Raw genomic sequence first — 144,179 nt, forward strand, 5'->3', positions numbered from 1 at the left:
AAACCACAAGGGTGGCCAGCTTCAGGCAAAAATTAGACCAAAAAGCCTACTAGGTTGAAAACCCAAAAAGGGCAACATAGGCAAAAATTAAAGAGAGCTCCCTAGGCCGAAAACCTAAAAGGGTGGTACTAGACAAAGTTTAGAGTGCAAAAGGAGAGTATAAATACCCGAGTGAACCCTAACCAAAAACGTACTTGAACTATGTTATTACCTAATTCCTTCGATATATGTAGGCAGCCTTGCTTTGAGGTTCGGTCATTATCTTTTAAGTCAATCATGAGACATGAATGGAATCAACAAGAATCTAAAAATGGAAAGGCTCGTAATTCAACTTTATTGAAGACAAACCTCTTCGATTACAAGGCTAAGCATGAAACTTTCAAAAAGGAAAAACATGAAATAACAAGCAAACAAAATGACAAACAACACGTCAATGGTCCTTAGTTTATCTCAGAGCATAACAAGGTCGGGTCTAGAGTCTGTTCCCGTTTCTTCCTGCTCTTGCCTCAATGTCTTTAATAAGCCACCTTTCGAAACGTAACGATGAGGTATCAAAACACTGGGATAAGGATCTCTCAAAATAGTGACACGCTCCCTCTAAGTACACTGATAAGCTTGAATACCGGCAAAGTTGAAATGCGTCATGACAAAGTCCTCTTGGCTAACTAGTGGCATCACTTGACGAGCCCCAAGCTGGCGGAGGATGCGGTAAGGAATGTAAAAGGTCCAGGAAGACAAGCCTGCCAAAACCATCATATGGCGTCCCATGTTGTTGATTGTCATGTCTGGAAGCTCAATCCAGTTGATACGCCATGAAATCACCTCCTCTGAAAGACAAGAAAGGAGTCGAACCCAACCACTCACATTACTGAACACCTCCCTAAAATTCCTCCCGACAAACCATCCGTTTCATGAATCTAAGTCCTTGGCACAGGCTCCAGCAAATTAGCCTTGTTGCACACACAACTGCATGAGAGAAAAAGACAAGTTAGAAACCATAGAAAGCCTAAACCGAGTGTTGAGGTACAAAGAGAACGTAAGAAAAACCAAAAAAAGGAGAGCTAAGTGAGAAGCTTACCTGTAGGAATAAAGGACTACCCTTAAAGATGTTAGCCTAACCAGCGTGGACGGCATCTAACCCTATCAAAGTTTCAGCCAAAACCATTGGAGCCACATCCTTACGCTCATCACTTTGAGTAGCCACACCAACCAATGAAGAACTTGCTTGTCCATCGACCGGACGAACAAGAAAGCAGCCAACAGGCATAAACATAGAGCAAATTTCTTATCACTGAACTGATTGATGAGACAAGGGATGTTCAAAACTCTATTCTGTACTAGGGACTTGGCTGCATTCTTGCTTATCTTCAATTTATCGGATAAGACCTTTGCCGAATTTACCCCATGAAGTGGGATTACTGGTACTTCCAAGTCAAAACCACCAAGATAGGCATGGAACTCCTCCACGGTGGGGCATAGTTCTTGAAGCCCAAAATAGAACACATGCACCTCCGGGTCCTAAAACTGGGTTGCAGCACGCAGAAGTTTGGGACGTATGATGAAATCCCAAACATATCGCAAGGAAGTTAGCCTATGAGAACGACACATTAACCAATCTAATCCGTCAAGCTTGTCGAGCCAGGGACAGAGCAAGGCAGGAAAATCCATTACCTTTGGGGGATGGAATGTCTTCAAGAATAAGGAGAATGAAGACGCAAGGGGTATTTATAGAGGAAATCTGTGGGATCAAGACATGGTTTCAAGTTTCAAAGTTGCCTCGATAAACGTGTCGTATAGAGGAATGTAATGTCCCTTGGGAAAAACCTCTTCAAACCAAACAAGGGGTACTAATTTTGAGCCTAAGAATAACCTAAAAGCAGAAAGAAGTCGACCAAAAGACCCAAGGAGGAGCCAAAGGTCACCAGAATGATTGCAAATTTTGTCCTTGTTAGGCATCTACTGTGTGATAGAACTTGATGTGTCGTACGGCACACCACTCTGTCGTACGGCACACCACTCTGTCGTACGACACTATGTCCATAGTGTGTTTTGCAGATTTTTGGCTCCAACACCCCAAATCTTGTTCTAAGCCTTTTTAATCAATTTAGTCTGCACACACAAGTAACATTATGCATAAATGACTTCACAGAGGCTTCGGTTGCGACTCTGATGTTTTTTGCTTTCTTTTGAACTTCTTCTTTAATTTTTAACACCCAGTCAGGCCTCATTTTCCTTAATTTTTGTTTAACAGGTTTTGCATTGGAATGGAGTGGGATTCGATGTTCCACAATTTTGGGGCCAATTCCAGGCATATTAGCGTGGGACCAAACAAAAACATCTTCGAACTCTTTTAATAAATTTGAAAGTGTTTTTAATTCTTCCGGAGACAGCCCGGAACCAACTTGAATCATTCGTGGGTTAGCTTCGTCTTTCAAATTTTTGAAAACAGTTTCTTCTTTTATAGGTTGAGCATATCTTTCCTTTTCTTTTTGAAGTAAAGATCGAATTTCTTTTAGGATTTCTTCATCATTTTCTATTTTTTCATTGTTAGGGTCTACACAGTTTATCTCAAAGACAACAAGATAAGCAAAGTCGTTCTCGTTCATTTCATCAAAAGTTGCCCCAGGGGCATCATTCATCAAAGTAGACTCAAATTTGAAGTAAAAAGACCGATATGGAGGTCCAAGACGCACAAACTCCAACTCAGAACTAGATTCAGACAAAATAGACTCAGACTCAATGTCAGCATAGATCATGCGTTGTAAAAGGTGCATTATTTATAATTTCCAATAGCATCTACTATAAGTGATGTGAGATCTTTAGGTGTTTCCTGCCCAATGATCATGACAGTAGCTTCATCTTGAACCGTACCTATTGGACCTTTTTAGGTCGGGTCCAATCGAGTACGATATTCTTCTTCTTTCGACCAATTGCTTAGAACTGACAATAAAACAAAAAGCCAAATTTTAGTAATGGTGACATTCCCTAATTTTTAATGAGAAGTGTGGCATGTCTAAATATGTGCATAATCGTTGTTATTGCTTAATGGGTTTGGAAGCTTAATAGAACTGCCCCAATCCTTGGTGTTTCTTCTCGATGGTGTATCCTTTATGAGGAGAACAAGACAAAGGAAAACTTTCAGAAGCTATCAATATCTTCTTGTCAATAACTTTGGTAGATAAATTTGAAAAAAACCAGTCACTAGGAGTTAAGTTCCTAGCGGGTTATTTTTGGAAAAGCTAGTTATTAAGAGTTGGGTCTTAATAGACTAGTTTTGTAACGCCCCGAATTTTGGGAACGTTAAAAGGACATTTTTATTGAAACTTCAAAATAGAGTCTGGCTCAATATTACATCATAATTCTCACAAGAGTACTTTATTAAACAAAAGGAGGGAAACTAGGGTTCCTTTCTACAGCTCCACCTGCTCCTCCATCCTAGCCAGCTTCTTAGCTCCAAAAGCCTCCAAGGTGTACTGTTCATCATGATCATCTACAAGGTCTGACACATTATACCAGTGTCGCCACCGATATAATATGTCAGGGTCACCAAAGTTAACACCGTGAGCCACAAGAGCTCAGCAGAATAATCCTATACCCACCAACCATTAACTTACAAATAGCAGGTCATAGATATAACACACAAACTCATGATTGTCACATAACTCATGCATAAATGAATAACAATGACACATCCACATTCGCTATCTTCCTAGCGTTGGTCTCCATGACTTTCTCCTACGCGACTCATCGTAAACTGTGTCTCATTTTCATATACCGTTCAACATTTCCAAAATCTGTTTTTACACACCCAACCTCGGTTCCGCCGTTCCGGGTTCCCAAGTATCCTCACAATGGTTCCGCCGCACCGGGTTCCCATTGGCACACAATTTGCATTGGCTCCTCTCCGCGGATAACCAAGCCATACCTCGCCATGGTTCCACCGCTCCGGGTTCCCATGAGAACGCACACAACCTCACAATGGTTCCGCTATTTCGGATTCCCATTGGAACACACACAAAACTCACACCACACAATGGGCTACCACGTCCGGCCACATTGTAGTTTCCAAAACATTTCACCATTTTCAAACACGCTTTTTCATTAACCACACCCTAGATGCTATGTTTCTACTTTCTCGATTTTTGTGTCTCGTTTTCATGCATAGACTCCGCGGTAGGACTTTTCACAAACATAAATCATTCATTGTAATCTTGAAACTAAACAAGCAAGATCATCCAACTCTATATTACTAATCATGCTCAAATCACCGCTTAAAGCATAACGCCACATGTACGGACGCCTTTGGAGTGAAAATCACTTATGCTTTACAACAAGACAAGTAACGCAAGCAACTCATGCATACATGCTCATACTTCCATTAGCGAAAACCAGTTTGTTAATTATCATGCATTCCAAACCTTACAGGTGAAAGATAACCTTATATACTTAAAGAAAATGGTTAGGGACATTCTACGTATACTTAGAGATAGGGGATAAGGATAATCTACCGTTCTTCTTGGCGGTAGGGCGGCTACGGAAAGGTAAGTCGGCGGTCGAACGGAGTAACTTCCTACGGTAAGCTTCCGGTAGCTTCGAAAGAGAAAGGTTTCTCTCGAAACTTGTTCTTGACTAAACTATTTAAACTTTTTGGATTGAAAGGGTGGTCGAGCGGTGGTTTAGTGGCGGCCTAGGATGAGTTTCTTGAAGAACTTAAGAAGAACTCAAGAACAAGGAAGAACTAGGAAAAACAAAGTAAGAACACAAGGATTCTAGAGAGAGAAGTTGAATGGGTGAAGGTGTGAGTTGAATGGCAAAGATGGGGTGCTATTTATAGCCAAACTATATTCTATTACCCAATGAATAAAATTTTTCCTAGCAAATATTGTCCAATGATTAAAAGGGTAAATCATGATTGAAAGCCTTCCATGACTTGTCAAATCCAATCTTTAGGCATAAGGCTATAAAATCAAGTAGGATCTTAGGCTTTCTAGGTAAATCTAGATGATCATAGTCTAGGTTGACAAGTCTTACAAGTCTAGGGTAGGGTTTGATTAGGCTAAGGCATAGCCTTCCATGTTTAGTCATTCCTAGGTCTAGGTTGTAGTCAATTTCTAGGATGATTAAAGGCTACTTTGGAATCAAATCTAGGATGATTAGGGCTAGGATTCTATGCTAGAAATTGACTAGAATGAGTTGTCTAGTCAATTGGACTTAAGGCTAAAATAGGGCTAAAGAGGTAGCTTGTGCACTCTCTCTCACTCTCCCTCGGCCTCTCTCTCCTCTCCCCCTCTCGTCTCTCTCTCTCTCTCTCTCTCTCTCTCTCTCTCTCTCTCTCTCTCTCTCTCTCTCTCTCTCTCTTGTTCAATGAATATATATATATATATATATATATATATATGGTTATATATGTACTTAAAGAATCTAGGAAAGTGACTCAAGTATAAACAGGCTTAAGGCTATAGCCCTAGGCATGACTTGTCTTATCAAATTGTATATATATATGTATATACACTTGGCAAGTCTAATTTCTATTAACCAAGGAATAATAATTTTCCTAACATTTGTTACCCAAAGGGGTAAAGAAAAAGTAAGGTTGACATGAAAGGTTGAAATGACAAGGTTGACTTCTTGGAAGCAATGTACAAGATTCCCATGTGACTAGTCTTGTCACATATATATATATTAGTAGACTAGTTACTATTATCCAATGGGTAATATCTCCCCTAACAATTATGGACCAAAGGGTAAAGAAAAAGTAAGGTTGACATGACATGACCCAAAATTCTTTTCTTGACTTGTCACATCAAAGCTTTATTGGCCATTAAAACTCTATTATCCAACGGTTACAAGTTTTCCTAGCGGTTATTAACCAAAGTATGAAAGAGAAAGGAACTAGGTAGTTTATTTTTTCCAACTAACCAGTTGAAAACTAATTCTACTTGCCATGTTGGTTTTCTAGTCAAGAAAATAAAATTTAAAGATTTTATTTAACTCGTTAGGAAAATACACAAGTGCTTTTATAAGCACACATGTCTTTAGAAAATGACTAAATTGTCCGGGACGAAAAGATATAATTTTATAAATCTCAAATCTAATTATGACGGATTATTAGAAACAAAAACGGAATTTTTAAAGAAATCCAAGTAATTAAAATAAAATTTAAATATTTTAATGAAATTTTTATTTATCGAAAATCAGGGTCGTTACAAGTTTTGTTTCGAAAAGCCATTAGTTGTGAGGCTTGTTTTAATTTTGAAGAAAATTCAGTCATTGGGATCAGTTAGGTCCCAATAGACTAATTTTTAATTCTGAAGAAAAATTAGTTATTAAGGGAAATTAGTTATTAAGGGTAAGGTCTTAATGAGCTAATTTTAACTTGTAAAAGCTAGTCATTGAGGGTTAAATCCCAATGAGCTAGTTTAATTTGAAAATTATTGACAAGTTTATATTTATGGCTTGATTTCGATTTTCTTTAAGGCTTATAGCTCCTAAGGAATTTTGATTGAAACAAACATGCATTTTCCGACATGCATGACTTTTCATTGGTTGTGGCAATTCTTTTAAGCTCGTGCGGGAGGGTGATAACCTAGGGACAAGCTAACATGTGCTTGCAACATAACAATAGCATATAAAGAAAAGCATTAAAACACATAGACAGATATAAGGAAAGCGGTAAACACATAAGCAAGATATATCATGTAATCCTAACATGGAGGCCATGTCTTAATTTGGCAAAAGTTTTAGGTCTTTCTACATGCAAAAGCTGATTTTGGCTTGAAGGGGTCCAGGCTAGAGCCAACATTTTTGCCTTCTAGTTGCCAAGTGTACTGCATGGCAAAGGTCAAACGGCAGGCTGACTCATCATGGTCCAAGTTTGCTGAGCATTTTGGGATGTCCTAGGATCAGTAAGCTGGGTAGGGTAACCAAAACGCAGCAGCAGGGCTATCCAACATTGATGCACGTGAAATGCAAAAGTTAAGCCATAAAATCAAAAATCCCACGAGTATTTTCAAGCTTGACTCTCGTATTAATTTATATTTTCGAAAAAAATTACACAAATGAAATAACCAAAAAGTCCCAGGCCGAGTGGTTGGGCAAGGCCCAGTTAGAATCACCACACTTTTCTTAGATAGCGCGAAGCGTATCTTTTTGACAGACTTTTAAGAAGGGTTATTTTCACAAGTGTAATAATTCTTAAAAATATGAATTAATAAAAGTCCCTAGCAGAGTCGCCACTGTGGGCTCGCGGCTCGAAAAAATCAATTTCTTTTGTTAAGAAAAAGTCCGACTTTCTCCTCTCTTTTTTTGCTCTTTTTGTAATTTTTAGTTTATGAAAAGAAAAATGTTTATTTGTGAGTTGCCACCCAGGTTTTGAGAAGGATTGTCACCTGAGAAATCGTATTTGAGAAAAATGTGACTCTTTTGCCCTTGATTTGGAAAAAAGGTTTTGGTCTATCGAAAACAGAGAGTTTTAGGTTCGGGAGCCAGATTACGAGAGGGGAAGAGTTTTACGGCACCCCTCTCGCCCGATAAAATCGGTCTCTACTTATACTTGTGGGATTTGAAAAATCATTTTATTGCTCAACTTTTATGCCACATAAACAATTTATAGCACGTAAACAGTTTATATTTCATGTCAAAAACAGATATTAACAGACATGCATGAACATTTTAACTGCAGGAAATAACTAAATAATCAAAATAATTTCTATTTTGTTCCACAAGAGCTCCACTGTACAGCATAGTGATGCACCGTACGATACTGGGTCCGATGGTCAAAAGCTCATTCAGGACATTTAATCACAATATAATCAATAACAGGCATGTATGCTCATGATCAAACAATTTAAGCAGATAAACAGGATTAGTTTTCAAATTTCCCAACGCGCGACAATACCGTACGGTATGTACATGTGCCGTGCGGCACTATTACCTTTTGGTCAGAACATTGACAAGCTTTGGAACACTGATTTGAAATAGACATATGCTCCCAACATGTACCCACACATGTAGCTTGTTAATAATGAAGTGCTTTTAGAAAATAGTTTGGATTTTGTCTTATGGTGTGAACTATTTATCAAAAAGCAACATGACCATATACTAAACAACACTATATGACATCAAACCGCCAGAAACAGAAAACTTGGGTAATTGAAAGAACTTATATCCCCTGGATGACCTGACCTCTACCGTACGACAATGAGGTGTGACGTACGGTATTGGTCTCGGGGTTCCAATACTTAATTTTTGTATTTGTTTAAACCACTCGAATCTCTAGAGCTGGTATAAAGAACCGGCCAGGTTTAGCATTCTCCATCAGAATGCAAAATTATCATTAGGATAGAAATCTTATACCTTTCTTGGAACGAAAACCCTTCTTGGCATGAGACACTTGGTAGGATAACTTAAGGGATGACTTCTGGTAACCATACGAATTTTGATGTAACACAATGACAGGGTATAGCACTTGTTTTTGGGTTTTGGGTGATTTTCCAAAGATTCTTGGAGTGATTTTTAGTATTTTTGGAGTTGAAAAGGAACTATGATAATGAATACTGATTTTTTCCAGAATAATATGACTTTAGAAGATTGCTTTTTTTTCAATTTTTCTTGATACCCATCACCGAAAATACCTAAGGGTATTTATAGAGCGAGTTTTCAAAGGGTTGGAGTGTTCACCAAGGCTGAACCGACCTTCTACAAGGCTATGGTAGCCATGGCAGGCTGGGCCCTAGCCTGAAAAAGCTTGGTCGTTGTTTTTGAAATCAAAAAAGGTGGTGGCACAAGTAACACAGTGTCGTACAGCACACAGGTTTACTGTACGGCTGACATACTTCTACCACACGGTTGAGTTGTTAACCGCCGTAACTGTAAGTCGGCTAAGTCGGTTGGGATGACGTTGGTCTGTCGTACGGTGGACAGGTCTGCCGTGCGGTAGAGTTGACTTAGGGTTGACTTTTGGGTTTTTGAAGGATTTTAAAGGAATTGTTCCCAAATAGGTTAAATTCTCATCCAATAATTAAAAATTGAACTCTATTTATCATTATGGGGGACTTAAGAGATATCTAAGGCATCCAAATTGGGGTGTCTACAGTTAGGAGTTTGAATTTCCCCACCTGCGTGTGGGTGTCATTCCCTTAGAGAGATTTTTTCTTTCTTTCTAACCTATATTAGATTTATTTCTTGTATTGGTTGAGTTGTTAAGCTTGGTTGTCTCATAATCATTTACCACTAAAGTTTGTAGCTCTCTCTCTCTCTCAAACCCTAGCCTCCACGTTCCCCCCCCCCCCCCCCCCTTCTGGGTAGCGGGAGGGGGGGCGATCTCTTCCTCTCCTTACCTTTTTCCCTTTCGTTAACCTTTATCTCTCTCCCGAGCCTCGATTTTTTGCTGACTTTTCTCTTCCTCCGATTCCCTTCCTGTTTTGGACCCTACTACCGCTTCTCACCCGCCGGTCTCTTTCATTGGGTTGAACCAGTTTTGTGTCCTAACAGCAAGTGGTGTGCAGCGGCGGGTGGTGGATCTGATCTCGGGCAGCAGGTTCTCGACGATTATCTTCCTGAGGGTAATCGGTTGATGCTTAACGGCAAAGAGTTCCCTCGCGGTTCTTGGTGGAGCGGTCCTTCATTTTCTAGTCAGATCTAGTCGTCTTGGTTGTGGTTGGTGCACGGCTGTTGGTGGTGGTGGTTGGCTGGGGTTTGGATGGCCTGATGGTGATTGGTTCAAAGGGTTGCCGTTTCATTGGCCAAGGGGTGGTTGCAGCGGCTGGTTCGGCAAGGCAATGGCTTTGGGTGAGGGTTTTTGGTTTTTTTCTCTTTAGGTGGCAAGGGGTTTTCGGCAGCAGCATGGGGTTTTTTCGGTGATGGTAGCGAGGCGGTTTGATGCAACGGTGGCGGTATGCTTCGGGGGCAACAACAGGTGACGGTAGCGAGGCGGTTTGATGCAACGGTGGCGGTATGCTTCGGGGGCAACAACAGGGGCAGGTTCCCTGGGTTCTAGTGGAGGCTACGATGCAGTCAGAGGTGGAATGGCGTCTATGCCGCTCTGGGCAGCAACAGGGGTTGGTTCCTCAGGTCGCGGTGGTGGCAGGGATACGTCTTTTTGATGACGGGTGCTGTTGAGGTTATTTTGTTTGAGCTTAGTGCAATATCTGGGTTTTTTTGATCCATTGGGGTGTTGTTGGTCTTCAGCCCTTTTAGGTGGGTTTCGGCCCAATGGATGTTCTTAATTGACTTCTTGCCAATTGTGATTTTAGGTCTCGAACTAGGCAGATGATTATTCTTTGAGCATTATGCTATTTTCTTGCTCCTTTTAGTCTTCTAACAATATCAAGATTAATAAAAAAAAATATTTTCCTATTAAAAAAAAGCTTGGTTGTTCGTGAATTCTCATAATTGATGTAGTGTACCGGATTTGTACTTTGTACTTGATGTAATTAATCTCTTTTATCGATTGGGAAAAAAATGGATTATTACCACTAGGTACAGAAAATAAAAAGTATTTACCATTAAGGTAAGATATAATACTTAATTACCACTAGGTCCACTTTTTACAAAATACATTTACCATTAATGGAAGTGTCACCCTAGAACACCTTAGGGTTTTAGGTTGCCCTAGGATTTTAGGGTTTAGAATACCCTAGGGTTTAAGTTTATGCGCTTTTATAAAGCCCTAGGGTTTAGGTTTAGGCAATTTCATAAGGGTTTTAAGGTATTCCTATCATAGGATTTATTGATTTAAGCAATTTCATAAGGTATCCTAAGGTTTATGCATTTTCATACGATACTCTAGGGTTTTGACACTTTCATAGGATACCTTAGGGTTTAAGTACTTTCAGGGTTTAAAATTTTAGGTACTTTCATTGAGTTTTGGTGTTTCATTAATTGGGGGTGACCTGATGGGAAATATTTTTTATTTTCTGTATCTAGTGGTAAAAGGCCCAAAAAAAAAATCGTTTGAGGTGGGCCCGGATTGGTTGCAAATTAGCTTGACCGAAAACTGCCAAGAAGCTGAAATTAGTTTTTAGATTTTGTAATCTAAGGTTTTGTGTTGGCGAAGCTTAATAGTGAAATTGTTGATGGGGACATCTCTTGTCTTGTTCTCAATGCCAATTGACTAAATTCTGTCCCTCGATCCCATCCATTCATTCCATGACTTGTGTAAATTTTTTATAAATTTTTTTACCATTCATTCCATGACTTGTGTAAATTTTTTATAAATTTTTTTACTACAAGTAGTTGAAGAATACAAGTATCTGAATTACAACAAATGTGATATAAACCCACGATTATTTTAAATCCAACTGAAAGTCCATTAAGAAAACAAATAATTAAACAAATAACCTCCATTCATTGGAAGTAATAATCAATCTTTGTTATTTCCAAGGATTGACCCCCTGACATTCCCTCGGAAGTGTATAATGATAGCCAACTAAGCTAGCCTCAAATAATTTTCGCACTCCCCAAATTGTTAACCGCACTCCAATAGGAGAGTGCAAAAATCAACCCCCAATCAGACTTGATTTTTGCATTCTCTTTTTGGAGTGCAATTAACGATTTGAGGTGTGGAAAAATCAATTTCCTAATTTATTTTGCTATGAAGCTATTTCCAACTAAAGAAATAGCAGGCTCCATCACAAGGACTTCACACGACCTATGCCATCCAAGAATTGCTTGGAGTTGGAGGGAGAAGCATCAAAAAGCCGTCCAAGCTTCGTGTAATAGTTCGGAAAATTACTACTCCAATTTATGGATCTGAGATAAGCTTTAATTCTTTCCTGAGCGTGCCGTCCCTAACTTGCACTTGAAGACGTATATAAGAACAGTTCATAACATAGCAATCACGATCAAAAAGAGAGAATTTCAAAATACCCCTTACACTTTACGCTCAATGCCTTTTTCACTATCTCTATCTCTCACACCCACTGCCCCCATCTAGCCATCCCATGTGCCTATACGTACATGTTTGCATGTAAGACAAAGAGCTATATAAAGCTCTCTTGTGAGCTTTTGGGGAGTACGTACAAAATGAGCAAGAAAGGTTAAGAGAAGGGTTTTAATTATATAGTGTGACTATATCTTAAAAGCTAGGAATTTACTCTAGTGTGTGGATGCATCTATTAGCAAAGGCTCTCCCTCAAAGGCTTACCTCTTGTGCCTTAGAACTTAGAGTGTGGGTATATCAAAAGGCTCTAGTAGTCTCTCCTCTCTTATAAAGAGGTTAGAGCTATAATACGTTAAAAGCATAAACATCAGCTTTTAAATCACGAATCATAGCAGACATCGCTCTCAAATGCTCAGCCATCATGTGCTTAGGGTCCATGACACAGGACTCAAACTTCAAAGTAAGAGCCCACAACCTAGTTGCTGATGTCATCCCATAAGCAATTTTAAGTCGCTCCCACATTTCTTTTGTGATCCCATAAGTAATTTTAAGTTGCTCCCGCATTTCTTTTGTGGCATGGCAATCAACAAAGCCCCCTTGGATATCATCCTGCATTGTGCTCAACATGGTAAAGCACACAGAATGGTCCTTTGTGAACCATGTGCTGTAGACTTCCATGTCAAGATTATACTGGGCATCATTTCTCTCAAATGACTCATCAAGCTGGATCATAGAATTTGTTAGTGTTTCCAGAACTTCCTGTTCATTAAGGAGATATTGAGTTTTTCTCTGCCAGGTATCGGTGGCATCATAATCGACTCCATCAAGTTTTTCTCCTCTGTTTAGGTCTGCAATTACATTCTTAGCATACATTTCTCTACAATCATCGCGCATGATTGACATTATTAGTACACATTATAATTTTACTGAAGAAATCTAATTAGCATATGATATCCCTTCTTATATAGTAAAATCGAAAATTTCGCTAAGCTAATAATCATCTCCCACTATGCAAGTTAGAACACCCCACCTAATTAATTTCGAGTAAAATTTTATTTTCCACAATTTAAGCATACATAAGATTCGCATGACCATATTTGCACTGAAGACTTAAAAACTGTGCATGTAATAGTCCATGCAATTAGATGGCCAAGAGAGGATTCGGAAATATTTTCTTGACCATAAAGAACCCATCCATGCACGTCATATATACTTGTTTACAACTTCTTAACTTTCGGCTAAAAGTAGTGCACATAACTCCAAGAGATGATAATAATTTAAGCGGCTCACTAGCATTCTGAAGAAAAACCAAATGCATGTTCACGGGAAATGATACCCCCACCGCAATTGACCCACCGAACCACCCACCGCACGCACGCCGGGCCCACTCCGACCACCGGACAACCGATCCAAGACATTCAAAAATTCTATATAAAAAAAATCAAGTGGACCTTTGCAAGAATCAACGGCATCCGACATGTGTAAGTGCTCAAATAAATCTTCCATTTTTTAATGGCTCGGATCTCTAATTTTTGAAAGTTCGGATCGAGCACCTACACAAGTTAGATGCCGTTGATTCTCACGTGAGCCCACTCGGTTTTTTTTTTTTAAAATTTTTGGACGGCTCGAATCAGCCGTCCGGTGGCCGGAGTGGGCCCGGCTTGCGTGCGGTGGATGGTTCGGTGGGTCAATTGCTGTGGGCGTATCATTTCCCGCATGTTCTCTGAGCACTGCCGGACAACTTATGCAAACTCATTAATGTTAAGGTGGCATAAAAACTACTCCAGTAGAAGTATATCAATATACAGACATGACATCATTTCATACTAGCTTTGTTTTTTCACTTTAGTCTGCTGTACACTATTCATATCTGGGAAAAAAGGAAATTGATTTTTACACTTTCCTAATTGATGCAAACACATTTTTGAAAAATTGACGGTCAAAGACGTATTTTGATAATTAATATCCGTCAAAGACATTTTCAGCATTAACAAATGTTCTTAATTTATTCTTAACGGATATTAATTATCAAAACACGTCATGGGCTATCATTTTTCCAAATTTTTTGTCTTTTAACAGGTGAATTTACAAAACAATTCCTGAAATTGGTAAAAGACGGGTGTGCCTACAAGGACTATTTAGCAAATTCAACCTCTAAAAAACAAAAAAGTTTCCATCAATTAGCGAAGTGTAAAAATCAATTTTCAAAAAAAAAAAAAATGTGCAGAAAGTTTTTTTTTTGTGATATAGTACTCCCTCCATCCCTTTTTAAATGTCCTGCTTCGTAACTCCAACTTATTAAAAAGACATCATCATTATACCTTTCACATCAACTTTTTCCTTCACTTTCCCTACTTACCCATCATCATTACACTTTTATTCACTAACTTTTCAAAATGGAATCTATTTTTAGGGACAAAATAAACAATTCACCAACTTTTACTCACTAACTTTACAAAATGGACACTTATTAAGGGACAGCCCAAAATGGAATACTGGACTGTAATAAAGGGACGGAGGGAGTAGTACATAATGGGTACAACACTTGTCCACACACGTTTACAAACCCAAGGTTACATGAAAATGGTAATTAGCATATGCATTCATTAAATTGCATTGTTAAGGAAAAGAAAACTGCAGGTGTGCAAGTGTCAGCCCTTTTGTGCAGACACTTACATCTGAAAACTACAAATTTAGATATCAATGAATTGATTTCTGCACTCCTTTTTTTTTTTATCCACGCTCTTTTTGTCTGTCTTTTAGCAAAAAACAAAAAAATACACTCTTTCAACACTCAAATCTAAAAAAGGAAATGTAGTTATCAAAAAAGGAAGTGTAAAAATCAATTCCCTACCAAAATAGGCTCTTATCAAATTTGTCTCCATTTTCATGTACACCAGGAATAGCTATAAAAGAAAAAGTGACCAGACAGTGTTTTCCTTCCTATTTTTTCTTGTTCTTTTACCGAGCCATTTTCATTTTCAATGCTGAAAGTGATAAGAGGATGTGAAAAACATTCTCTGCTTGCGCCAAAAAAAAGTCCAAAGAAGAAAAAACTATAGGCCAAAGCACCCATGTACATAGTTTATGATAAATGGTATGATTAAAAATTCACGAGTGTCTCTACAGGAACACAAATTTTATAGAGGCGAATACTAGCAATATGGCCGCTCTGATACCACTGTTAGAAAATAAGAGGAATTCTCACATACCACTTAAGCAGAAATTATACAAATCCGGTGAGATCGGTTGCTTAATTACAAGCCTCCCGTGTACTTGCGAAACTAACCCGTCAATAAGAGAGACCACTAGAGCCTTTTGATATACCCACACTCTAAGTTCCAAGGCACAAAAAGGTAAGCCTTTGAGTCTCGCCTTTGAGAATAGAATAGATACACCCACACCGGAGCAAATCCCTAGCTCTTAGGATATAGTCACACTATATAAAACCCTTCTCTAAACCTTTTCTTGCTCATTTTGTACGTACTCCCCAATGCTCACAAGAGAGCTTTATATAGACCTTTTGTCTTACATGCAAAGTATGTATAGACACGGGGGTGGCTAGGTGGCAAGAGCTCTTTGCCTTACATGCAAACATGTATGTATAGACACATAGGATGGCTAGGTGGCAAGAGCAAGAGCAAGACAAGATATAGGCAGTTAAAGACACATGGGTGATGAGCCATGACTCACACAAACCATTAATCCTAGTCTCTGAACAAAGGCTAACTCAGCTCAACCGTGGTGAAGCCTTACTATTGCATCAGACATCTCCGAGAGAGAGAGAGAGAGAGAGAGAGAGAGAGAGCGAGAGAGAGAGAGAGAGCGAGAGAGAGAGAGAGAGAGAGAGAGAGAGAAGTTTTTTCCGAAAATAATTTCACAAAATGGGAAAATCATAGAATTATGAAATCTAAAGAGAGAAAAATCAAAGTCTTTTCCGAAAATAATTTCACGAAATGGGAAAACAATAGAATTACGAAGTCTAAATAACTCCTAAACCACGACGCTGCTAAGTATTTGCTCCCGTCCAGCCCATTTGTAGCAGAAGTCCATTTGCTGGGACATCAAAGTGAAAAGCCGAACCACCTGCTGATAGTCAAGTCTTGACTTGAGAGTCTAACGACAGAAAATTATAAGGAAAAGAGAAAAGAAGAAGATGGTTATTGCCAAGTTCCGATTACCACCATGCACATCACTTAACACTGACTAAAGCCCACCAAAACAGCAACAAGAATATAGGACCAAAATTTTCCCGATACGGTTGATGTAAGATAGACCTTGCATAAACAAATACTCCCACCGTCTGTGTTAGCTGAAGACAAAAGGGCCCTATACACCACCACCGTGTGAATTGAAAATGCCCATATGTTTGCGGTTGATACACCGAGAAAACTCATCCTAGCAAATGAAGAAATCAAGGTACACTTCCCTCAGCTCACAGTAGGTACTCTTGGAACTGTTGACCACAGTTGAAGTTATCCACAAAGATTCAAGTTACAGTCAGCACCCAGCACAGTAGTTTTTCAAGAAAGTGATAAAATTCCGGGTTTTTTTACAGGCAGCTGATGAATAAGAACAACATAACAAATGGCAAGCCCCATCCATAAGAAATTAAGCTTACTTGTTGAGGTCTTCGACTTCTAGGTCATATGAGGAGGCAACATCACAAGCAGCCAAACACCCACCTATGTGCATTTTCGTCCAGTTAAATTTTGAATATTGCAGCTGTTTGTTTATTTTGGCAATCCTGCATTTGATGAAGCAACAAATAACGCATTTTCATGACTAATTTTTCCACACAAAAAAATCTCCCAATCAAGTGGTCTCAAAGCATTTCTTTTAGTCATATAATCAGCACAAGAAAATTGAGCTTTACTAACAAAAATGTAGTGGCAACTTTGGAAATTGTCATTAAAAGTAATAAGTACTAAATAATAAGTACTGAAAGCTGAATGCTGAATTTTTTAAGCTGAAAAACTATTTGATAAATATAATAAACACTGAATTAAAAAAATGATGAATTAATTTTAGTTTCGATTCTCTCTTAAATTACTAATGATCACAATGCCCTTATGGTAATGATGGAGTGGTGATTGTGGTGGTGGTGGTGGGTTGGTGGTGATGGAGCAAGGGGGGTGGTGGTGGTGGAGGTGGAGTGGTGAGGGTGGGGATGGAGTGGGAGTGGTGGTGGTGGTGGTGGTGGTGATGTTGGAGTGGTGGCGGTGGAGATGTAATGGTGGGGTGGCGGAGGAGTGATGGTGGTGTAATGGTGGCAGTGAGTGGTGGCGGTGGAGTGGTGGTTGTGCAATGATGGCATTGTGGTGGCGGCGTGGTAGTGGTGGTGTGGTAGTGGGCTGGAGTGGTGGTGGTGGTTGTGCAATGGAGGCGGCGGCGTGATAGTGGTGGTGGGCTGGAGTGGTGGTGGTGGTGGTGGTGGAGTGGTGGTGTTGGTAGTGGTGGTAGAGTGGTGGTGGTATGGTGATTGAATGCAAAATACACAAAAATTCAGCAAAAATTAAGTAGCTCAAAGCTACTTAATTTTTTTCAACTTTTTAGCCTACATTTTAAGTAGCATTTAATTTGTTAAACAATGTAAAATGTGGTTATCAAACCTACTGAATCACATATTACTTAATTGATTCAGTTTTAAGTGCTGAATTTAGGTTATCAAACAACCCCTAAGTATTCCGTGACAATTTTTATCTTGTCACTAAAAAGTTTCAAGGGAAAACAATGACACCAAAATCAAGTGTGACAAGATTTTGGTGACAATTTCAACCAAAAAAAAAAGATTTTTTTCACAACATATAAAGTGTCACAAAAATTGCTTAATTTGTGACAAAGCCACAACTTTGTCCCTAAATCAACATTGAACATCATTTTAGCGACAACATTTTCACGTGCCACAAAAATCTCGTATAATTTAGTTGGTCCTCATAAAAAAAGAAACTTTATTTGTGTAAAAGTCGGTGCAATAGTAAAAGAAATGCATGTGTGTGGCAACCTAGCTGTGAAAACATGATTACAAGTAATAGCCCTAAAATTACAACGATCTATAACAATAAATCATCTTTAGTCTCAAACCTGTCCCATCTTGGTAAAAAGCAAAGCACACCTAGTATAACATGCCATGTGGGAGTACTAACATACAATGACGGCTCCAGGATTTTAGGCCAACAGTGGAAAAACATATAACCAAAATTTAATGACCAAAAAAAATTTTTTTTTTTTGATAGGCAATAAATCTAAGAGTACCAAAAGCAGGTGGTACTAACTTAACGACCAAAAATATACGTACATAATAAAGTTGCAGATGAAGATATATGTAATCTGCTTCTAATAAACCAACCAACTTATTATAGAATTTGAACTACAAATAAGATAAAAAATTTATGAATAGATTCCATTGTTTAAAAAACCACACACAAGCACACTATTCACTTCAAAAGAAAACTCAATACTACAGGAGAAAAATGATAAAGTCAAAAGGCCAAGCTACTTGAGCTAGCTCTTTGGCCTTTTGAGTTTTCATATTTTTCATATTATTATTTTTTTGACAAAGAAATTATGATCAGATACCAAAATAATTAATGAGGGAAAATATATCTTGGGAAAATAACAGTTTTTTAAGACAACCGAACAAAACCTAAACATTGCTTTTTAAGCAAAAAGAAAAAAGTCAAAAACTAATGTTTTTGCTGGTTGAAACAGAGCCTCGTTTAATAGAAGGGGATGTCCAATGTTGTGCTTTGTAATTGGTTTTCATCAGTTTTGTTAGCATTATGCCTCTGCTAACGTATAGCTAAAAGTTTAGGAATTGATTATCAGAAGTCATGATCTTAGTCACATGTGTGAGAATGTGCGTGAATGGAAACATGAGCGTGAAAGCATATTTGGACACTTTCTTAAACTACTAAAATTTGCAAGAGCGAGGTTGAAAGCCAAAGCGTAGAGCGAGAGCGGAGAGTTCTACATAAAGATTATGTTACTTTGGTCACCCAATTTCAATTTCCTTTATGGAGAATGTTAATGACAAAACTATTTTTGTTAATGCCAAATTTTCAATGCATAAAAACCTCTCCCCCACACATGGTACAAGACTTTTATACACATGCCAAAACTTTTTTTACTCACTTTCAATGTATCTGAATTAAGAACATGTGAATCTGGTGGAAACAAGTAAAATTTGTTTTCATTATAGCTCTTTTTAGTGTAAAACCAAGGCTGTCAAACGGGCTCTTAATGTCCATGCAAGGGAGAGGGGAGGAAAAAAATTTCGGTTCCGATAACAAAAAAAATAAGGTGCTGGGTTGGGTTAATTTGGATGACTCGACCCATATTTGACCCACCCACATATAACCAATGACCTGTTCTAACCAGCCCAAATCCTCCTATCCACCCATTTGTCATCTCTAGCAATCACTAAGAAAATACAATAGTCCTTTTTTATCCTGAATTTATATCTTGAATCTAATGTTCTAAAAATCGCTAAGCGCTAGTCAGGCGAGACAAAGGCGCCTAGGCCGACTAGTCGTGGACTAATCGGCACCTAGAGATTAGTCTGTTTTTTTCTGTTTTTTTACAACTAATATCTCCCCGCATACCCCATAAGTTAGTAAGAAACGACGTCAGACTAGGAAGAAAAGAATCAAGATTGAAGTAACAACCAAAATATATATTTTTAGGGTATGAATCGGCGAATCCTTGATATATTACACATATAGAATATGGATAAAGTACGGATTACCTCCCTGAGGTTTGTCCGTTTTGCAGATGACCTCCCTCAATTTTACTAATGACCAATTTGCCTCCCTATGGTTTTGGAGTAAAGTGCTACCATTAGCTTTTTCATCCAAACTAACAGAAAGGGTAAGACGCGCTAGTTACGAGACTTGTCGTGAACAAAACAATTAAATAAAGTTGACTTTCAATCTAAAAAGACGACATTACCCTTCTACTCCAAAACAATGCTGAAACTTAACTCTACCCAATCCACTGCTCTCGTCAACCTTCATACCAAATGATGGTGGCCATTTCGTCTCCCCACCAAACAGAACCAACATAGTGCTGGTCTCTCGGTTCTTGTCTCTCATCTCCCCTACGCACCAACTCCAGCTCACTGACTCCACGACAAACCCAACTTCAAACTCGCCGGCGACAACTACAACACAACAGAACTCCACAACGGTGGAATCGATCTGCACAACGGGAAAATCGAGCTCGGGTACCGCAGAAAACAAGCTCAACAACAACGGAAATGGACAACTCGACGACGGCGATGGCGGAAGATGGGCTTTCCATTATCTTCATATCTTTGGTTTGCGTCATAACAAAGACTAAGAGTAATAAGATATTCCTAAAAGTAAGAAAAACAAAGCACAAGATCCATAAAACACAGAATGGCAAGACTCTATCTGCTGGAACTAAACTCCGAACAGTAAGCAAAAATTGCTACTTTCTACTTCAGTATATCGAAAGCCAGAAATCACAACCAACCAAAACTACTCTTTCTAAAATCACGAGGAGAGAGAGAGAGAGAGAGAGAGAGAGGTGGTTTTGGATTGCCGGAATCAGCTGATGGGTTTTCAGATTTGTAGAGAGACCAAGAGAAGATGAGTTATTGTCAATTAAAAAGGTGAGTTTTCCGATTTTCCTAGGAACGGGTGTTGGAGAGGAGAGTAAAGGCCCTTTTTTACTTATGCCATTAACGGAGTTAGGAGTTGCACTTTACTCCAAAACCACAAGTGGGCGATGTGGTCATTAGTGAACCCCAGGGAGGTCATCTGCCAAATGAGCAATTCTCAGGGAGCTAATCTGTACTTTGCCCTAGAATATATTTTGTTTCATTAACACAACATTTAACCCTATACTTTTTAATATCACACATCTTACTCTAAATTCTTTAGAAATCATGACATATACCCTCCGATTAGACACCTCCTAGCCGACTAATCCCCGACCAATGTGTCCAATGGCTAGCCGACTAATCCCGTGCCGAGTCGACTAATCACTACCTACCGAATTTATCTCTGAATAACGTATACAACGCCTAATCAACGCCTAGATCCTAAAATCTAGGCATTGGGTGGCCGCCAAGGCAGACTTTTAGAACACTACGTGAATCATAAAAAGATCAAAATATGATATCAGATGCAATAAGTAAGAATAGTATGAGAGTGCTTTGTAGAATGCAAATGTAAATTCAAAAGGAGACAACCAATTAGTAAATGTATTTACTTGTCAAAACAAGTAAGATTAGTGAAGCTGAAATAAGGATGTTGACGTGGATGAGTTGTATGACTAGGAGTAAGAGAATTAGAAACGAAACTATTCGTGAGACATATTTACAATAGATAAAGGTGGTTTGGATATATTTACCGTAGATTTGAAGATGCAGGAGTGAAGAAGGGTGACATGATAGTATTAGATGGTTGGGCTAGGGGAAGAGGAAGACCCAGGGCCGGCCCTGGGGTAAACTCAGCAAGCCCTTAGGCTTGGGCAATCCCCCGAGCAAGGGCATCAAAACGAAAAAAAAATCAATGTAAATATAGATATATTTATATTTTGACGACGGCATAGCATGAAGAATGGTTCTGGTTTGTTGGTCAAGACTCAATGGTGAATACTTAGGCTCCCTTGCCCAGGGTTCAATTCCCATGCCCAGCTTCGAGGATATAAATTTTTTGCTCAGGCCGAAAAGGGTAAAAATCACTGACACCCCTTGAGATTCCAATGTATAGATTCCCCACTCAGGTTCTGGGAAATGATTTTTCCAACCTTGAGGTTTAGTTCCTCAATACACTTACACCCCATCTGACATGACCAAACTAACCCTTATGAATGTTATTTTTTTGAACGACACCCCTTTTGAACATTGAAACCATATCATTGGTTCTACGACTCTCTTAGGGTTCTCATATGAGAGCCCTAGAACCAAAAATTAATTATAATCCTTTATGATAAAATGATAAAAAAAATAATAATAAGATTTTCGCACCAGTTCAAACGGATTGAAAATTAGAGCACTTAATTTTTTTTTAAGTGTGTATTGATTAAAAAATATGGTAATTTTTTTAAAATTTTTTAAAATTTGAATATAATACACATGGTGACTTAAATTTTTAGAGTGTTCATCTGATCTTTTGATTTTTGAATAACAATTTGAGTTCCTAATGCTCTGTTTTATGGGTTTTTATTTCTACAAATTATTCATCATGCTAAGACTGAAAAATTAATCAAGTGGTAAATTTGTTAGAGAACATGAGAGAGATTTGAAAGTTGGTTTGAGGAGAGAGAGGGGGGAGTAGCACTAGCAAATATCATATGATGACGGAAATGGTGGTCGGCAGCGTCGGCGGTGCTCAATGGCGGTGGACAACCAAGCTTGAGGTCATGCTTGCGCAACCCAAACGTCAGGGCCGGCACTGGAAAGACCTAAACGGACTTTGGCTACCGTAATACAGAAGATCTTGGGCTTACTAAATCTAAGTGAAGAGGTAGCCCTAGACAAAGCTCAATGGAAAATTAGGATTCAAATAGCCAACCCCAATTGATTGGGACACAGAACTCGGTTTGGTCTGGTTTTGGTTTGGTTATTGCATCAATGTCATTGTCCCAATGGTTTATCAAAATCGTCCCAAACTCACATGCCGCATAAAGCGCTAATAAGTAATGAATCACGGGAGGGAGTACTGACTTTCAACTTTTCAGTTTTTTATTTAAATTTAATTGGTGACGAGAAAAAGCTGTCACTAAAGTCTACAGATTTGTGACAACTGTTTTTGTCACAAGAAGTTGTTTTCACAATATTCAAAGGTCAAATTTATTGATGACTTGTATATTTAGAGACATGTAATTTCATCTATTAGTGGCAGCAAAATACTCACAAAAGGATAGTGTTCAGTAACATGTGATTTGTCACTAAAACTGAGAGGCATTTGTGACAGAATTTTAAAGTTCCTAAATACTTTTAGGGACAAACTCTGAATGACAACTCTGTGGCAATAATTTTTTCGTCCATTAAAGCTTCAGTGACAACTTTTGTTGCCACTAAAAAACAATTTTCTTGTAGTGTAACTTATAGAATAGTGGGAAAAAATTCACAGAACTATTCATGGGATATCATTTACCGATTTCAAGATAGGATTTTAGAAAAATGGGCAAGCAATATTGGGCAGAGGGAGCAATAATCATTGTCCAAGTTGGGGAAAAAGAAATAGCTTCCCCACTTTGACTTCCAATTTCCCGATTTCAACGTAGTAGACTATACATGCAACATTTGCTATGGCATAAATAAACAGAAAGAAAACTCTAAATTGACTTACCTGTATTAGTGGCCTCCAGCTAATATATCTCGTCATCAGGGACATCTAGCTCTGGGTTGTCCACGATATCAGAGAATTTATTCGAAAACCTTTCATCTCTCCCAGGCATAAGTGGAACAATGCTATCTCTATCGATGATCCCGTCAATTATTCCATATTCAACAGCTTCAATAGGAGACATGTAGCGATCATATTCAATGTCCTTCTCAACCTGTTCCAATGTGTGCCCAGTGAAATCGGATATGATTTTTATGACACTAGCCTTGCTTTCCATGAGCTCCTTGGTTTGAATTTCCATATTGGAAGCCTTTCCACTTGCACCACCCATAGGTTGATGCATCATTATCCGTGCATTGGGCATGGCGAGGCGCTTGCCTTTAGTGCCACCACCAAGGATTATTGAAGCTGTATCAACAGCAAGGCCCATTGCTACTGTAGAAACATCAGCCCTTACAAGCCTTACGACATCGTAGAGCGCCATTGTCGCACTGATAAACAAACCAAGCAGATAATTAGGAAAGCATAAGGGAAAAGCAGTGCCGCAACCAAGATAATAGCTCATCAGTTGAATTTTTACTGGTTCCTTCAGTTTCACAGGTCCAAACGTGTCTTTTTTTACACATGTTTACATACATGTGTGTGTGTGCACACGCGCGTCTGTGTGTATAATACTAGAACCTACCATATCTTAGACACATATGAAACACATTGCAGGTTTGAAGGAAATAATTGATATCCAACGGAACTGTGTGAATTCATACCTACAAAACCATTGTTTAAAGAACTCTAAAATCCACAACTTCGAATTTGTGTATGGTTAGAACTGCTTATGTTGTATGCTGGGGCTTTCACACTTTATTTTCCAACTTTTATGATGTGGTCGAAGAGGAAAAGTAATGCGATTCAACCAATAGAGGATAGAAGGGAATGATGAGCCTTCTCAAGCCTGATGCCAAAGTTGGCCTCCCTGTTTCTGCTGTTTTCCACTCCAGTGTATAGGAGTTACTTTCCTCCTATAGATTGAGTGTGCAGAGAAATGAGCTGATCTCACCTTTAGGTCACCATGAGAACTTCCCAAAAGAAAGAGGCAAAGCACACAAGGACAGAAGAACTTACAATTAACCCAACAGAGACGTTACAGAATGACCAGCGAAAAACATGACTGATGAGATTTGGACTTGATCAGTATCAAAAAATTTCCATGGTGGGGCATCAAGTTCCCCAGAAAATTTAACAAAAGACAAACTAGGGTACTATGTTATGCAAGCGAACATATAAGAGAAACAGCAGAAACTCTAAGTTGCAGAAGCAACACGTTGGAGAAATTTACTCATAGGTACATAACCACAATTTTGATGTATCATTAATCTCACTACAATTTCAAATGGCCATAACAAGCATGCTAAGCATAGAAAAAGTCCTAACTTCATCTCTTGATAAAAGAGAGCAATATTTCTAGTTGGGGTATAAACCAAACAAAGCCTTAATTCCCAACTCTTGATCAATTGATGTAGGCTACATGAATCCATTTTTCCCTAGGGAACCTCAACAAATAGATTGCTTGCATAATTGATCTACTGGACATAAACCCAAACTGATTCTCCGACATCATCGTCAACCTTCTTAGACGATACTGAATAACTCTTTTCCACAACTTCATCATATGGCTCATCAATTTAATACCTATGTAACTATCGCAACTTTGAATATCCTCTTTTTTCATGTATATATATAGGTACCATAGTTATCCAGTGTGAGAGGAGCACTAAGACTCAAAGGTCTATTTTGGTCTAGGCGCAAGGCGAGATGCCGGCCTTATTGAAACAAGGCACACTTAGGCGAGAAAAATAGAGAAAATAGCATACACCAATTTTTCAAATAATTAACACTAGGACAATGAAGTTTAGAAAGTGTACCATGTAAAAAAATCCATAAAATCGTTTACCAAATGTCAAATAGTCAACAATTGTTGCACAGAGACAAAAATAAAAAGTCAAATTTAATAAAAGACAATTATCCTATAATAGAAAGAGACGTAGATAGAGATTGTTTGGTTAAAGTCGTTGGATTGAGAGATGAGAGATAGATGAGGTGTACTGATGTGTGAGGATCACTTAGCCCTTAGGTAAAGACCTTAGTTACATTTTTAGCCTTCAGAATTGTATTTGGTAAGAATTGAAAGCAGATTACAAGACGCACGCCTTGCGCCTTTCCAAAAGATGCACACCTTGGTTGCCTAGGCCTCAAGTCACCTTGCCTAGACCCACTCCAAGGGCCAAGAGTAAGCCTTGGTGCACCTAGGTGCGCCTTTTACAAGTATGAGAGGTACTAAGACACTCTTCCTCCACTCATCATGCATGTTGAACAGCTTTGTCAACCACGACACATTTCACCAAGACTCTTCCATACCTCAATAGGAAAACCATCTGGTCCTAAAGTCTTACCTGGCTTCATCCTTCTCTGCACATTCGCCACTTCAGAATTCCGTAATGGGGTAACTTACAAAGTATATTGGGTACCTTTGTCGCATGTCAAAAACCAAAAATCTTAAAGTACAAGCTTTGCGTTCCCAGTATGTTTGGAAAAAGTACTGGTACCCAGAAGGCATGCTTTTAGAAGTGCATGAATCGTTCCGGAACGATAAACGGGAATTGTAACGTGGTACCCCACATGCTCAAAATCGCGGTACGAGAGGAATACACTTCTCTATTTAATAATACTTAAACATGCTTCTTGCAAACAATAAACATCCAACAAAACATCTTAGTGAAAAAATTATTTATCTAAACGCTTTTGCAGGAGTATTTTGATCGATTCTTCTACATTTTGTCTAGTTAAGCTACAATTTATCTAGTTAAATGTGAATCGTAACGTGGTACACCACATGCTCAAAATCACGGTACGATAGGAATACACTTCTATATTTCATAACACTTAAACAAGCTTCTTGCAAACAATAAACATCCAACAAACCAACATCTTATTTGAAAAATTATTTATGTAAAACACTGTCGCAGGAGTATTTTGACCGATTTTTCTACATTTTGTCTAGATAAGCTATGCTTTATCTAGATTTTTGTTGGAAATAAAATGGAAAAACTTTGACCTTTGAATGGCTAAATTCATCATCTCAGGATAATAATGTACCGTACTTCGGAACATGCATTTCAGTATGTAAATCGCTAGGACATTAGCATTTTCTGGTGACGTAGAGAAGTACCCATAATTCATAATTTTAAAGGATACACAAAATAATTCTAGTTCAAAGAATACAACTAATATCTGCAACAATCTTTCATCCCAGCCTTCATTATTTTGCTATCTTGGGAAAATTAAATATCACTCGTAATGCAGATTTTGATGTACCTCTATTTCCATTGTTCCAAACTACAATTAATATATTCAATGGGTTATATGTTACAGAATCTCCCTTCTTGACCAATGAACACATTTCTTTGGTAACATTAGAAAGTCGTGAAGTGCATAAGCCCCTTTAGAGAGAGGGGCTACTTTCTTGTGGTGGTCTTATTAATATTCAGGGACAACCTAATATGTAAAGAGATATCAACAGTGCACACTTCCTTTCTGTGAATATGGTACAACCAAGCTTCCAATAAGGCCTTTTTCAAACAAAATTGGAACTTCAAACAATCCATCTTTACTGAACAACTATGAAGAATGATTTTGCTGGTGTGAGTCACCCAGTTAATTTTCCTAAATAGATGAGTAATGTCTGAAGATGATGGATTTCATAAGCTAAGCACCCTCGACATTTACGACCCTTGACATTTACGTCACGACATTCTTCCTTCAACATTCACCACCCTTTATGTTCCCACTTTAAGTCGATGTCGTAATGAGTCAATGACCGTAAAAATCGGAACTTCATATTTTTCCATCAAGAACAATATCCAACTTTGACACTCACTGCAGACCGCCAAATGCCTGGCCTTGCTTTGCCGATGCTTTGACATGGGAGTTCGCAGTTTAAACTCTTGTTCCAATGCCTAATAAATTAGGAAGGGACTGAGTGATTGAAGATTTACCACTGCCCAGTGCCCCCCAACCAATATCCCACCATCATGTAAGCCTTGTTCCATTCCCTAATAAACTAGGGAGGGACTGTGAGTGATTGAAGAATAACCATGACGACCCCAATACCCCACAAGTCATTGAAGCCTTATAACAATGCCTAATAAACTATTGAGGGACTGTGAGTCTCCAACTGATTGCACGCACGCATTCCCCATTTTTTCCCTCCTGACGCCCCCAATATCCCAACAGACCATATCCAAAAGCAAAACTTCCCGTCTTCCACTAATCTAAACCTTTAACTTTTAAATGTCCCCATTAGAATTCCAACATTTCGAGTCATTTGTAGGAACTGCCGGTTTTTGCCTAAACCATCTAAAGATTCATGTAGAACATTGAATGAAATTTGGCCTACATACAGTCACAGAGCTACAAATCCGACACCTGAACCCCCTCCTATGCCCAAACAGATACTCGCTTTCTCAATGTCCAATTGTATAATTTGTATCCACAGAAAAGCTAGAATACGGGCAACAATTAATCCAAAGCCCCAATATAAGAAAACAAAATTGTATGGGCATGTGCCCGCACTCCAAAAAATTCTATTTATATCTCTACATATTTTCAATAACTGTCTAAGTCAACACTAAGTTATAGAAATCACTCTTGCATATAACTTGAAAACAAAAAGCTATCTCTCATTTCATGCCTCATCTTATTTCGCATAACGTTGACTTGTTTACAATTGTTATTTTCGATAATCAATAGTCTCAAAAAATTTGCATTTTCCAACTTTGAAAGCCAAACATTGTCGTCGTCCTGATTCCTAAAAAAAATTGACCCCAAAAATAGCATATCCAAATTATAACAAAACGTATAGAAGCCACAATTATAGAATGTCCTGGGAGCGATCTTGGTCCGGTGTCGCCTCAAAAGTTAAAATTTGTGCTTGCTTTCAGACACTTGTAAGGACGGGGACGAAAACAATGTTCCCGCTAAAGTAAATAATAGTGCTACTAGATTATGGAGGAAAGATGGTTTGGCGGAGGTTACAGCTACGACTAAATTGACTAAAACTCATTTGTTCGAAGACTTCTAGGCAGGTTATTCACCTCACATACATAAACTAAAATAGAATTTAACAGAATAACTTGACTATTGACATTAACCTGTAGTATTACTACCTCTGTCGCAAACGAATTTAATTTTGTTCACCCTACTTAAAAGAGGGTGAACATTACCCCCTTCCTATTGGTTGAAATGGTATGAATCTCACTACAAAGTGATGTCATGCTCAAAATGTGTATTGCAGGGCGGGACCTATACCATTTCAATAGAGGGAGGATAACGTTCACTGCCTTTCAAGAAGGGTGAACAAAATTGCACTCGTCCCAAACTGCTTGTATTTATGCACGGCCACAGACGTATTGTATTTTCTGATGCAAAAATTGCACGACTTTTCATAACGGACCAGCAATTTTCACGGTTACGATCTATAGAATGCCGCTATGCTACGTCAAATTCCTACATCCACAACTGTTTAATTGCATAAGTAAATACCTGAGGGACCCACCGGGGGAATTGATGAAGAGCTTGATATCCTTAGTCGGGTCTTGAGCGTCCAGCAGGAGCAACTGACTGATAACGCAGTCGGCCACGAAATCGTCGATTCCGTACCCCAAGAAAACGATCCTCTCCCTCAACAGCATCCCCATGACGTCGCCGTCGCCGAAGCCTCTCCTGGGCGGTGGCGGCGCCGGCGGCGCCTGCGGGGCCGACATGTAAAGAGTGTTGCGGGCGGCCAGGGTTTTGGGGGTTTTGGGTAAGTGGTGGGAATCAAGTGGTGAGCATTTGAAATACTGTGGGGATGTGGAAGGTCGGAGAGAGAGAGTGGGGGGTTTAGAGAGAGGGGCACGGGTGTTGAGGGAAAGCAGGTGGGAGGAGAGGTTTGTGGATAGGGGAGGAGAGGAGAGAGAGAGTGCGTCCATGGTCAAGTGTGAGAGAGAGAGAAACCTGGGTACGAGAAAGAGGTGGAAAATGCAGGACGGAAAATTTCTAAAAAACTTACTCCCTCCGTCCCTTTTTTTAAATCAGTATTTTATTTTGTGTTGTCACTTAATAAATGTTCATTTTATAAAATTAAGTGGATAAAAGTTGTATATTTTTCATTTTGCCTATAAAAGTAGATTTCATTTTAAAAAGTTAGTGAGTAAAAGTGTAATGATAATGTCTCCATAAAGAGTAAAAGTTGATGTAAAATTTTTTTTTTTTAATAAATTGAAGTTACGAAGCGAAACATTTTAAAAAGAAATGGAGGAGCAGCAAGATTGTTTATGATCTGATTGGAACTTAGAGAAAAGAAAAAAAAAAAAAAAAAAAAGGAAAGCGGGAGAGGAAAGTAACGAGAAAAATTCTTCTTTGTTTTGTTATTTTCTTTTTGTTTCCCCTCAAACCAAACGAAGGAAAATTATTTTTCCTTCTTCTCCTTTATTTTCCATAGGATCCAAACAAAGGTACTACTTAGAGCATCCTCATTGTAATAATCAAATTGATATGGATAAGCAAATTTAACAATGCTAAAAAAATACCTCACATTGTAATAAGCAAAATTACAAGTCTTTTAGCCAATAACCAAATTCTACTCATTCCATAATCAAATTTAACAACTTTTACCAATAACCAAAACTCAATAACCAAACCCAATAACTAAACTCAAAACTCAAAAACTCAAAAATACCCCACATTAGAATCGTCTCATCGAGACGAATAATTTGGTGTGGTCGAGTGCGTGATTGGAACTCGTTTGCAATTGGACATAGGTGCATTTGCGTACTGTGGGGTTTTTTTTTATAGAGATGCAAAAATAACCAATGTAGAGGTAAATGTTGTTAAGTTTGATTATGAACTAAATGGATAATCAAATGCTGACGTGACACATTTTGGTTATTGATTTTGATTATTCCCATTGCGGATGCTCTTAGAAAGGTTGGGGAGAGAGAGAGAGTTTTTAAGTGAAATTAAACCAGTAGTAGTTTGGGCTGTTTTTCCTGCTCAGAAAGGTTGGCTCCATTATGTTGTGATTTTCTTATAATTTTACTTATGATCACCATGTATTTAGAGTAGTGGTGGAGTCGTGATTGTGACGGTGGTGGAGTGATGGTGGCAATGGGAGTGAAGTGATGGTGATTGTAGAGTGATGGTTGTAGTGTCGTTAAAGGTGGCGTGTTTGTGGTCATAGTGGAACGGTGATAGTAGTAGCGACGAAGTTGGGAGCAATGGTGGTGGTATCCATAGTAGCAATGGTGGTAGTAGCTAGGGTGGTGGGGACGGTATTGATAGTGACATCGGTATGGAGGGTAATGGTAGAGAAGAAAAGGATTGAATGCAAGCACTCATGAATGGATAGTTTAAAGCTACTAGATTATTATTAACTTTTTAGTCTATTTTATTAAGGGTTTTGTTAATATGTGCCCCAAGGGCATATGATAATAGTCATTAATGTATTCTTAAGGCATATGATAAGAACACATTAATTCTCCAAATTAATCAACTTTCATGGGAAAAGTAATGATACAGCGAGAGTATTAAATTGTGCTTTTGGGAAGATAAACTTTTTCTGTTACTAGACAGAAATGCCCCTACCTTTAACATCCATGTATAGGCAAATGTTTTAAGAGAAAGAAATACTCAACGGAAAACAAATGTAATACTCCTAAAGAAAATATTTTTTTTTGGGCATGTAGTAGAAGAGTGGACCAGGCACGAAGCTTATTTCAGATAATAGTTTGCGGGGGGTTCTCCATGAGTTTTTGAAAAAAAAAATTCAGCAAATTACTTATCTAATATAAACCCATGAAAAAAAGGAGTGGCTATTGAGTGAGACCTAACAACTTTCTCCTTGTCAGTAGAAAATTTATCTGTTCAAACTTTATTTTATAGGCTAAAGAGTGAGTTTGGATTGTCTTAACTAATTAAGTGGTCTACTTTTTGCCTTTTTTGTTTTTTTAAACTTTCGGTCAGGATTTTATTTTTTTATTAGGAGAGAAAGTAACGTTTGACTGATTCAGTCAAAAAAATTTACATCACTAATTTGTATGATGGGAGAAAGCACAACAGTAAAAGAGTAAAGACTAAAACACTGTTGAACTAAATAATAAGTCAATTTAGGTATAAATCTTTTGCCTGCGGAATTTTTTATAAAATTTGTCTATTAGAATAATCAATACTCTTTGGAGCATGAATTATATTGGGTTTTTTCTTATTGCTTATTGCTTATAATTAAACGGACTAAACAATTACATATGGGAGTCGAAAGGGCTATAAAATGGAAGGCAAGTGAAAGGATAGCACGGAGGGAAAAACAAAAGGGTAATTTGGTCTCTCTAAAAAATAGTTTCTCTCTTAGTCCAATACTACCTAACGTATTTATACTTTCACGACAATCTATACAAGTGGGTTTAGTTAGTAATCATTTAATGACTACTATCGTATGCCCCTGGGGCATATATTATATATTAACAAAAAACCCTATTATTAGAAGCACTTGATCTTTTCTTCTCTAACAAAATGTGATTATCATATCTACTTAAGCAAGTATTACTTATAACTCACTCAACTTTAACTCATTCAATTTTAACTGCTAAATTCGAATTATCAAAAAACCCCAAATTCTAACTGTCTTGTCATACAATTTTACCAACGTGAAAATGCAAAAGATAAGAACTCGAATGACATGTATGGGAGTCCAAGTGCATCCTTAGACTCTTTTACTACATCCTTAGACTCTTTTTGTAAGTAAGAGGCTTGTATGGGAGTTCACTAAGTCTTTAGCATCTTGCTTTGCGTCAGAGGCTCGTACACAAGGATCCAAGGACCCTGTAGTGAGAAAAAAATAGGGTAGTAATAGTATCCTTCGACAGGTTCATTTCAAATCCATAATCATGATCCCAGATGTTTAGTTTTCCATAGGTTGGTCCCACAAATTTCCTATGACACTTTTGGAAAGTTGAGACGGTCGATGACTCTTACCAAAACGTGCTAAATATTTGAAATAACAAAACGTGTTTTCCAAAAAAGATTAAGATGTGTCCAGATCATGCTCCTAAGAAGATAATGAAGTGATTAACGTTAGAACACCCATGGAGAAAATACACCAAGTGTAGCTCGTAATGAGCTACGCGACAGCGTAATGAAAACTACCCGTGAGGCTGGCAAATGGAGTATGGAACTATCTGCTCCTCGTGCAGTATGGGAGAAGATCAAATTTTTTTCCTTTCAATCGATGAAACAGGAAGAACATCAAATTTGAACTCCCTGCAGCAATGGATGATTTCAGAATGATCACTCGAGGAAAACACCTGTACCATGTTATACCATCTTTCCGAGTTAGTAAGAGTCGTTTCCAAGCTGAACAAAAATGACCTTACGATCTCTGCCCAACTTTTCAATATCTGGAAATTTTTCTACTGTCTTACTCCAAGGAAGTAAATAGTAATCGTTACGACAAATCTAACACTCTTGTCCAACGCTCAAAACTGTTTAACGCCTTGCATAAATGAAAACTTCAGTCCTATTAGGAGTGGAGTACGAAATAGACAAGCAATCAAACCATTAATCCTAGACTCTGAACAAAGGCTAACCCAGCTCAACCAGAGAATAATAGTTAAGACAGTAGAGACATGGTGAAGCCCTTACTATTGCATTAGACATCTCCATTATGTTTACCGAGAGAGAGAGAGAGAGAGAGAGAGAGAAGGGTGACACAAATCAGAGTCTTTTCCGAAAATACTTTCACAAAATGGAAAAATCATAGAATTACAAAATCTAAATGACTCCTAAACCATGACGCTGCTAAGTATTTGCTCCTGTCCAGCCCATTTATAGTATTAGTACATTTGCTGGGACATCAAAGTGAAAAGCTGAACCATCTGCTGATTGCCAAGTCTTTGACTTAAGCCTACCAACAGGAAATTAGAAGGAAAAGAGAAAAGAAGAAGATGGTTATTGCAAAGTTTCGATTACCAACATGCACATCAGTCAACATTACTAAAGCCACCAAAACATTGAACATCATTTTAGTGACAACATTTTCATGTGCCATGAAAATCTTGTATCATTTAATGACAATATTTATTGGTCCTAATAAAAAAAGAAGATTTTCTTTAAGTCGGTACAATATTAAAAGAAGTGCATGTGTGTGACAACTTAACTATGAAAACCTAATTACGAGTAATAGCCCTTAAATCACAGTGATCTATAACAATAAGTCATCTTTAGTCTCAAACCTGTCCCATCCCATGAACAAGCAAAGCACACCTAGTATAACATGCCATGCATGAGTACTAACATACAAGGACGGGTTGGGTCGACGATTTTAGGTCGACGGTGCAAAAACATATACAAAAATTTAATGACAAAATTATATGTACAAAATAAAGTTGCAGTTGACAATATATGTTGTCTGCTCCTAATAAACTAACCAACTTATTATAGTTTTTAAACTAGAAATATGAATAGATTCCGTGGTTAAAAAAAAACACACAAGCACACTATATACTTCAAAAGAAAACTTAATACTATAGAGGAAAAATGATAAAGTCAAAAGGCCAAGCTACCAGAGCTAGCACTTTGGCCTTTGAATTTTCTTATTTTTTATTTTAAGTTTATGACAAAGAAATTATGATCAGATACCAAAATAATTATTGAGGGTAAATATATCTTTGGAAAATAATAAGAATTGGTAAATATATCTTCAACGTAGTAGACTATATATGCAACATTTGCGATGGCATAAAAAAACAAAAAGAAAACTCTAAATTGACTTACCTGTATTAGTGGGGCCTCCAGCTAATATATCTCGTCATCAGGGACATTTGGCTCTAGGGTGTCCACGATATTGGAAAATTTATTAGGGAACCTTTTATCTCTCCGAAATTCTGGAATAGGCATAAGTGGTACAATGCTATCTCTATCAATAACATCATCAATTATTCCATATTCAACAGCTTCAATAGGAGACATGTAGCGATCTTCATCAATGTCTTTCTCAACCTGTTCCAATGTGTGCCCAGTGATATCCGATATGATTTTTATGACATTAGCCTTGTATTGCTTGAGCTCCTTGGTTTCAATTTCCAATTCGGTAACCGGTCCACTTTCACCTCCCAAAGGTTGACGCATCATTATCCGTGCATTGGGCATCGCGAGGCGCTTGCCTTTAGTGCCAGCACCAAGGATTATTGAAGCTGATGATGCCGCAATGCCCATTGCAACTGTAGAAACATCAGCCCTTACAACCCTTATGACATCGTAGAGAGCCATTGCCGCACTGATAAACGAACCAAGCAGATAATTAGGAAAGCAGAAGGGAAAAGCAGTGCCGCAACCAAGATAATAGCTCATCAGTTGAATTATTACTGGTTCCTTCAGCTTCACGGGTCCGAAAGTGTCTTTGTTTACATATGTGTGTATGTATGTATATGTATGTATGTATGTATGTTGTGTATGTATGTATGTATAATACTAGAACCCATCATATCTTAGACACATAGAACATGTTGCAAATTTGAATGAATTAATTGGTATCCGATGTACCTGTGTGAATTTATATCTAGATTTTTATGGGAAATAAAATGGAAAAAATTCGAAATCCTTTGGATGGCTAAATTCATCATCTCAGGAGGATAATGTACCATATTTTGAAACGTGCATTTGAGTATGTAAATCGCTAGGATGTTACCCTTTTCTGGTGACGTAGAAAATTACCCATGCTTCATAATTTTAAAGGATAGAAAAAAAAAAATTTCAAAGAATTCAACAAATCATCAGCAAGCATCTTTCATCCCTGCCTTCATTATTTTGTTATCTTTGGACAATTAAGTATGTCACTTGCAATGCAGATTTTGATGTACCTCTATTTCCAAAGTTCCAAACTATATTAATGCATTCAATGGTATATATGTTCTAGAATTTCCCTTCTTGGCCAACTAACACATTTCTTTGGTCTTAATAATATTCAGGGACTACCTAATCAGTAAGAAGAAGATATCAAGCGTGCACACTTCCCTTCCGTAATTATGGTACAACCAAATGTCCAATATGGCATTTTTCACACAAAAAAAAAAAAAAATGAAATGAAAAATGGAACTTTAAAAAATCCATCTTCACTGAACAACTATGAAGACTGATTTTGCTGGTACGAGTCACCCAATTAATTTTCCAAGATAGATGAAGCAATATGAAGATGATGGATTTTATAAGCCAAGCACTCTTGACGTTTCTGTGACGACATTGTCTCTTCAACATTCACCACCCTTTATGTTCCCACTTTAAGTCAGACGTTGTAACAACCGTAAAAATCAGAACTTCATCCTTTTCAATCAACTTTGACACTCACTGCAGACCGCCAAATGCCTTGCCTTGCTTTGCCAATGCTTTGATATGGGAGTTTGCAGACTAAAGTCTTGTTCTAATACCTTATAAATTAGGAAGGGGCTGAGTGATTGAAGAATAACCATTGCCCACAATATCCCACACATCATGTATGCCTTGTTCCAAATACCTAATAAACTAGTGAGGGACTGTGACTCTGTGAGTGATTAAAGAATAACCATGATGACCCCAATACCCCACACATCATTGAAGCCTTATTACAATGCCTATAAACTAGTGAGGGACTGTGACTCTGCGAGTGATTGCATAGCCTGCATTCCCCATTTTTTCCCTTCGACACCCCAACATCCCAAAAGACCATAAACAAAAGCAAAACTTCCACTAATCAAAAACCTTTAACTTTTAAATGTCCTTACTAGAATTCCAACATATCAAGTCATTTGTAGGAATAGCCGGTTTTTGAGTAAATCATCTTAAGATTCATGTAGAACAGTGTATGAAATTTGGCCTACTTACAGTCACAGACTCACAGAGCTACAAATCCCATGCCTGAACCCCCTCAATGCCCAAACAGATACTCGCCTTCTCAAAATCCAATTCTATCCACAAAAAAGCAGGAATACACACAACAATTAATCCAAAGACCCAAACCAAACCGAGCCTTAAGTCCCAATCAACTGGGATCGGCTACATGAATCTTTTTTCTTCATTGAGCTCTGTCAAGGGCCACTTGTTCACTCAAACCCATTAGACTCATATCTTTGCGCACAACATCTACTGTCAATTTAGATCTTCCCCTCCCCGTAGTGTTGCTACCCAAAGCTATCATATTTGCTCTCTTAACTACTGCATCTTCGGGTCTACGGTAAACATGCCCAAACCACCTTAGCCTATTGTCTTTCAACTTCTCCTCTATAGGTGCTACAGCCTATGATGCAGTAGGATTTAGGGGTATTGTTGTCATTTTAGTGTCTTTAGTGTGTGTAAGGTTTTGAGTCTATAAATAGGTGTCTTGTGCCCTCATTAGTTAGTTTTTTTTTGATATATTGATAAAAGAATATAGAGAGTTTTTGCTCCTTGTATCCCATTTTGGGATTTATCTCTCTTATAAATCTTTTTCTTAATTTGGTTTGCATCATTTGGTATCAGAGCTTCTAGGCTCAATCTCCACCCTTCATCTTGCCGGAATCTTTGCCGGAGACTCGCCGGAGCCCGAAGTCTCCTCCAATCCACTCGAAATCTTCAAATCTACGCAACCCAAAGCCATAAAACTTGATTTCGATCCTTGAAACTCACAAATCAACCATTTTCGGAGCTGATTCTGGTTGTTTCAGACATCAAAACCCATCTCGGCTACAAATCTGTCCATTTCGTCACTGTTCACACTCGACCCAGTGTTTGAATCACCATTTTTGACCAAGATCTGCACTCGCTTTTTATTTTCGAGCTTGACCCAGCCCTTTTCGAACTTGAACCAGCCATTTCGCACCTCAAAACAGAGACCCTGACCCTAGAAACCCCATTTCGGCACCTGATTCATCCATTTCAAAGCTTGGAACAGTGACCCATACTACGTACCTCTATTGTGTTCGAATCACTCGGATAAGGCTCGATTAACCTTCGGTTGGACTCGAAACAGTGGATTAGCTCTCTCTGGTGCTCGAAACAGTGGTAAGGGCCCTCGTTCTTTTCTTTTGGCACTCGAATCTGCATTTTTAGGTTTGATTTCAGCTGGGTTCGTCTTACTTTCTGCTATTTGCTGGGATTTCTGGTGGGTTGATATCATTTGGGGATCATTTGTGTCGATTGATTGTGAAAGATCTAGTTTGTGACTGAGTTTGCTGAGTTGACTGAGTTTGGGCTGAAAATCACTGAGTTGACTGAGTTCGGTGGCTGAGTTTACTGGGTATAGGTTCTTTGGGGTTGATTTGCATGTTTGGAGTTGATTGTGGTATTGTGATGGCCTATGAAGCACGGATACTCCGAAACTAGTCATGTACGAGTATCGGATACGCGCCCGATACGCCCCGATACGTATCGGATACGGCAAATAAGTATCCTGCATTTAAATTAAATATTTTTTATCTCGGATACACGAGGGATACGTGGGGGATACGGCAGGATACGTTTAGGATACGGCGGGGGTTAAAATGAAATTTTTTAAAGAATCAAGTACAAATTAAAAGGGAAAAATTGTAATAATAGCATCACTAAAAATATAAAACTTAGGAAATTATGCACATCGATAGATCATTCCATGAACCGGTCGATATTTTCCTACCCTAGATCGCTTGAACCTTTGATCACAAGGTTCTTTCTGTTTTACTGGTGTGGGTTTCTATTGTTTACATTATATAATAAATTATATCTAATACATACACTGGTACATAGATATATGTGTATATATATGAAGTATATTATATGCATACCGATTAGTCTATTGCCTACTAATCTGTACTCCCTCCGTCCCAAAATGTTTGTCCGGTCCGCAAAACGGGGTGTTAAAAATAATATAATTTTTGCAAGAAAAAATCAAAAGTTTTTTAACAACTTACTAGATATCAATGAGTATTTTTAATTTGTGAAAAAAGTTTGAATTTTTTCTTGAAAAAATTGCATTATTTTTATCACTCCGTTTTGCGGACCGCACAATCATTTTGGGACGGAGGGAGTATTTTTTTTCTTTTTTACAAAATTCTAATCTTTTGGATGATAAGTTCCTACTCTTTTGAGATTGACATGTACTTCATGCTTGGTATTAGCAATTCAACTACTCTTTTATTTCTTATGACTTCACTTTTATGCCCAGGAGACTAATAATTATAAAAATGTATAATTTATACAGCCGTATCCCCGAAGTATCCGTATCCTATTTTTTAGGTTTTGACGTATCGCCGTATCCGTATCGTGTCGTATCCGTATTCCGTATCCGTATCCGTATCCGTGCTTCATAGGTGATGGCTCATGGAGGTAGTTAGAAGAGGAGGTAGAGGTAGAGATGTTATGGGAAATTTTGAGGATGAAATTGATACTTATGGCAATTCAACTTGCGAGAGGAATGAAATTAAAGAGTTGAGTAACGAAGTGGCTACCTTGGTTGAAAAGGTGCAACATTTGCAACTTCCGATCAAAGGTATGGATTCTTTTAAGTATAACCATTGTGTTGGTGCTTCGCATTGGCGTAGAGCATGTTCGAACAACATTGTGGTTAAACTTCCCATGTTTGATGGAAGTCTCACTCCTAAGGAGTTTGTGGATTGGTTGAATACTCTTGAGAGAGTATTTGAATGCCAAGTTATCTCGAATGAAATGAAAGTAAAGTTAGTTTCTAAACACCTTTGAGGAAGAGCCTTTGATTGGTGGGAACAATTACAAGATAGTGGGAAAAAGAGAGGTAAAGGAAAGATTAGAGAGTGGGAGAAGATGAAGAAAAGGTTCGAGGAACGATTCTCACCTTTCCCTCACTTTGCCAATATCGATTCTTTGGCTAATGTTGCTAAGTAAAGGACTTATGGGAAGTCTTTTGGGGTTGGAGTACAAAGCACAGTTGATATAGGTGCTGTCCCAATACAAAATCAGCCTTTATTTGGCACAATGTAGGCTAGAAATTCATCTTCTAATGAGATTTGAATGCTTCAAGTGTGGGAAATCTAATTTCAATTTAGACGTTAGTGAAAATGCCTATGAGAATCAAAGTAGTCCGAAGATGAACTTCAATCCGGATGAGTTTGGTGATGAGATGAAACACTGTTATTTCGACGATGCTCCCATCTTTGATGAATATCCTAAAGAAGAACTTGAGGGTGTTCTTGAAGATGATTGTGTCTTTGATGTTAAAGATGAGGTTGAAGATTTGCCCATTCTTTGATGAAGACTTTAGAGGTGATTTTGAAGATGTTCCCATGTTCGATGAGTATCCTAATGAGGAGGTCAACATCGATAGTGAAGAGAGAAGACTTGTTGACATTGTCAAGGAAGGGTTCCTCGTGTCTAGGCAAGAAAATGTGGAAGTGCAAGAAGGGATAGGAGTTGATCTTGCTTTGGGTGTGCTACCAAAGTCCAAAGAGGTCTTTGATTTCCTGCTGATTCTAAAGGATTTCATAAAGTCGAAGCTTGATGATCGCTCCCATGAGATGCCTCCCGAATCATCTTTGGTGCAAGATAGCGAACTTTGTGTTGAATTCACTCGTGGCAACTTGAGACAACTTGAAGATCCTTTGGAAATGGTCTTCACTCACGAAAGTCTTGGGCATGATTTTGGGTTGACGTTGAAATTTCTCTATGTGATGGTTGGTGATTCTTGTGACGTTTTGGAACCAAAGGTAGTCACCTATGTTGAGGGAGTGTTAAGCCTTAAGAGGCATGGCAAATGGATGATTTCTTGGCACATAAGTAAGGACGCGGTGGATGTACACAAACGAAAGCTCGTATTGAAGATGGGTTATTGCATGAGGGTGACATGGATCAAGGAAATGCAGTCACATGCCTACTTCAGAGCTACATAATAAATAGTTCTATAGTTCTATGTTTTCTTCATTTAGTTGTCTTGTGTCTTTGTCCAACTTAAGGACAAGTTTTCTTTAGAGGGGGTGTATGATGCAGTAGGATTTAGGGGTATTGTCGTCATTTTAGTGTCTTTAGTGTGTGTAGGATTTTGAGTCTATAAATAGGTGTCCTATGCCCTCATTAGTTAGTTTTTTTTTTTTTTATGTATTGATAAAAGAATATAGAGAGCTTTTGCTCCTTGTATCCCATTTTGGGATTTATTTCTCTTATGAATCTTTTTCTTAATTTGGTTTACATCAGCCTACACCTATCATCTCACGAATCATTTCATTTCTAATCATGTCTCGTCTAATCTTACCATACATGCACCTCAATATTCTCATTTCCGTTACACTCATCTTGCTCACCTGTTGTTTCTTAATAGGCTAACATTTTGTCTCATAAAGCATCGCTGGTCTTATAGCAGTTCTATAAAATTTTTCCTTCAGGTTTGTGGGTACCCTTTTGTCACATAGTACACCAATAGCGCTCCTCCACTTGAGCCACCCCACTGGAATCCTATGGATCACATCATCAGCAATCTCTCCATTTCTACTAATAATAATTGAGCCTAAATACCTAAAATGGTCACTCTTTGGTACCTCCTGGTCTTGGATCATCACTGTGTGTACTACTGGTACCACTGAACTTGCATACCATATACTCAGTTTTACTCCTACTTATCCGAAAACCCTTTGACTCTAATGCTTCCCTCCAAATTTCTAATTTCATATGAACACCTTTAGCGGTATCATCTACGAGGCCAATATCATTTGCAAACAATATACACCACGTGATATCCTCCTGAAACTGTTTAGTCAATTCATCCATAACTAAGGCAAAGAGGTACGGACTCAAGGCTGACCCTTAATGCAATCCTACTGTGATTGGAAATTCACTCGTTTCCCTTACTGGCGATCTAATGATAGTGACGGCACCTTCATACATGCCTCTAATCACCTCGATATACCCTTTGGTCACTCCCTTTCTCTCCAAAACCCACTATATAATGTCTTTAGGCACCCTATCATAAGCCTTTTTGAAGTCTATGAAAACCATATAGAGATCCTTCTTCTTTGCTCCGTGTTTTTCTACCAATCTCCTTAATAGATAGATAGCTTCCATGGTTGATCTCCCAGACATGAACCCAAACTGCTTCTCTGACACCGTAGTCACCATTCTTAGGCGATGCTCAATAACTCTTTCCCACAACTTCATCGTATGACTCATCAACTTAATACCTCTATAGTTGTTACAGCTTTGAATATCCCCTGCATTCTTATAGAGAGGAACTAAGGTGCTCCTTCTCTATTCGTCAAGCATATTCCTAGTCATAATAATCTTGTTGAACAACTTTGTTAACCAAGTCACCTCCAAGTCACAAAGATTTTCCACACTTCAATTGGGATACCATCTGGTCTTAAGGCCTTACCCGGTTTCACCCTTTTCAAAGCCTTGACCACTTCGGACTTTTGTATTCTCCGATAGAACTCATATTATATGTTCTCACCAGGTATATAAACTTCCTCCCCACCAAAGCCTCCTTCATGGTTCTCATTTAACAATTTCTCGAAATACGACTTCCATCTATCCCTCTCCTCGTCTTTCACCAACACCATCGAATCACTACCTTTTATACACTTAACTTGAGAAACGTCTCTAGCTTTTCTTTCTCGCAGCTAGGCAAGTTTATAAATATTATTTTCTCCATCTTTACTATCAAGTCTAGCGTAGAAATCCTCATAGGCTCTCAACTTAGCATCCGTAACGGCTTTCTTAGCTTTCTTGCTAGCCTGCTTGTAACCTTGAAAAGTTTTCTCATTCCGGTCCTTCTGCCACTTTTTAAAGCACTCATTGACTTTTACCTTGGCTTGAACCTCGTCATTCCACCACCACATCTCCTTAGAAATTGGACATTTCCCCTTCGACTCCCCAAGAACTTCTTTCGATATTCTTCTAATATTGTTAGCTATTGTATTCCATATATTGTCACTATCGCCTTCCACTCCCCACCTCACTTATTGAGACATTCTTTCCTTGAATACCTCTAGTGTCTCCCTTCTTAGGGACCACCATTTAGTCCGTGGGCATCTAGTTTCCTTTCTCATTCTATTATTTCCCCCTTGAGACAAATATCTAACACCAAAAGTCTATGTTGTGCCATTAGACACTCTCCAGGAATAACCTTACCATCCTTACAAGTCAAGCGGTCTGCGCCCACTCAAATTAATCCAAAGACCCTGTAGACATGAAAATTTCGGCATCGCTTAATCACCATCCGATTAATTGAGATTGAATAATCTTAATTAATTAAAGTCAAATGCCAACAAATAAATATTGGGCTTGCCAAAATATGGGCTCAATTATTTAAAAGAGGTGGCAAGACTAAATCAAATAAGATATGCCGACTTAATTGGTCAAATGTGTTATGAAATTGGGTCAACCCAAAGATTCGGGCCCAATCAAATTTTCCTTGGGTCAAAAGAATATTTATAAATAGGGAAAATTTCAAAATGACACCTGAACTTTGCACCAAATGTCACAGAGACACCTGAACTTAAGTTTATTTCAATTAAACACCTGTACTAACAAAATTCCCAAATTTAGACACCTGAACTTAAGTTTATTTCAATTAAACACATATACTAACAAAATTCCCAAATTTAGACCCCCGCCGTTATACTACGTCCCAAAAATTGCTGACATGGCATCTCCAACCCGTTTAAGTTGCCTCATTGCACATGTTTTTTTGCCCAAACCCAGTTCTTCTTTCTGCTCGGCATACTTCTAATGATGGGTTTCGCTTGGGTGCATCGTCCCCTGTTGGAAACATGTGCAATGGGGCAACTTAAACGGGTTAGAGATGCCATATCAACAATTTTTGGGACGGAGTATAACGGCGGGGGTCTAAATTTGGGAATTTTGTTAGTACAGGTGTTTAATTGAAATAAACTTAAGTTCAGGTGTCTCTGTGACATTTGGTACAAAGTTCAGGTGCCATTTTGAAATTTTCCCTTATAAATGTCTTGACCTAATTTCATTACCATAAAGAGAGGCTAGTTTATCCTCATTTGGAAAATGAAATCAATCAATGAAGATTTTCCAAAATTAGTATCTCTCTCCTTGAGCCTATAAATAGGGGCTCTCATTAAGAAGAAATGATCTTTTGGCCAAGAGAAATTCCAGAGCACTCTCAAGCATTTCTCAAGGCTCTCTCAAAGTTCTTCTCAAATCTCTCTCAAGTTCTTTTGGAGGATCAACAAGCACCCAAGTTACGTGTCAGTTCGTCTACAACAACAATCTACGCATCGAATCCTGCGAAGATCACGCCTCAAACTCATCGTTTGTTCGAGATAAAGCCCTCAAGCCCTCGATCAAACTTCGTTCTTCAAGCTTCTCAACTCGAAGATTTGAAGGAATCACCTACTGTTTCAATCCTACAACAAGCTTCCTACTGTTTCAATCCTACAACAAGCTTCAATAGCCGCAGGATTGCAACTTTATATCCGGAGATTGAATAAGAGGATTTTGTTCTTTTCTTATTTAAAGAGCATTTATTAGAGAATTGTACCCCTTTCAAATCAAATCAATAAGATTATTATTTTGTGCATCTTTTTCACCATCTTTATTGCAGGACACGAATTTGTGTGTTACAGTCCCAATATAAGGAAACATAATTGTATGGGCATGTGCCCCCACTCAAAATAAAAAGTCCACTAAATTATACAAATCACTCTTGTTTATAACTTGAAAACAAACAGATATCTCTCATTTCATTCCTCACCTTATTTCGCATTACATTGACTCGTTTACAATTGTCGTTTTATATAATCAATAGTCTCGCTGAGGAAATTATTTCTTGATTTTCTTACAAGTTTCTAAAGTCCCCAAAAAAATTGCGTTTTCCAACTTTGTAAACATTGTTGTCGTCCCGGTTCTTAAAAAATTTGACGCAAAATAGCATATCCAAATTATAATAAAGCCTATAGGAGCCACAATTGCAGAATGTCGAGGGAGGGATCTTGGTTCAGTGTGCCTCAAATTTAAAATTTGTGCTTACTTTCAGACACTTGTAAGGACGGGGACAACAACAATGTTTCTGCTAAATTAAATGGACTAAATTGACGAAAACACATGTGCTCACGGACTTCTAGGCAGGTCATTCTCCTTATATACATCAACTAAAATTCATTTTACCGGAAAAAACTTGACTATTGCCATTAACTTGTAGTAGTATTACTACCTCTGTCCCAAATTGCTTGCACTTATGCACCAAAAAAAAGCATATCCAAATTATAATAAAGCCTATAGAAGCCACAATTGCAGAATGTCCCGGGAGCGACCTTGGTTTGGTGTCGCCTCAAAATTCAAAATTTGTGCTTACTTCTACACACTTGTAAGGATAATGCACTATAAATATAATTTTTTATATAAGTATTACTACCTCCGTCCCAAATTGCTTGTACTCATGCACGGAAGTATTGTATTTTCTGATTCAAAAATTGCACACAAGCACTTGATTTCTTATGCACATATACCTGTGGGACCCACCGGGCGAATTGATGAAGAGCTTGATATCCTTAGTCGGGTCCTGAGCGTCCAGCAGGAGCAACTGACTGATAACCAAGTCGGCCACGAAATCGTCGATTTCGTGCCCCAAGAAGACGATCCTCTCCCTGAACAGCATCCCCATGACGTCGCCGTCGCCCACGCCGCTCCTGGCCGGTGGCGGCGCCTGCGGGGCCGCCATGTTAAGAGTGTTGTGGACGACTTGGGTTTTGGGGGTTTTGCGTAAGTAGTGGGAACCAAGTGGTGAGCATTTGAAAGATTGTGGGGATGTGGAAGGTCGGAGAGAGAAAGTGGGAGGTTTGCAGAGAGGGGTAGGGCACTTGAGGGAAAGCAGGTTGGCGGAGAGAGGGTTTAAGGATAGGGGAGGGGAGGAGAGAGAGAGCGCGTCCATGGTCAAGTGAGAGAGAGAGGGAAAAAGATTTCAACAATTTTAGCGAAGACTGTTTTTAAATTTTTCTTAGCATATTTGGTTACATCAGAGCATATCCAACCTTGGGTCCTTCACCTATTTTAATATCCAAAATTAAAATTTGGACAAAATCAACAAAAAAAACTCTCTCCAATTTTTAACTCAAGTCTCTCCCCATTTTTTTTCCCAATATTCCAACGGTTCTTTTCTCTTTTCAACTGCTCCTTTTCATGCTATTATGAGAGCATGACGTATATAGATCAGAGTTACGTGGGTGTTGATAATTGGTAGACTGTTTGGATGGTTATGGAGGTGGGCTAAATTCTTCTTCTTCTTTTTCTTCACAGCAGTCGGTCACTCTCTATCCCAAATCAAATTTTTTCCCTTCTATTTTTACATTATTGCCATTGAATACTTAAAAAACAATATATTTAGACAAATAATTATTTTGCCATTGAAGTGAGCCTAACCCAAAATGAATTTTTATCCAAATTTGGATAAATTTTTGGGCCAAGACTGGAGATGCTCTTAGTTACTCCATAAGTTAATTTTTTTTTATAAAAGTTTCTAATCGGGATATTTTAATTGTTTATTTTGTCTTGACAAAAAAAATACAAGTAGTACTGTAAAAATTGACTGACCAAATTAAAAAAGTTCTGCAAAGGACAAAATAGCCAAAGATGTAGGGGTCTATTTTTATTTTTTTTTAAACTGTCATTTTTACTTCTTCTTCTTCTTCTTCTTCTTCTTCTTTTTTAATCTTTTCAGTGAATTGGTTAAAGCTCAGAGTATTTTACTTTTTACTTTTTTGATTGTTTCACTAAGTTGAATTTCAAAAAATTTAAAAACTTGACCCTAATAACAGCTTCAAAATAAATAAAAGTAAGTCAAAATAGAAAAGTTAGGGCAAATGAATGTTCATCAATTTCAGAGAGAAAGGAAAGATGTTTCTTCTTAGTAGGATTAAAATGATAATGAAATGAAAATTTAGAACCAAAATGCTTTTGATCAAAAAAACAAAAAACAAGAAACCCATGAGAATACAACTTTTAATAACATCATCTAAAGCTAGAAAATCAAATTATCGAAACAAAAGAAACAAATAAAAACACCACGTATGAATATTTTCTTATCTCAAGTTACATGAATGTTTCGACTTGTATCATTGCTCACTGTTTCCATAGTCTCCTTTCCTTCAACAAAAATTTTGCTACTCGTATAACTTGTCAACCCCGTGTTCATAAAAATAAACTAATCATCGAAGGAAAACACTTCTATGCTGCTTATAGTCGGCAGAGCTTTGACAAATGATCGCATCCTTCGTAGACTTCCAGTCCGGGCTGGTTCAGTTCATCTTCAGTGAAGCAAGCACAGCGCTTGCTCACTTTTCCTGTTATAGCCATTTCTAGCGGTCTTTGAACTAACCTCGGATAGCCATTATCGCACCAGACCTGCGCAAAATAACCATAAGCTGAGAAAGAGCTCAACAAGGTGAGTGGAAATCCCGAATACTTTGTTCCCCCAAGGTTTTGTAATATTTTTTTATTTGCACTTTGGTCTAACAGAAGGGGATTCATAACTCAACACCCACCATGTGAGCAGTGGCACTGGCACCCTGCTTAAAGAAAAGTCTGATGCCAATGCTACAATAGTGGTCAGTGGATGCATTTCTGGTGTAGAGAGTGAATACTCCAGTGGATGCACCATGGACCATTAGGTCATCTCTAAACTTCGATAAGCGGTTCAGCCTTGGATTACTTACAAAATTGGTGATGGTTTGTCTACGTATCTTTGGCTTGATAATTGGCACCCGTTGAGGCCTCTGTACGATAAGTTCGGCGAAAGGATTATATATCATCTGGGCATGTCCTTCAATGCTCAAGTTACCTTAGTGGAACTGGCCTAAGGGCCAGGAATTTTGTTACCAACAAAGTTAATGCTAATACTGCCCAGTTTTTCCCTACCTAATGTGGGTATTGGGGATAGCGTACGGTGGGCTATCACTGATCATGGTGATTTTAGATATAACTCAGCTTGGAAATTTGGAATGCCATCGGATGGCATCACGCTCTAGTATCCCGGCACAAGGTTATATAGTTCCGACATCAAGTACATTGAGGGTCATTTACTCAATGGCTTGCCTTGCTGGGAATATTGGCTACCATTGATAGGCTTGCTAATTTGGGGGGGGGGGGGGGTTATAGCTGTCAGATACTCTCTGCTCTAAAATAGGAGTTTGGAAACTCCTTTGACTCTTCATAGTCTGCTCAGGCGAGGAGCTGCTTATGTAAGAATGGAATTATTTGACATACAGACCACTTTTCTGCTGACATCGATTGGATTAGAGTGTAGCTGTCAGATACTCTCTGCTCTAAAATAGGAGTTCGGAAACTCCTTTGACTCTTCATAGTCTGCTCAGGCGAGGAGCTGCTTATGTAAGAATGGAATTATTTGACATACAGACCACTTTTCTGCTGACATCGATTGGATTAGAGTGAATAGAGGTGATAGATCTTAGCAGCACATGATTGTGAAGTTCTCTTAGGTGGCTTCTGAGGATAGCTAGTGGAGAGAGTGGAACCTGGATCTTCATTCACAAAGGGATGGATGCTAGCTCCATGGTTACTGTGGTGAAGGGAGACATTCGAGACTGCATAAGTCCTCGGAGGGACAAGGACAGATTGCAACTTGATTTGTGAGGAGCGACAGATCTCCCCTATTCTGTAATATAGGTTGGTTCAGGGGAGCATGTTGGACTTTTGGTTTGGATTGTTCCTGTGTTATACAAGTTGACCAAAAAAGATAGTGGATAAGGTAAGGCTAGAAAGAATATTAGAGAAAAATGGCACTAGACTGCCAGTGCTACGTTTTGATCTTGAATTTAGGAGAGATTTTGTCGAGGATAGAGAAAAGAAAAGGGATTGTGAAGGTAGTTTCCACCTCTTTTTGTTTCTCTTAAGTCTTACCTTTAGAAATCCCCACAAATCCAGGAGCCAAACACGGTCCATGTGTTTTTTTGACTAGACTAGACTACACACTGTACAGCGATTAGATTAAAGATTGTACCTCTGAACCTTCTTCTTGACTCCACCTTGAATTGCAGGTAGGTAGTTTAGCTTCTTCATTCTTCTGTTTCTCCATCAGCTGTGCACCTCTAGCAGCCTTTGCTTCAGCACCTTTCAAATACTTTGTGGGATTCCCTTCACTGTCATAGTAACGACCCACTAGCTTGCCAACAAATCTGACAATCACCAAATAAGACCATATGAATTTGAAGCAAATGCGGCCCATTTTTTGTCATAATCTAAGACTTCAGTTTTATGGATGTCTTCAAAAGCAAAAAGGGGAAAACTGGCAAGTTTATTCAAGAACATCAAAGCACACATTGAAATAAATCGTATAAGGAAAATACCCTGAGTTAGATGATCAACTACCAACAATAGAATATACATTTTTGGAGCTGCATTTCCATTTCCGAGTTGCATATTATTTTCTTAAAATTCCTAACATCTATACCTCAATGCTACAGACTTTCTTTTGCGTGCATGATGCACAAATGTCAGGAATTCTTGGGGCCTACTTTCCTTGATTCTATTTATTTAGCTTCTACTTCCCAAAATAACCAAATCATAGTATCTATGGCACGCAGCAACAAAAATATGTCAAATTTCAGTTTTCTCCTTCACTTGTAGATGTTTTATGCCCTTCTGAATAATATGAAAGCAATTTGTGCCAAAGATCCTCTTCATCATATTATAATAGCACATTTTTCTTTTTCGGGTCCCTTTACACTTGCAACCATTAATAGAATCTCTGGTAAAAAACAGATAGCCAAAAAATGAATACTCACATGTACGTTCTGAAGTAGAAATCTCGCCAGTCAACAACACTCTTCACCTGCAGACATAATCATTGCAATATCAAACTTCTAGAGTTACTGAAGGAGCAAAGGAACTAGCATTAGGCTCAGCAATGTACCTACTATAGATATAGATATTGATGTCCCAACCCCAAAGCCAAGACAATAATCCTTGGGGGTGGGGACAAAGGCAACTAAAAGATGGTTAATAAATCGTGTAAGCAATGGGAGGTATTACACAACACAAAAGTCCTACTTTTCCAATTCCATTTCAAATTGATTATAATACCACGATAGTCAATGAGACTGGTTATAGCAGAGTTTGGAGATGCTTATTAGTTCGGACTTCAGAACCATGAACACTGGAGAGTCTTGCAGGGGAAAAAATAAGGAAGGCTAAATGGAATAGCGTAGTGCATGTAAAGTAGGATAACTAGAAAGAAAGAAAACAACAATGATTACCTGAGTGCTGGACAAACCATGCAATGAGTCAGTGAGCCCATCTCCTGTATTCAGACAATGATAGGAAGATGAGATGAAAGAGAGAAACTGCTGTTTTGGGGACTCTATAGTCTGTAAGATATAATTAAGTGCTGGCATACGTGACTTTAGTAACAGAAGTTCTTGCATATGATTTGTTCATAAACAACCAGAGTACATCCTTCTTCACACTGTTATCCCGCTGCAAAAACCCTCGAGGAATCAATTGAATTCCAACAAGACTATCTAGTTTAACTTCTTTTTTCACAAACTTCCTGTTAAAACCGAAATTTCAAACTAAAACAAACAGATCTTTTTTGGAAACCAAATAAATTATAGGAAACGCGATAATTTGATTTGGTAAGTGAATATAAAAGTCCAACCAATATGATTGAAATGTAATGAAAAGGACAAACAGATGCGATTGAAATGCTGAAGCAGAACTTGACCAAGATTAGGGGTTGGACACAGTCTTCACTTTCCAAAAGAAAACAATGCACACCATATTTGAAGCGAATCAAACTTGAAATTGTAATTTGACCATTAAAAGTAAATAACGAGTGGTATAACATACAAAGAATGTTACCTGTGAAATTTCCGGAAACAAATGCACGAGAAGCATCTCTGGAATCATCAAATTTCAAAAGCATAAAACTCTCAATATACAAGTAAGACACGAATCAAAACAAAGAAAATCATGCACTTAAATTTTAAGCTAGCCAAGGCCCAAGTGGCTTGACAGCTTGATCTTGACCAAAATAATACTCAAGCAACTAAATCAGGTTTTATAGTAATCTGCTGACATTACAAGTCTACAAATAGAAAGGAATAAACCAGTGTGTAGCTAACATTAATACAAAATGTCATTAGTAATGGGCTACCCAATGCACGAGACTCCTACTACTACAGGTTCTGCTGCCCAGTGTCATTAGTAATCTGCTGACTGTTGGAATCACATCATATCCGGCTTGATAGTTGACCCGGGTTCTTAGGGATTTGATTGATATGCAATCCCACAATATTAGTCCTGATTGATATGCAATCCCACAATATTAGTACTTTGATTTTATTTTCTTTCCTTTTATGTTTCATTCTCTTGGGTACATATACCCCTCTCTTGTAAATACGTTAATTAAGATTTCAATATATAATTCTTCTCTTTTTCTAATTGGTATCAGAGCCGACCTCTCTCTTTCTCTATCTCCAACCGCTAGCCCTAGCCACCCACCCACCCTCCGATCACTCCTCTCTCTCTCTCTCTCTCTCTCTCACTTTCTCTCCACGCTGCTGCCCTAGTTTCTCCACCAGTTGCTCTTCTGACAGCAACCTAGGGTTTCTTCTCTATTTGATTGCTGTGATCTGTTTAGGTCACAGTTGGTCACGTGTGTGACTTGTTGATGTTGTAGAAAGGCCTTGTGTGCCCTTTCTATTCTACTTTTCTTGGGCTAAAAGATTAGTGTGTAGCCCGCTTTCTTTATCACCACCAGGTTTATTGTCTTTCTGTTCGTGCTGCCTTCACAATGACTGATGGAAGTAAAAACACTGGTGTTGTGGAGTCATCAGTTGGGGCGTCTGTAATCACGCATGAGTTGTCTCCGCCTGTGCCTGGTGGTAAGGTAACAAGTGTGTTATTGAATGGCAGAAATTTTGCTGCTTGGTCTCGATTCTTTTCGTCTCTTTGTGGTGGTGGGGGGGGGGGGGGCGGCAAGATGCATTGGCTCTTGGGTAAAATGCCTCGTCCCGTTGATGATGATCCCAAAGTAGAACAATGGGATATTGATAATTGGACTATTCTTGGGTGGTTCTTTAGCTCTATTGAACCGTTTATTTTCAACATGTTTATGTATCATGAGACAGCAGACAGCCTTTGGAAAGCTTTGAGAAAAATGTATGCTCATTCTCATAACGAAGCTCATATATTTGAGTTACATCAGGAGATCTCCCGTGCATCTCAGGAGAGTTTGGGTTTGTCTGTGTCAGAATTCTTTGGATACTTGCAAGTGCTGTGGGATGAGTTAGCCCAGTCAAGGTTGTGAATCCCGTACTATACCAGCCGGTACGTACCGAATTTGTGTAAAACCGGTAAGTTATCCCTCAAATACCGTCCCGGCTCTGATACCGGCACTTACCGGCGAGTACCGGTGATTCCGGCCGATCTCGGACGAGATTGAGGTACTGGAGATTCCGGCCGGTACCAGTTCTGCACGGATTGTGACTAAGATTCACAACCTTGTCTTGATCAGAGGGAAGGCGCAAGCGAGAGAGAGAGAGAGAGAGAGAGAGAGAGAGAGAGAGAGAGAGAGAGGGAGGAGGAGAGAAAAGGAGCTACACCTGTTTTTTCCATGGCTGGTTGTGAGAGAGAGAAGCAGCAATGGGTAGTAGCAGACAAGAACGAAAGCTGCTGGTGGAGAGAAGGGAGTATAAAATTTGGAAACCCTAAACTGAAGGACCAAATTACCCTTTAACCTTTTCTTGTAGTACTTTTGAAAGTTACATACAGGTGTCCGTCCATGTGGTATTGTCCATAAAAGGAGAAAAAGTTGGTTTGGGGAAAAGAAATAAGGTTGCTGAACAAGGTTATAACCAAATATATAATTTTTTTATATTTTAACGATAAATCCGAAACGATAGCCTGTAACATACCGGTACCGGTACGGGTACGTACCGTTCCAGTGACAAATCCGGTACCATGTCTGAAACGGTATTCAGAACCTTGAGCCTGGTATGATCCAGTTAGCGATTTCGAGGCCAAGGCGGATGTCACCATGAAAAGGATGGATCGTCTTCACACTTATTTCTTTCTTATGGGTCTCAAGACAGATTTTGAAAACCTTCGTGCTCAGATTCTCAATACTTCACCACTGCCATCTCTTTTGGATACTTTTGCTATTGTGGATGGTGATGAGCATAGGCGTCTTATTTCTACTCATACCCTATCACCAGCTGTTGGGGCTGTATCTGATCAGATAGCAATTGCCGCTTCTTCGAGTTTTCGTCCTACTGGGGGTAAGAAAACTTGCCATCATTGCGGAGATCCAGGACATATTAAAGACACCTGCTGAAAACTTCACCCAGAGTTAAAAGCTCAGTTCAAGAAAAAATTTGGACCCCCAGCCAGAGTTGCAACCACTGTCGAGGCCTCTAATTCTCATCCTTCAGTTGTTGCCGAACTTCAGGCTCAGGTAGCAATGTTAATGTCTCAGAGGCCCACATCTATTTTGGCTCCTATGCCTTCCGCAACTACTACTGCCGCTTTGGCCTCAGGTACTCCCACTGCATTTCATGTTCACTCTGGAACTCCCTCATGGGTTTTAGACTCTAGTGCTAATGACCATATGAAGGGTGAGTTATCCTTGTTTTCTACTCCTTTGGCTCCACTCATACTTCTGTGTGTTTGGCTGACGGATCAGTTTATACCATAAGTAGTAAGGGGGACGTTAGAATCTCCTCTGATATTACTCTATCGTCAGTCCTTTATGTTCCTCAATTAGCCTTCAATCTTTTGTCGGTCAGTTATCTCGCAAAATCCTTTAATTGTGCTGTCATCTTCTTATCCGATTGTTGTCTTTTGCAGGACCGGAGTTCGAAGAGGATTTTTGGCAAGGGATATGAGCGTGATGGACTATACTACTTTGGTGACCCCCCATATCCTGTGTTACAAGCTACCACCTCTGTCGTGTTTGATTTTCCTATTTCTGTTTCTTCTAAAGACTTATCTTTGTGGCATGTTCGATTGGGGCATGTTAATTTTCAGTATTTATGTTTAATGTTTCCAATTTTTTCCTCGGCTTGTCAACAATTTAAGTTTAAATGTGAAGTATGTGAGCTTTCCAAACATTGTCGTAAGCCTTATATTCCTCGAATGCATTGTGCTCCAGCTATTTTTTGATTTAATTCATTCTGATGTATGGGGGTCTTCTCCTATTACTACTCTCTGGTCATCGGTATTATGTTACATTTATTGATGAATTTTCCAGGTGCACTTGGGTTTATCTTCTAAGGAAAAAATCCGAAGTGTTTGAAATTTTTTGCCAATTCCTCTCCATGATTAAAACTCAATTCAATATTGTGGTTCGGAGTCTGAGGTCAGATAATGGGGGATACTCCTTTCTTTGTCAATCATACTTCTGTTAAATTCTCCTCCCCTACGATTCCTACTGAGGATGTGCCCAGTCCTATTCCTATTCTCAATATTGTTGTGAGTCCTGTTCCTATTCTCGATACCGTGGATACTCTCATTGCAGGTACACTAGAGCTTGTGTATAGTCGTCGCCCACATATCCCTGAGCGAGAATCCCCTTTGAATGAAGGTACCGTGCCTCCTTCTCTTATTCTCTCCTCCCCTACCCGGCAGTACCCCACTAGGAACCGTCGACCCCCTGACCGTTTTTCATTTTCTTCATCTACTAATCACCCAATTGAGCATCATTTCGTATAGTGCACCGTCTGTCCCTTTTCAGGCTTTCATTGGGAAGCTTGATTCTATTTCCATTCCTCGGTCTATCGGGGAGGCTATGTTGAGTCCCCATTGGGTGGCTGCTATGCAGGATGAAATGGGTGCCTTACGGAAAAATCATACTTGGGATTTAATGGCTCTTCTTAAAGGGGAGAAAACAGTGGGTTGCAAATGGGTGTTTGCTGTGAACTTGATCTCCTGAGAGATACTGGGATGACAAGCTGTAGACCTGCATCCACTCCTATGGACCCAAACATAAAATTATCCGCTAAATCTGGTGATCTTTTATCGGATACGTCAATGTATCAGTGGCTAGTTGGGAGACTCATCTACCTAACTAACACTAGACCAGATTTGGCTTTTGCAGTGAGTTTGGTTAGCCAATTTATGCATTCCCCCCACACTTCTCATCTAGATGCAGTTTATCGTATTCTGCGATACTTGAAGTCATGTCTTGGTCTTGGTCTGTTCTATGATTCGAAAATTTCTCCTAAAATCTCATGCTTCACCGATGCTGACTATGTTGGGTCCATGACAGATAGGAGGTCCAGATCCGGTTTTTGTTCATTCTATGGGAACCATCTTCTCTCTTGGAAGAGTAAAAAACAATCAGTGGTTTCTTGATCTTCTGCAGAGGCAGAATATAGGGCAATGGCCCAGGGATCCTGTGAAATCTTGTGGCTTCACTCCATTCTTGCAGAATTGGGGTTTCCTACATGTATGCCATCTACACTGTACTATGATAACAAGTCAGCTATTATGTTAGCCTCTGATTCAGTCCTCCATGAACGAACAAAGCATATTGAAGTTGGTATTCATTTCATTAGAGAAAAAGTGAGATCGGGAATTATTGTTACTAAGTTTGTTCCATCCGCTGAACAGGTTACTGATGCTCTTACCAAACCAATAGGGCCATCTCTTTTCAAGACCACTTTTCGCAAGCTGGGCATGATTGATATCTTTGCTCCAACTTGAGTGGGAGTGTTGGAATCACATCATATCCGGCTTGATGGTTGACCCAGATTCTTAGGGATTTGATTGATATGCAATCACATAATATTAGTACTTTGATTTTATTTTCTTTCCTTTATGTTTCATTCTCTTGGGTATATATACCCCTCTCTTGTAAATACGTTAATTAAGATTTCAATATATAATTCTTCTCTTTTTCTAGTCTGACACTGGGCCAACCTTATCGTTGCACACGGGCCACTAGGTTACTCAATAACTAAGGGAAAATGCTAAAAACACTGTCGCTAATGTTTAGAAAATGAATTGAAGTATGTGAAAAGTGTATAAAAGTATGTGAAAGTGAATTGAAAAGTATAAAAAAAGGTAAGAAATCTGTAATTTTTTTTTGATTTTTTTCTTAGCTTATTGACAGCCCACCGGACTGTCAATAGAAAAACCCATAACTTAATTAATTTGCGAGTTCGGTAATTCAAAGGACTGAAATAGAAGAATAAAACGGCATGGGAACAAAAGCACAAACCTTCCAGCAAAATGATTGTAACCCCCTCCTGCTCCATAATGACTTCTTCCCTTTGTTACATCAAATACAGAGCTGATCATTCATCACCAAAATTACTAAATTAACAAATGGAGATTAAGATTGACTAACATTAAGACCATAAAAGCATAACATTTAACTAAGAAAATGCAATATAAACACTATGCTTGAATGCCTGTGTTGAGAGAGAGAGAGAGAGAGTACCCAAGAATTGCCAAATGGATGGGTAACCCATCATCGGTGCCATTGTAGAGGGCCAAATTTTGTGCAGTGAACAATCCCTAGCAAAATTAGCAAGGAACAAAAGGTACAGCGATTAATCGATTTCTGCTATGCAGTTAAAACCCAATTGACATATTATGGAGAGCTGAGGGAACAGACAAGTAGTGAATATGAGAGAGAGAGAGAGAGAGAGAGAGAGAGAGAGACAAACCGGTGGAGGAGGAGGAGTTGGTGGAGGTGTGTTGAGAGGGAAGAATCTCATGAGTAAGAGAGAAACCAGGAGGAGAGTTATGGAAGCTGCGATACCCAGAAAGGGGGAAGACGCCATTAACGAAAGATTGTTCCCAGTCCAAACAACTCCCACTTTTAAAGCTGTGTTTGGATGGAAAGAAAGAGAAAGTGACAAAGTAGAGTATATTCAACTTAAAAGATTAGGAAATAATTTTACACACTCTTTTCTTATTGAATCTAAGTATTTTTTATTTCATGTCTTTTAGTGAAATTTATATGAGCAATCATTTCATTAAAAGACAAGAAATGAAATGTATTGGATTACATAAATGAGTGCGAAAATCATTCTCAACGAAAGTGTAGCAAAATTTTTTATTAAAGAAAAAGTGTAATATATTAATGAAGAAAAAGTGTAATATATGAATGATCAGAATAGATTGTCAATCTGTACAGCATTTTGGCTAAATAAGTAAAGTGGCATATTTTTTTATTTTGTTGGCGGGAGGGGCTGTTCTGCCTTGGAAGGCTATCCAAAGATTTGTTCCACTCCAATCAACTTCCTTTTTTAACTTCATGTTATCAACGCCTATTTAGGCTAAATAAGTAAAGTGGCATATTTTTTTGTCTTTATTCAAATTTTTTCGCATTTGTTAGTTTTGTATCGATTTTTTGTGGATTATTGTGTCGTCGTAATGAGAGAAATCTAAAAACTAAAAAATTAACATCAAAATCAAATTTTTTTGAATAAAAACGAAAAAATTGGCTTTTTGGCATTTTTTTTTTGTCTTTACTCAAAAAAATTGAATTTCGAACATAATTTTTTTACTTTTTAGATTCCCTTCGTCATGATGAAGTAATAATTCACACAAAAAAATAAACGAAAAACTAACAAATGCGAAAAAAATTGAATAAGGACAAAATGCTAATTTAAATGGATTATTTATCCAAAACACCCCGTAATCAAAGATATATAAAGAAAGGGAAAAGTGGTAATCGTTTTTGGTTTTGCAAACAAATAAAGAAAACTGAGAAAGATTAAACTTTTCCTTGTATGACATGACATAAAAAAGTAAAGAATAAAGGAAAATAACAAATTGACTTGACAAAGAAAGAACGTAAAGAAGGAAAGAGAGAAGAACATTTTAGTTTCCATATTCGCTCTTTTCTTCCTTTTATTTTTTTGATAAGTGAAGAACATTAGTTTCATCTCCGTTTATTTGGATGTTTTCTTGAATTTCTTCTCCTTTCTATATATAAAGCAAAAAATTTGAAAACTTTTATTTTCCTACCCTCTTCTTTCCCGTGGATTCCGAAGACAAACTAAAGTCTCACACAAAGCCCAATTTGCTTTGTTTGAGAAGGCCCGATCCGCTCCAACGTTCATAGCTTTACTTGAATTTGATAAAGGGAAAATAATAGTCCATATATAAGCTTGGTTAAGGGCGGAACCAGGAATTAATACTACCCTAGCCTAAATCAAAAAAAAAAAAAATTCGATGGGGCAATATATAGTATATATAATATGCATACGGGCAATCTCTAAGAAATAAGGCTTGTAATCTATGACCATCGTACTCTTGACCTCGCGTATTATGAATGTCCGGATTGTAACGAGTGAGGACATCTGGTAACTATTTTTTAAGAGTTAATGCCGGGGTGTTTTTAACAAGCACAATATAAGAAAATGCTCCCGTAAAACCCTTGGACATCAACAAATCTCAAAAAACGCTCCAGATTTTTTTTTTGTTCCATTATAATTTAGACCTAAAAGAGTAAGATTGTAAGAATCAACATTTAAAAATTTAAGTATACCAATCAGTGTTCTACATCAACTAAATCAATAAAAAAAACTAAGCACACAAGGCAATGCTCTGCATTTAACAACATAAGAGCAAATCTACCAACCATTGCAAAGCATACCAACAAAAACCTAGCCCTTACAGTACTAGAGACAAAAGAACAAGAGAGAACGCAGAAAAGAAAGAACGTAGGAGAGAGGGAGAGAACATCTGTTAATAGAGAGGCTGAGACAGCTGGGCCAAAATGGGTTGGTTGGATGGGTTGGGCTAAAAGAAAATATGAATTGGGCTAAAATTATTTGAGCTAAACTTTTACATGTAGTTTTTTTTTTTGACAAGTTTTACATGTAATTATTATTATTATTATTATTATTATTATATTTTCCAAAAATGACCTGGGCTATAGCCCCCTTAGCCAAGGTGTGGTTCCGCCCTTGAGCGCGGTACGTATGATGCAGTACCCGTGTGGTACACACGAGCACGAAAAGATTTTTTTAATAAATTTTAATGATATTAGTTCTTTATAATGTATAGTTTTGATACAATTGTGTAAAATTTATTAAGAGAGTTAGAACGTGGTTTGAAAGTTTTCTTCTTGTTAAGTACGAAAATCAAATGAATATTAGTGGTCGATGTAGATTTTGGGGCTTTTGTAACTTTGTCCCAAAAAAAGATAAAGAGTGTATTATTCACATGCTTAGTATGTAATTAGCGTTTGTGTTCGTTCGATTTACGGGGTAAAAATATTTTCATTGGTTTATTTTCAGTCTCGTGTATCGAACGAGCAAAAACGCTAGCTGATAAAAAATAATCTAATAATTTTATTTGATCTCGTGTTCAATGCACGATAGCATTGATCTCATCCTATACATTGAAAGATGAATTTGGACTACCACATGATAGTGTCCAGTGGCATAGAATAATTTTTTTTTCTCTCCCTCCCTCTCCCACGTTTCCCCCCTCCCCTTTCTCTCTCTCCCTCCTACTTCTCCACATCTCTCTCTCTCTCTCTCTCTCTCTCTCTCTCTCTCTATATATATATATATGTATACATATATATATATATATATATATACAAACAAAAAATATAGGAAATTAGAAATGAGAGTTTGAAGGCTTGTGAGGTGATAAACACCTAAGTCCTTCGTTTTATTGCTTTATATTTGGTTAATATAGTTTTTTTTATTGATATTGCACGTAGGGTATGTTATTTTCATTTTGTAGGAAAAATCGCTTAAGAAAGGAGGTTTTAAGGCTTAAAGCGCGTTGGAGGCATCCAAGACTTAAAGATGATCAAGAATGGAGTCATTGGGGGCCCGAGAACGAAGAGTCGAAGACCCGATGAGTAGCCAAGACCTTTGGAAGCCAAGTTGGAGGCCGGAAGCTTAAGAACCTGAGGATTCAAAGGCGGTATCGATACAACATTTTGCTGTATCGATAACCGGTTGAAAAGTGGTATCGATACAGTGTTTCGTTGTATTGATACTGAGATGCTTCATCAGCCTAGTGGATTCTACTCAAAGCTGTTCGGTATTGATACAAGAAACCCTTGTATCAATACCGAAGGCCTTCACAGCGGATTTTTAGAGCGTTTTTTGAGATATTTCGTGCGCGAATGTGGGCACAATACCCCATTACGTCACAATATCTAGGGACAACACTTTTTCAGATCTTGAATAGGATTTTCATTTCTTGTTACTTACTCTTGCTTTATTCTTCATTGTTCTTAGTTAATTCTACACTTTTCTACCTTATTATTTAGACAATCATTTGTCATTTTACCCTTCATTAAAGTTGTAGCTGCACTCTTGATCTATGCAAATCTCTAGTTTATTTTGAATTCCATCATGTTTTCAATATTTAGCTTTGTTGATTCAATTCCTAGCATGAGTGAGCAGTTAATTAGGCTTAGTCATGGGGTGATTAGCACTCCATGACGTGGATTGATCATACTTTTCTCAATAAATCTTCATGTTTAGTTGAAAAATCAAGGGAGTTTGTATTTGTCTATCAAAACTTGGCGGTGTTAACCTCTTTGATCTTGCGTAGGCAAGAGTGAGCCTACTTGCCACGCATGATGCTTAGAGCTATGTCATCCCTTGCATTTTTTTGATGAATACTAGAACTCATTTGGTGTTTTGACTCCGTTTCTAGTAAAATAGGCTTAATGATAAATCTTCCGGGTTGGGAGATCGTTGACGCATATCTCAACTTGAGTAATTGAAGAGAAAAGCTGATTGATTCGAGTTATGGGTGCTAAAATCCCCTAGACCTACCTACTTAGTTTAAATCGTTTTCAAAATACACTTTTATCGCACATTTTCTCCGTTTCAAACTACTCCTAAAGTTGGCCGCCTCAAGGCCGCGAATCTTACTTCTACAAATCCAATCGAGCCGTGATGATATTTCCTTGGGTACAATACCCAAACTTCTGAATTATTATACTTCAAAGGACATATTAGCCCTACGCTTGGGGTGATCATATATTTTGATATATCGACGATGAAGCATGAGGCTCAAACACATTTCTATTAGCGCTGTCCACGGTCCGAATTGGATCAGATTCCTATTAATCCAATTTGTAGACACCCTAATTTGGAAATCCCGAACACCTTTTAAATCCTCAATGATAATAAACAAAGCAAGATTTAAACATTTGGATTGATCTAAACCGTTTAGAACACTACCCTTCAAAAATCGTAGACAAGTGGCCGATAAGCTTCCCAATAATGAAAACATGTCTTGAAAGCTTTAAACAATGCTCTTTGTACCCAAAGAAATGAGTAAACACCTTAGAACTAGGTATGAGAGTGCCAAGTGGCACTTAGAATGAGTGAGTACGTGTTTTGGCCATCGTGGCGCCAATGGTCTTCGGTTTAGTCAGCTTTCGGCCCATTTTTCATAAATTAAACTTTCTTATTTTTATGGTTAGAGTCCACCATCTTGTAGTACATTCAAAACCCTCTTTATTGATGTATGATAAACCTTAATCCGATTTGAAAGGAGGGAGATACAAGGATTTTGCCTAAAATGGCTTTTTTTTCCACCACTTGAGGGTAAAACTGTCATATCTTTTGATGCACAAAATAGTTTTAAGCCAAACCACTTGAGTTAAAAAGTAGACTTGACAAGCTTTCCAACGGTTCGAAAAACACCCAAAACCGAGTCTGGGAGTGTCCGGGGCGGCCTTGCGAAGTTTAGCTTGTTGAGCAATCATACGGTGGTCAACTATGCTGTACAGTGGACATATATCTACCGTACGATAGAGTTTTTAACCGCCTTAATTTAAGTTGGTTGGGATGTGTAGAGACCCGTATTTTGAGGCCGTATTTTTCTTTTGTAAACATCGTGTGGCTCGTCGAGATAGACGGTGCGGATATTTGGTGTGATGTGTTTGTGGAAGGATATAAAGGTGATTGTGCAAAAGGTGCACGTGTGAGGGTGCGGTGCGAGAAGTAGGGGATTCCTCCCCCACCTCTTTTATTTCCCGGGGAGGGAATAATACTCCCATTTCTCCCCCTCACTCTTCGGCTCTCTCTCTCTCTCTTCTCCTCTCCATTCGAAAACTCCCTCTTCTCTTCTCTCTTCGATTTCATCTACCTAGGGTGTGATTCCGAACAAGGTCCAAGAGTTAAAGTTGCTATACGGAGCACGGGCTTTCCGAATATCCAAGAAAAATTACGATCGGACCACGTGGGATTCGGTTGACTTGGTCAAAGGGTCGACTTTTGCTCAAAACCCTTGAGGTAGAGATTTCTTACTTGTTCTATGCGTTGATGAGTTGAATTTGTACAACAATTTCGTGTCTGATTGTTGTTTTGAAGTGTATTATTGACCCTTAAAATCTGTGTATTGCGCAGAAAATTTCCAGGCACTACTCCATTTTTGGTCCTGCCCATAGCCACTGAGCAGAAACTGAACATTTGTTCTGCTACCCGTAGTCCATTTTTGGTTCTACCTGTAGCCGCTGCAGCTGTTTGTAAACACTCATGTTCTCATATTCTAGTCTCGTGGTTCGTTTCCAAGAGTGGTGGTATGTATCTTTGTGAGTTCGAGGGTGTGACATCGTTGATCATTCCCATACCTTTGACACTTATTAAGCGTAAACTTAGAGTTGTACAAAAAGGAAAACGTACCGAAAGGTTGTTGGGAGTACCGTAAGCTACAAGGGACATTGTGGTGAGTGTTATGGGTAGATATGAGTTTGTTTAGTGATATGATTGGTAGTAATGTATATTCATATCCGCTTGATTCGTAGAATCTTACAAATTCCCTTGGTATTCGTTCTATGGGATTTATGTGTAGGAACTAGTAGACTGGGTTTAGTAAAGACGATTTGTGGGTTGATACGTTGTGTAGGATGCGGGAACATATCCAGAGGTATGGTGTGGACGTGTGTATTTGTCGATGTACGATATGGTACTTTATTTGTAATGAAAATGGGACTATGAATGATTGTTTAATATTGTGGATACAATCCAAATACCACACACGGTGCCACCATTCGGCTGAGGACCGAAATGGTGAGGGTACCAAACACACAGTGCCACCATCCGGCTGAGGAACGAAACAGTGAGGGTACCATATTTCCATACATTCGGCGAATGAACATATCTGCAGATTAAATGAAATGAACGGGTATCACCATGACCATTCAGTGATATGACCAAACCATGCAAATAAACGGGTATCACCATGACCATTCCATGATATGACCGGACCATGCAAATGAATGGGTTTCACTATTCGGTGATATGACCGGACTACGAGCGATACATGCGAATATCATTAATTATGAAATGTAGAATAATGTGTGATTATTGGAAAAAGGATGAAAGATTGGCTTTTAATCATGTTTTTGAAAGTAAAAGGATTTGATTAAAAATCCTCCGATATTCTTGAGCGAATCAATGGTTTTCGGTATTTGGGCTCAAATCAACGGTTGTCGGTATTTGGGCACAAATCAACGAACTCCGGTATTCAAGCTCAAATCAGCGGAGCTTGATCTGGTTTTTTTTTTTTTTTGTAATACTTTACATCTCTTTTTGAAATTAGAAGGGAAAGTTTTATGGAAAAATGATTTGATGGTGAACGAGGTGGAAACGAGAAGGATTGTGGTGTCGTACAAGAAGCGAGGAGATGATTGAGGATTTATTATTGGTTGATGTCTATGAATACAAGTTTATTAATGTTGCTAGTTTGATATGTGAATATCTGGGAATATTTATTAGACGTCTATAACCCTATGGTCGTAGTGGTAAACCTTGTTTTCTTGCGTTCGCTTATTGAACTTCACTCACTCTTGGTGCATGTTCTTTCGCATTTTCACATAGCTTAAGTATAGATTTCTCTACTAGGCTAGTGTAGCTCAACCTATCATTTTCAGGTAAACTTGGAGGGTGTGAAGTGCATGCAGACATCACATGCTAAAGTTATTTTCTGAAGTACTCATCTTTCTTCGTAAATCAAACTGCATTGTACTATTTTCTCTATTTGGAATACTGTATCAATTTGACAGATTTGTGAGATTCGAGAACTGTATTGTAATTTGGGATATCGTATGTACTATTGTGAGGATTTGTATTTAAAATGGTATTGTTATTTATGTTAAAAATCGAGAGCGTGACAAATTGGTATCAGAGCATAGGTCCAGAATACCTAGAGACCATGGGAAGACTTTTTAGTCTCATGATGGGTTTAAAATTCGCTGCATTTTTTTTTAAAATACATATGTGCTTGCATGAACGAGTTTGTACATCATTGAGGTGTTGTATTTTGCATTTTGGCAGAGTGATTTAGAGTTGTTGACCTGTGTTGGGAAGTTAAAGGCTTTGACCTCATTGTTCTGGTTGTGATTGTGGTAATGACGACATGTTTTCAGAATATACGTTGGCATGCGATGAAAGAGATAAACTATTGATATGACTCACGAGATGAATGTTTGATATGTATCTGTTTGAATTGTGTGGATTACGCACTAAGTATTATGTGCATGGAGTAAATCCTGTGAGATATGAGTTGTGTTAAGTATAAGTACGAGGAGAGTAACGCATATGTTAGGAGATGAGCTAGAAAGTGTCTTGAGGTGTTAGCGGTTGAGGTAACATTTGTGGTTGGTTATTTTGTGGGTAGTCCTTATTGTGACAGTTATTGAGGTTATGATTGCAAGCATAGGTAGGGCAAGCTGAACCTATATAGTGATTTATATGTAGTTAATGTTGACTTAGGAAAAAAGGGTTAAGTAGGGTGTCAGGGTACGGTATGTGTCTTCTGGACACCCAGGCGACTACCGATGAGATCCAGTTGGAAGAGGCACTTGATCACCGCTCCTTCTAAATGGAAGTCTCGGAAAGTCAATTGGACATTAGGATTGTGTATACATCTCTAAGCTTGAGACAAATGGTTATGTATAGAAATTTCATGAAAAAAAAAGAAAGAAATGTCATAGTGTTGTCGTCATTGTGGAGGTAATGTTGTGGTGGTGTCATTATGACAAATTGGTAGAAAATAGTGATGGCGTTGCTTGGTGAGAGGGAAGACAAGACTTGAGGTGAACTATATCTATGTGACTTGGGTCGAGTGATTGATGTGAGTTATGTGGTGAGGAACAAGTTTGAAGTATGTAAGGATTTACGAATGAATGAGAACTGTTGTGATTGATAATGAAGTGGAGTGTAGTCGATGTCTTAAATTGAAATGGTAGAAATTTTGAAGGCGAAAGGTATGTGGAGAAATAGTATGTTATGAGTTGGAAGATTGGAGTATAGAGATTGTGTGTGATGTGCAATTGGGGACATAGACTAGACAAATGACAGTATAGGATGCACTGAGGTATGCCATTGAGGTGATAGATTTGAGAGGGACTAAGGTTTAAATAGTGGTAGTGATAGCAGTGATGGTGATGGGAATGATGTGGTTGATATTATTGAGGTTGAGTGCAACTATGGTAAATATCTTTGAGGAAAATTGATGTCGTTATGACTACTTAGTTGAGAGAAGAAATTTGTGAGCTGTGAAACTTGTGGTGAGCGGGATCGTTGAAAGTTATCGGTGCAAGTGAAATTGATTCCTAAGTGATGAGGTAGTAGGAGTCTTAGAGTATAATGAGAAGTATAGATATATTGTTTGAAACCCTGGAGTCTTGAGGGTATCCAGGGAGAAGTATGTCAATTGGATTGTATCAATGACTAGATTTCAGTATATAAATAATTAATAGTATTGGATGTTCATTAGTGCAGCTATTGCACATATTGTGTAGGTGTTTGGGGAATGAAATGATGTTTGATTGTAATGTTGTTGAAATAGAGAATTGATTAGTATGGATGATACGTGTATTGGTGATATGATATTTAAGATACTGGATATGAGAAATACGTGATTTGATTAGACTAAATGAATGAGAATGCTCGAGATTGGTAAAGTGAATAGACATCGTGTAAGGTCTTATGAGATTGAAATAAACTTGACTATTATTGGGCACTATGTGGGCCTGTAGTTGCATAGGATACTGTGTGAGCCCGTTATCTTATTGGGCACTATGTGAGCCCGTAATGAATAGGGCACTGTGTGGGCCCATAATCTCATGGGTACTGTGTGAGTCCAATGATGCGCTGATGTGTTCAGTATTGTGTAAGTCAGTAATTTGAATGGATAATTTGTTGATGTATTTTTTTACGAAATTTGTTGTTGTTTAGCATTAACATGCATGCTTGACTTGATGTGTAATCTTGATGAGTGTGATTTGTCTTAGTATACGGTACGGGATAGACACTGACGATTACGTGGGTACGAGGAGACGATTGCTAGTTAGAATCTGACTTGTGTTTTTGCTATCTTTTTATATGATATGATTAGAAGGTTAGATACGTAAGGTATCAGCAGTATGTCAACCCTTAGTTGGAAGTAGTTAATGGTTTGTAGTAAGGGGAAATAGTGAACTTGGGAATTTATCAGAATGGTTTTAAAGTTGTGTCGTGTTGAGTTATATAGCAGAGATGTGATTCCATAGAAGCGAGTTTGGGTTTTCGAAAAGTAGAAACCAGTAATGATTTTAAGTGGACTAAGGAAAGTGGAGTAGTGTACTTTTGATTGTATTTGAATATTAGAAAAAAAATGGCATTTGAGGTTTACCTAGGGTGGATATAGGAGTTATATGGGTAATAAGGATGTGAAATGGAGGTAATGACCAGCAGTTTTGTGGTATGAGTGTTTCGATGTACCAATGGTGGTTAATTGTGTCCTTATGAGAAGGAAATGAGTACCACGAGGCACAGGGCCATTTGAGAATTATTAAGGGAGTGGTAATGATGCCTATTAACAACAATATGGATAGAAAACTCAGTTGCGAGATCTGAGATGTGTTTATACTTGAAGTCGAGAGAAATATCAATAGCTTGAAACGTGAGGAGTTTGACTGTGGTGAGTGAATGTTTATAACTGAGCAAAAGGTGATGAGTTGTTATGTTGTTTAAGGATTCGAGGCTTATTATTAGTTTTGTTCCAGTGGAGGTGTTTGAGGTTATTTGGATTGGTGAGTAAATGCTTGATTCATTAATTGATGTTGATTGGAAAAGATAGAACTTAGAGTTTAGAATTCGAGTTTTTATGAGCAGTTTAATTTGTCCTTCTAGGAAGTTCGAGAAGTACTTGGAGAACGTAAGGCGATAGTTTGTTGGATTTTGGTATAATTGTCATGTTGGTATGTGGAATCTAGGACTTTCGTACAAATGTGAGGACTTGAGGATTTGATGAAGATGATAGTGGTTTGTGATTAAGTGTTGAGTGGTCGAACCATATCGATAGTGAGGGTTTTGTGGAGTAATTAGGACAAGAAAAGTCTACGTAGAAAGGAGAGGATGATGTGATGATTATGAGATGGCAGTATGAGGTTTCGTATTGTGGTTATTGACTCGGTTGTTGGACTTGGGTGATCAAATTTCGAGAACGAAATTTCTTTAAGGAAGGTAGAATGTAGAGACTTGTATTTTGAGGTTGTATTTTTCTTTTGTAAACATCGTGCGGCCCGTCGAGATAGACAGTGCGGATATTCGGTGTGATGTGTTCGTGGAAGGGTATATTGGTGATTGTGCAAAAGGTGCACGTGTGAGGGTGTGGTGCAAGAAATAGGGGATTCCTCCCCCACCTCTTTTATTTCCCAGGGAGAGCATAATACTCCCATTCCACCCCCCCCCCCCCCCCCCCCCCCCCCCCCCCCCCCACTCTTCGGCTCTCTCTCTCTCTCCTCCTATTTCCAAGGGAGAGAATAATACTCCCATTTCTCCCCCTCACTTTTCGGCTCTCTCTCTCTCTTCTCCTCTCCATCCGAAAACTCCTTCTTCTCTTCTCTCTTCAATTTCATCTACCTAGGGAGTGATTCCGGACAAGGTCCAAGAGTTAAAGTTGCTATATGGAGCACGAGCTTTCCGAATATCCAAGAAAAATTACGATCGGACCACGTGGGATTCGGTTGACTTGGTTAAAGGGTCGGCTTTTGCTCAAAACCCTTGAGGTAGAGGTTTCTTACTTGTCCTATGCGTTGATGAGTTGAATTTGTACATAAATCTCATGTCTGATCGTTATTTTGAAGTGTATTATTAGCCCTTAAAATCCGCATATCGCGCTGAAAATTTCCAGGTGCTACTCCATTTTTGGTCCAACCCGTAGTCCATTTTTGGTTCTACCTGTAGCCGCTGCAGCTATTTGTAAAAAAACTCGTGTTCTCATATTCTAGTGTCGTGGTTCGTTTCCAAGAGTGGTGGTATGTATCTTCGTGAGTTCGAGGGTGTGACATCGTTGATCGTTCCCATACCTTTGACACTTATTAAGCGTAAACTTAGAGTTGTAAAAAAAGGAAAACGTACTGAAAGGTTGTCGGGAGTACCGTAAGCTACAAAGGACGTTGTGGTGAGTGTTATGGGTAGATATGAGTTTGTTTAGTGATATGATTGGTAGTAATGTATATTCATATCCGCTCGATTCGTAGAATCTTACAAATTCCCTTGGTATTCGTTCTATGGGATTTATGTGTAGGAACTAGCAGACTTGGTTTAGTAGAGATGATTTATGGGTTGATACGTTGTGTAAGATGCGGGAACATATCCAGAGGTATGGTGTGGACGTGTGTATTTGTCGATGTACGATATGGTACTTTATTTGTAATGAAAATGGGACTATGAATGATTGTTTGATATTGTGGACACAATGCAAATACCACACACGATGCCACCATTCGGCTGAGGACCGAAATGGTGAGGGTACCAGACACATGATGCCACTGTTCGGCTGAGGACCGAAACGGTGAGGGTACCATATTGCCATGGACATTCGGTGAATGCCATGGACATTCGGTGAATGAACAGATCTGCAGATTAAATGAAATGAACGGGTATCTCCATGACAAATGAACGGGTATCACCATGACCATTCGGTGATATGATCGGACCATGCAAATGAATGGGTATCACTATTCGGTGATATGACCGAACTACGAGCGAAACATGCCAATACCATTAATGATGAAATGTAGAATAATGTGTGATTATTGGAAAAAGGATGAAAGATTGGCTTTTAATCATGTTTTTGAAGGAAAAGGATTTGATTAAAAATCCTCCGGCATTCTTGAACAAATCAACGGTTTTCGATATTTGGGCTCAAATCAACTGTTGTCGGTATTTGGGCACAAATCAACGGACTCCGGTATTCAAGCTTGAATTAGCGGAGCTTGATTTGGTTTTTTTTGTTGTTGTAATACTTTACATCTCTTTTTGAAATTAGAAGGGCAAGTTTTATGGAAAAATGATTTGATGGTGAACGAGGTGGAAACGAGAAGGATTGTGGTATCGTACGAGAAGCGTGGAGATGATTGAGGATTGATTATTGGTTGATGTATACGGATGCAAGTTTATTAATGTTGCTAGTTTGATATGTGAATAGCTGGGAATATTTATAAGACGTCTAGAACCCTATGGTCGTAGTGGTAAACCTTGTTTTCTTGCGTTCGCTTATTGAACTTCACTCACTCTTGGTGCATGTTCTTTCGCATTTTCACATAGCTTAAGTATAGATTTCTCTATTAGGCTATTGTAGTTCAACCTATCATTTTCAGGTACACTTCGAGGACACAACCTTAAAGGGTGTGAAGTGCATGCAGACATCACATGCTAAAGTTATTTTCTAAAGTACTCGTCTTTCTTCGTAAATCAAACTACATTGTACTATTTTATCTATTTGGAATACTGTATCAATTTGACAGATTTGTGAGATTCAAGAACTGTATTGTAATTTGGGGTTTCATATGTACTATTGTGAGGATTTGTATTTAAAATGGTATTGTTATTTATATTGAAAATCGAGGGCGTGACAGGATGTGCCGTACAGTGGACCCTAGTATCGTACGATGGACCTTAAGTACCGTATGGTGGACTAACTTTTGGCCAAAAATGTCAGGAAATTGGTAATCAGTTGAAGGCCGAAATATTTGGCTTGCATGCCAAGTTTGCTCGATTTCCAAGCCATTTTTACCCTATTTACCTCCCCCTCCCTTATCATTAGACAAGATATTCATTTTTTGAAGAAAAAAGAGAGAGAAATAAGACCAAGTTCAAAAATGCTTTGAAAAATCCATACTTGTTTTCATACCAAAAACATCATCTTCTTTCAAAAGCCAAGTCCAAATTCATTTCAAAAGCAACCCACAATTCAAAAATGGGTCTCACACCTTGTAATTACAGTATACCAAAGCCTACATGTTCGTTCAAGCTCATGCCAAGAGACGTCAACATAGCCACAACCATCCAAAGAAGGATTTTCACTCCAAGAGGTACAAATCTTTTATCCACTACTTGTCCTTGTAATCTGAGGGGAAGCCACTAAGCTCAGATTGGTTCCTCGTACCAATTTTGGGTTCAAATGGCTTAAACGTTTTCAAAGAAATCAAAACTAAAGTCCCACAATCTCTACCATGCGTCATATATCATTGCCGTACAGCAGAGGTCTTTCAGGGGACACATTTTGCCAAAACTTCTTTTATTCTTCTGTTTCATTTGGTACATAAGCATGCATACCTGTTTTAGATTATCGTACGGCACAACGCTCTGCCGTACGGTGGAGTGTTTCGTGGTACAAAATGCTAGTGTTTATTATATTCTGCAATTAGATTCAAGCATGCCTAATAATGTCTATGTTTCCTGTAATTAACTATTTACATGCTATAAACTATTTATGTGGCATAAAAGTTAAGCAATGAAATGATTTTCAAAGTCCACAAGTATTAGTAGAGATCGATTTTATCGGGAGAGGGGGGTGTTTTTCCAAACAAAACCTTCCCCTCTTGTATGTAACCTGGCTCCCAAACCCAAAACTCTGTTTCTAGACCAAAACCTTTTTCAAAGCGCAAAAGAGTCACATTTTTCAATAAACAGTTTCTCGGGTGATAATTCTTTTCAAAACTCGGGTGGCGACTCTCAAACGAACCAACATTTTTCCTTTTTGTAAACTAAAAAAATACAAAAAGAAGTCGATAAGAGGAAAAAAATCATTTTTCCGGGTGGCATGCCAACACAATCCTAATCCGTATCTCATGGTTTTTAGAAAATGTAATCCAATCAAAATCCAAAAGTCTCACGGTTCAGTTCCAATCTGAACCATGAGTCATGATTCGGTCCCAATTTTATCCGCGGATTTCCTTCGCTAAAAATAAAATGGTGCTACTGCCAACTAAAAATGTAAATTGCACACACCTATTAGTGTTATGGAATGTAATAACTAATAAGTGTTTGCAGCCTTGCTGGTTTCAATTAAGATTCAGATAACACTACAACTAGTTCCACTGTTCTAGTCCAGAATTGTCCAAGATAGTAACCAAATAGGCAGCAACCAAATAAATATTGTCACATTAATGTAAAATTGTTGAAAAAATTCATTCATAACCATTAGTAAAGTTATAATTATTTATAAATATTACACACATATATATATGTTTTTAAATATCTCACAGTCCGGTTCGGTTAATCCATATGGTTTTGAAATAAAAATCCAATCCTAATCCATATCTCACCTTTTTCTAATTTTTGAATCCGTGTCTGGACCATTAATCCACGAACAAAATTCATAAGGCACGGATCGGTTTGGTCCATACCGATTTCACAGTTCTTAGTTTTTCTTGGATTGCCCTAATTTCTATAGTATAGATAGATAGATATAGATGCTTGGAAGATAGATGGAACCGTTTTCATATTCGGGATGTTGTACGACGCTTCTTGTAGTGCACCCTGTAAGGCAGAACCAGATCATCCATTTCGGCAATCAATGGTTCTCACTGATAAAAATTAACAAACATATTTGAACCATTGATTGGCGAGATGGACGGTCCGGATCTACCCTGCATGGTGCATTATAGAGAAGCGCCCCACCAAGTCCCCGATTCCCATTTTCAAGGTAAAATTACGCTTTTATTGGTAAAGTATGACCCTTTTTTTTTTCCTGACTTTGATCCTTATAGTTCGATTTTGTGTATTTAAAGTCAATCACCATAAACTCTAAGGGGTTTGCGGCGTTTGCCAAGAGGTCAAGGCCTGATACTTAGAAGTTTGATCTCTCTTAAAATCTTTTTGAAACCTTTCAAGTTTTAGGCGGTGACTCACTAGTGGACAATGGATTTATGGTCTCTCAAGTTTAGTCGATATGCGCTTAAACTGGCACATGCACTTATTTATCAAAAAAACAAAAAATCAATCACTATGAGACAAATACGTCACTTTCCTACCATCTTCATCCCTTCCTTTCATACCCCGCACTGGTCAATTTTTGTGTTGCTCGACTAAATTTGAGGTCCGAAGTTAATGACCAAGTAAACTGTAACGACCCGAATTTCAAGTTGTTTTTTTTTTTTTTCGAAATAAAAACATATAAAATATAACCCAAAAATATAAAAAAGTTAATAATATATATAATTCTAATTATATTATACACTTATATATATACATATATACATATACATGCAAACAAACCCCACCTCTCTCTCTTCTCTCTCTCTCTCTCTCATGCCAAACACCTTGGCCACCAAGTAATTTACCAAAAATGGAAACCATCTTTTTGGCCCCCTTTGTTGACTTCCCTCCCACCCACCTGTCCCTCCCCCCCCTCTCTCTCTCTCCTCCTTTAACTTGGCCACCACCCCACTTCTCCCATATAAATACCCCCTCTCTACCTCTCTCCAACACCACAACACCACCCCCACCCCAGAAGGCAGTGGACAGAGGAGGAAAGTAGAGAAGGCTTGAAGATTTTGGCCATGGAGGCTTAGAGAGAAAGAGAAGTGGGTTTGTCAGAAACGATGTGCTACGACCAAATTTGAGGTCCCAAAGCTCAATACCATCCTCGAGCATCCCAAACTCAGCAACAAGTCTGAAGGAAGCGGCCCCAACGGCCCCCGTCCCAGTCATCTTATCCAATTTATCAAAAACGCTCCTTTCTGGTTTTAAGCTCGTGCAACCAAAATTAAGTTAGATAAACCCTTAAACTACCTTCTACTATGTATATTTAAGTGTTTTGGACCATACTCATGGTCCCTGGAAGGCCCCCATGCATCAACCCGAAGCCATAACGCTTTCTAAAAAAATTATTTACTTGTTATTTTCGCATCTCATTGGTTAGTAGAAATGTTTTTGAGAATTGGAATGTCTTTTTAATGTTATCTAAACAAAGGACTACTTTACTAGAAAAAAAAACTAATCAAATAAATTCAAAAAACCATCAACCCAACAAGTTAGTGGAAGGTGTTCTCCAAAACTAATTCTGAAAACCACCACTATACAGGACCAGAAAGTTTTTCTTTCCTTTGTCATGTCTAAAAAAAAAAAAAGGGATCTGAAAGGAATTAACCAAAGAAAACCGTCCATATTGGAAGGATATTGGAGATCCAGGTGGCGGCTTCCTCCTATGCTCATTATGGCCTACAAGGCGCCTACGGCAACTTCGTTTTACTTGGTCGAATTCAGGAAGTTGATGGAACCTATATATGGAAAGATAACAAGTAGCTCTGATTGTTTCGGGTAGGAAAATACCAAAATAATGTAGATAAAGCATGATCATCGGAAAAGGAATATAATACAAAACAATCAAAAGGAATATAATACAAAACAATCAATTAAGTGATCCACTAAACCACATCCATTAAGTGGTCCGGACTGAATCTCACCTCTTGTGTGGTCATAACTTGCACCATCCCTTGAAAACTTCAATATTAGCAAGAGAATTGGCCAGCAGAATCACAAGGGTCCAAGTTTCTACTTTCTCTTGAGATCAACTACAAGTTAGTATGTTTTTTCCACCTTTGTTGAAAATCTGAAGAACAATTAGGAAAATCCAAGGTATAATTCTGATTCTCTAAAGCACTTTGGTTTTACATTCCAAAACAATCTTCCATCCAATTTGGTTACCATGTGATTAAAAATGCAAAAAGGGGACAGACAGAACAAATCCACTTTAGGTAAAAACAAATCTTAATTTGCAACATATCACAGGAAGCCTGTCATGTTCAATCCCCCTGCTGTTAGTCCTAAGTTCAATGTTCAAATTCCAAATAGGTCAAATTTCAAATGCCAGTTGACAATTAGAATATAATTCCATGTACCTCCGGAACAAATAAAATGGCCTAATTTCCCACTGCATACGAGACCATCCAACAAAATCAGAGTTATCTACGATTGATGAAAAACACTTGTAATTGTAAGACTCCAATTGAAAGCAAGTATTACTGTCTCTCAAACCATGAACTAATATATTACAAACTCCTTGGCTGGTCTAAAAATAAGGGAAAAGTCGTCTACTAAGCTATTTAGCACAGATACTTCTCGAAGTGAATCGTATCCATATTTCCTCCCTATTGGATAACAATATTCCTTAGATATATTGCGCATATGTATCTAATAATTTCAAATACAATAAATGGCACATCCAAACTTTTACAAAATTGTGATTGTAATATTTTAGCAAGTATAAGAGAATAAATATCCTCAATGGATAAAATATTAAATTTCTGAAATACTTTTTATGGAAAAATTGGATGGAAGTAATGTCTTACCTTTTCACAGTATGTTAAGATGACAAATCCCTGTGATGTCACCTATGTGTATCAACATACTTTAAAATGGCCAAAGGATCTTGAACTAATTCACACGACTGACGACTCTAAAAATTGTAAGACAGCTTCTTTACAACCGTATCTTGGTTGTATCTGTGTCCAATTTTTTATTCATGTATCTGTTGTATCCGTATCCGCTATCGTAACAACCATGCTTCATAGCTATGAAACACTACCAACGAGTAGTCAAAACACTACCAAAGGAAAATTAGTCTGCTAATAGCTACGTTGTGCTAACCCAAGGGTTTAGTTCAGCTCAATCGTATAGAATTAATAACAACCCAAAAATCCATTCTATAATTCATTTCGACATTTTGAGACAACAAAGAAAGTTAGGAACCAAAAACATAAAAAATAATGACAACAGTAGAAGGTGTCTATAGTTCCTACAAAGAAGAGAAGGAACAAAAAAATAATAATAATAGTGACAAAAGTACAAGCTGACTATAGTTCCTACCAAATTTTAGCCGACTTGCCTATTAGACCAGGATCTTTAAAATATGGAATTGAAGAAGTTGAGAATAATATTACACTGTACGGGAGAATTTTATTGATCTTGGGCTAGGAAAGATGGTTTTCAAAGGGGTGGTAGTGAAATTGAGGTGGGTGGAAGGATGAAAGTACAGGTAGGGTCTTTGGTAGAGCAAGGCCACTATTCCAGGAGGAAATAGATTTTAGGGGTTCTGTTGGTGTCAATGCAGCAGCAACATATTGATAACATTTCTATTAGGCTATGGTGTTATTAGAGGTGATAGTCAGTGTATCATTCCAGTTCTGTCCACTAAATGTCAGACATGTTAAATTCAAATTCCTGGTCTGGATTTAATCTGGCCCTACACTGAAGTTCCATCCATCGGGTAGGTGGAATTAGCAAGGAATTGAAGGGCCTTTCAATTTGCAATTGAGGAGAAATCCAGCTTTTAAGGTTAGAGAGGAGGGGGTGGAAACTTCCTGGGCTAGGTAAGGGGAGAGTTGGGGCAAGTGATTTTCCAGCAACCTCACACCATTTGGGCTAGAAAAGGGGAGGAGCTGGGTGGAGGGGGTTTCCCTTGACCAAAAGAAAAACAAAAATGGCCAAAGCCGCCAAACCATATAGGACAATTCAAGGACGCGTCTTCTGGACCCTCTTTTAATGGGCTGATGGCCCTTCACAGGCCAAATTTGGCTCCCTATCCTGAGGCCATTACCTAGCATAATGTCGGAGGAAAAAGCTAGTGGGGTGGAACAAATATGATTGGGATGAAGTGGTGAAACTAGCAAAAGGAACCAGTCCAATCATTCGAGTGGTTCAACTGAAGGTAAAGTGTACACCATAGATATAACAGGAGGTCCTATTTTTGGTTGGGAAAATGACGGCCTAAAACGTATTTTGATAATTAATATCCGCCAAGGACATTTTCAGCATTAACAAATGTTCTCAGCATGTCCTTGGTGGATATTAATTATCAAAACAGTCATTGGCGGTCATTTTTCCTTTTTGGTTCCGTGGGACGAAGGAGTAATGGATAAACTGAGTAATGCTTAGATCTCACCCGCAAGGTTATCAAAAATGGTTTAGATTCAAGTTAAGAAAATATACAAAAAGCACTCCTACTCTCGGTTTGCTACAAAATCATTGTGATTCGTGGCTAATTACATAAGTGCAATTATGTGAAAATGAAGCACATGAGACAAAGTCAACAAATATAAACTTACGAAGAACAAGAAAAAGTCCCTATGGCCAACATCATCTCTTTACTGCTCCATTACCATCTATTTAGAAGTCATTGGTAGTTTACATCTACTTCTGTGGTGAACGTGAATTCTATGAGGAAAAATGCATTTGACGGTTAAGAACTGAGGAAAGGAAACTACAAGAGGCTTTTTAGAATTAAAAAAACCACTAAGTAACCAAAGTCCTCTACCTAATACCTTACACCCTGCAAGTGACAACCTCTTTTTCTAATCCCTGACAAAGAAAATGTGAATGAAAAACAGTAAGCGATCATTGTATTACAAACGGATACTTAGACACCAATGCATCATCTTTGGGCCACAACGTCTATATTTTTAAGAGATTGAAGAGTAGTTATACCTTCGGATATATCACCTATGACTTGATCAATTGGGTGATTTTGGACGAATCTCCACTCTTTTGAAAGATCTTGATTGTCTCCACCTAGTTCTTGTGATTGCCTTTCTCGCATTATTTGATTTAAGGGTCCTTCATCTTTCGATGTCCCTTCAAATATTTCCATTCTATGATCTATACCTGTTTTGTTATCACTTACTACATCCTTGGGAAGAGAGACATTAGACTAATCAAAGGCAACATGAACTGACTCTTCAACAAGTAATGTACGTTTATTAAAAACTCGAAAAGCTTTACAAGTTGTTGAATATAATAGCTTCAACAGATGTGGCATCAAATTTTCCTAAGTTATATTTTCCATCATTTAGCACAAAACATTTACATCCAAAAACATGGAAAAAAGCAAGCTGTATGGACAGCTTCAGCCCAAAAATATCTAGGCAAAGAATTTTCACAAACCATGGTTCTGGCCATTTCTTCCAGAGCCCTATTTTTCCTCTCAACTACCCGTTCCGTTGAGGAGTCCTAGGAGTCGAGAAATTATGTCCAATACCAAGCTCATCACAATATTTTTCAAAAGAAGAATTTTCAAGTTCTCGCCCATGATCAGTCCTAATATTTGAAATAGAAAATCCTTTCTCATTTTGAAGACGTCTACAAAGATTAGTAAAAGATAGAAAAGCTTCATCTTTATGAGCTAAGAATGTGACTCAAGTGTACCTAGAGAAATCATCAACAACTACCAATATATACGAGTTGCCGCCAAAACTTAATGTCTTAGAAGGACCAATCAAATCCATATGTAATAGTTCAAGTGGCCGAGATGGCCGAGATGAAGAAATGATATTTTTTTATTTATAAGAAACATTAGTTTGTTTCCCTTGTTGGCACTTCACACAATTTGTCCTATGAAAAAGATATTTTAGGTAAACCAATGACAAGTTCCTTTTTAGAAAGTTTAGAAATTAAGTCCATATGTGCATGTTCAAGCTTTCTATGCCATAGCCAATTATCATCGCAGAAAAACAATTAACATTTGAAGACGATAAATAATTTTGATCAATAATATAAACATTTTCATGTCTTTGACCGGCAAATAGTACTTTGATAACATTGATGCTTTCAATTATGCACTTAGATTTTCGGGAGATTTGATGATAGGTTCACTATAGAGATTTCATAAGCCCACAAGTCCACCTATTAGTTTTGTAAGCAAAAAGTCCACACGCGTAACCTAAACCTAGAGTACCCTATGAAAGTGCCTAAACCACTAAAACCCTATAATTGGAAAGTGCACCCTAAAACCCTATGAAAGTCCCTAAATCATAAGGTATCCTACTCTATAATAGGAAAGTGCACCGTAAAACCCGATGTGCCTAAACCCTAGGGTACCCTACCCTACGCCAGGGAGTGGACTAGGCCTACTATGAACTTTTTAAATAGGACTTGACACTTTACAAAGCTAATAGGTGGACATGTGGGATTATGAAATTTACATAATGGAGCTAAGCCAAATTTTTTTTATAGATTGTTCAAAAGTGACTCTGTTTCCCTTATCACATATAATTGACTAATGCTAAGTAAATTATGCTTTAATCCATCAACATGTAAAACATTTTCTAATAGTAGTAGAGGGAGTTTAACCAATGGTACCTATACAAATGATCTTGCCTTTGTTGTTGTCGCCAAAGGTCACATATCCACCATATTTTCCAGCAAGGGTTGAAAACATTGATTTGTCTCCAGTGATTAGTCATATGACTTGGAGTATCCAATATCGAGATACCATTTCTCTTGTTTGGACTTTGACCTTAAGTAGACCTACAATGACATTCATTTGGTTGAGATTGGTACCCATGTTTGCTTGGGTCTTGGAGAGTTAGTGCCAATAGACTTGGGGACCCACATAGTCCTCATTCCCTTTCTAACATCACAAAAATATTAAGTATGTCCTACTTGAAGGGTTTATATCCAAATCTGGGTTTATCAAAAACACATTTATGAGCACCTAACAGTTTAAAGAAAAAATAAAAAATCTCTCCTTGAGTGAATTTGAAAATTGTTTTAGTCAAGCCAATGTTCTTTTCCTTTAAAACAACATTCTCCTTTTTCAAATCATCTAAATCTTTAGAGAGAAATGCAACTTGTTTCTTTAATCTAGAATTAGTATTAGCTAGTTTAATCTATTCTTAGAGAGATGTAACACTCATTTCCCCCCATTTTTCTCTATAGATCATTTTGGTCATGTATACCGGACATAATTAAGGTAGTTAACTCAGAAGATTAAGGAAGTCAAAATTTACCAAAAGCTTTTTCAAGTTGGAAGAGTGCATGTTTTAGGACACGACAACAGTACCCACGGATAGTGCAACGGACATGAGCACCATACCCTTCATTCATCCATGGTTTTTTGACAGTTGTCCCATGAGCACATTATTGTGCTTTTGTGCATCCTTGAAGAAGGCCAAGAGGGTAGCATCTTTCTTGGTGGCCAATGCTTTCTCATTCTACAACATGAAAACATCAAAATAAAGGGTCATGTAAGAGATCAACACTGATACGCACTAAAACTGGGTTAGTTCTTTAACTTTAGCTTCGACATCCTGAACAAGTGGCAGTTCCTTTTCTCTTAATTCATTCTGCTCAGCAATCTTTGCATTCAGTTGCAAAACAGGTGATTATGTAATCACATACAAATTTCAATCATCTACTCCTACTTTAAAATGAGCAGTTTGAATCCTCCCAGATACCTATGAAATCCTGCTCTTGAACTGTTGCCATTTCTCATTAAGAAGGGTCAGATGTTCCACATTGTCTCAGAAGATTCATTTTCATGTCTCTGCAAACATTAAATACAATATATGACACTAAAAACATAAGAAATGTTGAAAAATTTCATGATTTCCTTTCTTTCTAAAGACACAGCCATCACCTACAAGCTTGCACATTATTTCCCAAAATATGCAATCCTAGCTGTACATTCTTCACACACAACACTGAAGCTAAATAAGTACCTTGACATTAAGACTTAGAACATGAAATCAATCAAATGAACAAGTAAATGTAATAAAGTGGTACGTGTAGAGACCCGTGTCTAATTTTAAATTTTATTTTATTGATGTTGGTGTGTGGAATTATAATTAAATAATTTTATGAGTAATGGATTTCTTTATGTATGTGTATGTTTCGTCGTGCGGCCTGAGTTTGTGAGCCTTAGGGCGAGAGTGTTGAGGGACCCACTTTGAGAATCTTTTAGATTAGTTGCTAATTATTTTATTTAGTACTTTGGGGTCATGTTCTGACTACTTATTAAATAGTGGGACTTTAGAGAGTGCCTAAGTAAGTAAAGGGTGCATAGTGTAATTTTTATACATAAAACTCTAAATTGGATCAGAGAGGGTGCCGACCCACATTTTCTTTCTTTTTTCCTGCGACTGTTTCATGTTTCTTTTTCTCCCTCATCAACAACACAAACTCATGGTTCAAATGCAAAATCGAAGGTCAAGGCTCGTGAATCTCGCAACAAGGCAAGAAGAAAACGTGATCTACGGACAAAGGGCTACGCATCTATCCGAACAAAATCTCCATCGATCAAATTCGGGATTTCATGGCAATTTGGGGATTTCTCTTTTTGAGGTAGGATTCTTGCTAAATGCTTAAATATTGGAAAGTATAGTGAGATACACCTAAAATTTCGTGGTGTATAGCATTTTTTCCCCTCCAATTTCATGAAAACCCTAATGTGTTCTAAGTAGATGTGATATATGTATGTTGTGTATTGTTCACAGGTCTATAGTTTTCGTGATAGAGTATGATGATTATTTAGCCTAATATGTAATCTTGGGTACTTAGATGAATTATTGGTATCTTGTTAAGAACACATTTTGTTTTTCTCGTATCAATTGTAGTATAAAGTAAGTAATGGAAGAGTTGCCTTGAATAAGGAAAATGATAAGTACATACAAGCTTAAGAAACTTGAACCTAGATGTTTGTGTTTTCTTGATTTTTCTATATTTAAATAAAGGATGATTTGGAGTTTATACTTGATATTTGGGATAGTGAGCCATGTATTGGTGGTTGACGTTGCTATTTTATACTTGTTGTGTAGCCGGAAGCATATGGATAACAAGTTTATCCGTCGGTGTATAGTCCGTAAACCCGCGCGGGATAAGGTGTTCCATAGGCCTTTGGGTTAGTAACCCATAAATTTGGATGATTAGGAACCTGATCAGTCGCCTAGGATTGGTACACAACTTGTTAATTTGGACCATCGGTCTTATGTGCTAATTTTCTCCTACTTGACTAAATAATTTAACATGTTTTGTGTTTGAAGAATTTTGGATATATGAGATGAGATGAGTTTACGAGGTTTGATTATTATATGAGATGAGATGAGTTTACGTGGTTTGATTATAACTTGGTACTTGGGAATTGGATTTTCATCGTATCGTACTGTATCGGATTGTTTTATTTATTTATTTACTTCGGTTTGATATTTGAGAAGGAAATGTTAGTATTGCATTTTTTTTTGGGATCATTAAAGTGCGCTTTCTCTTAGGATATAGTGTATACTCGCAAATTGATGTATTCGAAAAGAAGTAGACTAGAACAAATTATTTTGTGTATCGTGTATTTTGCTTGCGTTCTCTTATCTTCGCCTTTAGCACGTTTCCTATTGAGTGTCGACTCACGTTGTATAATCCAACCTTTTTCAGGTAAGGCGGTGGATCCGGAGGCATGATAGTGTTTTGACTTGTTATATATATATATATATATATATATATATATATTTTGCTTAGTTGATATACTTGTATTCCATTAATTTGATGGTAAGATTTTGGAAGTCCTGTGACTTGGTATTCTTTTGGGTTTGTATTAAATTTAATTACATATTTTGACTCTTTCAAAAACTCGAACGTGAATACGCTTATAGGTAATTTTTCTATTGTTGGAGTGGTGTGAAGCTTCATTGGTCTTTATGATAAAACTTCTAGGTTTTCTTTTTATTGGTGTTGACCATTTTGAAAAAGCCCTTAAAAAAAAAAAAAAACACTCACTTCCATTTATATTTATTTTTTTGAACTCTCGTGCTCGGGTCGTGCAAGATCGGGGCGTGACAGTACGTGAGAGTGGCAAGGCAAACTTCCACAAGACAACGGCAACACACAATCGCTCCCTCTTTGAGGAACATAAAAACCAACGCCCATGTTAGCACGCCAATCCCAACAACGCTAAGATCACGCCACGCACACCACCGAGTCAAATTAAGCCTATGGAGAACATAAGACAACTACAGCTCCCCAAACTCTGTAAGTTTTTGCAACATGAATAATTAGGATTATTCGGTGACACAGTTTGAGATGAACACTTTGTGGAAGAATTCCAGTTCCTAGAGAGCAAGAGTCCACCTCCACCAAATACGAAACTAAAACTACTTGTTTCTTAAGCATTAAGACAATCCATTTAGAAGGTGCATAACTTGAATCCATCAGCTAGTCTTATCTCTTGTATGACAAATATATGACCTCCATCAAAATATCTCCATGTTTCCTCCACGACATCAATTTCAACATAGAATGCTGCGTATAAAGGACTCCATGTCCATTTAATCCATCACAATTTCATTTTCAGTTTGGAATACAGCATATAAATGATCTTACGTGCTTGAGCAAATTTACTTGTCTGTGAAGTCGATGCGTACCTGTGTTGACAATGCGTACCTGTGTCGACAATGGTAGGTTGATCTCCTGTTGTGAAGGTGTCCGACTCCTGGAGTGAAATATCTACTGGAAGGTTAATATCAAAGAAGTGCATCTGTATGACACCACAATTGTTGATTTAGTTTCTACAATGCTTATATCCAATAATAACAACCCAAAAATCCAATCTATAATTCATTTCGACATTTTGAGACAACAAAGAACGGAACCAAAAACATCAAAATAATGACAACAGTAGAAGATGGCTATAGTTCATACAAAGAAGAGAAGGAACCAAAAAAAAAAAAATTATTGACAAAAGTACAAGTTGACGTTCCTACCAAATTTTAGCCGACTTACCTATTAGACCAAGACCTTTAAAATATGGAATTGAAGAAGTTGAGAATAATATTACACTGTACAAGAGAATCTTATTGATCTTGTTGTGCTAGGAAAGATGGTTTTCAAAGGGAGGCTGGTGGTAGTGAAATTGAGGTGGGCAGAAGGATGAAAGTACAAGTAAGGTCTTTGCATCTGTAGAGCAAGGCAGTGTTCCAGGAGGTGAAAATAGATTTTAGGGGTTCCATTGGTGTCAATGCAGCAACAGCAAACTGACAACATTTCTGTTAGGCTATGGTGTTATTAAAGGTGATAGTCGGTGTATCGTTCCAGCTGTGTCCCCTAAATGTCAGACATGTGAAATTCGAATTCCTGGTCTGGATTTAATCTGGCCCTACACTGAAGTTCAATCCATTGGGTAGGTGGAATCAGTACGAAATTGAAGGGCCTTTCAATTTGCAATTGAGGAGAAATCCAGCTTTTAAGGTTAGAGAGGAGGGGGTGGAAACGAACCTACATGGTCATAATTGAGAGGGTTGGGCCAGGTAAGGGGAGAGTTGCGGCGAGTGATTGCAACCTCACACCACTTGGATCAGAAAAGTGAGCTGGGTGGAGGGGGTTTCCCTTGACCGAAAGAGAAACAAAAATGGCCAAAGCTGCCAAACCATAAAGGATAATTCAAGGACACGTCTTCTAGACCCCCTTTTAATGGGCTGGTGTCCCTTCACAGGCCACATTTGGCTCCCTATCCTGAGGCCCAGACCTAGCATAATGCGGGAGGAAAAAGCTAGTGGAGTGGAACAAATATGATTGGGATGAAATGGTGAAACTAGCAAAAGGAACCAGTCAAGTCATTCGAGTGGTTCAGCTGAAGGTAAAGTGTACACCATAGAGATAACAGGGGGTCCTATTTTTGGTTCTGTGGGACGAAGGAGTAATGGAGAAACTGAGTAACGCTTAGTTCTCACCTACAAAGTTATCAAACATGGTTTAGATTCAAGACAAGAAAATATACAAAAAGCACTCCTACTCTCGGTTTGCTACAAAATTATTGTGATTCGTGGCTAATTTACGCAAGTGCAATTACGTGAAAACAAAGCATACAAGACAAATGTCAACAAATTCAAACTTACGAAGAACAAGGAAAAGTCCTATGGCCAACATCATCTCTTTACTACTCCATTACCATCTATTTAGAAGTCATTGGTAGTTTACATCTACATCCGTGGGGAACGTGAATTATGGGAGGAAAAATGCTTCTGACAGTCAACTGAGGATAGAAAACTACAAGAGGCTTTTTACAATTAAAAAAACCACCAAGTACCCAAAGTCCTAAAAACTAATACCTTACACGACACAAGTGACCACCTCTTCTTCTGATCCCTGACAAAGAAAATGTGAATGAAAAACAGTAAGCGAGCAATATTACAAACAGATACTTAGACACCAAGGCATCATCTTTAGGCCACAACGTTTTCATTTTTAAGAGATTGAAGAGTAGTTATACCTTCGGATATATCACCTATGACTTGATCAATTGGGTGATTTTGGACGAATATCAACTCTTTTGAAAGATCTTGATTCTCTCCACCTAGTTCTTGTGATTGCCTTTCTCACATTATTTGATTTAATGGTCCTTCATCTTTCGATGTCCCTTCAAATATTTCCATTCTATGATCTATACCTGTTTTGTCATCACTTACTACATCCTTGGGAAGAGAGACAATAGACTCATCAAAGGCAACATGAACTGACTCTTCAACAAGTAATGTACGTTTAGTAAAAACTTGAAAAGCTTTACAAGTTGTTGAATATCCAAGGAAAATAGCTCCAACAGATGTGTCATCAAATTTTCCTAAGTTATCTTTTCCATCATTAAGCACAAAATATTTACATCCAAAAACATGGAAAAAAGCAAGCTGTATGAACAGCTTCAGCCCAAAAATATCTAGGCAAAGAATTTTCACAAACCATGGTTCTGGCCATTTCTTCCAGAGCCCTATTTTTCCTCTCAACTATCCCGTTCCGTTGAGGAGTCCTAGGAGCCGAGAAATTATGTCCAATATTTTTCAAAAGAAGAATTTTCAAGTTCTCGCCCGTGATCAGTCCTAATATTTGAAATAGAAAATCCATTCTCATTTTGAAGACGTCTACGAAGATTAGTAAAAGATGGAAAAGCTTTATCTTTATGAGCTAAGAAGGTGACCCAAGTGTATCCAGAGAAATCATCAACAACTACCAATATATACGAGTTGCCACCAAAACTTAATGTCTTATTAGGACCAATCAAATCCATATGTAATAGTTGAAGTGGCCTAGATGAAGAAATGATATTTTTTTTATTTAAAGAAACACTAGTTTGTTTCCCTTGTTGCATGCTTCACACAACTTGTCCTTTGAAAAAGATATTTTAGGTAAACCAATTAGAAATTAGGTCCATATGTGCATGTCCACGCTTTCTATGCAATAGCCAACTATCATCGCAAAAAAACAATTAACATTTGAAGACGATAAATCATTTTGATGAATAATATAAACGTTCTCATGTCTTTGACCGGCAAATAGTACTTTGATGTCATTGATGCATTCAATTATGCACTTAGATTTTTGGGAGATTTGATGATTGGTCCACTATAGAGATTTCATAAGCCCACAAGTCCACCTATTAGTTTTATAAGCAAAAAGTCGACACGCGTAACCTAAACCTAGAATACCCTATGAAAGTGCCTAAAACCCTATGAAAGTGCCTAAACCACTAAAATCTAAAAATTGGAAAGTGCACCCTAAAACCCTATGAAATCCCTAAATCCTAAGGTACCCTACCCTATAATAGGAAAGTGCACCCTAAAACCTAATAAAAGTGCCTAAACCCTAGGGTACCCTACCTTACGCCAGGGAGTGGTTGGGCATACTATGAACTTTTTAAATAGGACTTGACACCTTACAAAACTAATAGGTGGACATGTAGGATTATGAAATTCACATAATGGACCTAAGACAATTTTTTTTATAGATTGTTCAAAGGTGACTTTGTTTCCCTTATCACATATAATTGACTAATGCTAAGTAAATTATGCTTTAATCCATCAACATGTAAAACATTTTCTAATATCGAGATACCATTTCCCTTGTTTGGACTTTGACCTTAAGCAGACCTACAATGACATTCATTTGGTTGATATTGATACCCATGTTTGCTTGGGTCCTGGAGAGTTAGTGCCAATAGACTTGGGGACCCACATAGTCCCCGTTCCCTTTCTAAGGTCACAAAAATATTGAGTGTGTCCTACTTGATTGCAAACTGTGCATGTAGAGTTTGGTGCACTAGAAGTAGAATTTCTAATGAAAACAGTTTTAAATGACTTTTGCTTTTTGAAGGGTTTATATCCAATTCCGGCTTTATCAAAAACACATTTTTGAGCACCCAACAGTTTAAAATAAAAATTCTTCTCCTTGAGTGAATTTGAAAATTGTTTTAGTCAAGTTAGTGTTCTTTTCCTTTAAAACAACATTCTCCTTTTTCAAATCATCTAAATCCTTAGAGAGATGCAACTTGTTTCTTTAATTTAGAATTAGTAGTAGCTAGTTTAATCCATTCTTAGAGATGTAACAAACTCATTTCCTCCCCCTTTTTTCAACCATTTTGGTCATGTATACCACACAAAATTAAGGTAGCTAACTTAGAAGATCAAGGAAGTCAAAATTTACCAAAAGCTTTTCAAGTTAGAAGAGTGCATGTTTTGGGACATGACAACAGTACCCTTGGATTTTGAAAGTCGTCCCATGAGCACATTGCAGTGCTTTTGTGCATTGTTGAAGAAGGCCAGGCGGGTAGCATCTTCCTAGGCGGCCAATGCTTTCTCATTCTACAACATGAAAACATCAAAAAAAATGGTCATGTAAGAGATCAACGCAGTAAAACTGGGTTAGTTCTTTAACTTTAGCTTCTACATCCTGAACAAGTGGCATTTCCTTTTCTCTTAATTCATTCTGCTAAGCAATCTCAGCATTCAGCTACAAAACAGATGAATATATAATCACATACAAATTTCAATCATCTACTGGATACTTTAAAATGAGCAGTTTGAATCCTCCTAGATACCTATGAAATCATGCTCTTGTACTGTTGCCGTTTCTCATCAAGAAGGGTCAGATCTTACACATTGTCTCAGAAGATTCATTTTCATGTCTCTAAAAACATTTAATACAATAAATGACACTAAAAATGAAAGAAATGTAGAAAAATTTCATGATGTCCTTTCTTCCTAAAGACACAGCCATCATCAACAAGCTAGCACGTGATTTCCCAAAATAAGTAATCCTAGCTGTACATACTTCACACATCAAACTGAAGCTAAATAAGTACCTTGACGTTAAGACTTAGAACATGAAATCAATCAAATGAACATGTAAAGGTAGGTCAGGGCAAACTTCCACAAGACACAACAGCACACAATCGCTCCCCCATGGAGGAACATAAAAGCCAACACCCAACGTCAGCAAGCCAATCCCAACAACGCTAAGATCACGCCACGCACACCACCAAGTCAAATTACGCTGAACAGAAGACAACAACAACTCCCCAAACTCTGTAAGTTTTTGCAATGTGAATAATTAGGATTATTCGGCGACAAAAGTTTGAGATGAACACTTTGTGGAAGAATTCCAGTTCCTAGAGAGCAAGAGTCCACCTCCCCCAAATACGAAACCAAAACTACTTGTTTCTTAAGCATTAAGACAATCCATTTAGAAGGTGTAAAACTTGAATCCATCAGCTAGTCTTATCTCTGGTACAACAAATATATGACCTCCATCAAAATATCTCCATGTTTCCACCACGACATCAATTTCAACATAGAATGCTGCGTATAAAGGACTCCATGTCCATGTAATCCATCACAATTTCATTTTCAGTTTGGAATACAGCATATAAATGATCTTACGTGCTTGAGCAAATTTACTTGCCTGTGAAGTCAATGTGTACCTATGTCGACAATGGTAGGTTGATCTCCTGTTGTGAAGGTGTCCGACTCCTGGAGTGAAATATCTCCTGGAAGGTAATATCAAAGAAGTGCATCTGCATGACACCATAATTCTTGATTTAGTTTCTACAACGCTTACATCCTTTTATTTATCTTCTCAAATTCTTGTGTAGGTACTTTACTATGCTTGACCAGTTGGCCTCAGGTCCAAAAACACAGCAGCAGTTTTGCAAATAATTTTTTTCTCCTTTTCTGGCATAGATCCACTAACAATTGTGATCCCGTTGCCAAGCGCAACTTCAGAAAGACCTCCATCCTTATCATCGAAATCCTCAACAAATTCTTCAAAGTAATCGATCGAATTAAAGGACAGTTCCACATTTCCTAGTAACAAGTAAATCCAACATGAGTCATAATTTTTTAAAATCCGAATAACCAGCGATTTTCACCATTGCCACTTTTTGTTCCAGAAAAATAAATAATGTGAAAAAGGAATAGTAGTCAACTCACAAGTAACATAACAAGGCTTGCACCTTGCTTGGCAGAAGCTTTGATTGAGTTTCGAGCATGAGCCAGGTTATCGTTCTCGTCTGAAGTAACTGTTAATTGACATAGGCCAATCTTGAATTGCCCTACAAGAAAAACCCACTAATTTAAAGTCAGCTCTGCACCCATTAGTGCAGGGAATTAACCTACAGAACTTTCATTTTTGAACTACCACAAGAAAATTATAAATAATTTAAAGTCACATTTTCCTCCCATTTGTACAGGAAATTAAACTACAGAACTTTCATTTTCGTAGTAAGAAATGTCAAATTTGATTAGGTAATAACATGGGAGTGATTGTACCACATGAAGTTGTTTCCAAAATATTAACAATTGTGAATAAAAAAGTAGCAAAACCTTTGCTAATTTTTGGAGGAAGTGAAAATTGAATTGTGCAGCTAATCACTTCAGAGCGATTGTAGAACTTGAAGTTTGTTTGCAAAATATGAAGAGGGAAAGGGCAAACTTAATACTCCATAGGAATGGGCCATACGTACATATATCTTGTAGAAAAGTAGAGAAATCTATACAAGAGGATGGAAAATGAAATGGAAAATAGACATTCAGTTAGATTATCCATTTCTTTTTTCCCCTCTTTCACCACAATTGAAGATCCAAACGTAACAGATATCTTATCCACAAACAAGTTGCAAAACTAAGGAAGTGTCAAGATTTTAGGATAAAATGAAATTGGCTACAAAACCTCTGTGATTTTGGACATTTCAAAGGGCTTAGAGGAAGCTGAAACAATAGAATGGCAGTTCCATGAAAACTATTTCTACACTAGAGTATTTGTAACAGATTTTGAAAAAGGTGAGGATATACCTGAGGAGCAGATTCAATTGGCCCTCTCTATAGTCTCCAAATGAAATTCCTGCAAAGTAATTCTCAATTGAGATCTTCTCATTTTACGGTATTCTTGTTTTTACGAATTTCATGCACGATTTACCTGAAATTCTGGTTGATGGGGCATAGATCTTGGAAGTGTTGGTAAGCTTGGAGCTTCAAAAATCTGGAAGTGCTTTGAAATAAAAGAAAAATAAATGATTACAAAAGGTTTGAAACCCAATCCCATAAATTACTACTAAACCCAACAATATCAAAACCCACACCGATTAAGAACTTACCCAGCGACGACAACGACGATTATTGACGATGATCTTTGTCGGAGCCGCAGTAACTGAACTTATCTTCTCCGAAGCTAATGAAGACGACGGCGATAGTTGGAGATGCCCTTAAGATTCAGCTCGCCCAAAACTCTCTCTTTCTATTTTTCTATAACCAGAAGAAGAAAAGAAGAGAGGGAGGCGGAGCTAACGAAGTGATATGGTTCACGTTTCTTACTTACGTGGCTCATGTTTGTTGCCTGAGTGAAAAAGACAGAATTACCCTGCTATACAAAACCAGTGGCTTCCCAATCAGGGGGAAAAATTGTCCAAATTGGATCAAAAATTGGCCAAAGTGTGTTTCTTTTTTAGGAGTAGGAAATCAATTTTGTCAAAAAATATAATCAAAAAATAAGTTATTTCCAACAATCTCCTCCTTTTTGTTGATGACACAAAATATAAATTTTAAAAGTAATGTTATAGAAAAGAATGAACAAATGCTCCCCCTCGATATATGCATCAACAACACAATATATATATATATATGCACACACACACAGAGTCCGGATCAAGTCCACACCCCTTCCCGTCCGCACCTCCTCTTTTCCGATTGAATTTCGATGATTCGAGCCGCTCAATGTGATCAAAACGTGTTTTTAAGGTTCCCCGCGAGAAATTGGCAAAAAAAATGATCGGGAAGAGCTTCATCCAAACAGTTTTTGTTTGCATTTTATTGAATGGTTCAGTAAAAAACTGCTCAAATTAAGCCCTTCCCGGTGTTTTTATTTTGCCGATTTCTCCCGGGTGCTCTTAAAATCACGTTCTGAACACATTGAGCGGCTCAGATCATCCCAAAAATACACCCAAAATTCCAATCTCATAGTTCTCGATCGAATTTTTATGATCCGAACCGTTCAATGTGTGCAGAATGTGATTTTAAGGGTGGCTGCGAGAAATTAGCAAAAACAAAAAGGCCGGAAAAGGCTTGATTTGAGCAGTTTTTATTTGAACCGTTCAATAAAAAACTGTTCGGATCAAGCCCTTCCCGGTCATTTTTTTTGTTGATTTCTCACGAGTACCCTTAAAATCACGTTCTGATCACATTGAACGGCTTCGATAGGGAATTAACTGAAGAGAGATGAAGGAACCATCCATATTGGAAGGATATTGGAGACCCAGGTGGCGGCTTCCTCCTATGCCCATTATGGCCTGCCAGGTGTCTACGGCAACTTCATTTTACTTGGTCGAATTCAGGAAGTTGATGGAACCTGTATATGGAAAGATAACAAGTAGCTCTGATTGTTTCAGGTAGGAAAATACCAAAATAACGTAGATAAAGCATGATCATTGGAAAAGGAATATAATACAAAACAATCAAGAAATATGGTACTCCAATTTATGCATGTAGACAAGTGAAATTTTCATGACTCTTCCTCTATCATCATCTTGTTTGAAACAACCAAAACCTTAAACCAAATCCACCAAACCACATCCATTAAGTGGTCCTAATTGCATAATCTCTTGTGTGGCCATAACTTGCACCATCCCTTGAGAACTTCAATACTAGCTAGAGAACTGGCCAGCAAAATCACAAGGGTCCAAGTTTCTACTTTCTCTTTAGATCAACTACAAGTTAGTATGCTTTTTTCCACCTCCGCTGAAAATCCGGAGAACAATTAGGAAAATCCAAGGTATATTTCTGATTCTCTAAAGCACTTTAGTTTTAGGTTCCAAAACAATCTTCCATCCAATTTGGTTACCATGTGATTAAATGCAAAAAGGGGACGGAGAGAACAAATCCACTTTAGGTAAAAACAAACCTTAATTTGTAACATATCATAGGAAGCCTGTCATGTTCAATCCCCCTGCTGTTAGTCCTAAGTTCAATGTTCCAAACCCCAGTTGACAATTAGAATAATTCCATGTACCTCCAGAACAAATTAAGATAGCCTAATATTCCACTGCACACGAGACCATCCAACAAAATCAGAGTTATCTACAGTTGATGAAAGACACTTGTAATTGTAAGACTTCAATCTAAAGCAAGTATTACTGCCTCTCAAACCATGAACTAATATATTACAAACTCCTTGGCTGGTCTAAAAATAAGGGAAAAAGATAGTCTACTAAGCTATTTAGCATGGATACTTCTAGAAGCGAATCGTATCCATATTTCCTCCATATTGGATAACAATATTCCTCGGATATACAATAAGTTGCACATCCAAACTTTTACAAAATTGTGATTGTAATATTTTAGCATAGGATAGGAGAAGAAATATCTCGATAGATAAAATATTAAATTTCTGAAATACTTTTTATGGAAAAAGAAAATAGTTGGACGGAAGTAATGTCTTACCTTTTCACAGTATGTTAAGTCGACAAATCCCTATGATGTCACGTGTGTATCAACATCCTTTAGAGTGGCCAAAGGATCTTGAACTAATTCACACGACTGACGACTTTAAAAATTTTAAGACAACTTTTTTACAGCCGTATCTTGGTCATTTTTGTCCAATTTTTTTAGATTTTTGCATCTTGCCATACCCATACCTGTTGTATCTGTATCCACTATCGTAACAACCATGCTTCATAGCTATGAAACACTACCAAAGGAAAATTAGCCTACTAATAGCTACGTTGTGCTAACCGAAGGGTTTAGTTCCAGCTCATTCATATAGAATTAATAATAAAACAAAAATCCAATCTATATAATTCATTTTGACATTTTGAGACAACAAGAAAGGAAGGAACCAAAAACTTGAAAAATAATATCAGTAGAAGGTGGCTATAGCTCCTTAAAAAAAATTAATAATGACAAAAGTACAAGCTGACTATAGTTCCTACCAAATTTTAGCTAACTTACCTATTAGACTAGGATCTTTAAAATATGGATTTGAAGAAGTTGAGAATAATATTACACTGTACAGGATAATCTTATTGAACTTGGATAAGGAAAGATGGTTTTCAAAGGGAGGTCGGTGGTAGTGAAATTGTGGTGGGCGGAAGGATGAAAGTACAGGTAGGGTCTTTGCATCTGTAGAGCAAGGTAGTTCCAAGAGGTGAAAATAGATTTTAGGGGTACCGTTGGTGTCAATGCAGCAAGCCAGCAACAACAGCAGCATACTGACAACATTTCTGTTAGGCTATGGTGTTATTAGAGGTGATGATGTATCGTTCCAGCTATGTCTACTAAATGTCAGACATGTGAAATTCAAATTCCTGGTCTCGATTTAGTTTGGCCCTACACTGAACTTCCATCCATTGAGTAGGTGGAATCAGTATGGAATTGAAGGGCCTTTCAATTTGCAATTGAGGAGAAATCCAGCTTTTAAGGTTAGAGAGGAGGGGGTGGAAACGAACCTACGTGGTCATAATTGAAAGGGTTGGGCCAAGTAAGGAGAGAGTTAGGGCAAGTGATTTTCCAGCAACCTCACCAAAAAAGGGGAAGAGCTGGGTGGAAGGGGTTTCCCTTGACCAAAAGAAAAACAAAAATGGCCAAAGCCGCCAAACCATATAGGACAGTTCAAGGACGCAACTTCTAGACCCTCTTTTAATGGGCTGGTGGCCCTTCACAGGCCAAATTTGGCTCCCTATTCTGAGGCCCTTACCTAGCATAATGCCGGAGGAAAAAGCCAGTGGAGTGGAACAAAGATGATTGGGATGAAGTGGTGAACTAGCAAAAGGAACCAGTCCAAAAAAGGAACCAGTCCAGACATTCGAGTCAACACTCTGGTTCAACTAAAGGTAAAGTGTACACCTTAGAGATAACCGAGGGTTCTATTTTCGGTTCCGTGGGACGAATAAGTAATGGATATGGGTAGGTCTTTGAGGGCTAAGGTGGCCTCCATTATTGCCCATGGGTATTGGAGATGGCCTCGTCTACAGAACCCCATTATCCAATCTATCATTGCCCAAACTCCTCGCTCTCTTAGACCAAATTCTGAGGAGGAAGACACTGTCATTTGGGTGCCTCATCCAAGAGGTTCTTTCAATGTTAGATCAGCTTGGAACGCCATAAGAGTGAAGTACCCACAAAACCCTTGGTCTAAGATAATCTGGGGTCGACATACTGTGCCTAGGTGGTCTTTTATTCTTTGGTTGGTTGCTCTCCAACGTTTGAGTACTAAAGATAGGTTACGAAACTGGAGCTTGCAAGTGGATTAATTGTGTTGTCTGTGTAATTCAATGAAGAAAACCCATCAACACATTTTTTGAGTGCTCCTTTTCTTCGGCAGTGTGGCAGCAGATGATGTCTAAAACCAAAGTTCAAGGGATGCCTATGAGCCTAGAGCAAATTCTTAACTGGTTTCTCTCCACTGGAAGGGGTACTAATACTGAGCTGAGTTTCATTAGCCTTAAAAACACTTTGGCTGCTTCTGTTTATGGGCTGTGGCAGGAACGGAATTCCAGAATCTTTCGAGCAATGGCAAAATGGTTTACCTAGGTGGCTGATGGGATTGAAGCTACAATTCGGGATTTTCTCAGCTCAAGGAGACATATGAAACTATCCAGTCAAAATAAGAATATTTGTGCGATTTGGGGACTGTCTAACAGAGTCATGGAGGTTGTATAGTTAGTAGTTCTAGTTTGATAAATGGTTGTTTATGCTTTGTTTCTGTTGTAAGTTGTTTCTGTTAAGGGATTGACTCGCTGGAAATCCCTGTTTCCCTTGTTTTGAGCTTAATAAAAGTGTGCACTTATCAAAAAAAAAGAAGAAGTAATGGATAAACTGAGTAATGCTTAGTTCTCAGCTGCAAGGTTATAAACTGAGTAATGCTTAGTTCTCACCTGCAAGGTTATCAAACATGGTTTAGATTGACGTCAAGAAAATATACAAAAAGCACTCCAACTCTCGGTTTGCTACAAAATCATTGTGATTCGTGGCTAATTACGTAAGTGCAATTAAGTGAAAACAAAGCATATGAGACAAAAGTCAACAAATTCGAACTTACGAAGAACAAGAAAAAGTCCCTATGGCCAACATCATCGCTTTACTGCTCCATTACCATCTATTTAGAAGTCATTGGTAGTTTACATCTACATTCGTGGGGAACGTGAATTCTGTGAGGAAAAATGCTTCTAAAGGTTAAGAACTGACAATAGAAAACTACAAGAGGCTTTTTACAATTAAAAAAACCACTAAGTACCCAAAATCCTCTTACCTAATACATAACAAGTGACAACCTCTTATTCTGATCCTTGACAAAGAAAATGTGAATGAAAAACAATAAACGCTCATTGTATTACAAACGGATACTTAGACCCCAAGGCATCATCTTTGGGCCACAACGTCTACATTTTTAAGAGATTGATCTATGACTTGATCAATTGCGTGATTTTGGACGAATCTCCACCTTTTGAAAGATCTTGATTGTCTCCACCTAGTTCTTGTGATTGGCTTTCTCGCATTATTTGATTTGAGGGTCCTTCATCTTTCGATGTCCCTTCAAATATTTTCATTCTATGATCTATACCTGTTTTGTCATCACTTACTACATCCTAGGGAAGAGAGACATTAGACTTATCAAAGGCAACATGAACTGACTCTTCAACAAGTAATGTATGTTTATTAAAAACTTGAAAAGCTTTACAAGTTGTTGGATATTCAAGGAAAATAGCTTCATCTGATATGGCATCAAATTTTCCTAAGTTATCTTTTCCATCATTTAGCACAAAACATTTACATACAAAAACATGGAAAAAAGCAAGTTGTATGGACACCTTCAGCCCAAAAATATCTAGGCAAAGAATTTTCACAAAGCATGGTTCTGGCCAGAGCCCTATTTTTCCTCTCAACTACACCATTCCGTTGAGGAGACCTAGGAGCCGAGAAATTATGTCCAATACCAAGCTCATCACAATATTTTTCAAAAGAAGAATTTTCAAGTTAGAAAATCCTTTCTCATTTTGAAGACGTCTACAAAGATTAGTAAAAGATAGAAAAGCTTCATCTTTATGAGCTAAGAAGGTGACCCAAGTCTATCTAGAGAAATCATCAACAACTACCAATATATACGAGTTGCCGCCAAAATTTAATGTCTTAGAAGGACCAATCAAATCCATATGTAATAGTTGAAGTGGCCGAGATGAAGAAATGATATTTTTTTATTTATAAGAAACACTAGTTTGTTTCCCTTGTTGGCACTTCACACAACTTGTCCTTTGAAAAAGATATTTTAGGTAAACCAATGACAAGTTCCTTTTTAGAAAGTTTAGAAATTAGGTCCATATGTGCATGTCCACGCTTTCTATGCCATAGCCAACTATCGTCGCAGAAAAACAATTAACATTTGAAGACGATAAATAATTTTGATCAATAATATAAACGTTTTCATGCCTTTGACCAGCAAATAGTACTTTGATGTCATTGATGCTTTGAATTATGCACTTAGATTTTTGGGAGATTTGATGATAGGTCCACTATAGAGATTTCATAAGCCCACAAGTCCACCTATTAGTTTTGTAAGCAAAAAGTTCACACGCATAACCTAAACCTAGAGTACCCTATGAAAGTGCCTAAACCACTAAAACCCTATAATTGGAAAGTACACCCTAAATCCTAAGGCACACTACCCTATAATAGGAAAGTGCACTCTAAAACCCGATGACAGTGCCTAAACCCTAGGGTACCCTACCCTACGCTAGGGAGTGGACTGGGCCTACTATGAACTTTTTAAATAGGACTTGACGCCTTACAAAACTAATAGGTGGACATGTGGGATTATGAAATTCCCATAAGGGACCTAAGACAATTTTTTTTTATAGATTGTTCAAAAGTAACTCTGTTTCCCTTATCACATATAATTGACTAATGCTAAGTAAATTATACTTTACTCCATCAACATGTAAAACATTTTCTAATAGTAGTAGAGGGAGTTTAACCAATGGTACCTATACAGATGATCTTGCCTTAGTAGTTGTCGCCAAAGGTCACATATCTGCCATATTTTCCAGTAAGGGTTGAAAACATTGATTTGTCTCCAGTGACCATATGACTAGAGCATCCAATATCAAGATACCATTTCCCTTGTTTGGACTTTGACCTTAAGTAGACCTATAATGACATTCATTTGGTTGATATTGGTACCCATGTTTGCTTGGGTACTGGAGAGTTAGTGCCAACAGACCATAGACTATTTTGGTCATGTATACCAGACATAATTAAGGTAGTTAACACAGAAGATTAAGGAAGAAAAAATTTACCAAAAGCTTTTTCAAGTCGGAAGAGTGCATGTTTGGGACACGACAACAGTACCCACGGATAGTGCAACAGACATGAGCACCATACCCTTCATTCATCCATGGTTTTTTGACAGTCGTCCCATGAGCACATTGCAGTGCTTTTGTGCAATCCTTGAAGAAGGCCAGGTGCGTAGCATCTTCCTAGGTGGCCAATGCTTTCTCATTCTACAACATGAAAACATCATCAAAATAAATGGTCCTGTAAGAGATCAACATTGAGACGCACTAAAACTTGATTTAGCTATGTGTGAAGAAAGTGAAATAGAAATAGAGATAGAAACAAGGTTAATTGATTCTGATAAATGAGAACAAGGTCATGCAATATTTGTGGAATTCAAAACTTAAATGGATGAAGTACCAAGGTACCACAGTTATATTTGGTGAGGTAGTTTTGGGTTGTGTGGGAGTGAAAGATTGCAATGAAGCATGATTTCGTATTCAAAGACAAGAAGAAGCATCATTCATTTCTTATGAAAGATCAGATATAAACATCAAAAACTACATTGATGGATATAAACTGGGCATACTTTTACTTTTCAGCAAGCATAAAAAACAGATTGATGTAATATAATCTAGGGTATGTTTGGTTTATGGATTTGTGGATGGATTTACCATGGGAAAGCTGTACATCTCACACAAAGAACACTGAGAGAATCAAATCATGGTTGTACAGGGTTCATATTCCATTTTCCTACCACATTGACTCACATCTTTAAAACTTGTTACATGGTTGTATGTTCATATTCCATGGTTGTATGTTACAGTGTGTCTGATTACCTTCTGCTTGAAACTTGTTAAAGTAACTTCCAAAGGCTCAAGAGTAAAATGCTTAACCGACTGTTCGTGCCATTCAGCAACCAGCTTTTCTGAGAACAATAACACTTGCTTCGAGATTATCCAGATAAAGGTCATCTTGTATGTTTTACCACAAAAAAATGATTAATTGAAGCATGCATAATGAAAGAAGTAAGCTCAAGTCAATAAAGAAAATCATAGAAGTAGAAGAAATAATAATAAGAACTACTTACCCAGTGCTTGTAAATTGTAATAGTCAAGATTTTGGGTCAAACACCATATGATTACAGTGCTTGCTTCCCACGATAGATCAGCTACGCCTCTAAACAACTCCATACATCAATCCCCAATCTAACCCTACAGCATAATCAAAACAGGCACTATAAGGTAGCTTATCAAGTTTGTCTTGCTTTCTCCAACTTTGACAGCAAACTGCAAGATTTGCTATGTCATTTGTTTCATTCCTTTGCTTCTTAGGGAACCAATTTATGTGACAGCATACAGCTTCAAATCTCTCAGTTGCCTGACATAGCATGATTCAAAGCACCTCATACACCAATTTATGTGAAAATCAGAGAGTAGTCCAGGTAGAATGCAAAACAGATATAGCACATGCTTTCATAGACAATGGACAAATCTGGTTTGGTGATTGTATATTTGTATGTGCTAAATGTCCTTTACGTTTGATTTTGTGTATCATTCTCGTCTTTTGCGACACTTGAAATTTACTTCTTTTGTTATGCCTTCACTTCTAAAATTTCAATTCATTTCCACTGAAACAACTGACATATTTCCAATTCCTAAGAGACCGAAATTAAGAACCATTGGAAGAACAAAGTTTGAGTGTTTTCAACGGAAGACAACAACATAATATAGCAAGACACGTCAAAACACAATGAAACATAACCCTACAAAAGTGTAAACACAGATTTGAGATTCATGGAGCAATGATGTTTTACATTTTGACTTTATACTTGCTCCTTCTATGAATAACTGAATCAAACTACAAATCAAAATCCAATTATCGCTTGGATCAATTTTAGTTAATGTCTTGAAATATTTCTGGTACTTCCAATTAGTTTGTATTCTGAATTTATAAATCTACTGGATTTTCAATTTCCTTTTGTCATTTTAAAAACATCTCCAAAATGTTTCCATTTCTTTGCTTGTCGAAACAACACACCGGATCGAAAGATTAAGCTTTGACTATAGAGTACAAGCCTTGACTCTAGCTGAAGGTGCAGGGAATGTGGCTCTCATAATATGCTCAAGAGCAGAAGGTGACACTATACGCTCCCCTTTTCTGACAGCACCATTTAAAAGAATAGGACGAGCTTTGGGGGAGGATAAAATTCTGTAAGATATCAGAATGAGTTTTGAATAAAAAAAATAAGAATGAAGATAAAACAAGGAGAAGTGAGTAGCCATTGAAATAATTACAATAGTTTCGAACCTCTCCACTAACTGTAAAATCAAGTCTCTTGACTGTGGATTGCAACTTGATTTACAGCTCAGCATTGGCAAGAGGTAATGTACCCATATGTAAACAAACCCCTACAACCAAATCACCTTGACAAGCCTAAGACAAAACAGTTGAATCTTGATTGAGAACAACAGTACTAATCAAACAAAACAACAAAGAAACATCCATTCAACAAATTGTGTTTTCTAGTTTCACCTGAGCAATCACCCAGATTGTGACTGGAAGCTTATCTTGGCCTTGGTATTTCAGATTCTCTTTTATTATGGGCATTAGACTGATCAACACCTCAGGTTTTCGTCGCAATGTCATCGCTAAAACCACAAACATGGCAACCTGCAATTCCAGAATTATGCCAAGATCAACAATTCAGATGGTAGAAGCAGGAAATTTTATGGGGAAAATGTTCCAGTATTATCAAAACCCTTTTGAAAAAGCATCAATCATCCAAAGAAGATACAAAGTAAGTATCCCACCTCAACATATTTTCTCAAATTGTTCATCCTCGCATCAATGAGCTTAAAAGAAGAGAGGTTCATGCTTCAAAGCAGAAATTGTTTCAAAGTTTCGCAAACATAACAGCTCCAGGAAGCCAATAACATACCAAACTCACAATGTAGGTCAGGAGTCAAATGAGAGATGGACCCGGAATTCCTAATGAACCAAAACAATATTAGGCTGCTTAATGTGCAATATACATCACTATAACCGGTCGTTACAAAACTTTGTTGAATTATATGATAAAATTAGGCCTTATAACTACATGTGGTATTGCCTTGAGTAATCTCTTTTAGCCATCAATTTCTTAAGAAATTGCAGCAATGTTTAGCATGGGCCATCAGTAGTTAGCCATGGTTAGTAATTAGCAAAATTGCCTAAAAAAACTTATGTTCCAAATTTGAATAAATGCTGGTAAACAACAAATGTGCCCCTAAAGAATCAGTTTACAAACCTGGCCACTACCTTCAATCTATTTTAAAGGACAATTATACGCATATATACATATTCAAAGACCCACATGACTATTCGCGAATGGAGGGTTTTTTGTTTTGCGGTTAACTTGGTTCTAAAATCAGTTCATCTTATTCAAAGACCAACACCCTCTGTTCTAACAGAGTTAAACCCGGTCATGATGAGGCAATCGACAAATACAACATTTTAGTTACCTGAAAATGGCAGTTCACACTCCATCTGCAGATTTTGCACTCAAAGAAACCAGATGATTGTCGAAAGAAATCGTCAGAAAGAGAGAGCAACCGGAAGAATCTCAACATCTAAGCGAAATCAAAAGCCAATCATGTAACTACTGGACTGCGAATTTAAGAAAGGGATTTAATGTGTGAGAAATCACAAAATTTACCAGTGGTTATGCGTATTCTGTTTCAAAGTAGATAGGTTTTCGAGTGTGTTCATCTTTGTCGACGACATGTTCTTTCAATTTTACTTGCCATGGAAGAGAGTTCTGAGAGAGGGAGGGAGACACCGAAATGAAGCACTTAGGGGTAAAGGTGTACGAATGCCAGAAAATCCGGCTCAAATCACTCCTCCGTGGCGTACATGAACGATGGCAACAGCCACTACTGAAGGACAACTTATTGCGTAAATGAAGCAAAAACTAAAACACCTAAACCACCCACATCTCCACACTTGCAAGAACAAAATGACAGACAAAACTTGATAAGGCAAATTCGTAATTTCACAGCGTGGCTAGGCTTGCCTTCCTACGTCCTTTTATTACAAGTTCAGGACAAGCACATAGGAGTAGTGTACGTTTGCTGAAAATAATTGTCTCTACTTCCAATCCACTAATACAAGCAAAACCCATGACCCCAACATAGGTTATACGGGTACGCTTCTTGTCCAGTGAGCACAGTTCTAGGAGTATAATATTAAAGACTATTGGGTTGTGAAGTGATGCTGCGATGGTGCCCACAAAAGAAACTTCTCGATTTTTAGACCCACAAAGATAGAAGAGAAAGAAACAATTTCTTTATGCATTAACAGGTCTATGACCTACAAAGGTGAGCATTTGGATGGAATAAATCGTCGGTACCTGTCGCCGCAGCATCGCCGCAGCAGAACTCGTAGAGGCCGATATCGACGTCGCAGAGGACAGAGAGTTCGCTAGCTTTCTTTAGAGAGATATGCAACTTGTTTCTTTAATCTAGAATTAGTATAGCTAGTTTAATCGACTAATCATATAAATCATTAAAAGACAATTGTAATTCATCAAAATTATCTTGCAGTTCTTCAAATGAAATAGGATTTAGATATACCTCATCATCATCTCCCAAGGCCATAAGGCAGAGGTTCATGGTATTGTCATTTTCGAAGCTGGTGAGAGCGTGACTCAAAGAACACTTCTTCCTCTGCCCTTGCTGTCAGACAGAGATTAGCAACGTCGGAGTCGCTTAATTCTTCGTTTCAGCTATCGATGTCACTATCACCCCAAGCAGCTATCATAGCCTTCTTGCTTTTGTCCTTTCCTTTTCTATTTTCTTTTGATAGGTTTGGACAATCAGTTTGGATGTGCCAGGCTTTTGGCATCCATACCAGATGATTTGATCTTTCTTTTCTTCATCCCTTGAGTGATTCCTTCTGGATGGTCTCCGGCCAAATTTTATCTTATTGATGAGTTTGTTGAATCGTTTGGTGAGCAATGCAATCTCCTCATTGCTTGGCAGATCTTCATCTTCTTTGTTTTGTGAGGAAGTGGATTTGAAGGTGATGTTCTTTCTTTTCTTGTTGTAATCTTTCTCGTCGACCTTCATCTCTATCTCATGGGTCATGAGAGAACCCATCAACTCATCTAGACTGAGTGTCCGTAAGTCCTTAGCTTCCTGGATGGCAGTGACTTTTGGACCCCAACTCTTTGGTAAGCACCTAAGAATTTTTCTAACCATTTCTGCATTTGAATACACTTTACCAAGAGATTTTAATCCATTAATATTGTCAGTAAAGCATGTAAACATAATAGAGATAGATTCATGAGGATCCATTTTAAATGGTTCATATTTATGAACTCTCATGTTGATTTTGGATTCTTTAACCTGATTGGTACCTTCATAGGTTACATGCAGTTTGACCCATATTTCCTTAGCGGTGTCACATGCAGCTATGCAATTGAATTCAGGTGCATCTAATGAACAGTATAAAGTATGCTTAGCCTTAGCATTCAATTGCAACATCCTTAGCGGTGTCACATGCAGCTATGCAATTGAATTCAGGTGCATCTAATGAACAGTATAAAGTATGCTTAGCCTTAGCATTCAATTGCAACATCCTTTTCATCGGTATCGTTCCATTCAGCCTCGGGCCTAGGAACTATTACTTTTTCTACTTATTTAGTGGGTAATACGGGACCGTTACAAATAATAGACCTAAGATCATATTCCATATATTGGATAAAAATCATCATTCTAATTTTCCAATAATTATAATTATGCCCAGAAAATAAAGGAGGCCTGGTGGTCGATTGACCTTCGGCCATGGATGTTCTAAGACTGTGAAGTCAAACATAAGAGCCCCGCTCTGGTACCAATTGTTATCCAGGTGGCAACCCAAGAGGGGGTGGTAAATAAAAATAATCATGGAATAAAGCTAATTTAGTTAGTATAATTAAACTGTGTATAGTAAATGCACAAATTAAATAGACGATATAAAGGGCAAGTAAAGAGATAAGGGAGAGAGTGCAAACGATGTATAGTGGCTCAGCCTGAATGGTCCACTGCCCTAGAGTCACTTCCACTAACTCAAAACGGTCAGGTGCCGATCCAAACCTTTACAAAGGTAGCTTTCCCGAGGAACCTACCGAACTGCTTTGCTAACTTTCCCGAGGAGTTAGCCAAACCGCTCTGACACACACACACCCCGCTTCTCAATATACAAAGCAAAACCCATGACTGAGGCTCCAAATCTCCAAAAGTGGACGAACAATGAGTTTTCGATTGTATAAAAAAACCAGTACAAGCCCGGGTAGCAAGCCCGAGCGAGACGGCTTTCCTTATCGCCATAATGACTGCACTAACAACTAGCATAAGGTGCCGTCGGTATACGGGTACGCTTCTTGTCCAGCAAGCACAGTTCTAGGAGAATAATATTAGAGACTATTGGTGAAGCGATGGTGCCCACAACATAAACTTCTCGCTTTTCAGACCTACAAAGAGAGAGAGAAGAGAAAGAAACGATCTCATATAACCTCTGATACCATAATAGTAAACACTCTGATCGTTCTTTAAACTTGAAAGAAAAATAAATATGCGAACCGATCATATATGTGAACCTACTATACATTTTTTATTTGAACTTCAATATTTGAACCAACTTCAATAGTTCAAAATGAATTCAACCTCAAGTTCATGTCAACCCATCACATCACATAACAGATAATATCCGACTTCAATACTAGCTCCTAACCATTTGTCCTTAACTTAAAGCCATTCCTGTTAAAAACCTAGAACCCAAGTGAAAACTGGAGCTCTTACAACATAAACTTCTCGCTTTTCAGACCTACAAAGAGAGAGAGAAGAGAAAGAAACGATCTCATATAACCTCTGATACCATAATAGTAAACACTCTGATCGTTCTTTAAACTTGAAAGAAAAATAAATATGCGAACCGATCATATATGTGAACCTACTATACATTTTTTATTTGAACTTCAATATTTGAACCAACTTCAATAGTTCAAAATGAATTCAACCTCAAGTTCATGTCAACCCATCACATCACATAACAGATAATATCCGACTTCAATACTAGCTCCTAACCATTCATCCTTTTGGATGCTTAACTTAAAGCCATTCCTGTTAAAAACCTAGAACCCAAGTGAAAACTGGAGCTCTGCCAAGGAAATGAATGCCTGGTTAGATACATTAGATGAGATGTGTATTGTTTACGTTGGCAACAGGAAGTGCAGTAATTCAATAAAAGAGAGAAATCTTTAGAAAACTCCAAGATCACCACTACCAATAATATGAGATGAAGATAGCCAAGTTAATTGCATAACGTTAGTAAGAACTGTAACACACTAACGCTAAGCATTGCTGATAATCAGGAACATGTGAAATAACCTTCTTACCAAAAATGTAATTCATGTTCTAATTTTACCATACGTAGACCTTCATACAATCCAAAGTAGCCCATGCACGAAATAGCCAGAAGTAGAAGAGGGAGGATGACCAATACTCTACTTGTAGGTTCCCATAAAACTTAGGTATCAAAAGCAACCCTCTAATTAAGAGATCAATCTTTGAAGTGAACATATTCAAATTTTGAAAACAACACCTGCAAAACATGGAACCAAAAACCACAAAATGGCTGTAAAGCAATGCAGCAAAAGGATAGAGAGGTCTTATCAGCTTTCACAGCTGTGGCAGCAGCTTGTCCACAGAGACGACCAGTCCTCCTTACAGCAATGAGACCAACCTACTGGCCAGGAGGGGCATCACGACGAACTGTACCGGCATGACCAATGTGCTGGTGGTTACCACTGCCATGAGGATGTTCCACTGGATTCATAACCACATCAAGAACCTTGGGCCAGCACTTCCTCTTCACCCGGTATTTGTGATAAGCATTTCCTGCCTTCAAAAGCGGCTTCTCGGTCCTACCACCTCCGGCAACTTGACCAATCATAGCTCGGCAACCACTAGGCACAATATTCTTGGCCCCAGATGGAAGTTTGATCCTGAAGATACAGAGATTAACAGATATAGATAGTGTCAGAGGTTCACAACTACACCGAAAGGGAACATATAGGTGAGTAGAGACTGAAGATCCGATTTTCAGTTCATAAAGAGCAGCAAAACCCATTCATGCACTTCAAGAAAAATTCCCAATTAAAATTAGTGGCACACGAACATGAAAGTTTCTGTATAAGAGGGTTTGAGTCATTTCCCTATGATCTTTAAAACAATTATTTAAGACTAGAAACAACCTGCAAGAAATGTCATGCTGAAAGCATTTGAAACGAACTTAAATGGGAAAGCTAATGCAAAGTAACCGAGCAGATTTGAGTCATTCACCACTTGAAACTCTAGCATAGACCCATAGAGTAAAAGTACCTACAGGGAAGCAGCAAAATCAATGCTATTCTTCAAAAGCCTCATAGACCACCCTTTGCCACCAGAGATGAAACGACGAACCACTCTCAATAAATCAATGCTTAGGGATTTAAGCAAATGCAACCAAAACAATAATCACAAGAATTTTGATTCACCTCTCCCAAACCCCCAATTAGGTAAACAAACAATGCACAATTTTGAGAACAAGACAAACACCTAACCAATCAGGCCCACCTTGAGAACATGAACGAGTCTTTCCCTCTTATGTGTTGAACATAGACTCTCTACCTGGACCAACTTACAATTCTTCCATCATAGACAATTGTCAAGGAGGCCATAGAGAACATTGGGGCAAAGGATTCCTCAGGCAAAAGAGTTTGATCAATAGATAGACACTATTTTGAATGAAGTTACATAGAAAGTGGGATCATTCAACAAAGGTACACTTCGCGCAAATATTTCCTATCCTTGCAACAAATAAACTACAGCCTTCGCAGAACGAAAATCTTGTACAGAATATTTGCTACACATTTACATTAAAAGAAATAAACAAGCTTGAGAAATTTGAAATTAAAATCTTTCTGGTGAATCTGAGGAAGGGCAGTCCATTGTTGGAACAAAACTGAATAATTTTCAATTGCAACTGAATGAGGGAAAAGGGAAATAAAAAGTTGCAATCCTGAAAGATAACCGAGAAAATAGCTTATACAATAAAATATATGGAGCAAAATTTCACCTACGCATACTATAAACTTAAAGATTTCAGGAATCTTTCGCTAAAGTTACAATCATTTCCATAGCATATACAGTTGCTTAACTAGCTAAAGACAGAAGAAAATGAATACATCAATTATTGTTATCTGAAAGGCTTGAAAGCACATGCGTATGATAATATTTTGCCGAATATCCAATCAGAATCACCACCCACATCCACGGAACTGAATCCAAATCCAGGCCACCAATAACAGATCTGCCTATGCAACACGAGGATGGAATATCCGCAACACAAGGATCGAATATCCATTGCAGATACAATTAATAAGGGAAACCATATTTGAATACTGAACCTAGCCAGGAACTAAAAGGCATATACCAACCCTTACTAAACAAAAACAAACAATACCCCAATGGTGATATGCAGGTTTAAAATCACCCTATGTCTGCATTTCGTTCATCCTATCTCACCAAATGGGCACACCACAAACCTCATTACCCATTTCTATCAACCATAATCCCAATTAACCAAATAAGGAAAACCCTTCATGAAAACAATTCAAGAACCAATCACAACACTTCCAGGATATTTATCCCGACCTCATTCAACATGTCAATCCCTCACACACGCAATAAACAAAAATAACAAACCCTTCTAAAAACGAAAAATCAACGCTATTACCCAATTCCCACTACCATAAAGCAACTAACCAATAGAGAAAAGCCATCAGGAAAAAAAAATTAAAAAACCAACGAACCATTCCAAGATAATTACCCAGACCTAGTACTATCATTACCGACCTCATTCAACATTCCGATCAATTACATTTCGTTCATCCCATATTACCAGATGGGCACACCAAAACCAACCTTATTACCCAATTCCCTCCATCATAATCACAATTATTAATCAAATAAAGAAAACCCATCACGGAAACAATTCAGAACCAATCAAAGCACTTGCAGGATAAAAATTCCAGAAAAACAAAACAAAATGTATATACCTGCTGGTATCATTATCGGGATTGTGACTGATAACAATATCATAATACCCAGACGCCCTAGCCAGCACCCCACGATCCCCGACATGGTGCTCAACATTACAAACCACCCCACCCTAAGGAAAAGACCTCAACGGCAACACGTTTCCCACCATCAGATTGGCCTTCTTCCCACAGAAAATGAACTCGCCCGTGTACATCCCTTCGGCGGCGACCATGAGGTCCTCCTGGTGCTTGAACTGGAACGGGTGGCGGAAGGTGACCCGGGCGAGGGGGCGCCCCGACCCGGATCGTGGATGATCTCGGTGACCACACCCTTGAGGTAGCCGTTGCGCTCGCCGAAGTTGAGGCTGCGGAACCCCGCCGTGAGAAGAAAATGCGTGCGGAAAAAAAGGTGGGAATTTGGATGGAATAAATCGTCGGTACCTGTCGCCGCTGCAGAGCTCGTAGAGACGGCCGTGGGCGGAGAAGATGAAGAGGCCGATATCAACGTCGCAGAGGACAGAGAGTTCGCTGGCTCTCTTCATGAGACCGCTGCGTCGTTTGGAGAAGGAGACCTGACCGCTGCTTCGCTTCAACTCTGGAAAGGCCAGAAAAGTTGCCCAGAACCAAAACCCTAACATCTTCAGGAAGAGGATCCAAGAGAGAGGGAGCGCAACAGGAATGAAACACAGGCATGACGCGCGATTTATAGGTAGGTTGGTGAGGATAAACGGCTTGGATTAAGCTGCGCTGTAAGATCGGACGGCTGATGCCTGTTTTTTTTTTAAGGCGGTGCAATCGTTGCTGGATTACATCATCAACAAGAAGGCGACAACGGCTCTTTTTTCGAATTGCGGCAGTTTTTTTTTCCTTTCCCCAACGGTTGTGTCAATATTTTGCCGAGGGCACCGCTATTTGCAGCCCTTTATTTTTTCTCATAATTCATTACATTTCGGTAAATGGTTATTGAAAATCATAAATAATATTTCGGTAAATTGCTGTTGAAAACAAGATTATATTTCGGTAACTACATGTCGAAAATATGTTCAACTTTCGGTAAACAACTGCCAAACATACATTTTCGGTAAATATCTGTTGAAAAAATATTATATTTCGGTAATTGGATGCTGAAAATATATCTCAATTTCGGTAACTAACTGTCGAGTATAATTGAAAATTTTTAACGGGCTATGGAAAAAAATAGAGGGCTGCGATTAGCGGCGCCCTTTGCCAATTATTGGTTTGTTGCATATTTGATAGTTTTGTGTTAATATTTTGTAAATTATGGGTTTGTCTCGATGAGATAATTTTAAAATTCAAAAAAAATTATCAAAATTTAAAAAAAAATTATTCAAAGCAACTTTTTGAATTATTTTTGTCTTTACTGGAAAAATTCTAATTTAGTTCATAATTTTGTATTTTTTTCGATTCCTTCCTGCCTAACCCAATCAATGGACCAGATTGGATCCTAATCTGATACGAATTCGAAAGTGCTTCAATCCGATCTGAATTTGAACTTTATGAATCATAATCCGAATCCGTAAAATTGGATACTCAATCCGAAAGTTCGAATCCAATCAGAAGTTTTTTTACTTCTAGAATTTTAGCAAAAAGGGGAAAAATGCATGATCTCAAAAAATGGAGAGAGAGTGGTGGTGGTGGGGGATACTTTAACAGGAGAGGGGGCATACCCTTGGGTGGAAACCCCAAGTTTTCCACTATCACCAATTGTGGACTTGACCATGCGTATATTGCAGTAATCTAAATTGTTTATCTTGCTAGGGCTCGCAGAGTAGTACATCTTCTCGGAAAATTAGCTTTATTGGACATGGATAGGTATATAAAAAATTAAATTTTGGTTTATAAAATCGACGGTAGATAAGTTTTGGGATGTGATTTTGGCACTCTACTTTTAGCCAATACCATAACTTTAAAGTTAAACTATCCATCACTGTCTATTTTATACACTAAAATTTAATTTTGGATGTACCTATTGATATCCGATAAACATGATATTTTAAGTAAATGTATTACTCTACGGGCCCTACAATGAATGATTCAAAATCTCCAAATTACTGAAAAAATTGCACGATGAGACCCACAATGGGTGGTGGAACACCTAAGATGGAAAGAATATGAGGACACTTGTGGAATGGTTTATTCCCACAAATAGGGAATGTTTTCAATTTTAATTACCTTAGAGTCCATCTTATGAAAAGAAAAAAAAATTATGGTAGAAAGTAAAAATGAGAGCAGGCTAGTACAGTGAAATAAAGGAAAGTGATGATTGAAATAAAATTCAAGCAAGAATCTTACAAGAAAATATATAGTTAAAGATAAAACTAGAAAAAAATGGGCACACAATTAACGCTTCGAAAAATAGCAACCATGTATAGTACTACAGAGCGCACACATACACCCAACCCCAATAAATTTAATTTATACGCACAAATTATCAACAATCATTTATTCATTCTCACACTCGAAGGTTGGCCTAGCTAGTGATTAACATTTGAAATTAGAGATTTCGAGGTTTGCTCCATACTGGATTTCAGGTTCAAAACTCATGAGTGTTGATTATTAATTCTTGTGAGACCAATTCATACATGTTATAATCCTCCTCTCACCCCCTCCCGGCTAGTGGATGGTCGGACTAGTCTCCAAAAATTAACCGATGTACGAAAGTTGATTTAAACACCCTTTTTTTGTTAAGAAAAATGGGTGAGATCATTACACCAGGATCGTAACGACCCTAATTTTGGTCCTAATTTTTTCGAATAAAATTTACTAATCTTACTCCTAAATTATTAATTGATTAGAATGATTAATTTAGTTAAGGGTAAATGACCTTGTAACTAAAACCCTAACCAACTACCGAACCTAATAACTAAACCAATTACATTTCCATCCATCCATCGCCTCCTTTCTATCAATCCATCGACTCCTCCCATCACAAGTGCTTAGCCATTTTTGGCCTTTTCTTTTTCCTACCCAATAAGAACTCAACGTCGCAGCCGCCGCCTCATTGCTTGCATTCGCTAAGTTGATTGGGAACCAAAAACCCAGATTTTAGTTGTTGTCGATTTAACTCCATTTTAGCTACGTAGATATCAATGCTATAGGGCCCGATTGGATGCCGTATGAGTTTTGAGTGTATTATTTAAGAAGGGGTGATAAGATAGTAAGGGGTATTAGTTAAGAAGGGAGGACCCACATTGATGTGACGTTTATGCAGGGGGATAAAATAATACTTGGTTTGGATGAATGATAAATTGGGGGTATAAGGGTAGGTGTATGATGTAAAAAACTGTCAAATGACTTTTTTGTCCTTGTACAGTATTAAATTAATTTATTCATTAAATTAAATATAAAATTGCAAAATTTAATAAAATTAAGCAATTATAATTTAATTTACTAAGAAATTAATTAATTCAATAAATTTAAAATTTTAAAATTTGTATTTTAAGTGTTTTTTAATTAATTTCATTGTTTTTAAGTGTGAAACTTGTCACACATGCACACAATTATTTTTCTTCCCCTCCTTGTTCTTGTCGCCCTTTTGAGAGAGAGAGAGAGAGAGAGAGAGAGAGAGAGAGAGAAAGAACGGCAAAAGCAGCGGCAGCAGCAGAAGAAGAAAAGCTACGGGCTGGTTCGATTCCTTCTCTCTCCGATCCTGGTGAACGTCATGGCCAAGGTTCGATCCCTCCCCCCTCCGATCTGTTGTTGTTCTTCTTCTTCCTCTTGGTTGCTGTCATTGTTCATCCCTCCCCCTTCCGGCCAGGCGAATAGCTTGTGTGTGTGGGTGTGTGACTGTATTAGGGAGGGTAGAAAGGTCAAAAAATAGGTGTATAAGGCCGGATTAGTTATTGCTAGCTCCGAAGGTGGCAATAAATTAGTACCCCTTCCACTGTGTTAACTAAGCAGGGGATAAAGAAATACAGGAGGAAACAATGATCCCAAACGGTGCAAACCTGTCCAATCAGGAGCCAATACACCCGGATTGGCTAATACACCCAACGAAACAGGCATCCAATCGGGCCCTACAGTGTTAAGTAGTGGAAGGGATCTCATGCACTACTTCACATTACTAAACTGATTCAAATTAATGCTACTTAGGAAATTTAATAAATAGTGTAGCCCGGCCGTAGTTATAGTATAATTAAAAGATAGTTTCATTCTGGAATATGTCACTAACTATATAAATAGCTTAGAAGATATAAAATAGGCTTTGTTAGAGATATGTTTTTAAGGGAAATATTAGACAGACACCCTAGTAATATAAGAATAGTAAAAGAAAATAATATGAGATGGTAGCCTTAAGATCCTAATAAAGAAAATATTTGATTAGTTCGGTAAAGATTATTAATTTCATGAAAAGAAATACAACTTCATTAGAAAATTAAGATAAATTTATGCCCGTTTGAATGAATAAAATGATGTTGCAAGTAAAGGTAGTAATTTATTTAAATAATAAAAGATTCACTATATGAGTAACAAGTAAACTAGATTAGCTAGTATGTAAGAGTATCCACAATGCTATAATCAAAAGTAAAAAGTTTTTAAAGTTAACAATATTGATACAAAATATGGCTCGCAATGCTATAATCAAACTTAACAACTTTCTTAAAAATAATTAAATTTTGGACTTTAGATAGCCAAAATTAACAACCTTTTGACAATCAAATTCTATAAGTCTTGACATCGGATTTCAAACCTTTACTTGAAATGGAACTAAAATCTTTTTGAGCATCTTCAATATTTCCAGCTTTGCACATGTCATTTATGAGGATATCGTAAACAACAATATCTGGAGTTATATCATGATCTTACATTGAATGGAACACCTCTATTGCCTTCACGATTTGGTGGTTCTTCAAGAAGCCGTCTAACAAAATTGAGTAAGTTAAAATATCAGAATTTTGACCTCTACATATCATCTCGTCAAAAAAACTATCCGCAATATGGCACCTTCCGAATGTAAACAAACCCTTTAACAAAAGTGCTGCAAGCGACAACATCAGGTTTTAACCCTTTACAAGCCATTTCTTGGAATTCATATATATTCTTCCTCTTGCAGTATCCATTGACCAAAATAGTATAGCTGTATATGTTGGGCTCAAGGCTCTTGTGTTGGGAAACTGAATTCCTAAGACCCAGTAATGACGCGTACAGATTAGACAACAAAAATTGTAAAACCTTATAAGACGGAATTAGGGTTCTACCTCAACTCTCTATGACACGAACGCTGGTTAAACTTGTTATAGCACGCCTTGCTATAAACCACAAATACTGCTCGACCGTATCTTACGATCTTCTATCGTATTCCCTGTACGTCTAAAACACAAACCGAGTGTGGACTCTTTCGTGATCTATTTGCTCTCTTTAAGCCTGCCTCTATTTACTGAATAATAGAAAAACGTCAATCTGACCTAGAGAGCATAACATGTATATATAGGGCTACGATAGGGACCTAAGAAGTAATAAGTCTGGGCTCCTAGTGTAAATAAGAAAGCCTAATCCCACCAGGATTCTTTTTCTTATTTCACTAATTATAATTCACCCCACTACAGAATTATAATTGCACTTCCATTCTTATCTCAATTATATTACGAGCTCCATGATATTAAATACTTATTAATCTCTCCACGTTAAGATTACATATACCCGTTGATTAAAATAAATTACTAACAATCTCCCACTTAATCAACACTTATCTTGAGACTATCCGCTTAACTTATTCGATATGTCGAATACAAAATCCACCTGCAAGGTTGGACATATTTGAAACTTATAAACTTACTCAAGGGATATTATCAATCCCTATCGGGACATGGATTCCATTAATAATTAATAGTTGTCATATGCATAATGTTGCAACCCAACTCACCGAGACTATTGACCATATAAAGATCTCACTCTTTAATGAATCAAAGTCAACAACATTATATATATACCTCTAATAATCATCTTTCGATTAAGAGCATAAGCATTCATAATAACCATAAGGTTTCAATTGTCTTTTAAAGTTAGTACAAAGACAATTATCTCAATACAGTCCTGTTCAATACACACAAAGTGTATTAGCACAATGAGTTGGAACTAGACCGTTCCCTGTAATCAAGACAGACCTACTATACATTGTACTACAATCCTACTGATGGTGTGTCCAGTTCCATCTAAGACTGTGAACCATATCTTATATTTCACAAGAATCGATGATCTAATCTTCTGTGTGTAAGTCAAACTCTACACACCGGATCATCTACTTTGTAAAATAAAAGACACACGTGCACAACATACAATAATATTATGCAAATATTGCCCATAAAAGATTCTCATAAAAAATGGATAAAACTAATTAATACATAACAATATTTGTAAGGACCCGTATTTTCAGAAATTAATAAAAGGTTTTATTCGATATAATAAATGAGGAAATATGGAATTTTTTTGAGTTTAAGTGAGTTGGGGTGAATGTGATGGAATTGTTTGTAGGAGGGTGCATGTGCAATTTGAGTGTAGGTAGTATATATATGTGTGGGTGTGTGTGTAGAGGAGTAAAATACTCCTCACACTCTCCCTCAATCTCCCTCAATCTCTCTCCCTCTCGGCACTCTCCCTCTCTCTTCCACCAACACCCAAATTCCCACTCAATCACTCAAAATCCATGGCAAATAACCTCCAATCCTTCATCTATTCGCGTTATTGAGCTCGTATCTCGTTCGGTCTAGCTCGGGGAAGAGTTTTCTTGCTCGGTTTCGGCTTTGGAGTTCTAGGGCTTGATCAATCTCGTTGGGTTTCGTTCTCCAAGTTGAGGTAGGGAATTCTTACTCTCTCTACATGTTTATGAGTTGGTTGTGTGCCAAAATCGTGCTTCATTTGGTTGGATTCGAAGTTATGCTCATTCTTGGTTTTTCTGCAAATCACCCACTGTAATGCAGTGGTACCAATACCACTTTTTTGAGGTACCGATACCTAATTTTTGAGGTACCAATACCTTAACTTTGATTGCTCACTAGATTGGTTTGGTATCGATACCTACTTTTTAGGTATTGGTACCAATGGCCCAGAAAACTGTTTTGAACCTTGTTGATCATTCGTCAATTGTATTGACTCCCGATCACTTCTAACACTCTCCAATCACATTCTAGTCATCTCTAAATCTTGTTGCTCGTGTTCCAATGACTCATGGTTTGTCCCCACTCTTTTGGCTCTCGTTCTAATAAAGAGTAATGTTAAACTAAGTGGAAGTGATACTCGTACCTTTATTTATGCATTTGGATTATTACGAGAGTATTGTGGCATGTTTTATGAATGATATGGACTTGACTTGAGTTATGCTTTAAGATGTTGAGGCTTGTAGAGGGAAAATCACAATTTAGAACAATAGAACGAAACGAAGGAAGCCACGGATCCACTAAAAAGTGTGATGCCGGAAATAGGATGCACGGGGTCCCAAATGCCCGGAAGTGCACAAGAAAGCCACGGATCCACCGAATGGTGCGATGCCGGAATGAATTCGGGACGCACGGGGTCCCAAACACCCGGAAAGGAAATCGAGAACACTTGCTACAATGAAAACGAAGAATTTAGAGATTATTAAGTGACGTGAATATGAATGGGTTGATTATCAAGTATTATTCTCTTGCTCTTGTACACGTGGGAAACTTTCTTGTATCAATATCCATCTCAGTGCATTGTCCATTTCATATGCATGTAGTTTGAGCAAAGAATTCTCAACTGGGCTAGTGTAGCTCAACCTATTATTATTTTCAGGTACACCTCAAGGGCATTGATGTGGAGTGCTTGACGTGCATATGACTTCATCATTTTGAAAGCTAACATGAAAGAATTACTTTGACATCTTTGTAAAATTCTTTTGAGAGATGTAATTGTAATTTTGAGCTAATCTTTTGACTTGAAAATTATGTAATCTCTAAACTTGCCGTCTTTTATTTAACTATGGAATTTGAGGCCGGTGTGCCATTATTGTAAACTTTCGACTTGTTTGTACTCTTGTTTGAGTTATGAGAAATATTTTGGGGTATTATGCTGTACTATTGCGAAGGACTTTTATTAGAAATACCATTATTAATATGTTCAAACCCAGGGCGTGACAATATTAATCCATCATATAAAATCATAACTTTTACATAACCTCCTAACAAACTCCCACTCAGACTCAAAGTCATGCTGCCACGCATCTCACTCATATTCCCTCTATGTGACTATCAAAAGCCTTAGCCTATAAGTTGTACGTAAAAGGATCTGCTAGGTTATTTACTAATGCGATTTTGGACACAGTTACATCATCATCACCTCGCTGAATGATCTATCGAATCAGGTGATACTTATGCTCAATGTGTTTTCCTTCTTCTAAGTCAATGGCTCCTTAGAGTTAGCAATTCCACAACTATTGTCACAATAAATGTAATAGCTAATTGCACTAAAGGAATCACTTCTAGATCCATCAATAAGTTTCTAAGCCAAATGGCCTCTTTGGCTGCTTAAGAAGCTACCACATACTTGGCCTCCATGGTGGAATCAATCAATACACGATTGTTTGATACTCCTCCAACTTATGGCTCCACCTCCTAAGATAAACACACATGTGGAGATAGACTTTTCTGGAATCCTTGTCTGACATAAAGTCTTAGTCTGTGTACCCATAAGGTATCAGACTATCTAATTGGTAAACCAACATATAATCTCTAGTTCTTTTCAGATACTTGAAAATATGTTTCACTACAGTCCAACGCTCTTGCCCTGAATTAGACTGAAATCTACTAACCATGCCAACGGCAAAGCAAATATCAGGTCTAGTATACAGCATAACATACATGAGGCTTCCTACTGCTAAGGCATAAGGAGCTGCCTTCATCTTCTCCATTTCCTCAGGTGTCTTACGACACTGATTCTTAGATAGGTTGATTCCATGTCTAAAAAGAGAAGAACCCTTTCTTGGAATCCTGCATGCTAAAACGAGCAAGGATCTCATCGATATAAGTAGCTTATGATAAGTGCAACATCCTATACTTGCGATCACACATGAGCTTAATTCCAAGGATGTGACCGGCTCTTCCCAAGTCCTTCATATCGAACTGGCTAGATAGTCACACCTTTACCAAAGACAACATTCCCACATCGTTTTCGATTAGCAGAATATCATCTACGTAGTACCAGGAACACTACCACTTTCCCGTTGCGCTTCTTGTACACACATGACTCATCCAAACATTGATCAAAATCCCAAAAAACTTGATTGCTTGAACAAAACGGATGTTCCGAGATCTAGATGCTTGCTTGAATCCATGAATAGATTCCTTAAACTTGCACAACATGTGTTCTTGACCCTTTGCTATGAATCCATCTGGTTCCATTATGTGGATGCGTTCATCCAGATTTCCAATAAGGAATGCAGATTTCACAGCCTTTTGCCAAAATTCTGCATCTTTATCTTCTAGTTTCTCATTATAGTTGCATGGTTCAGCATGTTGTTCTCAGAGATCATATCATAAGATTCTCCCAAGAACGTATACCGATTGGGTGGGACAACAACCCTCCCACTACGATGAGGTACCGGTGTGTCAACAATTCTTTCTTGCAGTGTAACCTCATATTCTATTGGTGTTGAAGAAATCTTTGTCGGTTCTTTTCCTCTCAATTTCTCTAAAACAATCTTGCTTCTGGGCTTGTGGTCTATTACATAGTCCTTCACTAAGTATCGAGCATTGGTGCGAACAATGACCTTTTGATCTTAGGACTATAAAATAATCCACATTTCGTTCCTCTAAGGTACCTCACAAACAGACAAACGTATGTCCTTGATTCCAATTTATCTACTTTCCCATTCAGCAAATGTGCTGGACTACCCCAAACCCGAACATGCTGCAGACTAGGTTTGCGCCCAGTCCACAGTTCTGTGGGTGTAGATGGTATTGACTTAGATGGTACCAAGTTAAGAATGTACGCTGCTGTTTCTAGTGTATGTCCCCAAAAAGAAATTGGTAAATTTGAATAACTCATCATTGATCTCACCATATCCATAAGAGTCCTATTCCTTCTCTCTGCTACACCATTTTATTGTGGCATACCCGTAGCTGACAATTGGGATGTAATCCCTTCAGCTGACAAGTAGTCCCTAAACTTTCCCAAGAAGTATTCACCACCACGATCAAATCGTAGTGTCTTGAGACATTTACCCAAACGCTTTTTCGTTTCCGCCCTATACTCCCTGAATTTCTCAAAGCATTCGGACTTATGGCGCATCAAACAAATGTACCCATACCTTGAGTAATCGTCAATAAAAGTGACAAAGTACTCAAAACCACCTCTAGCTTGGACATTCATAGGCCCATACAAATCAGAGTTAACCAATTCCAACGGCTCTTTGGCTCTATATCCTTTTGCTGAAAAAGACCTTTTGGTCATCTTACCTTCCTAACAGGATTCACAGACTGAAAGTTCCTTAACTTCTAATGAACCTAAAGGTCCATCTCTAACCAGTCTAGAAATCCTATTCAGATTAATATGACCAAGACGTAAGTGCCAAAGATACGTTTGGTTCAATTTAGAAGGCTATTTTCTCTTACATGGTAAATTATTAGTGTTATTCAATTCATGCAGTTGCGCTGTAGGAAATATATGATTAATAATGTAGAGATCATCAACCAATGAACCATAACAGATAAGATGTTTATTTAACTTAATAACCACAAAGTTACTAAAATAAATCAAATATCCATCTTTAATCAACTTAGAAATTGAAAACAAGTTTCTTCTAAGTGTGAGAACATAAAGACAATCTCTTAAAATTAAACTCCTATTACTACTAAAATTAAAAAAAAAACATTTCCTACTGCAACTGCTGCCACTCTCGTAGCATTTTCCATATGTAGATAAATCTCCCCATTACTGAGTCTTCTGGTTTCCTGGAACCTATGCAACAAATTGCAGATATGATTAGTGGCTCCCATATCTACACACCAGGTACTAGTAGATAACACCACTAAACATGATTCAACGACTAGCGAAAAGATCTATCTTGATTATTCATTTTATTGAGATAGAATAGACATTCCTTCTTCCAGTGTTCTTGCTGCTTATAGTGAAAACACTTGCCAGCAGGCTTTTTTACTCTACCTTGAGGCGCATGAACTCCCTCCACAACCTTTTTTCTGAGACTTGTTCTGCTTCTTCTTTCCTTTCAGCTTAGAAGTAGAAGCATTCTCTGTCACTAACACTGATGGTGGTTTCTTCACAACCAAAAGACCCTAAGCTGCTTGGAGTTTCTTAAGAAGTTCCGCCAAAGATAAATGCATTTTGTTCATAGAATAAGTCAGGCGAAACTGCTTAAAACTCTCAAATTGCAACGAGTTAAGAACGAAATCGATCTGGGTTTCCCCATCAATTTCGGCTCCAAAGATCTCTAGTTCATTAAGAAGAGCTATCATCTTTAGAACATAATCCCTAATCGGGGTCCCTTCAACATGGGTGATGCTCACAAATTCTTTCATAGAAACTAGCATTGCTGTCCGATTCTGATCCCTAAACATTTCTTTGAGGTTCACCATCATATCGGAAGCAATTTCCATAGCTTGATGCTGATGTTGCAATATATTCGACATAGAAGCCAGAATATAACACCGCGCCATCTCATCAGCCTTAACCCAATCTTTATAAGGCTTTGCTTCCTGTTCTGTGGCATTCTCTTCACGTATAGGAGGGCACGCCGTAGATAACACATATTTGTGGCCCTCGGCAGTTAACACAATATCCAAGTTTCTTTTCCAGTCAACATAATTTGGTCCAGTAAGTTTATTTTCTTTGAGAATAATGGCAAGTGGATTGAAAGAGCCCATTTTTTGAATCTGAGAATAAAATAATATAACAATCAATTATGAAGGGCAATAAAAACTTTGAATTTCATTTTAATATTGGTTCCCTCTTCCATATGTTAAAAGAAAAACATTGGCAACCTTACACACCATGTAGAGCATGCCTCGATGGGAAGTCCTCTACTCTTTATCATTTGTGTAGATAGGCACAACCTTTTAATTTTATTATCTAGACACTATACCATGCCAAGCAAAATTAAATAGCCAATATAGCTTTGGCCCTATAAATAATAATAGTGACTCAGATGGTGAGGATACTATTATTTACAGCTAAGTGTATACCATTACCTAGCCCCATAACCCATTGTTCCGTTATGAATTACCTCTGACGGAGAAGTAATTCACACAACAATTATCATAGACCTATCCTTTAAGGAAGTTTGTACCGATGAGGCCATAATTAATTTTGCCTGATGAGGGGGGAAGGTTCTAAAACCATCACACAAAATTAATTACATCATCTACATACTAGCAATGGAAACTGTGGGATTTATAAAAATAAACTCCATCTCCCACTTAGTTATTTAAAAAAAAAAATTTGTGAGGGTTATCAAAATTTTTGAGTTTGAAAAAAAAAACGTGATCTAGGTCAAAGGCTATATATTACCATGTTGTCCCAATATGGTAAACTATCACATATGCAAACAATATGGAAACAAAAATAATAAGGAAACACAAGATAAAGAATCCAGCTATTATGGTCAAAGATGCAATCCTTGAACAACAAGGAATCCTTCTAAACTTGAAATCCTTAAGCAATCTTTCCAAACTTGAAATTCTTCAGCTATACTTGTGTGGAAGGCTGAGATAATTTGAATCAACCAAGAAAACCAAAATCCAACTGTGCTTAGGCAAGAAAATTCGGATTTGACATATTCCCGCGTAAACTCACAGCCTTCAGTATTTTGACCATATCTTCCTCATCTGACCTTCAATTTAAGTGATTCAAATTGGGTTGGATTCAAAATTCAATTATCTACAACTTTCGTGAAGAACAGATTTTCTAATTCTAATACTTACTGGGTCGAAACAGCCCTGCAATTAGACCCCACGAATCTGGAAAAAAATCTGTTGCGAGCCAAACAACTTGTATCTTTTGTATTTACCATCTTCGATCTCCGAATAACTGTCGAATGCTATTACAATCGAAGAAACATACAAACATCGATCTTATGCCTCCAATGGAGTTCACATGCTACGTTAATTATTACAACCACGAAAAATAATCATGGCACCCAATAAATAACACATGCTACGTTAATTATTACAATCACGAAAAATAATTGTGGTACCCAATAAATAACAATAACCACGAAAAAATTATCGTGGGATCCAATCACACAAAATCAACAAAAAAAGATGTGATCATAATAGCTGGGTAAGAATGCTACAAAACAAGGGTTAGCACAGTTCTATGTTCTACCCTCTATAATCTACAGACAACATGGTATGTTTAATCCATACGCGCGATTACAGCCTGCTTTGATACCACTATTGGGAAACTGAATCCCCAAGACCTAGTAATGACGCGTACAGATTAGACAACAAAAATTGTAAAATCCTACAAGGCGGAATTAGGGTTCTATCTCAACTCCCTGCGACACGAATGCTGGTTGAACTTGTTATAGCACGCCTTGCTATAAACCACAAATACTGCTCGACCGTACCTTACGATCTTCTATCATATTCCTTGTATGTCTAGAACACAAACTGAGTGTGGACTCTTTCGTGATCTATTTGCTCTCTCTAAGCCTGCCTCTATTTATTGAATAATAGAAAAAAAAACATCAATCTGACCTAGAGAGCATAACATGTATATATAGGGCTACGATAGGGACCTAAGGAGTAATAAGTCTAGGCTCCTAGTGTAAATAAAAAAACCTAATCCCACTAGGATTCTATTTCTTATTTCACTAATTATAATTCACTCCACTACAAAATTATAATTGCACTTCCGTCCTTATCTCAATTATATTACGAGCTCCATGATATTAAATACTTAATAATTTCCACACGTTAAGATTACAGATACCTGTTGATTAAAATAAATTACTAACACCTTGTCCACTTGGGAGTTGAACACTTCTTTTACTTTGTCCATGTGTCCTTGCCAACATTAACCGCGCGTCCATAAGTGCACTGTAAGTGACTACATTGGGTTCCTTACCCTTCGAATCATGATTGCAAGTATTTTTCTGTGCTTCTTTAGTCTTTCCCTCTTTATAATGTGCATCTACCAAAATATTATATGTTATAACATTACCAAATATATTTTGCACTATCATGTCTCTCAACATTCTTGTGGCATCCATTTGTCGACCTGTTTTGCATAACCCATCAACCAAAGAGTTATAGGTTACCACATTTGGCATAACATCCCACTCTCTCATCTCAGACAAAAGGCTCAACGCATTATCCACCTTTCCATCGTTACAAAGGTCTGTCGATGATTGTGCTATACATCACAACAGTAGACTTAAAGTTCCAGTTTTGCATACTACTGACCAACTGTATAGCTATTGTAGTGTTTTCAAGTTTACAAAGCCCATTTATGATGGTCGCATAAGTAACCTCATTAGGTAGGAAATCTCAATCTTTTATCAACCTTAGGAACAATTTCACAGCATCACAAGTGTTGTAAAATATACCTGTTTATTAGAGTGTTGAAGGTAGCGACATCCGCTTTGTAACCGCATTTAAAGAATATACCTAAGACAGCAAACCCATAATCAACATGATTCATGCGGCAAAAGCAATTGATCAGAATAGCCAGCGTATACCCATCAATTGGAATTTCCATCTCGCAGATTTTCTCTAAACAAAGTGATTATTGTTGAATATTTGCTTCATTTTGGCAATAGCACATAACAGCTGACAAAAATCGATGATAGAAAGACGAGATCGAATATGAACCATCCAACGGAACAAACTAAGAGCATTGTCGAGCTTATTGAAGATTTTCGTTTTTCGAACACCAATTTTTGTATTTGAGTTGGACCCATCTTTCCAATGGTAGCAGGAGCAAAAGGGTTTGTTGGAATTTGGGTGTGAAACAACGCTATATCACCTCCCAAATTGTTACAATTGAGGGAAAGGAGAAGAGAGATACCTTTTCTTCATTAATTGTAAGCCATTCTAGGGTTAGAGATCATTGCTTCTAGGGTTAGAGATCACTGCAACAGCTGCCATTCGACGCATCTTCCTCATTGGAAGAGTGGAAGGGAGTCTGAGGACATAAAACGCTGTGTTTGGAAGTTGGGGGAGGAAAGAACGGGTAAAGAGGTATAATGTCATTTTTATCCCCTAAACTTCCAATCTTTTTACTTTAAACTTCAACACTGGCACTAGTTTGTCTTGGTGGGTGTTTGCACTGTTTGGTCCCCGTCTCTAAGGTTAGAGAAATAAGTACTTATTTTTTAAATTAAAGGTAATTTATTGTGAGAGAATGACCTGTCTTATAAAACAAAAAATAACTACTTAAAAAATAGTAAGAACCTTTGCGGAACTGGCCTAATTGACTTCTTCTTTTGCAGCTAAAATTGGTTTATTCATCCCCCAAAGATTGGGAGGAATGAAAGCATCTCCAACAATCCTCCAAATCTTCAGATTTGGAGTAAGAGTAAAAATTTGTACTCCCTCCGTCCTTTTTTAAGTGTCCTGTTTCGTAATTCCAACTTATTAAAAAGACATCATCATTATACCTTTCACATCAACTTTTTCCTCTACTTTCCCTACTTACCTATGATCATTATACTTTTACTCACTTACTTTTTAAAATGGAATCTACTTTTAGGGACAAAATAGACAATTCATCAACTTTTACCCACTAACTTTACAAAATGGACGCTTATTAAGGGACAGCCCAAAATGGAATACCGGACTATAAATAAGGGACGGAGGGAGTAATTTGCTCCCTCATTTCTTCTTCTTCTTTTGTGTGTACTTTATGAGAAAATCTTAGAGGAACTCATCGTCTTTTTTCGGAATTTGGTTCCCAAAATGGAGGTTCCCAAAAGTAAATTTGAAGACTAAATTTCTAAAAAGGATGATGAAACTCCAAGATTCTTCTATTAGGTACAAAAAGTTGAAAAAAGGAGGGAATACATTACAAAATCTCCCCTGGATATTTAAAGCATGGTTGGAAACTTGGAGATGCTGTGAGCAAAATGCACCTTTCTGTCTTCAACTGATATCATCATACTTCAATGCAAATTGTCAAGCACAGGAGCCAGATCGAAGCATGGTTGGGAACTTGGAGATGCTCTGAGCAAAATGCACCTTTCTGTCTTCAACTGCTATCATCATACTTCAATGCAAATTGTCAAGCACAGGAGCCAGCGATCCTGATTCCAGAATTCGCTAGCCAAACAATGTTTTTGCATAGACGATGATAAAGGAAGTAAACGAAAACTTCATACAACAAGAAACGTGGAACTTCAAGTTCACTATCTTTGGCTCAGTTCACTGATAATGCATTCCATGCATTTGCCTTTAGACCTAACAATTGAACAAATTGACAGCAGAAATATCGATCTCCAAGAAGCCTGTTCAAATGCTACACAGGAGGGGCCTTTATCAGATTATTGAGTGAATAGCGCCATAAAAGTTCAGAATTTTCCAATTGCAATTAAAATCCTTCCGACAGTTGGATCACAATGAAGTAGATAACTCAGTGAAATAAGAAAACTTTTCTTAACCCCACTCCTGCAAGCAATTCAAGCACTAACAGCGAGAAAATGAATTCAAACCACAGGGATAACAATATTCTGCACTAATGATTCTGGAAATAAACATCACAATGAAATTCAAATACTCATAGACAACAGCAGGTAACCTCCTCTTAGCGCCTCTAACTACCATAGAAGCCCTACAAATAAAAAGCAAGTACCACCAGCGCGTCCAACAATTTTAGAACCACTTAGTTGCAAGGAATTAAATTTCTTAACTATTCATCGGACAATTAGCCTCATCCCCAAATCCAGCATTACACAAGGAACACACAAGTGAGCACCGATATTTCAGTCTACACACGCCGCTTCTTTGGGAGTCTGCATCCATTATGGGCCTTTCGAGTTGTGTCCTCAATATACACTATGGGATTCTGATCACCCCGTGAATGGGTATACCCCTCCCTGAAGCTCACAATCGCTTGCTTTTTCTTCTTAAAATAAGTAAATCCGTTGACTTTCACCACAAAAGTCTTCAGCCCCATGTTTCTAGCTAATCGACCAACATGTTCAGCAGTTGCTTCAGCTGCATATCTCGAGAGTTTAGGCCCTCCTTTCATTTCTGACAACATTCCTGAGGAAGCTCCAAACTTTTTGTTCCCCTTTGAATCTGTCACAGTGACAAAGGTATTATTGCGCATCAGCTTTATATGGACGATATCTGCATTGTGTTCAATGCCGTATTGAGAAAGTTGAGAACCACCCATATTGTTCCTTCTATCCCCCTCCATTATTCCCCTAACAAAATTCATGGATCTTGTATCCCTTTCTGTTGTCTCAAACTCCTTCTGACTTGAAGAATGTATGGAATTCCTTAAACTGACTGCATTGGGTGGATAAACACTTGCATTCACTTTCTTACCCAAACTGACCAATAGTTGAGGAACGACATTGAGGTTGGCAACCGCTTCACTGTTGCTATGAAGATAAGTACTGCCTTTTGAACCATCCAGACCTGAAAAACCCACATACATATCATCATGCCAAGCTGACACGGTTTTATTGAGACATTAGAAATTCTACTATTCCTTTACTAACTACTCACAAGGGTTCCTGAGGAACATCAATGGCATTCTCCTCAGAAATGTTTCAGCCGACTAGCCGAGGCAGTGAGATTCTAATAGCATTCCACAAGTTCACTAAAATTATCAACAATTGTTACTGACGCATTTGGAAAGAGTAGAATCCTTCTCATGGCCAGGCCATTTACAAGAAAATCATAGCAGTTTGGGGCATGATGTTTATTTGAAATGCAATATAACCATTTTCTACAGTGCCAAATCAAATGCCAAATGAAGAATTATGAAACCATATCCAACCACCCTTGTGAACTACATAACTGAGAAACTCCACCGCTCCAAGACTTTTTCTCATCTTGTACTGAACAGATAGTAAGATACCTCCATATATTCTCTATTTCAAAAGCTACTTCGATTTTCGAGAATTATTCCCATTCATTTGATGACAAAATTACAAACCAACTTAACAAATAAACATATAGACTACGTCTTTCAAGCGGAAAAAAATTCCTCCAAATACCAATCTATACTGGTATACAAGGGTGGTGATCCCCTTTCCTTATGCTATGTAACTTTCCTAAAAAAGGAATAGAGATTGACAATGCTTTGTAACCTTCATCGACAGAAAGGGATGAACATATGAAACTAAAAACAAATCTAGCTAACAAAACTGTAAAAGAACTGCCCACGCAGCAATAACTCCGGACAGTTTGCAAAACCTACATCTCTTGTACATAATCCTTGAATGAAGGGGGGAGTTACTATGCTAGGGTCACTGTTGCAAAGATTTTTCTTCCATACCGGCAGTTAATGTAGTAATTCTATCTTTTGGAAACTATGTGAGGGATTGAAAGCGAGTATTTACCACCAGAAAGGCAGACAATATATTATTAGACAATCAACTTTCTTATTAACTCCATTTTCTTCCATTTTCAATGTTGTCAGTGTCACCTATTTGATAGAATGATTATGGTTGTAGCTATCCGAGCAAGAATTCCCATCAACACTAATACATGCATTTGTGTTAGCTAACCAATTGTTTCTTTATGTAGTCCTTTGTCTACACCACCTTGTAAGCTATAGTTGATTTATTTCACCATGTTGTGTTAACAAATTTGTACTTAGTTCCTGGGTTTCCTACCAAATAGCTACCCCAAGTAAATAAAGAGACGAGCCAAGAGGCCTTTGGCACAATATTCTAAATCTAACTATTCTAACAATATTCACTTTCACCGATAAAAAAAGTAAATAAATAAACAAGACAATGACAAAATGAAAAGGCTACAGCCACATGGTTTGTGATAGATGATATTCTACATGGTTGCTTATCTATTCCCATTTGAACTGGGGATTCTTTTGCATAAACCTGCTAGGCTGCTACATATAGTGCATTGCGTATAGATGTCTCACCCTTCCAAAGCACCCCCATAGCTCTTCAAACTTTTCTCGAGGCCCTAATTCAAACTTCTTGAGGCATTACACTAAATACCCTTTTCCAGCAGTTAACCAGTTTATAATAGTTCAACAGAAGGGTGAACTTCCAATTTCGCCGACAAGTTTTTTATATTCATAGCTTATCCTTCATTTCTTAAGTTAAGTTATTTCTAACTTGTGTGCATCTGTAACCTACTAGTTCACAGTTTATACATTTCACTACACTTGTGGTTCTGCAGTGATACTCGCAAGACTATGGACTTGAACTCCAGCAACAATCCTATTAGTTTTCCCGATAACGGCCTTCGTTTACATGCAAATTCAGTAGATATTTCAAAAGAAATTGGTCAATGAGGAAATTCTCCTTCCAAATATAGGCACCACCAAAGAAAAATTTTTGGTCCCGCGACTGATTGTATTCTATTCTTATTCATTATGTAACAAGTAACAACTTTCTTTTTTGATGACGTAGGAACCACCCCACGGCAGGGCCAGATTGGGCCCACCCATGCAATGCAAACCTACGGGGGCTCAGCAACCCACCGCCACGACCCTCACTTAAATCCCGTGTGCCTCCAAGGGGAATCGAACCGTTCCATGTCACAGGCGCAGGTCTGCCCTTACCACTGGGGCGACCCGAGGGTGGGTATTATTTAACAAATACTAACAACCAACTGGACTTGGTAAACTTGTAGAATGTTATGAAATTCGGTAAGTTAATAAATTATACTACGACCAAAAGGACCCTAATAATACCCTTTGAAATCGAATTGCACCAGCTTATAAAGGCATAGAAAACACCATTCAGCAAAACCCAAATGACAATTTTGAACATAAATAGGCAAAGAGATTATGAGTATAGACCTATTGAAGAAACCAAATGAGCGTATACTTGCCTCGAACACCGTGCACTTGTGGAATGTGAAAGAAAGACCTGAGGGGCTTATCGGAATTGATAGAAGTTTCAGATCCGGGGCCAAAGACGCGAATAGCGCGATCGAACAACCCCGACCGGGACGAGAATCGTAGCATGGATCTGTTGGTGATCATGGCTATAGGGTTTTGTTAATTCTCAGACGCAGGGTCAGGGACACAGAGAGAGACGACCCGACGACGGGGATTGCATTTGGAGAGAGAGAGAGAGAGAGAGAGAGAGTTTTCTCAGTAACATAAGGCTTCGAAACCCACCTATTTGGTTATTCTCCTAAACATTTTGTCTAAATTTCTTTTGGTATTTTTTATTTTTCGTATTTTTTATTTTTAGTTTTTTCATGTAATTTTTAGAATTAAACATTCGTCTCGATAGGAACGATAAAAATGTGTAAAAATGTAGGCCAATGTTGAAAAGAATTCATATAAGATTACATTTAGACAAAAAAAAAGACAGTTTGGTATTTTTTGTCCTTAGTAAACTTTTTTTTTTTTACTTTTGATTGTAATTTTATAATTTAGATTCCTAGATAAATAATTAATCCAAATATGTTACGCAAATCAAACAAATATCCCAACAAAAATACCAAAAATACGAAGAAAAAAAAAACAAAATAGACAAAAAGTTAAGGAGAATGGAGCAAGCCACATAATTCACACGAAAAGCTATGAGAATCGATGAAATGGGTACCGATGGTGTGGGGGGCCCGCTCCGAAGTTTCATCGATACCCATAGTTGGTCTGATAATTTGTGTGTGAGAGCGTGAGCGTGAGCGTGAAAGCGTCTTTGAAACACATCTTAACTTAGTAAAATCCGCAAGAGCGAGGACTGAAAGCACGAATACAATGCGATGATTGAAAACGGGAGCGCAAATTTTTTTGCATGATTGAGGTCTATATTGAGAGGACAAAAAACCATTTAGTGATCGTTTACGATGCTATGTTCGATATGGTTCGGGAAAAATTATTCAATTTTATTTTTTAATTTGATCTTGGAAAACTGGGAAACATATCCAATTGAATGTTCCAATTTATTATGTTGATGTGGGAAAATAATTTTTGCACTCGATTTTCTTATAAATAAATTTTAAAATTTGTCTTTGAGTATTTGTGTTTATGCATAATTTTAGGCATTATAAGAAAGTGTCATCCAAAAATTATCGCCCTAAATATACTGGAAACGTATCAAATAATATTAGGTCAAATTATTTTTGACATGTTTAACGTTCTTGACAAATTCTAAGAGGATAACCAATATCGACCTTTAAAGTGGACCCGTTAATGGCCAGAATATACCCAACAGCTATACCCTTTCCAAATCTTTACTCAACGTAAAAGCTTTGAAGTCAATCTTTCTCAAAAATTAGTCTTTTCCAAAATTTTAATATTTTTTCGGTCACTTCCATGGCTTAATTATATGAACATTTTCTTAACTTTGGTCTATAATTTCATACATTTTCTATTCCTTTCATTCAGACGAACGATATGAAATAAAAATTATTTTATTCCAAATCTACTAAATATTAAGAGAAAAATAACCAAAAAGACTATGCCAAAAAGTCACAAAGTAAGTTAAGCCATTGGTGATGCAGTAGGATTTAGGGGTATTGTTGTCATTGTAGTGTCTTTAGTATGTGTAGGGTTTTGAATCTATAAATAGGTGTTTTATGCCCTCATTAGTTAGTTTTTTTTTATGTATTGATAAAAGAATATAGACAGCTTTTGCACCTTGTATCCCATTTTGAGATTTATCTCTCTTATGAATCTATCCCTTGAATTGGTTTGCATCAGTTGGTGTCAGAGCTTCTAGGCTCGATCCCCACCGTTCATCTTGCCGGAAACCTCGTCGAAAACCTAAATCTCGTCGGAAAATCTTGCTGGAACCTAAGACGGCGCCGGAAAGCTCGTCGGAGACACCATTTCACTCGTAATTTTCAGATCTACTCAACCCAAGAGCCCATCTTTCAATTTCGACCTTAAACGCCCATGGATTCACCAATTTCGGACCTGATTTCATTGTTCAACCAAACGAAAACAACTTCCAGCTAATTTCCCACTCGATTGATTCTTGATTAAGGTCATTCAACCTCGACCCAGTACTCGAAAATCAAAATCCTATTTCACACCTGTCCTAGTGATTTTTAAACCAAACCGAGCCATAGAACTTCAGATCTGTAGCTATCTGTGTGTCTTCGTACCTGAACACTACTCGATCCAGCCTTTTCCTGCCATTTCGATGCTTGTTTGTCCATTTCAAGGGAGACCCAAACTTGTTTGAGGCTCGGCAAACCCTGGAAAAGACTGGGTGGTGAGTTTTGAGCTGACCCAGCCCAGTTTGAATTGATTTCGAACAGTTTTGGGATTGTATCAGGTAAACACTATTGTACCAAGTCAATTTCTGAGTTCTTGTTCGATTTTTTTTCACTAAGTTGGTGAATCGATTGAGTTCTGGGGTGGATTAATTGATTGTTTGCTGAGTTGACAGTATACTAAGTCAACTGGGTTTGTTTGTGTACTGATTTTAACTAGGTTTGATCAATTTTGGTTGCGTTGGCTGAGTTTTCGTAGCGAGTTAACTGAGTTTGGGTCTAAACTCACTGAGTTGACTGAGTTCGATGACTGAGTTGACTGGGTTTTCAATATTTGGGTTGATTTGCTTGTTTGGAGTTGATTGTTGGTGTTGTAATAGCTTATCGGGCTAGAGGTAGAAGAGGTAGAGGCTTGGTGGTAAATAGTGGTGATGGAATTGATAACTTTGGCAACCAAAATCGTTGTAGGAGTGAGATTGAAGAGTTGAGTACACAAATTGCTACCTTAAACGATAAGGTGCAATTGTTGATGTTGAAAAGACAAGTTGCTACCTTTGATTACGAAGGTGCATTGTTTACTACCTCGTGGAGGTATTGATAATTCTTATAGTCAATTTAAGTCTAGTTTTAACTACAAGGAGGAGAGCAACATTGATGTTGACCTTGTTGAATCTTATGAAAAGTTTAATCCAAACAAGATTGTGGAGGATGTGAGCCTCAATTCGGATGAGTTTGAAGGGGGGATGGAACTCGATTATTTCGATGATTTTCCAATCTTTGATCAATATCCTAGTGAAGACCTTGAAGGTGTTCTTTAAGATGATTGCGCCTTTGAGATTGAAGATGAGTTTGGAGATTTCTCCATCTTTGATGAGTCTCCAAATGAAGATGTTGGAGGTGAATTTGAAAGAGTTCTCATGTTTGACGAGTCTTCAAAGGGGGATATTGACGTGGAAGACGTTCCCAAGTGAGGATATTGATGGTGATGAAGATGGACTTGAGAACGTTGGAAGCTCCAATGAAGAACAAGAAATGCCCATTCTTATTAGCAATGAACCTCGCTTCTTGCAATGGAACGATAGCAAACAAGTACAAGAAGAAGGGCATGGAGCAAATCTTGCATTGTGTGTGCTATCTAAGGGTGTTATTCGGTCGGTTCGGTTCAGTTTGGGTGGATTTGCCGGAAACCGATCAGGTTCGGGGTATATAATTCGGGGACCGATTTCGATCGGTATTAATTTCGGTTCAGTTCGGTTCGGGGTGAGTTCAGTTCGGTCAGAGATTTCGGGGAGTTCGGTCCGCCCTAATTGGGCCTTAGTTGGGCCATTTTTCAAAACTAACAGTAGACTATGGGCCATGTTTGGGCTATTTTTTCACCCATATTTGGGTTGACCATTTTCACATGTTTCTCACCCATATTTGGGCCATTTTCAACCTTAAGTCAATCACCCATATTTGGGCCATTCTTCCACTTATTGCTAAACAATAAAACTCTTCCACCCATATATTTTCAGCCTTAAAACAATTGTACTTTTTTTTTTTTTTGCAAACACGAATTGAAAAGAAAATAACATACAATAGGCATGCTTAACCATAGCATCTCATATAAGAAAAATAACTGGCATAAAGAGAAGGATTTTAGGTTTTTTGTATAATTGACTTACCCTAAAGTAGGATTAGCCATATGTATTTATACTACCAACATCAGTTACAGAATAAGGAAATACGGAATAAAAGGCCAAAACAAGTGGGCCGAAATAAATCTCATGATCCGTGATTGATAAATCTCAGGATCCTAATTGATTCTAATGTATCCTAATTGATTCTAATTCCAACACTCCCCCTTAAGCTGGTGCAAAGATATCAATCAAACCCAGCTTGACAATGGAGGACTTGAGCAATGATGGTCCAACTGCCTTCGTGAATACATTTGTAGTTTGTTCTGATGATGGAACAAATGAGGGAACTATAATGCCTGTCCGAACTTTTTCCCGAATAAAGTGGATGTCCACTTCTATGTGTTTGGACCGCTCATGAAGAACTGAATCTGATGCAAGCATAATAGCAGATTTGTTGTCACAAAACAATTCAAAGGATCCGGCTTCCATAGAGCCCAGCTTAGCCATAATAGACTGACGCCAAAGTATCTCACAAGTGCCTTGGGCCATAGCGTGATATTCAGCTTCAGCCAAAGACCTAGAAACAACTGCTTGCTTCTTACTTTTCCATGATATAAGATGATTACCATAGAAGGTACAAAAACCAGAGGTAGAGCGTCTATTAGTCTTTAACCCCGCATAATCAGCATCAGTAAAACATAGAAGCTTGGATTGAATACCAACAAAGAAGAATAAACCAAGACCAGGACAAGTATTAAGATACCTAAGGATATGAAAAACAGCATCCATATGAGCCGTGCGAGGTGCATGCATAAATTGACTAACCATGCTCACTGCAAATGTCAAATCCGGCCTAGTATTAGTCAAGTAAATCAAGCGACCAACCAAACGTTGATACATGGCTGGATTGGGAAGTAACTCGCCAGAATCAGTTGGCTTCAGGTTAGGATCCATAGGAGTGGAGGCTGGCTTACATCCCATCATGCCAGTGTCCTGAAGGAGATCCAGGACGTACTTTCTTTGAGAAAGAGATATTCCATGATGAGAATGAGCAACTTCAATGCCTAAAAAATACTTGAGTTACCCCAAATCCTTAATGTCAAATGTTTTTCCAAGATCCTGTTTGACCTTGGCAATACTCGGTACATCATTTACAGTAAGAATAATATCATCAACATAAACTAATAGTATGATACAACGACCATTAGAGTGCCGACGAATAAAGCATGTGCGATCTGAGTGACATTGAACAAAGCCCATTGATAAAATAACATTACTAAAATGACCAAACCATGCCCTAGGTGACTGTTTGAGCCCATATAGAGACTTGCAAAGGTGACATACCTTCCCAGCATACTCCCCCTCAGCCCGAAAACCCGGAGGAGGATCCATATAGATGGTCTCAAGTAACTCACCATGGAGGAAAGCATTCTTGACATCTAGTTGGTGTAGAGGCCAAGAGTGGGAAGCAGCTAAGGACACAAGAAGACGAACAGCAGTTAACTTAGCAACCAGAGCAAAAGTAGCACCAAAGTCTTTGCCGGGAACCTGGGTAAAGCCTTTGGCCACAAGACGAGCCTTATATTGATCCACAGAACCATCAGCAAGATACTTCACACTATAGACCCAATTACAACCCACAGTCTTCTCACCCGAAGGTAAAGACACTAGCTCCTAGGTGTGATTATGATCCAATGCCTCCATTTCAGTTTGCATGGCAGCAACCCACTTAGGATTCTGGAGAGCTTCAGACACAGATCGGGGAATAGATACTGACTCAATTTGACCAAGAAAAGCTCGATAGGAAGCTGAAATACCATCATAAGAAATATACTTGGAGATTGGATGATTGTACTACTAATCCAACCATAACGAGGTAGGGGATTGCGATCACGAAAGGGATATCGACGGGGGTGTAAAACAATAGGAGATGGAGGATTACCTGAACCGGAATCCAAAGAGGGATCTGGCATAGGAGGCGGAGCGTTAGGGCGACGAGAATACGTCTGCAGAGGAGGAGTTGGTACTGATAGGGGAGCCTTAAGAACCGGTATGGTGGGCGAGTCCATCACTAAGTCAAAATAGGAATTGGACGAGCACTTGGTGACAACTCTACCACTGAAGGATGTGGAACAGAATTCCGCAAGATAGAGTTAGTGCCATAAAATGGAATATCCTCATGAAAGTGACATCAAGAGAGTGATGCATGTGACGAGACATAGGATCATAACATCGATAACCTTTAGACATAGCTGAATACCCCAAAAAAATACATCTAATAGACTTGTCATCTAGCTTAGTATGAGTGGGGCGACGATCTTAGACAAAGCATGTACACCCAAAGACCCTTGGCAAAAGAGGAAAAAGAATGTGATCAGGCTGGAGAGCCTGAAGAGGAGTTGTTCCCTTCAAAATTCGACTAGGAGTACGATTGATGAGGTAAACCATAGTAAGGATAGCCATATGCCAATAGGACTTGGGGACATGCATGCCACAAAGGAGGCACTGAACAACTGACATTATATGGCGGTTCTTACGTTCTGCTACACCGTTTTGTTCGTAAGTGTAAGGGCACGTGAGTTGTTGCAGGATACCTTGCTGATTAAGTTGGGAACGAAAGCCATTACAAATGTACTCACCACCATTATCCGATCGTATATTGCGAACAACAGTGCTATATTGAGTTTTGATCATTTTGAGAAACTAGGTAAGGAGAGTCGACACATCAGACTTGCGTTTTAACAAGTAGACCCAAGTACATCTAGTATAATCATCAATAAAAGTCACATAATAACAATGTCCAGAGAAAGCAATAGCAGGAGAAGGGCCCCATACATCAGTATGAATAAGATCAAAACAGCTAGGAGCACGATGCATTCGAGGAATATAACTGGTGCGGGTATGTTTAGAAAGTTTGCATACCACACATTGAAACTTATGATCCTTACAAGCTTTTATTAATGCTGGAAATAACAAACACAAATACTGAAAATTCGCATGTCCTAAACGAGCATGCCACAGACTCAAAGTTTTGAAGGAAAACACATAAGAACTGGACTTGGGCAAAACAGAAGCTTGAAGACTAGATATAGGAGAAGCTGATGACGGAGGCTCCCCAAAGTAGTACAGCCCATCGCGCTCATATCCCCTACCAAAAATCCTCTTCGAACTCAGGTCCTGTAAAAAGACAATGAGTGGGTAAGAAAATGACAGCACAATGAAGATTTTTTGTTAGGCAACTAACAGATAAGAGGTTAAATGCAAAATTAGGTACATGAAGAACAGAGGATAAGGAAATATCAGGAGATAGCAAAACATCACCCTTATGGCGGATAGAAGAGGTGGACCCATCAGCAAGACAAACTGTTTCATCATGAGTAAGGGCATGGGAGGAAGAGAAAAAAGACAACTCACCGGTCATATAATCATTAGCTCCAGAATCCAGAACCCAAATAGGTTTCTCAGATCGAACGTGAAAGGCAGTAGGAGTACCTGTAGCAAGGGTTGCGGTAGGCATGGGCAATATGCCCTGAGCACGTGTAGTGAGAGAGCCAAGCTGCTCCTGAAGCTGACCAATCTGAGATTGGAGACGGCTAAAGTCAGATGGTGCATAAGTTCTAGAACTTCTAACATGCTCTGCAATTGTAGCAGTGCGTGAAGAATTGGAACCAGAAGGACGGTTCCTAACAAAGTGTTGATTCAACCCAGGATGGAGCTTGAAGCAGCGGGCCTTGGTATGCCCAGTTTCATTACAATGATAACAAACAATTTTTCGAGGCGGTGGACGAGGGCCAGAACTAGTCGCAAGAGCCATTTGATCAGTCATGGAAGGAGACTCAGAGATGGATGGAAGAGAATGTAGAACCAGGCGACGACGTCGTTCCTCACCGTCAATAGTAGCAAAGGCTTCATATAAGGAAGGCATGGGTGAAGTATTCAAAATATGAATACGAAAAGGATCAAATTCAGATTTCAAGCCCATCAAAAATTGATATGTATGCTGTCGGGATTGTCGTTTAACCACAATAGAGGCTACCTCAATAGGAAACTCACTCAAAGGTTCATATTGAGCCAACTCAGTCCACCGAGACTGTAAATAGCCAAAATATTCTGCAACAGACAAACCCAAGGTTTCCTAAGAAGCATGAGAAATATCTTGGTATAACTCAAAAATACGGGCATCATTATGAGCATGGGCATACATCTGTGTGAGAGCATTCTATAAAGTAGGAGCAGTATCATAATACATAAACATATTATAGATACTTTCCTCCATAGAATTGAAAAACCAACCCAAGATAGTGCAATTCTCCATATCCCACTGAGCACACTTGGGGTCATCAGCTGGTGGTTGCTTTTCAGTTTCGAGAAGCTAGTTAGATTTTCCTATTCCCCCAACAAAGAGCTGGAAAGATCGACTCCACGCGGCAAAATTTTTTCCATTCAACAATACACTAGTAACACGATGAGTAGGTATATGTTGAGAGAGAGAAAAATCTGATTTGGGTACCGTAATTGCACCTTTGTTACTTGGTTCAGTCATATTGTGTAATAAAACACAAACAAAGAGAGATGGATAAACACAACGGCTGGAGATTCGGTCGAACCACAAACAATGCTACCGAACACACTGGTAGCCAAAACTGATAAAGTTAACACAAAAAGTTGCTCACCACATCAACAGACCGGAGAACAACCAAGAAAGAAGATTAGATCAGGAGAGAGAAACAAAACAGGGTTGAGCGAGGAGAGAACCAATTGCAGAGGCTGAGGGCTGATTACAGAAGCTGTGGCAGCCTCGAAAGGGTTGGGGAACCCCCTTGAGGGGGGCAGTAGATTTGATTGCCTGAACTACTTTTGGTTATTGATAGGTCACGTGGGGAACCCCCTTGAGGGGGGCAGTAGATTTGATTGCCTGAACTACTTTTGGTTATTGATAGGTCACGTGTAGATGAGGGATGAGGGATGAGGAGGAGGGAGGCTCTGATACCAAGAAGGATTTTGGGTTTTCTGTATAATTGACTTACCCTAAAGTAGGATTAGCCATATGTATTTATACTACCAACATAAGTCACAGAATAAGGAAATACGGAATAAAAGGCCAAAATAAGTGGGCCGAAATAAATCTCATGATCCGTTATTGATAAATCTCAGGATCCTAATTGATTCTAATTCCAACATAAAGAACCTTTACTGTAAATCTCCTTCTCTTTTTCTTTTTTTTTTTTATCAATTACTCCAAAAGTTTGTCTACCACTAAAACTAAAGTAATGGGCCTCAATTTATATATTCCAAATTTTAAAGAAAAAATTTACCAAATTGCTTAGTCGATCTTTTTCAAATATCAAAGTGAATAAATTCTTCAAATAAGAACTTCAATTGTCAAACTGATATTAATCAACTCAAATTAAGTTTTATGCTAGCTATAGGGAAATGTATAATTTGGGAGTGGATGGTGTAAATTAAAACACCAAATTGATTGACGGTCAAGATTAAAACGATTTATATAAATATATATAATATATATGGTTCGGTCGGTTCGGTCTGACATCGGTTCGGTCCGCATTCAGGTCGGGTCGGTCCGCATTCGGGTTGGGTCGGTCCGTATAGATTTTCAGAAAACTGAGACTGAACCGACCTTGGTTCGGTTTGGTTTGGTCCACCTCGAACCACCAAAAAACTCCCCTGGACCGACCTAAGACCGAACAGATTGATCGATTTTTTCGGGCCAATTAACAGCCTTAGTGCTACCCAAGACAAATGAGATTGCTTTCGAAGTCTTAGTCCCAGTGGGTCTAGAGCACTTCATAGAGCCAAAATTTGATGATTGTTCTCCAAACATGTCTCTCAGATTGTCTTTGGTTTAAGATGTGCAAGTTTGTGATGTTGTGGTGCTCGAGCAACTTCTAAAGTGACCGAGAGAGAGAAGAAATGACTTGGGACATCTTGAAGATCTTTTGGGAATGGTGTTCACTCGAGAAAGTCTTGGGTATGATCTTGGACATGTGGTGAAGTTGAATTTTCTCTATGCGAAGGTTGATGATTCTTGTGACGTTTTGGAACCAAGTGTAGTCAACTATGTTGAGCCTTAAGAGGTATGACAAATGGATGATTTCTTGGCACATAAGCAAGGACGCGGTGGATGTACACAAACGAAAGCTCATATTGAAGATGGGTTATTGCATGAGGGTGACATGAATTAAGGAAATGCAGCCACATGCTACTTCAGAGCTGCATAATAAATAGTTTTATAGTTCTATGTTTTCTTTATTTAGTTGTCTTGTGTCTTGTGTCCAACTTGAGGACAAGTTGTTTTCTTTAGAGGGGGTGTATGATGCAGTAGGATTTAGAGGTATTGTTGTCATTTTAGTGTCTTTAGTGTGTGTAGGGTTATGAGTCTATATATAGGTGTATTGTGCCCTCATTAGTTAGTTTTTTTTTGATGTATTAATAAAAGAATATAGAGAGCTTTTGCTCATTGTATCCCATTTTGGGATTTATCTCTCTTATGAACCCTTGAATTGGTTTGCATCAATAGGGGCAACGGTTGGGTGTTATGCTTAAATCAATAATTCTCAAGTGGCATGTGCAATATTTGGATTTTTTTTTTGTGTGTGTAATTTTTCGTGAAAATATTTAAGATTAATTAATCGATAAAAGAAATTGAAAAAATATAAACTATTCAATTGAAGTTAGAAACATCTGAAAAGCAGGAAATTGTATTTTTTTAAAATATATCATTTTTTAGTATTTTTTTTCTTGTCTTTGGACATGGACATTATTTTATACTTCCAAAATTTATCTCGTCGGAACAAATTGTCAACTCAAAAAACCTTATGCAACTGTAATCAAAATTCTGAGAAGATCCTAAAAAATAGCATTAGCTTAATTTAGGAGAAGCATTACTACTGTTGAAAAGCAAAACAAGTTAAACGTCAAATTACCACCTTCATTTCCCCACCCACGCTAATCACCATTTCACCTAGGGGCGGCTCCACCGTAATATGAGGGGGCTTGAACTCCGTCGATCAAAAAATGCACTAAAAATTTCTATCCACTTTAGTGGAATCGTTCTTTTTTAACAACTAGTATAGCAACACGTGCGATGCACGTGGGAGGCACATGTGGTGTAAAGCAATTGCAACTTATTATGTCTAAAAATTTGAACTATCTTTCCACAAAACAATATCAAAATTGTATTGTCAGAGCTAAAATGACTCATGTACCAAAACATTTAGAAGTCTAACTTAAGAAGAATACGTTTTATCGCCGACCATATCTTAAGCAGAACCAAGATATGGTCCAAGAATACGTTTTATTCCATGTCGAATCCAAATGGCAGTTACAAGTACATATTTGAAATGGGCTAAGCCTGATGGGTCTAAATCAGTTTCCTCCGTGTGGTTAGGAGAAGAGGGTCTTGAATGGTCAGGCCGGTGTACCCAAGCCCCTATTATTTTTGTACTTTGGGTTATGAGTTAATGAAATTTTTTTTGCTGATAAAAAGAGAGAGGACATATTTGAGATGATCATTGGGCCCCCACTTTTTACATCCATGGAGTCCATGCACTTAGATTCGATGACAGAACTCATCTATTTTTTCGGTCCAAACAACAAAATGCAGTAGCATTGCAATTTTGCAATTTCCACTCCAATTATTTTCTCCGTGCAATTCTTCCGCACGTGAAGATCTCCAGAAAAATTTCCTTCAAAAAACAAGCACCTCGTTAAGAAATGAACTATCTACTGTTGGTGATATTACACAGATTCACACCAAAATAAATATTACAATGGACAAATTAGCAGGCTGAGTCACGGAAATCTCGCTCTCTTTAAGGAGATTCAAGACCTCTACAGTAACAAACCGATGCAGTAGAAAATCTCTGACTTCCCTCCAGGATATAACAGCCCGATAATTTATCATATGGTTCGGACCTACTCTGCACAAGTAGGAGAACCCAAAGCTCCACAAATAAAACACCCTTACACTTTGCCCAAGACTCTCACACCGACTAGTTTTTAGAGAACGAAGATGGAAGGGAGAATTGAGTATGGAAGGCTAAGTGTTTTGGAGAAGTCTTAGAATTGCTCTTGGCTTTCTTAGCTTGAATTGCTTCACTCAAGCAAGCCTTATATAGGCAAGAGAGAATCCAAATCAAATCTTTTCATTAATGACCAAATCACACTTGGATATGGATAGATATGCTCTAGATTTGGAAGATATGAAAGATATAATCTAGATTTTATCTAGATTTGCTAGATATGGATAGATTTGCAAGATATACTCCTAGATTCTTCTAGATTTGCTAGATTTTTCTAAATAACCGCTAAGATAAGAGTCTCTCACGCAGATATACACATGACTTGCAAAAGTCTAGCACCACAATATGTACAGAAATTTAATATTAAAATAATAAATTTCCAACATTCCCCCACCTATTTTAATATTAAATGAGACTCCTGGGCAAAGAGGGATATTATGCATCATGAAGGTGTGCTCTGCATTGAACCTTCACTTAGTGAAAACAGTAATCTCTACTCCAGAGTCAATAGTGGTCTCCGACTTGAACTATGATTGCTTAGGGGAAATAATAAATACTGCCCACTCATAATAATCCAGGTATTGACATGAGTTTTAATAGCCAGCACATTATGGCCTTGTGCTAATCCCAGTTTTCATGAGCGTCTTTGAGAACAAAGCCTAATTCTCATAGGAAGTGGCCCCACCTCCACGCTCACATAGATGAAATCTGTCAAGGGTGCTCCTGTAATTCTAACAACCCACTCATAAGAGCTACAAAATTTTCATTAAGAGTTTCTTAAAAAACTCAACCTCCACAACATTACAAGATAAATGCACTCACACCATAGGGATGGACTTAATCAAACATTTTAGTGCATTTTTAAACGACCACGATATGATTCGTTCTTCCCATTGAACCCAACTACAGGATCTCTGGTCCCTGGGTTGGGTATCCTCATACGTGGCTCATGAATTTAATGGATTTAGCCCCATCCCCCTCGATATATTCCAGACTCTTTCTCTTGCCAAGGCCTTGGTTAATGGATCTGCAAGATTATCACATGACCTCACATAAGTCACATTTATGATGCCATTACACAAATAAGATCTCACAGTACTATGTTTTCTTCTGATAGGTCTGGATTTACCGTTGTAATAACGGTTTTGTACTCTACCAATTGCAGCGGTGCTGTCATAATGAATTAACACGGGAGGAATTGGTTTTTGGGAGGAATTGGTTTTTCCCAAAATGGGATTTCATTTAATAAATCTCTCACCCAATTAGCCTCCTCACTTGCTGATGGTAATGCTATTAGCTCAGCCTCCATAGTAGAATTAGCAATAATAGATTGCTTTTTCGATTTCTAGTATATAGCACCACCACCCAAATTAAAAATATATCCTGTGGTAGAGAGTGAATCACCTGACAAAGTATTCCAATCGGCATCACTATAAGCTTCAAGTACTGCAGGATATTTTTTGTAAAACAAGCCATAATTTTTGGTACCAGATAAATATCTCATTATTCGCTCAATGGCTAGCCAGTGTTCTCTACTCGGCTTGCTAGTATACCTGCTCAGTACTCCTACTGCATAAGCAATGTCAGGTCGAGTACAATCGATAGCATAACGTAAACTCCCTATTATGCTAGCATATCCTTTTTAATCAACAATATCCTTGTCATTTTTAACAGGAAATAAATGCGTATGAGGATCAAAAGGAGTAAGAACATGCTTGCAATTATCAAAATGGTATTTTTTCAAAATTTTCTCAATATAGTGCAACTGATCGAGAAAAATACCATCACATATTTTTGTAATTTTCATCCCCAAAATTACGTTAGCCTCACCAAGATCTTTCATATCAAAATGGCTACTAAGCATATTTTTAGTCTCATTAATAATATGCACATTAGAGCCAAAGATCAGTAAATCATCAACATATAGGCTAATAATAACATGTGAATTTTCACAAGATTTATAATAGATGCACTTATCACACTCATTTATCTTATAACCATTTTCAATCATGCACGAATCAATTTTCTCATGCCACTATTTAGGTGCCTGCTTTAAGCCATATAGGGATTTAGTCAACTTACAAACTTTGCTTTCTTGGCCAGGCTCCACAAAGCCCTCGGGTTGATCCATGTAAATTTCCTCATCTAGGTCCCCATTTAAAAAGGCTGTTTTCACATTCATTTGATGAATTTTTAAATCATGAATTGCAGCGACTGCAATTAACAATCTAATGGATGCTACTCTAGTAACCGGTGAAAATGTATCAAAAAAGTCAAGATCAGCTTGTTGCTTAAAACCTTTTGCAACAAGTCTTGCTTTATATTTATCAATAGAGCCATCCGGTTTAAGCTTTTTACGTAGGACCCATTTACAACCAATAGTTTTACAACCCGGTGGTAAATCGACTAATTTCCAAGTTTTATTGGACATTAGTGATTCCATCTCATCATTATAACCATTTTCAATCATGCATGAATCAATTTTCTCATGCCACTATTTAGGCGCCTGCTTTAAGCCATATAGGGTTTTAGTCAACTTACACACTTTGCTTTCTTGGCCAGGCTCCACAAAGCCCTCGGGTTGATCCATGTAAATTTCCTCATCTAGGTCCCCATTTAAAAAGGCTGTTTTCACATCCATTTGATGAATTGTTAAATCATGAATTGTAGCGACTGCAATTAACAATCTAATGGATGCTACTCTAGTAACCGGTGAAAATGTATCAAAAAAGTCAAGATCAGCTTGTTGCTTAAAACCTTTTGCAACAAGTCTTGCTTTATATTTATCAATAGAGCCATCCGGTTTAAGCTTTTTACGTAGGACCCATTTACACCCAATAGTTTTAAAACCCGGTGGTAAATCGACTAATTTCCAAGTTTTACTGGACATTAGTGATTCCATCTCATCATTAACAGCCTCTTTTCAAAAGACAAAATCAGGTGATGTCAAAGCCTCTTGTAAATTAAGTAGAGTATCCTCCACATTAAAAACAAGAAAGTCAGGGCCAAAATCTTTTTCAACTCTAGCTCTTTTACTCCTTCTTGGTTCAAATTCAAAATTCTCTTGATTTTGTAAACTAGAAGTAGAAGAACTAGGCTCAGACAAAACCAATTCTCTAGATTCTTGACCCCCACCATTTTTAAGTTTAAAAGGGAATTTTTCTTCATGAAAAATTGCATCACCTGATTCAAAAATAATTTTATTTTCCATATCAAAAAATTTATAGGCTGTATTGTTTTTTGCATATCCAAGAAAAGCACAAGTGGTAGCTCTAACACCCAGTTTGGGTCTGTTAGGATCTGAAAGCCTCACAAAGGCCAAACAACCCCAAACTCTCAAATATCCCAAATTTGGCTTATGACCTTTCCACAACTCAAAAGGCGTAAGTTTAGTCTTTTTGTGTGGCACTCTATTTATCACATGACAAGCCGTTAAAACTGCTTCTCCTAGAGATTTGAGGGAGCGCTTGCTTCAATAAGCATGGCATTGGTCAAGTCAATTAATGTTCTATTTTTTCTTTCAGCCACACCATTAGACTCAGGCGAATACTGTGGAGTAACTTCATGGATAATTCCCAAGGACTGAACAAAAGAGTTAAATCGAAAAGATTCATACTCACGGCCTCTATCACTTTTAATTCTTTTAATCTTTCTACCGAATTGATTTTCAACTTCTTGGAGGAATTCTTTAAATTTGTCAAGTGCATCACTTTTATATTTCACACAATATACATAAGTTTATTTTGAATAGTCATCAATAAAAGTGATAAAATATCTATTTCCTCCACGAGTTAAAATTCCTTCAAACTCACATAAATCCGTATGGATTAGTTCTAACAATTTGGTATTTCTTTGAACACTTTTATGAGGCCTCCTTGTGGTTTTTGCTTTACTGCATGTTTCACATTTTTTTTCAGTCTAGGAATTAATCCTAAGTTACTCATGATTCCTACATATTTACTGTTTACATGACATAGTCTAGCATGCCAGAAATTTAAAGAAGACAGCATGTAAACAGAAACAGTAGTTGGTTTATTTTTCTCAATGTTAAGTTTGAACATTCCATCACATGCATATCCCTTACCCACAAAACACTCCTTTTTTAGTAATTACAAACTGATCAGATTCCATAGTCTGCTTAAAGCCAGATTTGTTGAGTAGATAATTGGACATCAAATTCTTCCTCATGGACGGTGTGTAAAGCACATCGTTCAGAGTCAGTACATGTCCAGAGGTAAACTTCAAATCAACCTCGCCACTCCCAAGCACCTTGGTAGTACTAGAGTCACCAAGCATCACAATTTTTTCTTCTGCAAAGGGAGTATAAGTTTTGAACCAATTTTTATCATAGCAGACATGCCTGTTGGCACCAGAGTCTGCCCACCATCCTTCCACACATTGAACCATATATATGTCTATTATCATAGCCAGAAAAGGCTCCTCGACAACATTAGCCTGTGAGCATTCTGTGTTTTTCGAAACTTGCAAAATCGAGCAATATGCCCACTCTTGCCATAGACAAAGCACCATCCAGTTTGTTGTGCATGTGAAGGGGGTCCTTGGTTCCAATTATTTTTTCTCATTTGCATTTCACTGCGAGATTTACCCTTATTTTTGAAGTTTTTCTTATTTGGCTTTAAATAAGCATTCTTTGGAAACTGACCTATGGGTAAGTTATTTTTTGCGGAAACTAAATTTACCTTAGTGGTGGAATGTCCATTACCTTCGTGAGTCATAAGTGCATCTTGGCCTCTAGCCTCCTCTCCACTCGGATGCGGGTAATCAAAGTCTCCAGGGACATCTCTTTTTGCTTGTGGCGCATTGATTTCTGGAACTCCCTCCACAAAGGTGGTAATTTGTCAATGATGCCTGCCACCACAAGATTGTCCCCAATTTTGATGCCTTCAGACCGGACCTCCGCCACAATCATTTGGATATCTTGCACTTGCTCCACAACAGATTTACCATCTATCATCTGATAGCGGAAAAAATGGCTAGCTGCATATTTCTTCGCACCTGCCTCCTCAGTATCATATTTGCTCTGCAAGGCTTTCTAAATTTTCTTTGCAATGGAGTAAGTAGTATCATAATAATCATAAAATTGATCTGCAAGGCAATTTAAAAGATAATAACGACAATTATACTCATCTGCATTATACTGCTCAACTTGTTCAAGATGAGCATATTTTTCATCATCAATCATCCCATCAGTAGAAACTTTGTTGGGATCCTTCTCTGTTAGGATGTAGGCCACCTTGAGGAGACTGAGATAGAAGAGCACCTTGCCTTTCCATCACTTGAAGTGAGCTCCCTTGAACTTGAAGGGCTTGTTGAGATCTTCGATATTTTCATTGGGCTTCTCAGCTGTTTGGTCCATTCTTGAATTTCCTTAAAATTGTTGGTGATATTACAAAGATTCACACCAAAATAAATATTACAATGGACAAATTAACAGGCTGAGTCGCGGAATCTCGCTCTCTTTAAGGAGATTCAAGCCCTCTACGGTAACAAACCGATGCAGTAGAAAATCTCTGACTTGTCCCCTCCAGGATATAACAGCCCGATAATTTATCGTATGGTTCAGACCTACTCTGCACAAGTAGGAGAACCCAAAACTCCACAAATAAAACACCCTTACACTTTGCCCAAGACTCTTACACCGACTAGTTTTTAGAGAACGAAGATGGAAGGGAGAATTGAGTATGGAAGGCTAAGTGTTTCGGAGAAGTCTTAGAATTGCTCTTGGCTTTCTTAGCATGGATTGCTTCACTCAAGCAAGCCTTACATAGGCAAGAGAGAATCCAAATCAAATCTTTTCATTAATGACCAAATCTCACTTGGATATGGATAGATATGCTCTAGATTTGGAAGATATGAAAGATATAGATAGAAATGAAAGATTTTATCTAGATTTGCAAGATATAATCTTAGATTCTTCTAGATTTGCTAGATTTTTCTAAATAACCGCTAAGATAAGAGCCTCTCACGCAGATATACACAAGACTTGTAAAAGTCTAGAACCACAAAATGTACAGAAATTTAATATTAAAATAATAAATTTCCAACATCTACTACTCAACCATGTTTTCTACATGTTATTTAACATTACAGCATACGACAAATTGAAAGTATTCTACCACAATCTACAAAATATGATACGGAAGGATGGAATGTGATATGTAGGCTCATAGCACCATTAAAGCCTTCAATAAAACACAATGGGTCTTGGGTGTCTTGCGCGCCATGCAAGAACTCTTGTTAAGACACTCTTCGTTCAATATATACGGGCGATCAGTTAAATGGTAAGCCGAACCTTGTGGAGGAAAA

At 38.0% G+C, this 144,179-nt stretch overlaps 5 protein-coding genes, 2 long non-coding RNA genes and 1 pseudogene across 26 annotated transcripts; all 8 read right to left on the bottom strand.

Moving 5' to 3' along the window:
* Nucleotides 1-15,756: 15,756 nt before the first annotated feature.
* On the bottom strand, nucleotides 15,757-29,289 carry LOC131306661 (ATP-dependent Clp protease proteolytic subunit 4, chloroplastic-like). Of its 14 annotated transcripts, none has more exons than XR_009193952.1 (4): nucleotides 28,798-29,289; nucleotides 23,206-23,693; nucleotides 16,503-16,628; nucleotides 15,757-15,967 (listed from the first exon to the last, which is right to left on the bottom strand). XR_009193952.1 is itself a non-coding variant. In XM_058333055.1 (3 exons), exons 1-2 carry the CDS (start codon nucleotides 29,223-29,225, stop codon nucleotides 23,225-23,227), a joined length of 897 nt encoding a protein of 298 aa, XP_058189038.1. In that variant the 5' UTR covers nucleotides 29,226-29,286; the 3' UTR covers nucleotides 15,757-15,967; nucleotides 23,206-23,224. The 14 variants fall into 14 exon arrangements, 6 of the variants coding, with proteins under 6 accessions (XP_058189038.1, XP_058189041.1, XP_058189039.1 ...); XR_009193954.1 differs by having other exon boundaries at nucleotides 15,757-15,970; XR_009193955.1 differs by having other exon boundaries at nucleotides 15,757-15,997.
* On the bottom strand, nucleotides 15,757-45,183 carry LOC131306660 (uncharacterized). 6 transcript variants are annotated; one of them, XR_009193949.1, is made up of 4 exons: nucleotides 44,712-45,156; nucleotides 34,063-34,564; nucleotides 16,503-16,566; nucleotides 15,757-15,967 (listed from the first exon to the last, which is right to left on the bottom strand). XR_009193949.1 is itself a non-coding variant. In XM_058333050.1 (3 exons), the coding sequence occupies exons 1-2, from the start codon at nucleotides 45,131-45,133 to the stop codon at nucleotides 34,084-34,086; spliced, it is 903 nt and encodes a 300-aa protein (XP_058189033.1). In that variant the 5' UTR covers nucleotides 45,134-45,156; the 3' UTR covers nucleotides 16,327-16,566; nucleotides 34,063-34,083. The 6 variants fall into 6 exon arrangements, 2 of the variants coding, with proteins under 2 accessions (XP_058189033.1, XP_058189034.1); XR_009193951.1 differs by having other exon boundaries at nucleotides 15,757-15,970; XR_009193950.1 differs by having other exon boundaries at nucleotides 15,757-15,997.
* Nucleotides 45,184-46,186: 1,003 nt separating this feature from the next.
* Nucleotides 46,187-56,082, bottom strand: LOC131306666 (membrane-associated progesterone-binding protein 4). The gene is made up of 8 exons (XM_058333063.1): nucleotides 55,890-56,082; nucleotides 55,661-55,737; nucleotides 55,439-55,510; nucleotides 50,077-50,114; nucleotides 49,473-49,516; nucleotides 49,002-49,048; nucleotides 48,218-48,392; nucleotides 46,187-46,602 (listed from the first exon to the last, which is right to left on the bottom strand). The coding sequence occupies exons 1-8, from the start codon at nucleotides 56,004-56,006 to the stop codon at nucleotides 46,435-46,437; spliced, it is 738 nt and encodes a 245-aa protein (XP_058189046.1). The 5' UTR covers nucleotides 56,007-56,082; the 3' UTR covers nucleotides 46,187-46,434.
* A 16,335-nt stretch (nucleotides 56,083-72,417) lies between these two features.
* On the bottom strand, nucleotides 72,418-76,739 carry LOC131306685 (uncharacterized). Its single transcript, XR_009193974.1, has 2 exons — nucleotides 75,545-76,739; nucleotides 72,418-72,718 (listed from the first exon to the last, which is right to left on the bottom strand). It is a non-coding gene; the product is annotated as an uncharacterized LOC131306685 (long non-coding RNA).
* Nucleotides 76,740-85,452: 8,713 nt separating this feature from the next.
* LOC131306688 (uncharacterized) lies at nucleotides 85,453-86,168 on the bottom strand. Its single transcript, XR_009193978.1, has 2 exons — nucleotides 86,062-86,168; nucleotides 85,453-85,973 (listed from the first exon to the last, which is right to left on the bottom strand). It is a non-coding gene; the product is annotated as an uncharacterized LOC131306688 (long non-coding RNA).
* Nucleotides 86,169-100,846: 14,678 nt separating this feature from the next.
* LOC131306919 (large ribosomal subunit protein uL2z-like) lies at nucleotides 100,847-107,676 on the bottom strand (annotated as a pseudogene).
* Nucleotides 107,677-116,556: 8,880 nt separating this feature from the next.
* LOC131306671 (uncharacterized) lies at nucleotides 116,557-121,041 on the bottom strand. Of its 2 annotated transcripts, XR_009193961.1 has the most exons (3): nucleotides 120,882-121,041; nucleotides 120,421-120,481; nucleotides 116,557-116,813 (listed from the first exon to the last, which is right to left on the bottom strand). XR_009193961.1 is itself a non-coding variant. In XM_058333071.1 (2 exons), exon 2 carries the CDS (start codon nucleotides 117,734-117,736, stop codon nucleotides 117,149-117,151), a length of 588 nt encoding a protein of 195 aa, XP_058189054.1. In that variant the 5' UTR covers nucleotides 117,737-120,481; nucleotides 120,882-121,041; the 3' UTR covers nucleotides 116,557-117,148. The 2 variants fall into 2 exon arrangements, 1 of the variants encoding a protein (XP_058189054.1); XM_058333071.1 differs by having other exon boundaries at nucleotides 116,557-120,481.
* Nucleotides 121,042-122,459: 1,418 nt separating this feature from the next.
* Nucleotides 122,460-124,035, bottom strand: LOC131306668 (small ribosomal subunit protein uS11m-like). Its single transcript, XM_058333068.1, has one exon. The coding sequence runs from the start codon at nucleotides 123,471-123,473 to the stop codon at nucleotides 122,796-122,798; it is 678 nt and encodes a 225-aa protein (XP_058189051.1). The 5' UTR covers nucleotides 123,474-124,035; the 3' UTR covers nucleotides 122,460-122,795.
* Between the last annotated feature and the right edge of the window lie 20,144 nt (nucleotides 124,036-144,179).

Source organism: Rhododendron vialii, chromosome 11a (genome assembly GCF_030253575.1).
Source record: "Rhododendron vialii isolate Sample 1 chromosome 11a, ASM3025357v1".
Classification (NCBI taxonomy): Eukaryota; Viridiplantae; Streptophyta; class Magnoliopsida; order Ericales; family Ericaceae; genus Rhododendron; species Rhododendron vialii.

Excerpts from the sequence above, each read along its gene's own strand:
- LOC131306661 (XM_058333055.1), bottom strand. The coding sequence starts at position 29,225 with ATGGACGCACTCTCTCTCTCCTCTCCTCCCCTATCCACAAACCTCTCC. Across the intron at positions 23,694-28,797 it reads TCCCCCGGTGGGTCCCTCAG|TGCGACAATGGCGCTCTACG; the intron begins GTATTTACTTAT and ends TTTGTTTATCAG.
- LOC131306660 (XM_058333050.1), bottom strand. The coding sequence starts at position 45,133 with ATGGACGCGCTCTCTCTCTCCTCCCCTCCCCTATCCTTAAACCCTCTC. Across the intron at positions 34,565-44,711 it reads TCGCCCGGTGGGTCCCACAG|TGCGGCAATGGCTCTCTACG; the intron begins GTATATGTGCAT and ends TTCGTTTATCAG.
- LOC131306666 (XM_058333063.1), bottom strand. The coding sequence starts at position 56,006 with ATGGCGTCTTCCCCCTTTCTGGGTATCGCAGCTTCCATAACTCTCCTC. Across the intron at positions 50,115-55,438 it reads TACAATCATTTTGCTGGAAG|AGATGCTTCTCGTGCATTTG; the intron begins GTTTGTGCTTTT and ends TGATGATTCCAG. Across the intron at positions 49,517-50,076 it reads TGTTTCCGGAAATTTCACAG|GAGATGGGCTCACTGACTCA; the intron begins GTAACATTCTTT and ends GTCTGAATACAG.
- LOC131306671 (XM_058333071.1), bottom strand. The coding sequence starts at position 117,736 with ATGGGCTCTTTCAATCCACTTGCCATTATTCTCAAAGAAAATAAACTT.
- LOC131306668 (XM_058333068.1), bottom strand. The coding sequence starts at position 123,473 with ATGTATGTGGGTTTTTCAGGTCTGGATGGTTCAAAAGGCAGTACTTAT.